The sequence below is a fragment of the Myotis daubentonii genome, chromosome 11 (assembly GCF_963259705.1).
Source record: "Myotis daubentonii chromosome 11, mMyoDau2.1, whole genome shotgun sequence".
NCBI classification, from domain to species: Eukaryota; Metazoa; Chordata; class Mammalia; order Chiroptera; family Vespertilionidae; genus Myotis; species Myotis daubentonii.
The window spans coordinates 19,243,881-19,388,059 of NC_081850.1; the positions used below are offsets into that span (position 1 = coordinate 19,243,881).

The following is a 144,179-nucleotide window of genomic DNA, read 5'->3' on the forward strand; positions in this document are numbered from 1 at the left end:
TTCTAGTTTTAGAGTTTTAAGTCTTCTGTTTAAGGCTTTAATCCATTTTGAGTAATTTTTGTATGCAGTATGAGGTAATGATCCAACTTCATTCTATTGTATTTATTAAAAAGACTATCCTTTTCCCATTATGTATTTTTGGTACCCTTGTTGAAAACCAGGTGACTGTATATGTGTGGGTTTGCTTTGGGGCCCCTTTTCCTGTTGTATTGGTTTTGATGTCTGTCTTTATGCCAGTACCACACTGTTTTGTTTATTGTAGCTTTGTAATATATTTGGAAATCAGGAAGTGTGATGTGTCTAGTTTTGTTCTTTTTTAAAATATATATATTTTATTGATTTTTTTACAGAGAGGAAGGGAGAGAGATCGAGAGTTAGAAACATCAATGAGAAAGAAACATCAATCAGCTGCCTCCTGCACACCTCCTACTGGGGATGTGCCCGCAACCCAGGTACATGCCCTTGACCGGAATCGAACCTGGGACCTTTCAGTCCACAGGCCAACACTCTATCCACTGAGCCAAACCGGCTCCGGCTAGTTTTGTCCTTCTTCTCAAGATTGGTTTGGCTATTCTGTATCCTCTGTGTTTCCATATAAATTTAGGATTTTTTCCCTATTTGAGAAAAAGAATGAGAATGTAATTTTGATAGGGATTGCTTTGAATCTGTAGATCACTTTGGGTAGTATGGAAATTTTAACAATATTATTCCAATCCATGAGCATAAGCTGTCTTTCCATTAATTTGTGTCTTCTTTAATGTCATTTATCTGTGTTTTGATGTTTTCATTACATAAGTTTATTCCTAAGCATTTTATTCTTTTAAAAAAACTAATTTGAGAGAGATTTGTTGTTCCGCTTATTTATGCATTCATTGGTTGATTCATTTTTTAAATTTAAATTTTATATTCTTGACACTATAGCAGATATCCCCAATTTTCCCCCCTTTGTCCACCTTCACTCAGCCCCTGACCCCACTTCCACTTGGTCCTCACCACACTATTGTCTGTGTCCATGGCTGTGTTCTTTAATAGTTTTTTTTTAGAAAAAATATTTTTAATTGATTTCAGAGAGGGAGAGATAGAAATATTGATGAGAGAGAAGTATTGATCTGTTGCCTCCTGCATGGCCCCCTACTGGGGATGGATCCCCAAACCCTGGGCATGTGCCTTGACCGGGATGGATGCTCAACCACTGAGTTACACTGGCTAGGCTGCTTTTATTTTTTTAAAGAATCATTTGCTGAAACAGAATTCTTAGTTCACACTTTCTTTGAGCACTTTGAATATATTATTCCTCTGGCTTCTGGCCTCTGCTGAAGTCAGGTTTGAATATTATTGGGGTTCCCTTGTAAATGATGAGTCATTTTTTTCTTACTCCTGTCAAGATTTTCTCCTTGTCTTTGGCTTTCAGTATTCCTCATATGATACTTCTGTTTGTAGACCTTTTTACCTTTATCCTTCTTTGAGTTTGTTGTGCTTCCTGGATGTGTAATTGCTGTTTTTCAGTACATTAGGGAAGTTGTCAGCCATGGTTTTTTCAAATATGCTGCACTTAATAGTGACCCACATTTCTCTGAAGCCCCACTCATTTTTTTTTAAATTCTTTTTTCTCTCTGTTCTTCAGGTTGCATAATCACTATTGATCTTTCTTCTAATTATTATCTTCTGCTAATTCAAATATACTGTTGAGCCCCTTTAGTGAGTTTTTCATTTCAGTTATTATACTTTTCAATCCTAGAATTTCCATTTGATTCTTTCCTTATCATTCCTATCTATTGACACTCTTTATTTGCTGTGACATTTTCACCATACCTTTTCTACTCTTTAATCATTGGTTTCCTTTCGTTCTTTGAACATATTTGTAACAGCTACTTTGAAGACTTTGTTAAATTTGACATCTGGTTGCTCTCACAGGCAGTTCCTGCTTTGGTTTTTTCCCCTAGTGGATGGGTCATACTTTCCTGTTTCCTTGCATGACTAATATTTTTTTGTTGTTGAAAACTGGACATTTTAGATAATATATTGTAGCAACTCTGGGGACTGGTGCCTCCCTTCTGGTGCTTGTTGTTATTTGCTAGTTATTTTGTTGTTGTTTTGGTTTCTTTAGCAACTGGCTGGAGTCTTTTTCTTTCCTGTACTGGTAAGCTTCTGATATTTATTGCTCCCCAGGGAGCATATTCTTGGGTTATGTCCATTGTCATCGTGGGTTAACAGTATATTTTGTGCATGTTTTAATTTCTAGAAATTCTATTTTCCTTCAACCTTATTTCTATTTTGCTGAAAAGCTTGTGGAATTTTTTAAACTACTCAGTTTATTCCTACCCATTCAGTGGCCCGCGCAGTGGGGGGCTGCAGACCAGTCTTCAGAGGCAGACTGAGCTCTCCAGGCGTCAGTAGGGAACTGCGGAATAGACACAGAGAGCACCGGCATGCCTTCACGCCAGTCTGCGACCTCAGGTTGAGCAGCAGTGAACTTGGGAGCTAGAACGTCCACTCACCCTGAAGTTCCTCCTTGGAGCACAGCCGTGGTCTGCTCTTTGTTTTCATTCTCTTCAGGAGCTCTATCGAAGTAGACATCAGGCATGACCTCCCATGGTGTTCACTGGAGCTGGTGCCACACTGGTGCAGAACTTCCTGGGCCAGAATCCACTGCGTCCGAGTGAGCCCCCTTGTTATTGCAAGGGATGGCAATTGTTGTGGGCCAACATTCGCGAGAATAAGACCACCGACTCCAATTACGTCGTAAACAGCAAGCGAAGATTTATTGAGCTGGCCAGCGACCACAGTTACAGCACCCTGCCAAAGCAGAGGCTGAGTTACATTTTATTACTAAATTTTGTGGAGGCCCAGAGAAAAACGTGTCTTTCAAATTCTGGGCCCCCTATATGGAGGAAACTCGCTTTATTTATACTTTTTCCAGTCCTTTGTCTCCCAAATTTGGAATGAGACTTCCGGGCCTTCTGAGAAAGAAGGCCTGCGTGCTGGGAAGGGACCATGAGACCATATCTCAAGGCCTGGCCTGATGTCAGTACCTTCCTATCTATGTGTTCTAGGATAGCGTGCCCCACCTGGCCGAAGCGCCAGATATGCAGCCCAGTGCAGCAATGTCCACGCAGGGCAGAGGGGAGTCTGTGTTACACAGAGCAGTGGTCGGCAGGTTAACATACATGCCCCCGTGAGAAGCTGGTGGGCAGCCCTGGAAGTAGTAACCACAGAAGTCTCAGCTCCCGGATGGTTGCCTGGATTTGGCTCGTGAAGGTTCCAGGAGGGAGGCATCCAGCCATAGCGGTGGCTCCGGTGGCAGCAACAAACTTCAGCACAGCTCGTGGCCAGCATTCCTGGACCATATGTGTGACATCAGCTGGGTTTTCAGTGGCCACAACGGCACGAGCTGCCAGAAGCTTCTCCCAGGTTCTCTTCAGATTTATGATGTAGATGCCATTACTTTTCCTTCTGTGGTTGAATTGTTCCATTTGGAAGTCAAGGTTGGTGCCACCAAGCAGGTTCCTGCTGAAAGGAATTTGAAGACATCCTCCTCTTTCATGTGCAGGACATTTAGGTCTCCGGACATTGTGAAAGTTCCCCTTTAAGTTACATGGGAGCCCAGAACAAGGCTATTTGGGCCCCTCCCTGGGTAGCTGGGTGGGGGTGGGGTGGAGGACAGTGGTTTTTACAGGGTTCTCTTTGGCTGTTTCATTTCCTGACCATAGCCAGCTGTTAAGGTTTACTAATTGCTGTGATTGCTTTATTTTATTTTATTTTATTTTTTTATTGCTTAAAGTATTACAAAGGGTATTATATATGTGTACTTTTTTCCCCCGCGCCCTTGACAGTCCCCTAGCCTCCCCTATCCCCCAGTGTCTTATGTCCATTGGTTATGCTTATATGCATGCATACAAGTCCTTCGGTTGATCTCTTACCCCCCTCCCTCCTGCCCCCCAACCCTCCCAGGCCTTCCCGCTGCAGTTTGACAATCTGTTTGAGGCAGCTCTGCCTCTGTATCTATTATTGTTCAAAAGTTTATAATGGTCTCTATTGTCCATGAATGAGTGAGATCATGTGGTATTTTTCCTTCATTGACTGGCTTATTTCACTTAGCATAATGCTCTCCAGTTCCATCCATGCCGTTGCAAATGGTAAGAGTTCCTTCCTTTTTACAGCAGCATAGTATTCCATCATGTAGATGTACCACAGTTTTCGAATCCGTTCATCTACTGATGGGCACTTAGGCTGTTTTCAGATCTTAGCTATGGTGAATTGTGCTGCTGTGAACATAGGGGTGCATATATTCTTTCTGATTGGTGTTTCTGGTTTCTTGGGATATATTCCTAGAAGTGGGATCACTGGGTCAAATGGGAGTTCCATTTGTAGTTTTTTGAGGAAACTCCATACTGTCTTCCATAGTGGCTGCACCAGTCTGCATTCCCACCAGCAGTGCACGAGTGTTCCATTTTCTCCACATCCTCTCCAGCACTTGTCGTTTGTTGATTTGTTGATGATAGCCAGTCTGACAGGTGTGAGATGGTACCTCATTGTTGTTTTGATTTGCATCTCTCGGATGATTAGTGACTTTGAGCATGTTCTCATATGTCTCTTGGCTTTCTGAATGTCCTCTTTTGAAAGGTGTCTATTTAGGTTCTTTGCCCATTTTTGATTGGATTGTTTATCTTCCTTTTGTTAAGTTGTATGAGTTCCCTATAAATTTTGGAGATCAGGCCCTTATCAGATATGACATTGGCAAATATGTTTTCCCACACAATGGGTTTTCTCGTTGTTTTGTTGATGGTTTCTTTTGCTGTGCAGAAGCTTTTTATTTTTTTATTTTTTTAATTACTCATCTGTTTATTAATAATTTGCATTGTCTTTTCCTAAATTATCTGGAAACTTTTTTTTATTGCTTAAAGTATTACAAAGAGTATTACATATGTCTCCTTTTTTTCCACCCACCCTTGACAATCCCCTGGCCTCCCCTACCCCCCAGTGTCTTATGTCCATTGGTTATGCTTATATGCATGCATACAAGTCCTTTGGTTGATCTCTTACCCGCCCCCCTCCTGCCCTCCCACCCTCCCCAGCCTTCCTGCTGTAGTTTGACAGTCTGTTCGAGGCAGCTCTGCCTCTGTATATATTGTTGTTCAAAGGCTATAATGGTCTTTATTATCCAGAAATGAGTGACATCATGTGGTATTTTTCCTTCATTGACTGGTTTATTTCACTTAGCATAATGCTCTCCAGTTCCATCCATGCTGTTGCAAATGGTAAGAGTTCCTTCTTTTTTATAGCAGCATAGTATTCCATCGTGTAGATGTACCACAGTTTTCGAATCCATTCATCTACAGATGGGCACTTAGGCTGTTTCCAGATCTTAGCTATGGTGAATTGTGCTGCTATGAACATAGGGGTACATATATCATTTCTGACTGGTGTTTCTGGTTTCCTGGGATATATTCCTAGAAGTGGGATCACTGGGTCAAATGGGAGTTCCATTTGTAGTTTTTTGAGGAAACTCCATACTGTCTTCCATAGTGGCTGCACCAGTCTGCATTCCCACCAGCAGTGCACAAGTGTTCCTTTTTCTCCACATCCTCTCCAGCACTTGTCGTTTGTTGATTTGTTGATGATAGCCAGTCTCACAGGTGTGAGATGGTACCTCATTGCTGTTTTGATTTGCATCTCTCGGATGATTAGTGACTTTGAGCATGTTCTCATATGTCTCTTGGCTTTCTGAATGTCCTCTTTTGAAAGGTGTCTATTTAGGTCCTTTGTCCATTTTTTGATTGGATTGTTTATCTTCCTTTTGTTAAGTTGTATGAGTTCCCTATAAATTTTGGAGATTAGGCCCTTATCAGATAAGACATTGGCAAATATGTTTTCTCACACAGTGGGTTTTCTTGTTGTTTTGTTGATGGTTTCTTTTGCTGTGCAGAAGCTTTTTATTGTGATGTAGTCCCATTTGTTCATTTTCTCTTTAGTTTCCAATGCCCTGGGAGCTGTATCGGTGAAGAAATTGCTTCGGCATACGTCTGAGATTTTGTTGCCTTTGGATTCTTCTAGAATTTTTATGGTTTCCTGTCGTATATTTAAGTCCTTTATCCATTTTGAGTTTATTTTTGTGTATGGTGTAAGTTGGTGGTCTAGTTTCATTTTCTTGCATGTATCTGTCCAATTTTCCCAACACCATTTATTGAAGAGACTATCTTTTTTATTATTATTATTATTATTATTATTATTATTATTATTAGTTAAGGTATTACAAATGTGTCCTCATCGCCCCCATTAACCCCCAACCTCCCCCCCCCACACACAAACTCATGCTCCCATCCCCCTGTTGTCCATGTCCATTGGTTTGGCTTGTATACATGTATACAAGTCCTTCGGTTGATCGAAGAGACTATCTTGACTCCATTGTATGTTCTTGCCTCCTTTGTCAAATATTAATTGAGCGTATTGGTTGGGGCTGATTTCTGGGCTCTCTATTCTATTCCATTGATCTATATGTCTGTTCTTGTGCCAGTACCAGGCAATTTTGAGAACAGTGGCTTTGTAATACATCTTGATATCTGGTATTGAGATCCCACCTACTTTGTTCTTTTTCAGGATTGCTGCAGCTATTCGGGGTCTTTTTTTATTCCAGATGAATTTTTGGAGAGTTCGTTCTAGATCTGTGAAGTATGCCGTTGGTATTTTAATGGGAAGTGCATTGAATTTATAGATTGCTTTGGGCAGTATGGACATTTTAATGATGTTGACTCTACCAATCCATGAACACGGTATGTTCTTCCATCTGTTTATGTCTTCCTCTATATCTTTTTTCAACGTCCTGTAGTTTTCTGAGTAGAGGTCTTTTACCTCTTTAGTTAAGTTTATTCCTAGGTAGCTTAATTTTTTTGGTGCGATGGTAAATGGGATTGTTTTTATAATCTCTCTTTCTGAAAGTTCACTATTGGTGTATAGAAATGCCTCAGATTTCTTGGGGTTAATTTTGTATCCTGCTACATTGCCAAATTCATGTATTAAGTATAGTAGCTTTTTGATGGAGTCTCTAGGGTTTTGTATGTATAATATCATGTCGTCTGCAAATAAGGACAGTTTTACTTCCTCTTTTCCAATTTGGATGCCTTTTATTTCTTCTTCTTGCCGAATTGCAATGGCTAACACTTCCAGGACTATGTTGAACAGGAGTGGTGAGAGGGGGCATCCCTGTCTTGTTCCTGTTCTTAGGGGAAATGGTGTTAGTTTTTTTCCATTGAGTATGATGTTGGCTGTGGGCCTGTCATATATGGCTTTTATTATGTTGAGGTATGATCCTTCTACTCCCGCCTTACTGAGAGTTTTTATCAAAAATGGGTGTTGAATTTTGTCAAATGCTTTTTCTGCATCAATTGCTATGACCATGTGTTTTTTTTCTTTCAATTTGTTTATGTGATGTATCACGTTTATTGATTTGCGGATATTGTACCATCCTTGCATCCCTGGGATAAATACTACTTGGTCATGGTGTATGACCTTTCTGATGTACTGCTGGATCTGATTTGCTAAGATTTTGTTGAGGATTTTGGCATCTATGTTCATGAGGGATATTGGCCTGTAATTCTCTTTCATTGTGTTGTCTTTACCTGGTTTTGGTATTAGGGTGATGCTGGCTTCATAGAATGAGCTTGGAAGTGTTCCTTCCTCTTGAATTTTTTGCAGTAGTCTGAGGAGGATAGGTTTTAGTTCTTCCTTGAATGTTTGGTAAAACTCCCCTGTGAAGCCGTCTGGTCCTGGGCTTTTGTTTGGTGGAAGCTTTTTGATGACTGCTTCAATTTCTTCCATAGTTATTGGCCTGTTGAGATTTTTAGATTCTTCCTGATTGAGTTTTGGAATGTTGTATTTTTCTAGGAATTTGTCCATTTCCTCCAGGTTGTCTAGTTTGTTGGAGTAGAGTTGTCCATAGTATTTTTTAACAATCATTTGTATTTCTGTGGGGTCTGTTGTTATTTCGCCTCTATCGTTTCTGATTTTGTTTATTTGGGTCCTCTCTCTTTGCTTCTTGGTGAGTCTGGCTAGAGGTTTGTCAATGTGATTGCTTTATTTTAAACTAGAGGCCCGGTGCACTAAATTCGTGCACTGGTGATGGGTGGGGGAGCCCTTAGCTCAGCCTGTGCCCTCTCGTAGTCCGGGACCCCTCCCTCCTTACCGCCCACCTGCTTGCTGCTTCCTACCACTCAGCTTGCTGCTCCTTAGTGCTAGCCTTCGCCCACCACCGCCACTGCACTCGCCAGCTGTGAACCCCGTTTCTGGCTGAGTGGCACTCCCCCTGTGGAAACACACTGACCACCAGGGGGCAGCTCCTGCGTTGAGCGTCTGCCACTTGGTGGTCAGTTCATCGCCACCAGTCATTCCACCTTTTGGTCAATTTGCATATGAGGGTTTTATTATATAGGATAGGATATTGAATGTGAACTGTAAATGAAAAATAAAATTTAAAAAAGAACCAAATAAAATTTTAGATCTGAAAAATTTTTAATATATATATATATATATATATATATATATATATATATATATATATATTTAATTCTCATCTGAGGATGTTTTTAAAATTGATTTTTAGAGAGAGAAACATCCATGTGACAGAGAAATACCAGAAATACCAGCTCCTGCTGACCCACTGGGATCTAACCTAAACCTAAGTATGTGCCCTAACCTAGAATCCAACAGGAAATCCTTTGGTGTACAGGTTGAGACTCTGACCAATTGAGCCACCTGGCCAGGGCAGATCTGAAATTTTTTTTTAAGTGTACCTCCAGGTCCTGGTTAGTGTGAATCAGTAGTTAGAGTGTCCTCCCACACACCAAAAGGTAATGGGTTCGATTCCAGGTGAGGGCACATACACAGGTTGTGGGTTCTGTCCCTGTCAGAATGCTTGGGAACTTTCTCTCTCCCTTCCTCTCTCTCTAGAATCAATGAAAAAAAACATATCCTTATGGGAGAACTTAAAAAGAAAAAATTACTGATTTGGTTGAGTAGATAGTGCTTCTGCAGGTGGACTGAAGGGTACCGGGTTGGATTCCAATCAAGGGCACGTACCTGGATTGCAGGCTCAATCCGGGCCCTGGTCGGGGATCCAGCAAGAGCTAACCGATTGATATCTCTCACATTAGTTTCTTTCTTTCTCCCTCCCTTCCACTCTCCGGAAAAAAAAAAAAAAAATCAATGCAAAAATGTCCTCAGGCGAGGATTAACCAAAACAAACCAACAAACACCCATCCCCAGTGTGATTATTGAAGGAGCATATGAAGTATTTGTTGAATGAGCGGGAAGGGATGAGACTTCACTTTCTATCTTTTTTAGCAACTCTGCAAGCCAGAGGGTTTATTTTTTATTTTAATTTTTACTGATCGATTATTTTAGAGAAAGGAAGGGAGCGAGAGAAACACCAGTGTGTTGTTCGCTTATTATGCTCTCTGTGGCTGCTTCTTGTCTGTGCCCTGACCAGGGATCCAACCCGCAACCTGGCTGTATCAGGAGGAGGTTCTAATCCACTGGGCTGCGCGCTGCCTGTCAGGGCCCCTCAACAAAAACCCTCTGGCTGTCCCGTGGCCTCCTCCAGCGTACACATCCGCATGGGTAGGTCACCCTCTCCGTGGCTCGCCAGGCATGGCTGCTGCGCAGTCGCCCCAGAGGCGGATTTCCAGGTTCCCAGGGAGAGCGCCCTCTGCGCCCAACTCCCAGGGAGAGCGGGGTGGGAAAGCACTTCGCCAGGAGCGGAGCACCCGTCCTGTGCAGGGCTCGCAGGGTTTGTGTCTCTGATCCTGCCCTCAGCAGCCCCAGCACTGTGGTGGCGGGGCTTGGTGCTGCTGGGTTCAGGGTCCCCCTGCGGGTTTGTGTCTCTGATCTGGCCCCCACAGCCCCAGCACCACGGTGGCTGGCCTTGGGTCTGCTGGGTGCCGGGCCTGCGGGTTTGTGTCTCTGATACTCCCAGCAGCCCCAGCACTGTGGTGGCGGGGCTTGGGGCTGCTGGGTGCTGGGGCTGCAGATCTGTGTCTTCGATCAGGCCCCAGCACCAAGGTGGTGGGCCTTGGTGCTGCTGGGTGCAGGGCCTGCTGGTTTGTGTTTGAGGCTGCTGGGTGCTGGGCTCCCCTGCGTGTTTGTGTCTCCAATCCGGCCCCCAGCAGCCCCAGCACCGCCTAAATAACTTAAGGGAAACTTTATTTAGTCTTCTTTTAAAAGCAATCTAGTTTAAAAATGAGTTGCAGTTAAGAGAGAATAAAGAACATGGTACCTAAGAGATAGACAGACAGAGGAGGGGCTGGGCACTGGTCAGGGGCTTACATGCCAACTGTTCTCCACCTGGGAAATGATGTAAAATTGGTTTCTTTAGTTTTCTGCTCAGTGGTCTTCTCCAGCGAGTGGAGTGGCATCTGCTCGCTTCTCCCTGGGGCCTGGCTTGGTGGTCACCTTGGGGTCTGGCTGCACTCCAGCGGGCTCCGCATGGGCCTGCCTGCTCCCCCTGGCCCTGTCACACGGTGTTTCCTCCGAGTCTTCCTTGGGCGCAGCCCTGATCCATCACCTCCTCCTGTGTCTCGCACCGCTTCCACAGGCCGAGAAAGATGCCCAGACGGAGTTCAGGTCTGCAGGGAGCTGGTCCTCTGCTTTCAGAACCTTCGGGATCTCCGCTTGCAATTGTTCCCTTCCATGACCTTCCTTCCCTGCCTCCAGCATCTTCCCGAAGCACTGCACGCCTGCCCTCCAGCAGCAGGTTGTCTTTGTGTGGCTTCCAGGGCAGTGTCCAAGGGCCTGGTGGCCCCACTGCGGCCCTTCCATATTGGGCGCCCGCCTCAGGCCTGGGGAGGCCCTGGAAGGCCAGCAGCTCCCCAGCATGTCCCGCTGCACCAGGCGCACATACGCCCGCCCCTGCCTGCGCCCTCCAGGCATGTGCGGCTCCACACTGTGCTCAGGGCCTGGGCAGCATTCCAGGAGTGGGGTGTGGAGGTGTTGGGACTCCTCCCCAGGGCGACCCTTCACCGGGGAGTCCCCACTGCTCCATTCACCCCCTCGGCAAGCAGGGAGTGCCCTCGGTGGGTCCACTGCTCTGGGCGCTGGGGAGGAGGAGGCCATGGAGGGCGAGGCCCTGAAGCAGGAGGAGGCCACGGAAGGCAGGAGAGGAGCCCAGGACTCATGGTGCCCCCCCCCCCCGCTGCCACCCCGTATCCCGCTGGGGCCTGCACCCAGGAGTGCCATGGCTGTGGCAGGGCCACTGGCTGGGCTTGGCGATGAGTCCTCCATGCACAGGCCCAGCATCCTGCCTGGTGTGGGTGGAGGTTTTAAGTCACCTTGAGAGAGGCTCTGGCCTTTCTCTGCTCCTCTCCTGGTGGAGCTGTGGCTCTGTGGTCAGAGGAGTCGCCTTCCAGCCCCCAGGTTGCTTCTCAGAGTCGGAAGTTGTGCCATCGGCCTCTGCCTAGGACAGAACCTCTGCACCTCCAGGGTGCATAAACACACAGGGCTTCCATCAGGCTTCACTGCTCCGCAAGCTCCGCCGCTTGGAGCTTATGTATGCAAATTAACCACCATCTTTGTTGAGTTAATTGGCATACTCTCATGATTGGCTGGTTAGCATAGTGAAGGTACAGTCAATTTACATGTTTGTCTATTAGGTAAGACTAGAGGCCCGGTACAAAAAAATTTGTGCACTCAGGGGGTCCCTCAGCCCGGCCTGTGCCCTCTCGCAGTCTGGGACCCCTTGGGGAATGACCACCTGCTGGCTTAGGCCCGCTCCCCAGGGGATTGGGCCTAAGCTGGCAGTCAGACATCCCTTTGGCAGCCCGGGAGCCCTCGGGGGATGTCCATTTGCCGGCGGGGAGCAGGCCTAGCTGCAGTTGGACATCCTTAGCGCTGCTGAGGAGGCAGGAGAGGCTCCCACCACCACTGCTGTACTGGCAGCCATCAGCCTGGCTTGTGGCTGAGCAGAGCTCCCCCTGTGGGAGCACACTGACCACCAGGAGGCAGCTCCTGCATTGAGCATCTGCCCCCTGGTGGTCAGTTTGTGTCATAGTGACCAGTGATTCCCAATCTTTCTGCTGTTAGGGTCAATTTGCATATTACCCTTTTATTATATAGGATAGAGGCCTGGTGCAAGGGTGGGGCCAGCTGGTTTGCCCTGAAGGGTGTCCTGGATCAGGGTGGGGGTCCCGCTGGGGTGCCTAGCCAGCCTGGGTGAGTGGCTGATGGCTGTTTGCAGGTTGGCCACACTCCTTCAGGGTGGGGGTCCCTGCTAGGGTGCCTGGCCAGCCTGGATGTGGAACTGAGGGATGTTTGCAGGCTGGCCACAGCCCCTTCAGTGTAGAGGTCCCGGCTGGGGTGCCTGGCCAGCGTGGGTGAGGGGCTGATTGCTGTTTGTAGGCTGGCCAAACCCCCCAGCAGGGACCTTCACCCCATGAGGGTGTGGCCATCCTGGGTGAGGGGCTGATGGCTGTTTGCAGGCTGGCCACAGCCCCCAGCCACCCAAGCTCCCAGTGAGGCTGGCTGGAAGCAGGGATCTGGGACTTATTTAGCTTCTATAATCGAAACTTTGTTGCCTTTTGCGGAGGCCACAGCCGGCCGGGAAGCTTGGCTTCCTCCATTGCCAGGGCAACCAAGCCTCCTGCTTGCTCCAGCTCTGTGGCTGCTGGCCGCCTTCTTGGTTGGGTTAATTTGCATATAGTCGCTGATTGGCTGGTGGGTGTGGTGAAGGTATGGTCAATTAGCACCTTTGTCTATTAGTGTAGATAATGCCAGAGGCATAAATTGCTCACCAATAAACCAATGAAATTCAGACTCCTTTTAAGGGATAGTTCTGAAAATCAGTTGAGATTTTTCCTGGCCCCAGTCTCCTCCCAACTATGTCCTTCCCAGGTTCTCTCATGCAAATGAGCCAGCCTACAATTTAGTTTATATGTCCAATGATTCTACCAATATAGTACCCAATTGCCCTTCCCTACAACTTCCACTCTTTTTGAGAGCACCCTTAGTGTTTCAAATGAAACCAGTTCCTTTAGGAAAAGGAGCTCTCTGGTGTATGGCCTGCTCTCTCTCCAGGCAACCTCTGGTTATGCCTATGGAGCTGGAGGTGGGGACAATGGCAACTTACTCCAGTTTAGTGGCTGAGTGCTCAGGGGTGGTGGTGGGGAACAGCACCTTTAGCTCTGATTTGCTTGACCCTCCCAGGATGGAGTCACTGTCTAACCAGCCAGCAGCAAGATGTCTGGGGCCCCCATATTGCTAGCAGCACCGCTCAGTGTAGAACCTCCTTGGTGGCTAGGCAGAAGAGAAACCCCACCTCTCACCTACACTTGACCATAACTTAGCTTCAGCAACAGGTGGCAGCAGGTTGAGAAACACTGACATCCTGGGAGCTGAAGGAGGTGGGGCCCTGTGTCCTTGGCTGCACCAGTCTGGTTCCCATCTTGTTGAGTTGGGAGAAGTGATTTCAGTTCAAATTCCAGACTCTCAATGTTCTTATAAAATGTTAATACATTTTCTTGAATATGTTTTTCTTTAATTGCCATATATTCTTCAACCATATTGAGATTTTACCTGGTTGTTTTAAAATAATTTTCAGGAGTTTTGCTGGTGAGTCGAGTTCCTCATGCTGAAGTCAGTCACATCCCTCATTTTCTTTATTTCCTCTTTCTGGAACATGTGTTCCCTTTAATAAGATTTGTTAGAACTTGTGCTATATTTTACATTTCCAGCTATCATATTTTCATCTCTATACATCTTGGTTTTTTTCTTGAGTTCCTAATCCACCTCATCAATTTTCCTCTCCAACTGTAATGTTCTGAATAATTCTAGATTTCTAGTTTTATTGATTATATTTTAAATTCAAATTTTCATCAGTAGTATTTATTTTTTCAATTTAACATTAAAAAATTCTGTATTGACTTTTTTTTTTTTTTTTGAGGAGAAACATCAATGTGAGAATGGCTGCCCCCTGCACACCCCTCACCAGGAATCAAGTTGGCAACCTTTTCAACTGGCAACCTTGCAGTGCTCAGGATGACACCCACCCAGCTGAGCCACACTGGCTAGGGCCCATTTAGTTGTTTCAAAAATCCACCTAGTCCTGGCCAGTATCTCAGTGGTTAGAGCATCAGCCCAAGCACCTAAGGGTTGCAGGTTCAATTACTGGTCAAGGGCATGTGGGTTGCAGGTTTAATTCTGGGCCCTCGTCGGGGTGCATTCAGGAGGCAACCAATCAATGTCTCTCTCTCACATTGATGTTTCTCTCTCTCTGCCCCTTCTCTAATAATCAATGGAAAAAATATCCTCACGTGAGGATTAACAACAACAAATATGCCTAGTATTTTAAGGTAGTCTCATTGTTTATTTTTTCTTCATGGGCTTTGTTCCTAATCATTTATCAAATATGTTTCACAGTACACTAGTATATCTGATCCATTTTAAAATTCTGCAGGATTTTGATTACTTGCTATTAATGACTTCAATTGTATGAAATGCTCTTTCTGTGTATATTGTTTTTAATCTTAATTCAAACAGGGAGGCTGTCACCTTACTTTTCAGGGGTTACATGAAGGTAACTTTAAACTGGAATAATTTTTTGCAACTCACTAAATTAATGATAAAGGCATCCAAAGCTGATGGCTGCTAATATCGAAGAGATGAGACATTATGTCCCTTCTATGGAAGAACATACCACCTCCTCTAAAGTAGTCTTGAAAAAAAAAAGTCTAGATTCAATTTATCAAGTTAGAGGAAATATAGAGGACAGAGGATTATGTTACACTATGGGGATTCAGTTACAAGAATCTGGATTATATTTAATTCTCAAGGACAAACTGGATTTCTTTCACCAAATAAACTGTAAGAAGAGGAGAGAGAATGTGAAAAATAAAAGGTAAGGAGGGGGGGAGAAAGGGAAAGTCAGTAAGAGGGTGAGGGAACAGAGATGAAAACAAATGCATGCCAACCACTTGCAATGTATGACCTGCAACTGAATCCTGTTTCAAATAAACGATGTGTAAAAAATGGCATTTATGAAACATCTGAACTGTTGCATATCCACTACATATTTGATGACATTAAGGAATTTTTATTCATTTTTTCGTCTTAATGGTTTTGTGATTATCTTAAAAATATTGTTTAGAAGGAACATTGAAATATTCATGGATTAAATTATGTGATATGAGAAATGCTTCAAAATAACATGGGAGGAGGCTAGAAGGTGGGAGTTTAGAAGACAATGGCTGAGATAATTCTCGAAGCTGGGTGATTTGTATATATTTGGAAATGGCTTTCTTATTACTGCTTTAGCCTTGTAATCTTGGTTCTTATTGGGGGGAGGGGGCATTTGTAAACTAAAGTGAGGTCAAAAGGGGCAGTTTATGAATGTGTCATCACATTCCAATGTGTGGACTTTTTAAGCCTGAATCATCTATCAAACTGAGGACATAGTTTGAAAACACTGACAATTTCCTTTTAATCTTCTCCAAATGAAATCATCAAATGCTTTTGTGTGTTTTCTTTTATTCTATAAAAATGTGCTCTCCAACAAATACCTATGAAATCAAGCACATTTTTCAGTTGCCTAGTATAAACAATTCCAGGAAGTACTGAGGCTAATTTGCAAAACATTCTTAGGTCTCAAATGTAACCGTGCAATACCAGCCTTCTCCACTCTTTTGGTTAATGCTATGCATAACCTATTCTGATTGTCCATCCTCAAAATCAGGAAAATAATAAGTAGCTCATAATATGTACCAATAAAGATTTGTAAGTTAATGCAGACGTACTAACCTGTAACTGGCCATTCTTCCAAGGGCCTAAATCACTAAGCTAGAACTTTTCTATTACGCCCATAATTCACTTCCAAATCCTCAAAACTGATCATGATGTTAATTTTGTTTTAAAGAGAGGAAAGAGAGAAAGAGAGAAGCATAGCAAGAATAAATGGTCAAAGTTCTGAAGAATGAGGTCTAAGGAAAACTCAATAGGCTTTGTATAAGCAATGAATGATGGGTAACAGAAAACAAGTATAGTCCACTTGTGAAGTCTGGAAATGAGGTTGCTAGAAAAGGCAACTGGATTAAGAAAAGTATCTAAAAGTGGGGGAGAACAGTACTTTCTGAAGGCAGCAAGAAAAAAGCCCATGTTTTCACCTTCACATCTTCAGACATCTAAGAATAAAGGAAAGTACGGGGTGGTATATATTACAGGGGAGTGAAAACAATTATTGGTTGGAGCCAGAGAATCCTGGGTTCAGATCCACTGGGTCCTTTGTGGGTCTCTAATGTGCAAGTAGAGTTGAAACCACTGCATTAGCGATTCCAAGACATAATCACATGTAACCCAAACAGCTCAATATTAATGCTGGAGGGTAACGGGTTTATTTCACTGTTTACAATTAGTAGCTTATAATCTTGAAGGCAGTCTCATAGACACAAACACACTGACTTTACAGACTCTTTGAACAGACGAAAGCTACATCATTCAAGGACCCTGTATAATAGGCCACGGTGAAAATTAATGATCCTGAGAAAAAAAAGATCTGCCTCTGATAGAAAAGAAAGCCCATTCCTTTAAAGTTAACAATAAAATGTTAATTTAAAAAATATCTGGCACACGATAATGTGTGTATGTAGTCTTTTTGATAGCTTAAGACTATCTCAGTGTTAACTGCCCAGCTCTTCTCACGAAGTTGTTTGCAAAGTATCTCGATGACTGTTCAAGTCGTTAATGATCTTTTTTTTATATATAAAATAAAGATGGAACTCAAAAAGAACTCCTTTTATTATTACCATCTTAATTTTTGCTTCATTACCAGAAATAATGTATTTAAATGCTGGATCTTGCTCAGTAATTTTTATTTTTAAAACAACTATGCTCTTTGATTATATTTATGTAGAAAAAATGTGTAGACAGGAAAGTATAAAGAAAATTAAAAATGATCCAATATACCCCTAAAATATAACAAAAGATTTTGTCTTCCTAGTCTTTTTTGCATTTATGTAGAATGCTAAAACAAAATCAGTACTGTAAAATGCTCACTTTTTTTCATTTTATATCATACAGCAACCAATCCTTTGGGACATTAAATATTACATAAAAACATGATCTTCAGTTGGCCCCTTCATAATCTAATTAGAGCTAAACCATAATTTATCTCTAATTTTTGGATATTCAGATTGTTTTGAATATTTGCTATTAAAACTGGCACTATATAAAACATCCTTCTTTACACATAATTCTTTGCAGTTATCATTCACTACCATATTTCTAATTTTTTAAAGATGAATTTTTAAAGATGAAAGGAGCAGAGTAGCCAGCAAAAAGGGTGTTAAGTATTTTTAAGCCTTTTGGTACATTTACCAAACCGCTCTCCAGAAAGACTGTACACATTTACAATGCCACCAATAAATAGTCCGAGTCCCATTTTGTCTTCATATCCTTGGCAACATAAGAAACTGCACCTCCCACCTGTTATTGTTATGAATTTAATGGGGGAAGGGTGAATGGTATCTTCTTGTCTTTTCTCTAAAGGTTAGGAATTTTCACATGTTTACTGGTCATTTGCTTCGCTGTTTTTTGGAGCATCCGTGTCTTTCGGAAGGCATCTGTCACACGGACATGGTCTCAGCACATGTTCTTCCTTAGCGGGCAAGGGCACGAAAGCTTTTCAGATTAAGCAAGACTTCCCCAAACGACTAGAATTAGAAAGTCTTATCTTCTGGGAAGTCATGCTATATTTTAATGTCTTGGTAATAAAACAGAGAACTGGGCCATATTCTGAAAGGAAAAAAGTAGGCACAGATTATAATTAACCAAGCACTTATTGGCTTTTATGTATGATTTTACTGGAATGCTGTTAAAAAACATATTTTGATTTTAGAGTGTAAACTCATGAGACATACACTTTTAATAAATTCTCCAGGAAATTTGCATGTTCATCAAAGTAGAAATCACTAACCAGATGTGGGATTTCTGCAGAGCTCCTAACCCAGTGGTTCCCAACCTTCCTAATGCCACGACCCTTTAATACAGTTCCTCATGTTGTGGTGACCCCCAATTTCATTGTTACAAATTGAACATAACTAAAGCATAGTGATTGATCACAAAAACAATATGTAATTATATATGTGTTTTCCGATGGTCTTAGGCGACCCCTGTGAAAGGGTCGTTCGACCCCCAAAGGGGTCGCGACCCACAGGTTGAGAACCGCTGGACCTAACCAATTCCTTACTTTCCCTTCCTGTGAGCAAGGTTCATGATGCTTATCTCTGAGGACTGCTTGGATTCTCACCATCTCCATCCCTTACATATCCACTAGGACACATTTACACATCAGCCCCAGCCTGGATTTTTGTTTATGCAACCTCCATTTTTCACCTTACCCACTGAAAAAAAATCCTTCAAATTTTAATGTCACTATCTCCAAAGAGAATAGGATCTTCTTCATGATAGCAAGTCTAATTGTATCGTTGCAAACCACGATTTGACATACAGTGGGCACTCAGTGTTTCTGAAACCAATTAGTGAATGATATACATTTCAGTGCCGAGAGAGCTGAGAAGGAATAATTGTAAGGTGATCCTTAGTGCTATAGAACGAAGGCCTTGATTCTTCACTTTCTCTCTTTAGGTTACATATTCCTTTGAGAATCTGATGAAAGCTACATACATCCTCTTTAGAAAGGTATAGATAGAACACTACACACCGCTGTAACCGGTTCGGCTCAGTGGATAGAGTGTCACCCTGTGGACTGAAAGGTCCCAGGTTCGATTCCGGTCAAGGACATGTACCTTGGTTGCGGGCACATCCCCAGTGGGAGGTGTGCAGGAGGCAGCTGACCGATGTTTCTAACTCTCTATCTCTCTCCCTTCCTCTCTGTAAAAAAATCAATAAATTAATAAAAAGGAATACTACACACCAATTTTACACACAATTTCAGAAGCTTCAGAGGGGAGGAAAACACTGATTTCTAACATCTGGCATTCTGACTTAGAAATGAAGTGGAAATATTAAATTTATTGTCTGACAAGTCATCTAAGTTCAAGAGATTACAGCCAAATTGGGACAGTTGAGAAAAACCAAAATAGCAGTATGAGTCACAGTTCCAAGAAGTCAAGGTGGGCTTGCTTAACCATGCTTGAGTTGTGACACTTTACTGCATTATTAGAGGCTAAGTGCGTGAAATTTGTGCACTGGTGGGGGAGGGGTGGGGGTAGGGCGGTCCCTCAGCCCAGCCTGTGCCCTCTTGCAGTCGGGGACCCCTCAGGGGATGTCAAACTGCCGGCTTGTGGCTGGATGGCCTTCTGCTGCTGCATAGTCTGCTGCTTGAGCTTCAGAAGCTGCTGCACATACACAGGCTGGGCCACCAGTCTGTCCTGTGAACACCATTGAGTGGGTGAGTCAAGCGCAGTGGAAGGCTCACCTGAGTTCCTTGAGTCACTGAGATGTTCAGACTAACTGCCTTCTACAGAGAACGTCACCAGGATTAGGTCTAAGATGGCAGTCAGACATTCCTCTCACAGTCCGGGACCCCCAAGGGATGTAGCAGTGTGCCAAGCAGCAGGCAGCCAGGGAGGAGCCCGAATCAAGGCTGAATGCTGCACCGCTCGCACTCATCCTGGCCCGCTGAGCCTGCTGCCACTGCCTGGTAGTGCTGCTATGGAGTCAGGAGAGGCTCCCACCATGGCAGCTGCACTTGCCAGCCATGAGACTGGCTTCTGGCTGCACTGGAGGCAGCTCCTGTGTTGAGCGGCTGCCCCTGGGTGGTCAGTGTGCATCATAGCGGCTGGTCGTTCCGCCGTAACAGTCACTTAGGCTTTTATATATATAGATGCACATTACACTCAGGCAAATGTAACTGTTTCTAAACTGACATTCTCCAATTCTTATTATTTTCTAGTCCTTTTGTCTTCAATAAGGGCTTTTATATTTCAACTAGAGGCCTGGTGCACAAAAATTTGTGCACTTGGGTGGGGGGGGGGGAGTCCCTCAGCCCAGCCTGTGCCCTCTCGCAGTCTGGGACCCCTCGGAGGATGTCCACCTGCTGGCTTAGGCCTGCTCCCTGGGGGATCGGGGCTAACCTGGCAGTCAGACATCCCTCTGGCAGCCCGGCAGCCCTCGGGGGATGTTCACTTACCAGCAGGGAGCAGAACTAAGCTGCAGTCGGACATCCTTAGCGCTGCTGAGGAGGTGGGAAAGGCTCCCACCACCACTGCTGTGCTGGCGGCCATCAGCCTGGCTTGTGGCTGAGCAGAGCTCCCCCTGTGGGAGCACACTGACGACCAGGGGACAGCTCCTGCATTGAGCATATGCCCCCTGGTGGTATGTCATAGTGACCAGTCATTCCCGGTCTTTCTGCTGTTAGGGTCCATTTGCATATTACCCTTTTATTATATAGGATAGAGGCCTGGTGCATGGGTGGGGGCCAGCTGGTTTGCCCTGAAGAGTGTCCCGGATCAGGGTGGGGTACCTGGCCAGCCTGGGTGAGGGGCTAGGGCTGTTTTCAGGCTGGCCAAGCCCCTGGAGACGGAAGCTCCCAGCCTCTCCTTTATTTTTTTTATTCTGGGAATTATTTACCTTCTATAATTGAAACTTTGTAGCCTTGAGTGGAGCTCAGAACCAGGCTAGGCGGGAAGCTTGGCTTCCTCCATAGCCAGGTGCAGCCCAAGCCTCCTGCTCGCTCCAGCTCCGTGGCCATGGCCAGGTGAAAGCAGGTATCTGGGGTTTAGTTATATTCTATAACTGAAACTTTGTTGCCTTGAGTGGAGCTCAGAGCTGGCCGCGGTAGGCAGGAAGCTTGGCTTCCTCCATCGCTGGGGCAAGCAAGCCTCCTGCTTTCTCCAGCTCTGTGGCTGCTGGCAGCCATCTTGGTTGGGTTAATTTGCATATAGTCGCTCTGATTGGCTGGTGGGCATGGCTTAAGGCATAGCAAAGGTACAGTCAATTTGCATGTTTGTCATTTATTAGTGTAGACTAGAGGCCTGGTGCACAAAATTTATGCATGGGGTGGGGGGTGTCTCCCTCAGCTGGGCCTGCATCCTCTTGCAATCCGGGACTGCTGGCTCTTAACCACTCGCCTGCCTGCCTGCCTGCCTGATCGCCCCTAACTGCTCGCCTGCCTGCCTGGTCACCCCTAACTGCTCACCTGCCTGCCTGATTGTCCCTAACCGCCTCTGCCTCTACCCCTGTGGCTATGTCCAGAAGGACATCCGGAAGGTCGTTGGCTGTCTGGTCTACTTAGCGTATGACACTTTTATTATTATAGATATGATAAAATACTTCATGGAGGAAAGGGATTATCATTTATTCATTAAAGAACTTTTATCTCCTAGGTATACAGGTTGAAACCAACTGATGTTTCTCGTTCCTTATGGACCTAAAAGTCTAGTAGGAAAGAGATTACAAATCCCATATTCTTGACTTTGCCAGTCCTAGAGGCACCTTAGTTATACTCGTGTGCAGGAGCCTGCTCACACCAGCTTACGAGACCCATCTACATGTATCCTGTCCAGCATATCAGTGGCTTCATGTTGGTAGCTTAAAGTCAGCTATACTGGAGCATTTACACCACATAAACTGGCAAACAGTACAAATCATGACTTCCCCACACCCAGGGGTTATCAATCATTCACTACCATATTGCATCCTCATCACACTAAAATTATGGGTCTCATTCCAAGGCTCCTCAATGGTAATTGGGGTAGGGAGGGCTTATATCAACTTTTCAAATCCTTTCTCAACTACAGGCATAAGACCTAAGAGTATAGCTGTGTCCTAGGAGACCTCAGAACATACTGGCTACCCTCGTTGGATATTAGGTGAATGTAAAATCTGATCAGTTTGAGGCAACTCCTTATCTAATATGGTTAATCAAGAGTCACAACATGTCCAAATGAAAATCATACATGTCTGAGTGTAGCAGTCAGTTTAAATTACAGGGTGGGACAAAGTAGGTTTACAGTTGTGAGTATGCAAAACACAGAGTTTATTCTTGTACTATTACTAATTATTTCTTTATTTTCCAACTGAGCAACTGTAAGACTATTTTTGCCCCACTCTGTATATTCGGGGAGTTAATACTAGAGTTGAAAAGTTACCGCCTGATTGGCATGCATCAGTGGTTGAGCACCAACCTATAAAACAGGAGGCCATGGTTTGATTGCCAGTCAGGGCACATGCCCAGGTTGTGGGCTCAATCCCCGGAAGGGGGCATGTAGGAGGCAGCTGATCAATGATTCTCTTTCATCATTGATATTTCTATCTCTTTCTCCCTCTCTCTTCCTCTCTGAAACCAATAAAAATAAAAAAAGAAGAAGTTACCAACCTGCAACCCACCCGATGTTTATCATTAATGACTCTTAGTTAGATGCAACATGAAGAGTAAGCAGATATTCCCCGGCACCATTTTGTTACTGCTCTGTCAGTTTTAGCCTAAAAGGCTGCAACCACTCTGCATGGATCTGCCAAAGAAAAAACAACTTCCTTGGCTACGTAGGCTACATGAAGAGCCAGTGCTATCCATCTTCTGAAGTAGGACTTAAGAGATACACTGCAGGGCAGAACCATGTCAAGAATCTGGTGGACTCTCCCCACCTCAACTTCCAATGGTCTTGCATTACCAGCCAGCTCTAACTACCCAATATCACAAATGGTTACTAAGGAAGGAAATGGAAAGAAAACTTGCAGAAAACATCTAGGCTAGTATAAAACACAGGAGGAGATGCACCAAGGGTGAGATGCACATAATAGGAAAGGCAGCTGAGGATGTGGAAGTGTCTGCTTGCAGATGGCTCAGGATACTTACCTTCAGGTTATGGAGGGTTTCTGACCATTCCATGGAACCTATCTGAGGTATGGTCGTGAGGAGCAAACTTTTGGCTTTGTTGGCATTTTCTTTCAGGGTCTTTAAAACCCGGTCCACCGAAACCTAGGGAAACAGCAGCACAGGATGTTTCCAGCAATTAAAAAATCACACTTTTTGTGGAACATTTCCCTAAGTTCCTTCCCGATCTGTGAAGTCAGTTGACTCTAGTTTCAACCCCAGCCCAAGTTTTGCATTTATCAAAATGGTCTTGGTCCCATGGGGGAGGTCTTAGAGAAAACAAACACCTCTGAAAAGTACCGTTTGCAACATGATTTCTAAGAAACTCTCTCCAGAGGTGTCATGTGTTAGCAGCTCTAGAAAGCTGTGGCTATTCTCCCCAGGTCCACAGAATGGATCCCAGCCATAAAACTGTTGCTACACTGGATCACCAACCAGTCCAAAAAGAAACATTTCTCGAGAGAAGTCTTCCAGCTAATAAAGAAAAATGATGAAATCAGGATATCATGATTTTCTTTTAACAGCTCCCAATGCATTAATGGATGGGCTGCTAACATCACACACACAACCCAAACCAAACAAACAACCCACTCTTCCGATGAAAAAACTAAACGCTACGTAGGATACCTGAATCTGCACAAGTCTAGATCCATCTACCAATTTACATAAAATACAGAGGACAGAGACTCTGGTTAAACTACCCTGATGAGATGATTTCAACAATTCAGACTGTGGGAAAGTATAGGTCAAATCACTTGGTTTCTTTTTAGGAAACTTGGAAGAAATCATCTGAGATAACTGGAAACTCGAACTTTGCCTGGGAATGATAAGGCATTATGGCTGGAATGTGACAAGGACAAGGTGGCTAGGTTAGATATCTCCTAACATGTTGATGGACAAAGCTAGGGATCAAAGTACAGATGAAATATGAGTGGCTATAAGTTGATGTGATAATGGTTGACGTTGGATTCACAGAAACCCATAGTATTGTCTGCTTTTGTACGTAACTAAAATTGCTTCATAAGGAAAGGCTGAAAAAAGCTGTGGACTATACACTGGCCGGTTAGAGGAAGAGTACTTGTCACACTTCACTCTACTTAGAAGTAATCCAAGACTCAGGGCACAGCGATTACAGCTTTCATTCAGTTTCCTGGAGTACAGAGTCCAGACCCCTCCCACAAACACCAGGATGTGGTTAGACAAAATGATCAGTACCGCAGCAGAGGGCGTCCCATTACTGTGGGAACACAGAGCAGTGACCAGCTGGGTGCCGGTCAGGCCAACATATGGGCACAGTTCAAGTGGAACCTTGAAGTGCAGGGTCATAAAGCGTGCAAGAGGTTTACCTTACATTCACTCTTGTCCTTACACTTCCTGTGACTGGTATTTCTATGTAGACTGACTTCTGTTCTCTTTGGTCCTGCTATTGGGCTCCACCCAAAATGCCTCCCTATTAACCTCCTCACGATCAAATCTTACCCTCTGTTGGAGGACCAGCTCAATTCTCAAGTTTCCTTCACAATTTTTTTGTAGTCTTTCTACCCCCACTGCCATGACTGCTACTACCTGGTGACCAACCTCCTAGGAGCCAGCATTCAACTAGTTGCTCTACACATTCCATTTGGCTCAATTCTCCCAGTAATCCAGCAAGATCAGAAGTGTAACTGAACAACTCACGCCCCTCACCCTGAAGCCTTGGCTCCATCCCACAGAAGAGTAACTTGTTAAATTACAGGCCTGGTATCACAGGTAATTGGAGGAACACGAATTTGAAGGTGGCGTGGCAACTCTGAAACCGTTTGATCATGGCAGGCTGCACATCTGGTGTGACGCACAACACACACGCTGGCTGGCTGAGATGACGCTATCTGTCATATATTCGTGTGGCACTTAACATTATTTGCCTTCATGACTTACCACTTACACAAACCTAGCTTCTCTGCTTTTAATTGAAGTAGTTCCAACTGACTGCTTTCCAAACCTCACGGGGTTGACTGAAGGAAAGCACCGTTAGCTCTGCAGAGAGATATGTTCCTAGATGAGGCAGAAAGCCACAGGCAGGCAACAATGCGTCCTCAGGGAGTAGCAGACACTGACGTCTTCTATTCATTGGGAGCAGCTTCCTAACACCGTGAGGCCAAGCAGTTCCCTTTGAGGAGAGGGACTGTGCTGCAGCAGGATTTACAAAACTCTTAAATTAAAAAGCATCCTCGTGGTTAATTACACTGAAGAGTCAGGATAAGGCATCATGCAAGACACAGAACCTGTGTTCATCTATGTCCCAAAATCCATGTAAATGAACAGATAGAGAGCAAGAATATTCCTGTTTTACATGAAACTGAGTGGTGAAACAAGCAGCCCTGAGATGGTGGGAAGGGTCCCCCTGCAGAAGATGTCACCTGTCCTACATGTGCTCAGAGCAGCCACCCCTACACTTTTTTACTTCAAAATTCCTTGACTGGCCTGGTCAGTGTGGCTCAATGGTTTAGCATCAACCCATGAACCAGGAGGTCATGGTTCAATTCCCGGTCAGGGCACATGCTTGATCCTCAGTGGGGGGGGGTGCAGGAGGCAGCTGATCAATGATTCTCTCTCATCATTGATGCTTCTATCTCTTCCTCTCCCTTCCTCTCTGAAATCAATAAACACATATGACTGTAGTTCTGTCCCTTTCTCTATTTTAAAATAAATGATCCAGTTTCTTTAAGTGAAATGCAAGGGATGAAGAGAGAAAAATATTAGGTTAAAAGAGACTCTGAATAGTTGAAAATGATGAGACAAGAGGGAAAAAGTGAACAATCTAAATACTTGAGTATATTAAGAAATTAAAATCAATATGTTTTGTACATTAACTGTCCTGTGGCTGTTTTTTACTATTTTGTTTTTTATAAAAGAGGCCCTCAGCCAGGCTAGTATGGCTCAGTGGTTGAGTGTCGACCCATGAACCAAGAGGTCACTGGTTTGATTCCTGGACAGGGTTGTGGGTTTGATCCCTGAGGTGGGGGGACATGCAAGAAGCAACCAATCAATGTTTCTCTCTCATCGATGTTTCTATCTCTCTATCCCTCTCCCTTCCTCTCTCTAAAATCAATAGACACACAAAGAAATATCACTCCACCATGCACTATATATATACACTAGTGGCCTTGCACACAAATCCGTGAGTGAGTAGCTTGCTGCTGCGTGCCTCAGCTGTCTGCCCCGCCCACCGCCATTCGTAGCTCTCCACCGCATGTAGCTCGCTGCCCTGCCCTCCTGCTGACAGGTCATTACGTGACAGTGTCCCGACCAATTGGCAGATTACCCTATTATAAGTATAGATATATTTTTAAAAGGCCTTTATAAAAACTATTTACTTATGAAGGCAGGGAAGAAAGAAGTGGGTAGGGGCATATGTATGACACAAAGTGGGCCAGGCCCATACCTGGAAGGCCGGGTGATGGGTCACTGGGGTTTATTATACTAGACTCTCTACTTTTGGAGATGTTCCAAATTTTTCACAATGAAAGTATTTGTTCTGGAAGCCTGACCTCAACCGTCTGGCTGGACCATGCCGTTTTTATTACCTAAAACCTCTTACTGACTTCCCATCTGAAACACAGTCTCCACAGCTCTGCTTCCTTCTTGCTCCCTCCCCTCCTCTCCACTTCAGCATGCCCACCTTCCCCATCACGTAAGGAAGCTTCCCTGACTGTAAATACTCGGCTGAGACAACTGGATTCATACGCCTGTATCTCACCTGAGCTTTCTCACATTCGTTTGCTTAACCTCTAACCACCCACCCCCCTCTCCGTGAAAACCACAGAATGCTGGCTCCTTACCAACTTGTTTTGTTTGCTCCCACACCAAGCATGGTATCCAGTCATGGTAGGGTAAACAAGATAGTTATGACTAGAGCCCACTTACCAGAAAGATATTAAGAAACAGTTAAGTTTTTTTCCATGGAAAAAAAGAGCACAGACAGTAGCACCGCATAAGGAAATTACAACCAGGACCTTGATCCTTAAAATAAGGCCCAAATCTCAATATGATTCCCAGCATGCCTACAATGTACAGTTCATTGCTAATCCGTGGATAAAAGTGTTTTTTTTCTTTGCTCTGAAGATCCTGGTCCTTACTCTCCAAAGTCAACTACAGGAAATATCTGGTAATACTTAACGACGATGTATTAAAAGTTGACTTTAAAACCTGGAAGAAAGGTACTTTCTGGAAAGAATGCAATAAAAACACATAGTGAAGATCCTTTCTTTCCGGGGCTCATGGCACCTGGCAAGTCACGCCATACGTGCTCTGGAGAGAATTCGACCTACCACTTCCTCGTGCTCCTTCCAGCAATCGTAATCTGTTGCCATGGCGATACTTGCATAGCAAAGTCCAGCCTCCTTAGCAAGAACCACCTCTGGAACTGTGGTCATGTTGATAACATCTGCCCCCCAGGTGCGAAACATGATGCTCTCTGCCCGTGAACTAAAACGCGGTCCTTCAATCGTGAGCATGGTCCCTTTGGAGTGGTACCGGAGTCCGAGCTTCTTAGCAGTCTCTGTCAGGACCTAGAAGAGAAGGAACCACAAACGCAAAACATGCAAACCCAAGTCCAGCTTACTATTTTATTTTCCCCTGAAATGTAAAAGGTTGCGTCGTTAAAGATCTTTATTATAAAAGCCTAGTAGCTGCTGACCCTCAGAGAGAACCGGGGAGCGTCACAGTTTTCCCAGACCCTCAACCACGCACACATCCTGTGTCCCCCGCCCCTGCACGTACAGCTCACAGCTACGAAAGAGAACAGTGAGCTTTTCCTACGCACCAGGAATGTGTTTACAAGTTTTAATCGCATGTACTTCTTCACAGCTTGAAGCGACAAAGCTGGGGCGTGAGCAAGGACTTGAGACGGAGCTTTTAATCTCCAGGCTCAGCACAGGTGGCGCTCCTCATCACATCTTCTCAGAGAGATGTGTGGACAACCGTTTCTAAGCTCCTGAGAAATTCATTCTCATTGCTCTTTTGTGAAAAGTCTGCAGACTTCTGTAAAAGCTCTTTTTTTTTTTTTTGGTTAGAAAGTAATTACTCTATAATCTCTTTTGCCTATTGCCTCTGCAAGGACATACAGTAAAAACAGAATGGGCCCATGCTGATTATTTTCTGTCCAGGGATAGACGTATCTTAGCCTGTGCTTCAACATTCCTTTCTAATTAAAAAAAAAATTAGTCTTTTAAACTTAACTGTTTATTGAGGACCGCTGAAAATTCACTTAACCTTTGTCGTAGTTTTCTCACCTGTAAAATGGGACAATAATACTGTATGTGACTCAAGAGACAGCGTGAGGATTAAATGAGCTAGGGATGTACAGCACAGAATTGTGTCAGAGACACTGTAAACATTTAAATGCTAAACTGGTCTTCTTTCTATTAGAAGCACAGCAGGTCCTTGAACAATGTTGTTTCATTATAACATTGAAGAGGAAAAAAGATCGATTCCCAATGGGCCACTGTCTGGGTGGAGTGTGTTTTCTCTAGGGACTCAGGTTTCCTCCTACATCCTGAAGATGTGAGTTTAGGTTGTATCCACATTGTCCCAGCGTGAGTGTGAGTGCCCGTGAGTGCACCCTGCGATGAAAGGGCATCCAGTCCAGAGTGGGCCCTGCCTGGTGCCCTGAGCTGCGCAGATAAGCTCTGGCCACCTATGATCCTGATCGAGAATAAATGGGCTGGGAAATAACTATCTTACTTGTTTTGATTCACATTCCTTAAATGTATGTATAGCTCACATTTATTTCAATGTTTAATATTAGAAGAGTTTGGGGGATCTTTATATTTAGAAGTTTGGTGATGTTTCTGTCACTGGAAATATGCCACAAGGACTTAACTCTTGTCTATCTCAGCCTAAGGTAAAATTGGTTTAGTTATATATCATTTTGCATAAAGACAGTTTCCAAGAACCTATGGACAATGTTAAGTGAGGATTTATTGTACTGGCAGCTTCTATAGGTTCACCAAATAATTGGCAAAGCTTCCTGAGATACCATCCTATATAATAAAAAGCTAATATGCAAATTGTCCCCTCGACCAGAGTTCAACCAGGGGGAAGGGCCGGCCTGCCAACTGCCCGCAGCCCCTCCCCCAGGCTGGCCCAGCCTGATCCCACCTGTGCACGAATTTGTGAACTGGGGGGGGGGGGGGGGAGAGGGAGAGAGAGAGAGAGAATATATATATATATATATATATATATATATATATATATATATATATTGCAGTGACTCACGCTCAATAGAAGGCTCTAATCTAGGGAAAATCTTGCCTGCTCATGTGTGAACCACATAAGTAAATTAATCCATTTCCTTAAAAAACAACTTATGTTATGCTATGACAATGGGGAGAAAAAATTTTAACAAGAGCTTTGGTAATTCCAAATTTAGCACCACGAGAAGCCACAGACAATGAATAGTTGATGCTACTTCATGTTTCTTTATTCTATATGTGGTAAAAATAAGACTATGCGTAACCAAAGCTTTCCCCCAAAGAGTAAAGGTTATAAATGCAGGGGCCTAAATCATGCCTCCCCTCCTTTTTTCAAAATTAATATATAACCAGCCCTGGTCGGGTGGCTCAGTTGGCTGGAGTGTCATCCCGTACATGAAAAAGGTTGTAGGTTCAACCCCTAGTCCAGGCACGTATGGGAGGGAACTAATCAATGTTTCTCTCTCACGCTGATGTTTCTCTCTGTCTCTCTCTCCTTCCCCCTCTGCCTCTCCCATCAATAAAAACATCTTTGGGTGAGGATTAAAAAGAAAGTTATATAACAAGCACTGCCCTGTTTTCATTAAATGTCTTTTAAAATCCCAAATAACCGAGCTGTCTGTCTCAGCCAACCTAGAGTGCTTCTAGAGATCAGTGGAGGAAGATCATAGCTACCAATGGCTGAGGCAAGAGGTCCTCGCCATCACCCTGGGAGGTGGGGGCCGTGACGGGAGGAGGAGGACGCAGAGGCTCCTGGATGCGCACTGGGGCCTCTCTGCTTGAACCACCACTTTGCACCAACACCTTAAGGTGTCAGAAATACAAAAGACAAGCTGAGAGATTTCTGGGTCTGAGGTTAAGCTGCTCTCATTTCCATGTCTCGAGTTATCATAATGGAACTCCTGAATCTATCATCCTTGACTCTAAAATATTAGCAATATCAGATTACCAGGCAAAATACATTTCATGAGCCAAGATTCTCAGAGTGTCTATCAAATCACCTCCTAAAAATGACTAGAAGTGACACTAATTTTGGAATAGGTAACATTTGCAGAGAACAAAATGGTATTATTCTTCCACCCATGCCCCCATGGCGCAGTTCACCTTCCCAAGGGAAACACTCTTTTCGCACATAAATATTCTCATATTCATCTCCTTACCTATTTATACACATTTTAACACAAATGTACAAGGGAGGCCACGTCCTACTACTGGCAACTTCCACCAGCCACCACATTTACATGTGCTCTGTAATCATCACTAGCACTTCCACCACCCACGTATACCCCTAATATTACTGTACGTTACTATTTTCTGCCTGGGAAAAGATCTTCGATCTCCTACACTCTCTCCCTAGTCTACCGTATTCCTTCCCAAACTGCCCCCATTTTGAAATGGACAAGAATTTTTTTTAAAAAAATATATTATTATTTATTTCAGAAAGGAAGAGAGAAAAAGAGAGAGATAGAAACATCAATGATCAGAGGGAATCATTCATTGGCTGCCTCCTGCACGTTGGACCGAGCCTGCAACCCAGGCATGTGCCCTTGACTGGAATCAAACCTGGCACCTTTGGGTCCACAGGCTGACACTCAATCCACTGAGCCAAACCAGCGAGGGCGAAGTGGACAAGAATTTTACACACATCTAGTTTCTGCTGGAGAGCGAATTTATTGTGTGGGTAGATCCATGTTTCAGAGGGAAGACAGGCAGCATTCTGATATATTCTGCTGATAACCACCCAGAAACATATACATTTAAATACATACATACACACTGAACCTGCCACTTATATTTTCACAGAACTCAGAGAGAATGTACAGTGGTACACCTCAAATGGCTCCCCGCAACCCCTTACCGCGAATTCTAGATTTTGTTGTCTGTGGGTTTTTTTTAAAATAGGGTGAGGTTAAGATGCCGTTGACTCCACGGAAACTGGTTTTACATGGTTATGCAGGGGTGAATATAAAAGCTGCTTTCCATATGCAGGTGTTAAAACTAGTTTACTTTCTCTGCTCTTCAGCATAATAGCTGTGTGTCATTGGAAAAGTTACTTAACACCTCTGAACTTCAGTTTCCTCATTTGTAAAATGAAGGCAGTAATTACATATACATTGTAGGACTGTGTGAGGGATAAAAGAGTTAATACCTAGAAATGTATATTAGTATAGAAACGTCCAATGACTGGTAGCTGCATTTATGAATCAAATTATTATCATTGCTGTTCTATACATTGTCAGGTTGTCATCATTTACGTTTGAGCTGAGTTTGGCCATTACTCTCCAGCCTTCTCTCTGGGATTAGAGTAAAATCTCAGAACAAAGGGGGCAGCCCCACAGAAGTCGGCATCAGGCCGTAGCCCTCAGAGAATAAAAACGGCTATCACAATTCGAAAGTCTGTCTCCTGCTCCATGCATGGTATTTTTCATATATTCCAGGTTTGGAATTCAGGTGCAACACAACAGATTAGAAGCATTGTCAGTGATGTACTAGCTAGTGAGATCAATTTTTAAATTAATATACAGAATATAAATACCTACACATGTTAGTCATTCAGTTGGTTCCAGACTATATACTCTTGACTAATATGCTAGTCTATACTAAATTATTTAAAAAGTATCCGGACAGCAAAATCAAAACTTATAAAGAAGGTAGGTTGCTACTTTGAGTGATTCGGCTTACAAATGACTGACAGTAGAGAAAGCATTATTAGCAAAGGGAAACAACTTTCACAAAACCTCGCTTAGGACGTAAATTGAGAGAAAGAGGGACCATGTGCTTATTAGCGAGGCCCAGTGAATTTTGTGCATGGGGGAGGGGGGGTGTCCCCTCAGCCTGGCCTGCACCCTCTCCAATCCGAGAACCCTCGGGGGATGTCCGGATTGCCTCTCGCAATCAGAGACGGCTGGCTCCTAACCACTCACCTGCCTGCCTGCCTGATCGCCCCTAACAACCTCTGCCTTGGCCCTGCACCCGGGACCCAGGATTCCTTCCTCCAGCCGGCTGCAGTCACCCGGACCCGGGCTTCCCTCCCTCTGGCTGTTTGCAGGGGCTGGCGGCTTCACTTGGGCCCAGCTTTGTCAGGATGTCCAGATGGTCATCCAGAAGACATCCGGTCTAATTAGCATATTACCCTTTTATTAGTATAGATTAATCTAACTCTAAATGCCAACCCAAGCCCTCACAATTTATTTTGGTGTACCTTCCAGACAGATTACAAACCTCTCTCGTTTTGGGGCAGAATGGCTCAGCCATTGGGATGTGGCACACTCCTCTGGCACAGGAGTGACTCCCATCATAGAAGGTCTGAGGCCTCGTGGTGGTCCTACAAAACAAAGTGAAAAGGTTTTGTTTCAAAGAAGGCCAACTTTCCTTGGCCAGGTGGCTCCGTTGGTTGAGTGTCCTCCCCTGCACCAAAAAGTTTTGGATTCCATTCCCAGTCAGGGTGCATATGGGAGGCAAACAATCAATGTTCCTCTATCACAGTGATGTGTTTTTTCTCTCTCTCTCCTTCCCGCTCTCAAATCAATAAAAACAGTGGAATCCAAAAAACGGTGGCGACATAAGTGGAAGCTACACTGACACACTCCCAGGACCAAACTGGAATTACAATGAAAATACAGAAAATCTGGAGAGAACCCTGATAACCAAGGACAGAAAGTGTAGACCGGTCCTCGCTGGTTTGGCTCAGTAGATGGAGCATTGGCCTGCGGACTGAAGGGTCCCAGGTTTGATTCCGGTCAAGGGCTCATGCCTGGGTTGAGGGCTTGATCCCTACTGTGGGGCATGCAGGAGGCAGCCAATCAACGATTCTATCTCATCATTGATGTTTCTGACTCTCTCTCCCTCTCCCTTCCTCTCTGAAATCAATAAAAATATATTTAGAAAAGAAAGAAAAGAAAGCAGAGACCAAACAGAGACTGATAGGAAGTGTGGAGGCACAAAAGGAGGGTTGGCGAGGCTCCCGTAGACAGCAGCTGTGGGGGGTTCCCACTGAGAACTCTGGGGCCTACAGCACAAGCTGGGCTCCCTTTCACAGAGCACTAGACCTGAGAAAGTTGCTCACATAACATCTGGCTATAAAAAGCAGCAGGACCGCTCTCTGGCAGCAATAGATGACTGGAAATGCTGGCACACTCATAAAGAGCCAATGCACAAAATTTTGGGGGCAGCCACTCACCTTGGCAGAGTGGACTGGAGTTGTGCGAGCAGAAGCCAGGGTTGGGGGCTCTAGAGTTAGACCTCAGAAGGCAGACACCCTGGTTTTCTGTGCTGTGCTGAGTCATTCCCTCACGCCGCAGAGGACATCTTTCTCCAGTGGACCTTTGGGATCTAGGTGGTTTTTCTTGGGGAAAGGCAGTTGCCCCACTCTATTGGGAAAACCCCTTACCCCTTCCTGTGGAGTTTCTAAGACCCATTAAGAGACTAAGAATAACAATCCACCTGCAGGCAGAAGTAATTGCCCCATCCTGTTGGAAAACCTCTTACCCCACAGTGTGGTCTATAGCCAGAGGCTAATCAAGATTGAATACAATCAGAATGCAGGCAGACATGGAACTCTGGAGGCTTTGAGTCTTTGCCTGATCTAATTTGGGGCCCAGGGCTAGGAAAAGCAGACCTTGGTGCACATCTTGGTCCTTTCCAAAGGCACCCAGCCCCAACATAGGGAACCACAAGCTGTGGATTGCTGATAGCTGCAAACAGGGTACTCAGGGGCAGTTAGAAACAGCGTCTGACACTGTCTTACATTACAGCTTGGGAAGCACAGTAGATCTATCTAATACATAGACACAAACCCAAATAGGCAGCCAAAATGGGGAGACAAAAAAATCAAACAAGTCCCAAATGAAAGAACAAGAGAATTCTCCAGAAGAAAAGCTAAATGAAATGGAAATAAGAAATTTATCAAACATACAGTTCAGAATAATGATGGCAAAGATGCTCAACAGCATGAGAAAAGATACAGTAACTATGAAGAATAACATAACACTAATAAAGAGCACAGTGGGGAGGAACACGCAGCAGATTAGGGGAACTGAGGATTGGATCAGTGAATTAGAAGACAGGGTAGAAAAATCACTCAATCAACTAACCAAAAAGGAAAGAAAAATTAAAAAACAGGACAGCTGGGAATAGAGGGATCATACCGCAACATAATAAATAAAGGCTATATATGACAAACCTACAGCCAATATCATACTCAATGGGAAAAAATTAAAACCATTTCCACTAAGAACAGGAACAAGACAGGGGTATCCCCTTTCACCACTCTTATTCAACATAACACCGGAAATGCTAGAAAAAGCGGTCAGACAAGAAGAAAACATAAATGGCATCCAAATTAGACAGGAGAAATTAAAACTCTCATTATTTGTAGATGGCATGATATTGACACCCTAAAGACTCCACCAAAATAATACTAAATTTAATAAAATGATTTTGGCAATGTAGCAGGATACAAAGTTAACACTCAGAAATCAATGGCATTTTTATATATCAATAATGAATTCTCAGAAAGAGAAAGAAAACAAACAACCCTATTTACTATAGCAACCAAAAAGACTTGTACTTTGAAAACTACAGGACATTGAAAAAAGAGATAGAGGAAGATATAAAGAAATGGAAGACTATACCATGTTCATGGATTGATAGAATTAACATCATTAAAATGTCCATACCACCCAAAGCAATCTATAGATTCAATGCAATCCCTATTAAATTACCAATGGCATATTTCACAGATCTAAAATAAATACTCCAAAAACTTATATGGAACCAAAAAATCCCGAAATAGCCATAGCAATCTTAAGAAAAAACCAAGTTGGAGGGATCATAATACCAGATATCAAGTTATATTACTAAGCCACTGTAATCAAAACAGCCTGCTACTGGAACAAGAACAGATATATAGATCAATGGAACAGAACAGAGACCCCAGAAATCAACCCAAGCCATTACATTCAATTAATATTTGATAAAGAAATGAAGAACATACAATGGAGTCAAGACAGTCTCTTCAGTAAATGGCGCTGGGAAAATTGGACTGATACATGCAAAAATATGAAACTAGACCACCAACTTATACACTAGAATAAACTTAAAATGGATAACTTAAATGTAAGACGTGAAACAATAAAAGCCCTAGGAGAAGCCATAGCAGCAAAGTCTCTGACATTTCTCATAGCAATGTGTTTATGGATACATCTCTTAGGGCAAAAGAAACTAAGGAGAAAATAAACAAATGGGATTACATCAAAATAAAAATTTTCTGCACAGCAAAAAGAAACTATCAACAAAATAAACAGGTAGCCCACTATATGGGAGAACATATTAGCCAATGATACATCTGATAAAGGTTAATATCCAAAACATAAAAGGAACTCATTCAACTTAACTAAAGGAAGACAAACAATCCAATTAAAACATGGGCAAAGGACCTAAATAGACACGTCTCAAAAGTGGACATACAGATGGCCAAGAGATATATAAAAAAATCCTCAAAGTCATTGATCATCAGAGAGATGCAAATTAAAATGACAAATTAAAACGCCTGTCAGAATGGTTACCATCAACAAATGACAAGTACTGGGAAAGTTGTAAAGAAAAGGGAACCCTAGTACATTGCTGGTGGGAATGCAGATTGGTGCAGCCATTAGCGAAGATCTGTAAACAGCCCAAGTGCCTATCAGTAGATGAGTGGATAAAAAAGCTGTAGTACATTTACACCATGAAGGGTATTATGCTAAGCAAAATAAGCCAGTCAGAGAAAGATAAGTATCACATGATCTCACTCATATGTGGAATCTAATGAACAAAATAAACTGATTAACAAAATGAATCCAGAGACACAGAAGCATGGAACAGACTGTTGAATCTCAGAGGGAAGGCGGGGATGTGTGGGAAGAGATCAACCGAAGAACTTATATGCATATATACATAACCCACGGACACAAACAATAGGATGAAGGGCTGGGGCGGGGAGCCTGGGTGGGCTATAAGGGGTCAATGGGAGAAAAAAGGGAACATATGTAATACTTTCAACAATAAAGATTTTTTAAAAATAATAAGAGAAAATCAATAAAAACACATTAAAAATAATTTTTTTAAAAAGGCCATCTCTCCATTCTCTGGGGCTGGTGAAATCAACTCTATATAGATCAACATTTTGGTCCTCACTCCAGAATCAATAGCTCTGGATAAGCTGAAGGCAAATGGTAAAAACGCAGCTTCAGGATGGTATTTGGCTTCCCTGGCCCTGGGTTGGTGGTAGCGTACTTTCCAACAGATGCCTGTGATCTGGTGGCTGTGACAGGATAAGCACACTGTTTTGCAGATACAGCTCAACTCTGGGCTCAGGAGGGCAGATCAAACACTTAAGAAGTCAACGTGAATATTCCCAATCACTGTAAATGTAGAGGACCGGATACTGAGCCCCATTGATATCCATCACCTCGATTCAACAATTTCCAAAATTTGGTCAAATATGCTTTATCTGTTAGCATTTCCCTGGTGGCAAATCCCAGACTTTTGTCATGCACCCCTACTTCAGATGGACCAAAATATGTGGACTATTTCCACTGCCATGTCATTACCACATAAATAAAAATAACATTAATTCCGCAGTATCAGCTAATACATAGACCATATGCAAATTTCCCTGCTGTCCTGAAAAATGTCCTTTTTGAAAAAAAAGTTGCTTTGTTATTTTCGTGTCCATTAAAAGCCTTCATCTTGCAGTTGATTGTCATTTACTGAACCCTGACACTAGTAGCCCAAAGCCACCTCGCTCAAAGATGAGGCCTCAGTGCGGGGGAGGAATGAAGAAGACCTGTCAGTGTTCTATTAAATATATTTTTTGATTGATTTCAGAGGGGAGGGGAAAGGGAGAGACAGAACCATCCATGATGAGAGAGAAGCACTGTCAGTGGTTTAAGGGAAAAGCTAACTTAACCCCGAAGAAATTCCAGATGGGTTGAACAAAAGGTCAAGTGATTGCTCCAGCCCGTGTGATCAGGGGTTTTTCTCTTTTTGTAAAACCGACCAATAAAATGGTGCCACACACTCCAGCTCTGGCTTGGCTCCAGCCTCCAATGAGTCAAGTGTTAGTAACATCTCTACTTAAACAACCGTGATTAAAACCTTCAGTTGCTATACGCCACTAGACACCACGTGATAACACCCTCATCTCATCTACCTCTGTCCTCTCCTCTATCTCCACCCCTTCTTCACCTAATCACTCCTCTCTTTGTTCTGAACTTTTACCTTAAGATATAACATGTGTTATTCATGCTTCATGTTATGCTGTAAATATGTGATACTTATTGACTCCTGTTTTAATTCTCTCAAGTGGAACATTTTACATTTTTCTCTTTAAACAAAGCTCCCCAACTGCTAGCTATACAGCTGATAGCAAATTGGAAAATGGAGAGTCAAGAAGACATGGAGACATGGCAATCATAAAATATAGTGTTTAGCCACCCACTTATAAGGACTCTATGAGGATTAAGTCAACCATGAAGGCCAGATATCCCACAGCAGCTCAGAAATGAGGTCTGGGCTAGAGACAGAATTGGAAGCCAGTACCAAGGACAAGCTGTGGCTGAGGAGGGGGATATCAGAACAACCCACCTTGAAAGGGGCAAGTGAAGCAGGCAACCCCAGGAAGAAACAGAGACTTTAAAATCAGTATTTATCATGGTTTTGGGACTGATCCAGGAAGGAAGGGAGAGATGAGAAAGACCTCTTTACATAGCCTGCCCACTTATTTGTGGGGCTTTGTATGACTGACTTAAGTGACAACACATACAGTGAAAGGCTTAATTAAATCACTATAAACGGCAATACTCCTGTACAGTATAAAACGACGAGACACGATCAATGATGAGTAACACTGAGCAATGGGGCTCCTAGCCACAGGTGCGGTGAGGGATGACACCACCCAAGGGAAAAATGCTGAGTGCAAAGGAGAGAAATTTTAAGAGTTCTGATGCTTTCTTAGGGTTTGTTTTTTTTAAAAATATATTTTTATTGATTTCAGAGAGGAAGGGAGAGGAAGAGATAGAAACACTAATGATGAGAGAGAATCACTGATTGGCTGCCTCCTGCACACCCCCTACTGGGGACCGAGCCAACAACCTGGGCATGTACCCTTGACCGGAATCAAACCCAGGACCCTTCAGTCCGCAGGCTGACACTCTGTCCACTGAACCAAAACGGCTACAGCTTTCTGAGGGTTTTTAATTTGCGAAATGAGAGTTTTAAAAATTGAGCAAAATGCCAGAAGTAAATTTATCAGGTAGGTCCCACACAGTGGGGACAGCCACCTGATGGAGCCTGTACTAACAGGGGATCTGCCTGTTGACTGCCAATTTGCAGCCCAAACAGCTCTTCCAGTAGAATGGTTCGCTCTCATTTTTTTAAAAAATATATTTTATTGATTTTTTACAGAGAGGAAGGGAGAGGGATAGAGAGTTTAGAAACATCGATGAGAGAGAAACACCGATCAGATGCCTCCTGCACACTCCCCACTGGGGATGTGCCTGCAACCAAGGTACATGCCCTTGACCGGAATCGAACCTGGGACCTTTGAGTCCGCAGGCCGTCGCTCTATCTGCTGAGCCAAACTGGTTAGGGCCGCTCTCATCTTGAGTGTTCTCACTGATATGGAGAATACATGAGAAACGTCATTTTACGCCTGATTTGATCTTGTTACTAAATGTGTCTGGTTTCTGTTCTTTCTTCATAAGGCACTTAATAGCAACACCTGCACTGAACCCTCCAGCAGTTACATCCCAAGAGACTCTGATGTAATAACATCTCCGTTTTAGATGGCAGGCATTTGCATTTAGGGGTCAGTAATCATTGGTGCAAAGAGCTATTGCCACTATTGCCTTGAGAATGACCAAGCACCTGGCACACAGTATTCACTCAAATCACATCAGAGATGGAGGCAGGTGTAGCAGAAGCAAGCATCTGGAGTGGCATTTGGAAGACAGTTTCCAGGAGGAAGAAACTATGTCTGCAACAGTGCCCGGGTGGCACCTTTTCCTGATAAGGGGGCCCTTGAGGGAATCTGTTCTTCCTTCCATCAAGAGACAGAACTGAAACCTATTCCTGAGCCCATGGTTCAGTGCGCCTCAGCCTCAGGCAGTGTCAAACTGGCTGCATGTGGCGGGAGGCTGTGTTCCAGCTGTGGCTGACAAGAATGAGAAGGACCACATTCCTTGGAAGCAACCCAGACCAAGGACAAGAGAGTTTAAAGTGGTGGCTGCCCTACTGACTTGTGAAAGGGGCAAAGTGGCATGTGGTGGCAGGTGGAGTGCATCCCCGTGCCCCCGAAGATATCTACATCTTAATGCTCAGAACCTGTGAATATGTTATTTTACAGAACAAAGGGGAACTAAGAATACAGATGGAATTGAGGTTGCTAGCCAGCTGACAATAAAATGGAAAAACTATCCTGGATTAACTGAATGGGCTCAATGTCATCATAAGAGTCCATACACATGGAAGAAGGAGGCAGAAGAGTCAATGTCAGAGTCATGAGATGCAAGAAGGACTCAACCCACCATGGCATTGAAGATGGAAGGGGCCACAAGCCAAGGAATGCAGGTGGCAAAGAGGAAGGAAACATTCTCCCCCAGAGCCTCCAGAAAGGAATGCAGCTCTGCTGACATCTAGTCAGTGACACCTACCTTAGACGCCTACAGGATAAGATAATCAGTTTGTATCCTTTAAGTCACTAGGTTTGAGGTAATTTGTTACAGCAGCAATAGGAAACTAATTCACATGCTTATCTGGCTTAAGATATAGTTAATTCGGTTGTGGGTAATAATAAAAAACTGATGATGAAGGTCTGCCCCCAATTCTTGCTTTAATTGGAACCCTCCCAGCTCAGCAAGGTGACTGCTGATTTCACCTCTCTGTTCGCTTGGGACATGCACTGGAAACCAGACTTGAGGGACTTGACTGGTCTGAGTGGTTTTACTGTCCATTCACCAGCTCTGTGCCTCTAGAAAGTCACTGATCTCTCGTTACACCTCAGTTTATATCAGTTTCCTCCTATTTAAAATGAGGAATTAATACCACCCACCTTCTACGGTCCGTGTGGAGACTGAATGAGCACACACGAAGCAAGTGCTCAGCACTTGTCACTACTGTTTAGGGCAAACCTGCCAATCGCAGAGCATGGCACATTCTGGGCCCAGTCAGGGGTGCCCCCCAAACTGCTCAGAGTTGTCACACAGGAATGTGTGCTCAGCAAAGTTAGTGTACAAACAAAACACTGCCCATGGAAGAGACAGAAGGATGCTGTGTCCTGGCCAGTGAAGCGAGTCCCAGACTCAGGAGGGAATGGGGCACTTTCACACAGAGCGGGGAGAAAGCCCAGAGAAAGACAGACTGGGGGGCTGTTTCTGGATCGAGGCTCTTGAACTGACTGTGTTGTCATGACAAGCCTCAGCGTGCAGGAGCGAGCAGGAGTCAGGGATTTCACCAGCAGAGCCGGGCCAACGGCCGGCTGCTCAGCAGGTGACTGGTTTTGGGGAACTGATTTTAGCGAAGTCACTTAAAGGCTACTCAAACAGGGATGCCCACTGACAGAGACAAGTTCAGTTTTTAGAAACTGAGTAAAATAAGAAAACTGTTCAACCCCCTCGACTTTAAAGCCTGAGCGCTGATGGGAAGAGGGGCTCTCAGCAGCGTTTGTCACCTCAACCCCCAGTGACAAACTGCTGGCCGTTTATCCAAGTTATGTTCACGCAGATAACAGGACACAAACGTTAGCTGAAATACTAACAGTCAATACTAACAGGAAGCAGAAAACAATCAAACTTCCCACTCAGGGGCCAGCTGAAATAAATCCTATATCCAACAACAAAACAGCCTGTAGCTGGTAAGGAACATCATGGCGGATGTCTGGCTATATATATATATATATATATATATATATATTTTAGTAGCCCGGTGCACGAAATTCATGCACTGGGGTGGGGGTAAGGGGCCCCTCAGTCTGGCCTGCACCCTCTCCAATCTGAGACCCCTCAGGGAATGTCCAACTGCCTGTTTGTGTCCACACTTTTAAAAGATAACAGCTCCACTGTTGTTTCTTTCTTCTCATGCTTAAAACCATTGGAATCAGTAGGTATTCAAAGTGTGTATACATATTGGGGGGATACCCTGTATATCTCTAGTCAGCGGGGAAAGAAACCAACAGCAGATTTGGAACCCCAGACAGGGAACCTCGCTCACTCCCCACTCCCCACATGTCTCCCCACTTCACTTTCCACCTTCGTGGGCAGCGGGAGAATCAACGTTTTCTCTCATTAATTCAGAAAAGCACGTCCTGTCACCCACTGCCTGGCAGGAGTGCGCTAGGCCCCAAGCAAGCGAGGCTCAGTCAGGGCAGCCTTCGCTCATGCGTGCTGACACCCAAAGTGCACATTCCTCCTCTACAGTCGCCACGACTATCCCACTGTTTCACTGAGAGGACGGAATTTCTCTCCGCCTCTGGGTTCTTGATCTTGAACGCTGACTGAAGGCACCTCAGCAAGGGCCGCCTGTGCCCACCAGGTGTGTCTGTCTGCACCTGCTCCTGCCTCAGCACCTGCATTAACCCCCCAGAGGTGATCTCGTAGCTGCACTGGCCTCCGTGGGAACAGGGCATCACCACTCTGCCCTCTCACTGTCATCTCACAGGCGCCCACCCTCAGCACCCAGAACACCCAGACACTCTCCAAAGGACGTGAGCGCATCAGAGGGGATGTGTGCACATCCTATGGGGGTGTTAGGCATGCTGGGTTGATGGAAGTGCGGAGAGGCGGAGGGAACTTGTGCACGCCTTGGTCTGCGACTGTTGCAGGCGTGCGAGGAGAGGATGTGCACACGGGAGGCCTCTGGCTTTGCAGATCCCAAAACCCCCGTGGTGCGGCCAGGAGGACATCAGTCTGGCTGTCCCTGCGATCCTGCACCTTCTGGGACAGGAGGCGGGACTTGCGCAGCCACTCCTCGGCGCTGATGGCCTGCAGGCGCTACTTCAGCTCAGCTCAGCCTGCAGGCTCCGCTTGGCACGCTCACAGCTGCCACCGCAGCCATGTGGGGAGTACAGGCCGCCCTCCGCCGGCCTGCCTCCCCTGTCCAGAGGCTCTCTGCGCGCTGCTCACCTGCCCGCGCTGCTCACCTGCCCGGAGTGACTGGGGCTGGGCGGAAGCCAGGTGTCCTGCCCTGTCCAACCCGGGCCGCTCTGCCCGTGCGCGGTGCCGCCCTGCCCCGCCGGGTCAGGGATCTGGGTCCGTCCCTTGGGCAGCCTCGCGCACTGCTTCCCCCCCCCCCCCCCCCCCCCCCGCAACAGGGTTAGAACAAAGACCTAGGCAATTTGCATAACTTCAAGATGGATAGGATGAAGCAGGAGCCTCCGACGTTTCTAGGTGTGTATGGGTGTGGGTGTGCACACACACATGTATGGACAGCACCGTCCAGAGCATGTACATAAGTGAAGGTCAAATCCTAGAAGATTCAGCTCAGGAGTCAGGGTACAAAGGCACTTAGAGAAGGGAAGGGAGCTGAAAACTACAGTGTTGACAGAAGGAGTTTTGGCATGAATGGCAATCAATTAAGAATTTGAATGAGTCTGTCCTATTAACCAGACGGAATTGAAAGATTATGAATTTGGACCAACATCTTTAAGATCCTCCCACTCCCTGCTAATGACTGCCCCTAACTGTCATGGTGCCACAGGAAAGAAGAAAAACAAATTGGTATTTATATCCCAACGAGGCAATAGTGCTTAATAAACAGATAACATAGGTTTCCCTTCATATTGCCTATTTTCCCACAGGTCTTGATAAACAGAGTGCAAGAATAAAATCCTGGCTCTGACACAGGTGGTGGGTAACCACCCAAAGATCATCGGCATCAACGACAAAAGGAACTAGGGCAAAATTACAAAAAAATTACAGGAAGAGCTGAGTGAGGTATTCTATATAAAGAATTAGGGCTTAATGGGGTGGGATGAGGACACATTTGTAATACCTTAACTAATAAAGAATTAAAAAAAAAAAAGAATTAGGGCACCCCTACCCCTCAAATACACAGTTAATGCCGAAGTGTGGTGTTAGCAGGTGGTTATCACTGCCATTATACTCGATAATCAGATTCGAGGGGAAACCCCCACAGAAGACTGCGGACAAATGCATGGTTTTCAGAACCCTCTGACTGCATCTTTTTTTATTTTAGTTTTAGGGCCTAGTATGGAAACTAACTTCAAAGAGAGTCAGTTAGGGTGAAGAAGGGATTTTCTTTCAAGAAACGACCCAAATGCCCTAACCGGTTTGGCTCAGTGAATAGAACGTCAGCCTGCGGACTGAATGGTCCCAGGATGGATTCTGGCCAAGGGCATGTACCTTGGTTGCGGGCACATCCCCAGTAGGGGGCGTGCAGGAGGCAGCTGATGGATGCTTCTCTCTCATCGATGTTTCTAACTCTCTATCCCTCTCCCTTCCACTCTGTAAAAAAATCAATAAAATATATTTTAAAAAAAATAAAGAAAGAAATGACCCAAACGAGGACAGTGGTGACAGAGGAGAGAGAGGGTGGGACTCCAGGCAGGCAGAGCAGTACTCAGAGACGGACTGGACGGAGGGTGACAGCTCCCAGCAGTGACTATGGGGTGCAGGTCAGGGCCAGGCTCACCAACTTAGCAACTCCCCAAGTAAAGAATGGGGGGCTTGGGAGAAGGAGTGTGGGGTAGAAGACAATGAGGGGGACTAATTTAGTCTTTCCTACAAAGCCTGAGGTATCTCTGGGACCTTGTCCTGCAGCCAGAATGGCTCCCGAGGGACAGGGTGGAGCTGGAAGTCCGTGTGTGAGCGATGGTTGAGGTCATCGGCTTTGGAGAAAAAACCGGAATTCAAACCCCACAGGTCCCAATTACTAGCAAATGGCCAGTATTTCTGAGCTGAAGTTTCTTCAGCTATAAACTGGGGAAATTACCCTCGTGTGCAGCAAACAGGATGGATCCGTGGCACCTCCTAGGAATTCCAAAACTGGGAGCTCACCAGCATTTCTATTCACAGTGAGGCTGCCCCGGGAAGTGGCAGCAGAGCACAAGGCCAGAGGAGCTGGCCTCCTCCAGGGAGGGGCTGCCCCCACTGCTGGGGGTGAAGGAAGCCTGTTTTCTTCCTGGCGAAGAGGTACTTTCTCAACCAAGAGTGAAAGAGACGGGCAGGGAGCTGCGAGAACAAGAAGGGTTTACGCAGCAGCTGAGGGGAATGCTCCGCAAAGGCCTCCTGCCTAACTTTGCCACGAGCTCCCATTTCCACTGCGAATGCCCACCCTGCCCAAGAGGCCGAGAGCGATGATGTCATTGGTATCAGGGTGCACCCGAACTTCCCAGCCGGGCTTTAGGGGGTGGAACAAATACCTCCAGATGGGACATGGAAGGGGAAGCCCAAGGCCGTGTCTTTGGGAGGGGGAATAACCTGACATAGTAATCCCTCGGCACTTTGTGAACAGCGGGACTTTCCTGATGAGTAAGCGTCCCCCAGGAGCAAGCTCACCTCAGCGCCTTGCTGCTTTCTGGGGCGAGCCAGTGTGTGAAACCTCTACATTAATCATGTGAGAAAAAGATGCAGGAGCAAGACAGTACACGGTCAACCACGTACGTAACAAATGAATACCCCCGCAGCCTTTTCTAATGTCATGCTATCTACTAATAGACAAACATGGTAATTGACTGTACCTTCGCTACACCTCCCATGGACTAACAGCAAGATATGCAAATTAACCACCAACAAAGATGGCAGCTAATTTGCATACTGCAGGCAGGGCAGGACAGCGCCAGCCACCAGCGCAAGCCGCCATCCAGGCTCCTGTGGGTGACCTCAGAAGCCGCCTGCCTGCTGCCCGGGATCGGATCCAGTCCCGGGCTGCAGGCCAGCCCCAAAAGCCCCAGAAGCCGCCTGATATGGCAGTAACTCTATCAGTAAGCACTCTGAAAGTCAGTGGCATAAATGCACCAATTAAAAGACAGATTATGAGGGTGAATCAAAAACAAAACCCACTTTAAATATAAAGACACATATAGATTAAAAGTAAATGAATTAAGCTGCAGCCTGTTTTGCTCAGTGGATAGAGCATTAGTCCTGTGGACTGAAGGGTCCCAGGTTCGATTCCAGTCAAGGGCATGTACGTCAGTTGCTGGCTTGATCCCCAGTCCCTATCAGAGCATGGGCAGGAGGCAACCAATCAATGTGTCTCCCCCTTTCCCTTCACTGTCTCTAAAATTCAATGGAAAAATACCCTTGGGTGAAGATTAACAAAAACAAAGTAAATGGATTAAGTAACATTAAAGAGATTATAAGAAAAATATATTCCAAATTTTGTTAGTTGTATAATGGTTATGTTTAAATTATTAACACCTAAGAAATTGGGTGAAGGGTACATATAATATGCTGTAGTATTTTATAGTTTTTTTTAACATGTATGAGATTATTTCAAATTAAAATATTAAAAAATTAAGAATTAATAAAACATTAATTGAAATGTATCTGTATTACATGCAAAATCTCCTAATTGCTTCTAGCATAATTTATTAAATTGTGCTAAAATTTACAAGGGTTCAATTAAAAAATATCTGAATTCTAAATGATATAATAGAAAATATATAATAGTGCAGTTATAAGCACTTATCTGAAAATACAAATTTAAAGAAGGGATTAGCCAAAGAAAATATATGCACAACCCATGGACACAGACAACAGTATGGTGATGGCCAGAGGGAAGTGGGGGGCAAGAGCTGGGTAGAGGGGGCAAAAGGGGGGGGAAACAGGGTCATCCTATATAATAAAAGGGTGATATGCAAATTGACCCTAACAGCAGAACGACTGGGAATGACTGGTCACTATGACACACACTGACCACGAGGGGGCAGATGCTCAATACAGGAGCTGCTTCCTGGTGGTCAGTGCGCCCACAGGAGGAACTCTGCTCAGCCACAAGCCAGGCTGATGGCTGCCAGCACAGCAGTGGTGGCGGGAGCCTCTCCTGCCACCTCAGCAGCACTAAGGATGTCCGACTGTAGCTTAGGCCTGTTCCCCGCTGGCAAGTGGACATCCCCTGAGGGCTCCCAGGCTGCCAGAGAGATGTCTGACTGCCAGCTTAGGCCCAATCCCCCTTGCCATGGGAGCGGGCCTAATCCAGCAGGGAGACATCCCCCGAGGGGTCCCAGACTGCGAGAGGGCACAGGCCAGGCTGAGGGACCACCTGAGTGCACAAATTTTTGTGCCCCAGGCCCCTAGTCTAATCTAATAAAGACAAATAGGGTAATTAACCGTACCTCCGACACACTTCCCATTGGCTAATCAGGGTGAGATGCAAATTAACTGCCAACCAAGATGGCAGCTGGCAGCCAGGCAGCTGAAGCAAACAGGAGGCTTGCTTGCTCCAGTGATGGAGGAAGCCAAGGTTCCACGCCTGCCTTGCCGGGCTCTGAGCTGCACTCTAAGAAACAATGTTGCAATTATAGAAGCCAAACAAACCCCAAATACCTGCTTTCAGCTGTCAGAGCTGGAGCGAGCAGGACCACAACAATGTTGCAATTATAGAAGCCAAACAAACCCTAGATACTTGCTTTCAGCAGCCGAGGCCTCAAGCTGGAGCCGGCCTCAGAGCTAAAGCTGGCTCTCAGCTCCAGTGACAGCCATAGAAGGTAAATAAATCCCAGAATAAAAGAAAAAAAGGAGAGGTTGGGAGCTTCAGTCACCCGCCAGCCTGAAAACGGCCCTCAGCCCCTCACCAGGACTGGCCAGGCACCCCAGTGAGGACCCCCACCCTGAAGGGGGTGCGACCAGCTGCAAACAGCCATCAGCCCCTCACCGAGGCTGGCCAGGCACCCAAGCGGGACCCCCACCCTGATCCGGGACACCCTTCAAGGCAAACCAGCCGGCCTCCACCCGTGCACCAGGCCTCTATCCTATATAGTAAAAGGGTAATATGCAAACTGACCCTAACAGCAGAAAGACTGGGAATGACTGGTCACTATGATACACACTGACCACCAGGGGCAGACGCTCAATGCAGGAGCTGCCCCCTGGTGGTCAGGGCGCTCTCACATGGGAGGAGCTCTACTCAGCCACAGCCAGGCTTATGGCTGCCAGTATAGCGGTGGTGGTGGGAGCCTCTCCTACCTCCTCAGCAGCGCTAAGTATGTCCGACTGCAGCTCAGGCCTGCTCTCCACTGGCAAATGGACATCCCCCGAGGGCGGCCGGGCTGCCAGAGGGATGTCTGATTGCCAGCTTGGGCCCAATCCCCCAGGGAGCAGGCCTAAGGCAGCAAGTGGTCATCCCCTGAGGGGTCCCAGACTGTGAGAGGGCACAGGCCGGGCTGAGGGACCCCTCCCCTCGAGTGCACAAATTTTTGTGCACTGGGCCTCTAGTAATAATAATAAAAGGCTAATATGCAAATTGACTGAACAGCAGAATGGCCGGTTGCTATGATGCGCACTGGCCAGCAGGGGGCAGACCCTAATGCAGGAGCTGCCCCCTGGTGGTCAGTGCACTTCCATATGGGGAGTGCCACTCAGTCAGAAGCTGGCTCATGGCTGGCCAGCACAGAAGTGGTGGCAGGAGCCTCTCCCACTCCGTGGCAGCACTAAGAATGTCCAACTAACGGTTTAGGCCCGATCCCTTGGGGGCGTAAGCCTTTAGTCGGACATCCCCCGAGGGCTCCCTGGCTGCCAGAAGGATGTCTGACTGCAAGCTTAGGCCTGATCCCCCGGGGAGTGGGCCTAAGTCAACAGGTGGACATCCCCCAAGGGGTCCTGGACTGCATATGGGCGCAGGCCGGGCTGAGAACCGCCCCCCCCCCCACTGAGTGCACAAGTTTTTGTGCACCGGGCCTCTAGTCTATAATACTTGAGCAATGCGGATCATTCTGAATAAGGAGTTTTAAACTCTGCTATATTAAACAGCCACATTATAGCCCTGGCCAGGTTGCTGTTGGTTGGAGCATCATCCTGCACACCAAAAGGTTGTAGGTAAGATTCCTGGCCGGGGTGTGTATGGGAGGCAACCAATGGATGTTTCTCTCTCTCCCTTCCTCTCCCTAAATTAATAAACATATCCTTGGGTGAAGATTAAAAAAAAAAATCACACCACCACCATACTACAACCATTTTCTTAAACTATTATCTCCAAACCCTTGAACTCTGACAGCCACAGAGACTTTGATGATATCCCCTCAACACGAACTCCAGCTCCTTCTCCCTTGGTGTGACCACATTCATTCAATCACTCAAAAAACACTGACCGAACAACCACAGGCCAGGCCATGTGGGTGTTAGGGACAAAGCAGCAAACAGGAGGGTCTTTACCACAGACGGTTTATATTCTATCACAGGGGCACACAGACAATACATGTATAGTGTCAGGTGCTCAACCATGACAGGAGAAATGACAGGGGCTGGGAGGAGCATGCAATGATTTTAATCTACCCGTTACATATTAGGTTGAACCACATGAAACTGCCGATCTCCGACCATTTCTAATTTACAACCATTTCTAATTTACAGAATGCTCCATTTCCTACGGGTCTATCTGAGAGCTTCCTTTCATAGGGGGACAATCAAGAATCCTTCTGATGGACGACAAATTATAACAAATCCCCGAAAGGCAGCAGACACCCAGAACTGGCTGACTCAACCTCCCTTCCATAACAGAAGACGAAGGAGAGGCTCTGGGTATAGTAAGTTCAGAGGTAACAAGGGGAGGAGCAGGATGACTGCAAGGTGGTCTAGGTGACTGAATGGGGGACTCTGGTAGGAACCCACATTCCCTTGTGATTTCTTCCACCACTTCTAAAGGCAGAAGCAGCCCAGGATCTTGGCAGCCTATTACTGTTTAATTTTGGGGGTAAAGAAACATTATATCTTACGTGTGTAAATAACAAAAAAATCCCTAGCTCCTGAACCAACTGTGGCCCTGCACCAACCAGACATTATGTGCCTCCTGACAGGATGCGGAGGATTCTGCCAAGAATTTGAACCTGGTTCTGATAAGGCCTCCAGAGCTAACCACTGATTTCCGGCAAAGACAGGAGACGGGAAGATGCCAAATGACACTCAGGGATGCAAACAGCAAAATCCAGCACGTGGGGAGACTCCCCAGGACGAGAAAGGAGGCAAGGGGATGGGGACCTCTAGACCAGCGGTTCTCAACCTGTGGGTCGCGACCCCTTTGGGGGTCGAACGACCCTTTCGGGGGTCGAATGACCTTTTCACAGGGGTCGCCTAAGACCATCAGAAAACACACATATAATTACATATTGATTTTGTGATTAATCACTGTGCTTTAATTATGTTCAAGTTGTAACAATGCAATTGGGGGTCACCACAACATGAGGAACTGTATTAAAGGGTCGCGGCATTAGGAAGGTTAAGAACCACTGCTCTAGACAAAGAAGCAGATTCATTAATACACTTGTGTGTAACCAGTGGCCTCCTCTGGCCCCTTATTTGAACAAATCAACTAGAAAAAGAAAGTTTGTGAGATAAGAGGAAAAAGGAGAACACTGCCTGGACACTTAATACTAAGGAAATATTAAGCAACTTTTTCTTTTTTAAAGAGTCCTTATCTCTTAAAGTTACAAATTGCAGTGAACTGATAAATGCTGAAATGATTATTTATTCTTTTTGGTATATGTGTAAGAACTCCCACAATAAAAAGCTTAAAACAAGCCTGTGGGCCCGGCTGGCATGGCTCAGTGGTTGAGTGTCAACTTATGAACCAGGAGGTCACGGTTCGATTCCTAGTAAGGGCACTTGCCCAGGTTGTGGGCTTGATCCCCAGTGTCAGACATACAGGAGGCAGCCAATCAATGATTCTCTCTCATTATTGATGTCTCTCTCTCTCTCTCTCTCTCTCTCTCTCTCTCTCTCTTTCTTCCTCTCAGAAATCAATAAAATATATTTAAAAAACAACAACAAAAGCCTGTGGGTCTTCCTCCCCCTCCCCCCAAGTTCCCGCACCCTGTCCATTTGAGCCGGGAATGGTCTCCCAGGGGCCGACCGCGGTGTAGAGGGTGGCATACCTGTCGATGAACTGGTCAATAATGACGATGTCGCCGGGCTGTATCTCCTCCCTCAAGGAGCCGCAAGCTGTGGTCACTATGACATGAGTACAGCCCTCCTCCTTCAGGGCCCAGATGTTCGCCTGATAGTTGACGTGGGAAGGCATGATGGTATGCTGCCTCCCATGCCTGCGGGGAGAAGAGCGAATGTGGTCGGCGAGTGAGGAGCACGTTTTAATGGTGTCAGAAGAGAAAACCAATTTACAGCCCTTTCCACCAAAGCGCTTCCATTGGCAGAGGGGGGAAAAAGAGGCTGGGCCGTAACCAGCCAACTCTAAGTATAAACCACTCGGTTTTAAAGGGCAGTTCAGAGCCTGTGTCCTTATTCTCCTATCGAGAGCAGGTACTCACTTACTTAGAATTCCCTGTCCAGGAAGCTGAGTTGTGTCTACCCAGTAGGACGCCAAGCCCCCCAATCAGAGGCATCTGGTCTGTGATCCCCGACACAGAAAACAAGAGGTGCCCGTGAAGAAAGCCTCTGAATAGAAATAAAAGCTCAAGCATCCAGGTGAAGCTCTCCATTCCTCCTGCCCGGCCACCCAACTAAGTTAACAAAGCGTTTAAAACATTAGAAGGTTTCATCTGAGAACTGATCACGTCACGCATGACCCATGTTACGGGCTGAACTCTGGCCCCCTCCATTCCTATGCTGAGTTCCTAACCCCTAGGACCAGCAGAATGCGACCATATTTGGAGGTAGGGTCTTCAACAGGGTAATTAAGTTAAAATGAGGTCATTAGGGTGGGCCCTAATTTAACACAAATGGCACCCTTACAAGAAGAGAACATCTGGAGAGATACGTAGAGAGCATGTGTGAAGATACAGGGACAAGATGGTCATCTGCAAGTGAAGAGGGTCACCTACAGGCCAGAGAGGCCTCCAAGAGACCCTTCCCTCCGGGCCCCCAGAGGAAACCAATCCTGCTGACACCCTTGCAGGTGGACCCGAGACTTGATGCCGACCAATGGGATCCAGCAGAGCTGCTGGGAGTCCCTCCCACGGGTAGGCTCCATCCTGACAGCAGAGACCCGCCCGCGGGCCTTGCAGGGGAGGGCTGCTATCACATGACCTGCCCCTGCCGAGGGTCATGTGGCAGAGAATGCGCACAGCCTCGAGGAGCTGAATTCTGCCAACAGCCACGTGAACTGGAATGAGGATCTGGAACTCCAGGTGAGAACAAGGCCTGACTCTACCTTGTGTGACCTTGAATAGCGGACTGAGCTAAGCTGTGCCCACATGGCTGACATCCCGAAACTATGAGATCACATGTGCTGTTTTAAGCTGCTAAATGTGTGCTTAATTGCTTTGCAGCAACAGAAAACCAATACGTATTTTCTAACAATGTGATGCAAATGATTTTTCTCCCTCTATACTGGGAACCCTGCAAAACTTTTTGAGATAACAAGGGTGTAGAAACCACTTCAGGGACCCAAAACCGACTCCCCAAAAACAGAACTATAGTAATATTCACTGAATAAAACAGTTTTCTTTTATCTTGTTAACTAGAAAAAGAGTTTCAACTTTAGTCAAATGCATCCTATCACTCATTGGATTGTTCTAACTACTCTCCCAACCTAAAAAGGGGATCCCATTTAGGTTGATGAGATATGAATCAGTTTAACTTGCCCCAAACACCGTAAGCGGTGAATAAAGGTGACTGAAATACGTTGGCTCCACCAGCACGTAAAACTCATACATGCATCATTACTCTTTCCGGGTTTTAGGTTAAATTTAAATTCTCCTTCAGTAGTAACATTTGAAAAGCTTAAGACACCTTACCTTGCAAGGAGGACACAATCAACATTCTTTATCTTCCCCAAAATTAAGGCATCAGAAGGCTGCACACAATGAATAATGATTACAACTCAGTGATTTGAAAACATAGATGAACAATTAAAAAGCTGCCACTTCGACGGTTCCACCATGAAAGGTTCCATGGAAACTTGGGCGTTGGACCACACACTTTAAGAAGAGTCTAGATTTGATGAATAATCAGTAAATATTTACGGAGGCCTTTACAAGCACAGAGGTTCACAGGAATTTGAAGGTTGCCTCAGGCTAGGTCCCGTTTAGTGAGACCTATTGGTAGCAGGCACCCCAGCGGACTCTGACGGCTCGATGATCAAATACAGCTGTGTTGGTATCTGTCAGGTGTGAGAGCGCCGTGGGTGGGGGAAGAGAATTAAGAACTGAGCACTGGAACTGTTTGCTCTGTTGATCAACCAGAAGATGGCCAAGGGTGGCCTGAGGTAATGGAGAGAAAGGTTTTGAGAACCTAGGGGCTCAAAAAAAATAAGGCTAAGAAGTGAGCCAAGCTTATAGCACAGCGGTTCTCAACTTGTGAGTCACGACCCCTTTGGGGGTCGAATGACCCTTTCACAGGAGTCGCCTAAGACCATCAGAAAACACATATATGCCGAAACTGGTTTGGCTCAGTGGATAGAGTGTCAGCCTGTGGACTGAAAAGTCCCAGGTTCGATTCCAGTCAAGGGCATGTACCTGGGTTGCAGGCACATCCCCAGTAGGAGATGTGCAGGAGGCAGCTGATCGATGTTTCTCTCTCATCGATGTTTCTAACTCTCTATCTCTCTCCCTTCCTCTCTGTAAAAAATCAATAAAATATATTTTAAAAAAAAGAAAACACATATATAATTACATATTGTTTTTGTGATTAATCACTGTGCCTTAATTATGTTTAATTTGTAACAATGAAATTGGGGTCACCACAACATGAGGAACTGTATTAAAGGGTTGCGGCATTAGGAAGGTTGAGAATATAATATAATATAGCAGGACTCGGAAGACCTGAGGTCGACCTAAGGACTCGCTGAAAAAGAGTGTTTGGTTGGGACCCTCAGATGCAGGGACCTCCAGAGGCGGATGGAAAACTGCAATGTTTGGAAGCAGCACGAGGAGCAGCCCCCTTTAAATAGAAAAGGAGGGTCTTACTGTATTCCCAGTTACGCAATCCTGTTACGGATCCCCACGAAATCCCCTTTTGGGCCAGGGCTTACTTTGAATGCTGCTTCCTCCCATGGCCTTTCTCCTAAATTAGTGTGACATGACCTACATTACAGCTTCTAATGTAACCAGATTAGAAGCTGATTTACATGTTTTAAACGCAGAGAACTGAAGGGTACAGTTGCTATGTCTAAGATGAGTATGTGGCTTCTAGGAATGTAAATTGAGAAGTAATTTGCACATGTTCAACAGCAGTGCTTTTCATATAAGAAGTCGGGCGCCCTTCGAGACACTGTCTCTGCTGGTAGAACCCACTGACCGGACTCCTGGCCCCTCTCAGCCTGAGGCAGGCAGCCCCGGGGCTGACAAGACAACAGCCATTTAAAAAAATTATTTTAAACTTAAAAATCAAGCCAGCTGGTACGTCTCCATTAACTGGGTACTAACCTTGCCAAATGGAGTATCCACATATTTCTCGGTTCTTCCTTCTAAGATTTCTGGATCATCCAGGCCTGTTCCACCAATGATTCCAATCTAAAGGGAGACCACAAAAAGGTGCCATATTTCACCAGTTTCCATTAGAAACAAGATCAGAAGCAAATTCGTTTACTCACATGCTCTTCTCCATTCCTGCTAGTTATTTTTTAAAAATCTACAACTACTGACGAACAGTCATTCAACACACATTTGAAATAACCCAAACGTAGGTCACCCTTTTGGACTTTATCACATTTACTGCTGATAATACAAGTAACAAATTAGTACAGAAAGGTACTCCATTTAGCTTCAGCAGGAAATCAGTCCTCAAAATAGGCAACTGCGGTTGCAGAAAGCACTCTCTAACCGATTTTTTATTCTCTACTAAATGGACTGTGGAATAAAGAATGTTCAAAAGGCTGCTGGGATGGAAACTATTCCTAATGATTTCTCCTCATCCCTCCATTAGATAAAGAAACACAAGACATGTTCTTTCCTGAGCCACTAACATCGGAGCTGCAAGGGACCACAGACAGACCAGTCTAGAATAGCATGAAAGATGAGCCTCATGTATATGTGTGAAACCCAAATGTCATTCCTAGGTATGTGTAAACAAATGAGTAATTCAAAGGTAGTTCCAATCTTTTAAAAATTCCAGTGTCGTATTGCCGTTTCCAGAACCTAACAGTCCTTGAAACCAATCTGATTGGACGATGAAGAAACACAAACAAGAACAATTTCAAGGATAAATACAATATTAGCTGGCCAGTCAACGAAAAATCAGAGAAATGAAGTCGTTAGGAAGGTTGCTCTCTGGGCCGCTACTTCCTAAAGGAGAAACAGTACTAAATTGTCAGCAACAGGCGAGAGAGATGACACTTCACTAAGAAACCCAATGGAGAATGACCTGAGCGCCTTTTTTCAATGCTTTAAATCTGTTGTCAGTTGAGTAAAGTCTCCACTAAGTGGGAGACAGTAACTCCTTGAGGGGGAAGAAAAATGGCGAGTTAAAGATTAACTGAACTTCTGAATAATTTTCAGATGGCGTTAACAAGCGGATTTAAATTAATGTGTGGGAAAAGGGTTACCTCTCCGGCCCTCAGTTCCCTGGAGAAAAAAAAAAAGTCTCCCTAACAGGTTTGGCTCAGTGGATAGAGCGTCGTCCTGTGGACTGAAGGGTCCCGGGTTCGATTCTGGTCAAGGGCATGTACCTTGGTTGCGGGCACATCCCCAGTAGGGGGTGTGCAGGAGGCAGCTGGTCGATGTTTCTCTCTCATCGATGTTTCTAATTCTCTATCCCTCTACCTTCTTCTCTGTAAAAAAATCAATAAAATATATATTTTTTAAAAAGTAAACAAAATAGCCCTAACAGGTTTGGCTCAGTGGATAGAGCGTCAGCCTGCGGACCCAAGGGTCCCGGGTTCGATTCAGGTCAAGGGCATGTACCTTGGTTGCGGGCACATCCCCAATAGGGAGTGTGCAGGAGGCAGCTGATCAATGTTTCTCTCTCATTGATCTTTCTAACTCTCTGTCCTTCTCCCTTCCTCTCTGTAAAAAAAATCAATAAAATATATTTAAAAAAAAAAAAAGTCAACAAAACAGAAAATAAGGGCAATTTGGTGAGATTTTGCCGAAGAGCTGCCCGTTACAGAATTTGGAACTCTGCCTCCCCACAGCTTCCTCAAGTGGCTAAACCTGTTTTTTTAAAAGATGTTTTTATTGACTTTTAGAGAGAGAGGAAGGGAAAGGGATATACTGAAACATGGGTGAAAGAGAAACACCACTGACTGGCTGCCTCCTGCACGCCCCCTTCTGGGGATCCGCCCGCCACCGGACGTGGGGTGTGCCCCGACCCGTGACCAGGAATCAAACCGGGACCTCCGGGTTCATAGGTCAAAGCTCAACCACTGAGCCACCAGCCGGGCTAGCCCAGTGTTTGAAGTTGGTGCCACCTTGTGGTCCATTACTGAAACCACAGCACGTTACGTGTAGTCAAGTCTAACCACATTTGCCGGTTACAAATCACAGGTTCAAATCACAGTTTCACATTCACGTTTCAAAGCAACAGACATGTTCCCTTAAATTATACATTTAAATCACGCCAGTTCAATAGAATTTTTTCTCTTTTAAATCACACTGTTTTATGCAATCCTAACCCGTCATCTGCCTGGCTTCTCCATTTTACCCTTCATTTCAAGTACCTCTAAAGGTACTTGTGGTCACACACACAACACAGGGGACTAACACGTCACCACTCCAGACCAGAGAATTGAACTGCTGACTCAAATTACTCTCAGTCTGCTCTTCAGGGATTTTATCAACGATGAAAACTTCCATTTTGCAAAAATAACACCCCCCCCCCCAAACACACACACACACACACACACACACACACACACACACACACACACACCACCACCAACAACAACAACAACAAACAAACCCCAAAACAACAAAAAGCTTATGACCACTTTGACTTGGCTGTTTCTGGATGATCTCTGGGCCATAGCATCTCACATTAGACTCTCAGAGTCATATGCACAAAACGAACATGTTTTGAAACCTTGCTCTCAGTTTAGGCAAGCTAGCCCAGCACTGCGGAAGCTGGTAAGAAATGCTAATGCGGATCCTGCTGAAGTTCAGTGCCCTTGAGCTCACCCTCAGCACTCCCAAGCTCCAGTCCCCACCACCCTGACGCCATGACAACCCTGCATTAGGTAGCTGGTAATTCGGCCCTCAGCAAGGAACAGGTAGTAAGTACTGGGCATGGAAGCAAGAGCTGCTACTGCTAGCCAGAAAGCCCAGCATGTGGTCTCTGGCCCTGGACTATCTGCAGGAGTGTCCATCCATTCACCCAACTGGCTCTGATTGTTCATGGAAACACTTACCTTGCAAGGGACACAGAACAAGTACAGCAATTGAATACCGCCACTCCAGGGAACTGGGATTTCTAACCATTTCCTGCAGCGGCAGATTGAGGCCAGCAGTGCCAAGATGTGGCAATGTCGCCACCTGCTGGCTCCACGGCAAAGTACTGTGTCTGAGCACTTACATGTCATAGGCACTATGGTAGGCGCTTCAGCCCTACGGGACAGACGCCATAGTATTACACCCATTTTACAAAATTGAAAAGAGAAAGCATAAAAAGGAAGAGACTTATCCAAGAGCTCATCACAAGGAGCCACGCTGGAATAGCAACCCAGGCCTTTCACGTTGACCACTAAGACGTGCTACCTCCCAATACCCCCCCGGGAATCTTTATAACATCATACCCTAGTACAGTGATGGCGAACCTTTTGAGCTCGGCGTGTCAGCGTTTTGAAAAACCCTAACTTAACTCTGGTGCCGTGTTGCATATAGAAATTTTTTGATATTTGCAACCATAGTAAAACAAAGACTTATATTTTTGATATTTATTTTATATATTTAAATGCCATTTAACAAAGAAAAATCAACCAAAAAATGAGTTTGCGTGTCACCTCTGATATGCATGTCATAGGTTCGCCATCACTGCCCTAGTAGAAAAGTTTTCTCTCCATCTTATGAGAAAACTGATGCTCTGAGAGGTCAAGTTCTGGCCGAAGGTCACAGAACACGCTTAGAAACAGTGACTCTGGGCGTCTAAGTGAACCCCCTGGGAGGGCTGGGGGTGGGGCAGCTCTCCATCAATGACCTCATCCACACTCAGGAAGCACCGGCAAGATGTTACTGGGCCTCCTGGGCCAGAAGCATCAGCCCCCATGCAGGCAGTCCCAGGCTGCCTAGGAAATGTGTTCCAGGGCTAAGATGGGATTTTGGGGCCAATTCTCCCCAGCCAGGACTTCATGACACAAGATAAAGTTCTGAATAGGGACCCCCGGATCAATCAAGATCATCGCCAGATTTTCATAGCTTAGTGTCATCCCACACTCTCCCACTGACACACCACCAAGCCAATCTTCAAAGGAGAGGATTTGACTTTCTGAGACGAAAGCATTTTGTTGACATGCTGGCTTACTTGGGCAGAATGGCTACTTCCAGCAATGTTGACAGGGCTCATATGAACCCCTCCCCTCTATTTCCCCTGGTGCCTGGACCCAGATTTCACATACCCACCTTGGTTTCACACTGAGGCACCATCACACTGAAGCCAGGACATACTACCTAAGGAACCCAGTCCTCCAGGATGGCATCTTAAAACACCATAACCCCAAGCAGCTGAGACTAGCTCCTGCCAGGCGAAGGGCTGCCTCTCAAGCTCTCGAAGCAAGAGAGCCGGGCAGCACTCCCTGATCTGAGTGCTTCAGTCCTTCAGCTCTGGTCGCCACTGACAAGTTTGGCAAGTGCAGCAGACAGTGCCCTTCTTATTGAGCCAAACTGGCTTGGAGGCCTCCCAGGGCCTTGCAAAATCCCAGAAGTCCAGTTGTGTGAGGAGAAAGTGGCTAAACGTCTGCTTGGGAGGCCTGTTCAAAACCCGCGATACTGTCCACGGATGGAGCTGGTGGCTCCATCTCTGGCAAGATAACCCATCTGCAAGCCACCCCTGCGGGTGATGGTTGTGGGCTCAACTGTGTCCCTCAAACCAATACCGTGAAGTCCTAACCCCTGATACCTCAGAATGTGACTATTTTTAGAAATAAGCTCTTTGAAGAGATAAGGTTGAATGAGGTCTCTGGTGGGCAGGGGGGTGTCCATTACGACTGGTGACCTCGTAAAAGACTAGGACACAGACACGCGGAAGGAAGACCACATAGTCACAGCAAGGAAATGGCATCTGCCAGCCCAGGAGAGAGGCCTCAGATGAATCAACCTGCTGACGCCTTGATCTTGAACGTCCAGCCTCCAGCACTGCCTAAACCATCCAGTCCAGGGGTGGGCAAACTTTTTGACTCGAGGGCCACAGTGGGTTCTTAAACTGGACCGGAGGGCCGGAACAAAAGCATGGATGGAGTGTTTGTGTGAACTAATATAAATTCAAAGTAAACATCATTACATAAAAGGGTACGGTCTTTTTTTTCAATAGTTTTATTCATTTCAAACGGGCCGGATCCGGCCCACGGGCCGTAGTTTGCCCATGGCTGATCTAGTCTGTGGTACTTTGCTATGGCAGCCCCAGCCAACAAGTAACACTATGTTCAGAACATTCTTGGTTTTTACTTAACCAACCTCCCTGTGCAAAGTCAAGATATTATTCTAATGGGTAGACATCCCTCCTGAAACGGCCCATTATTTTTTGAGGATTTTCCGGGAAGCTTACTGTACTCTCTGAAGCTCACCTTCCTTTGAGGACAGCAGGGTCCCTTCCCAGTGTGCCCCCTGGGTCAGCTGCTAGATACTAGACCAGCCGTGGGCAAACTACAGCCCGCGGGCTGGATCTGGCCTGTTTGAAATGAATAAAACTAAAAAAAAAAAAAAAAAAAAAAAAAAAAAGACCGTACCCTTTTATGTAATGATGTTTACTTTGAATTTATATAAGTTCACACAAACACTCCATCCATGCTTTTGTTCCGGCCCTCCGGTCCAGTTTACGAACCCATTGTGGCCCTCGAGTCAAAAAGTTTGCCCACCCCTGGGCTAGATACTAGACTCACGGGGAGCTTTCAGTACCAAAGCCCAGGCCACAGACTCCAGACATGCTGATGAACTGGCCAAGGCACAGTCTGTTTTCCTAAAGCTCCGCAGGTGGAGCTCACACGCAGCCAGAACCGAGCACCTGCTCTAGGACCCGGGTCGTGAAAGTCTAAAATCAGGGCTCCCCGAGGGTCACAGGCTGAAGAATGGCCCCTGAGAAAGATCCTATCTGCCCCGTCCTAATTCCCAGAAGCTGCCATCGTTACTTGATGTGATTAAAGATTTGGGGACGGACAGATTATCCTGGATTATCTGGGCGGGCCCTCAATACAATCACAAGGGTCCTTGTAAGATGATCACGCGAGGAAGGGGGTGATGTGATGACGGAAGTGAGGCAGGTCAAGGGGCAAGGAACGCCAGTGACCTCTGGAGGCTGGAAAGACAGATTGCTCCTTCGATGCTCCAAGAGGACTTGCCTTGCCCTACAGACACCTTGATTTGAACTGTCAGAGAGCACATTTGCATGGTTTTAAGCCCTCGAGTTTGTGGTCATCCTTAAGGCAGCCACAGGAAACCAATACACTAAGAATCACCGGCAGATGCTCAGCCTTTTCAAAGCTCCCTGGGGCAGTGGTTGTCACACCTTAGTGGGCACCTGACTAGACTTGGGCCCTTCTAAACCCAGATGGCTGGGCCCCGCCCCCTAGAGCTCCGGATTCAGCAGGACTGGGGTGGGGCCCAAGAACCTGCATTTCTAACATATTCCCAGGTGGGTGCAGAGGCGCCGAGTCCTTTGAGAACCACGGTTTTGGAAGCTTCCGTAGCACAGACTAGAATACCATGATTATAACCACAGTTATCGATCTAGGGTCCACTGCACACGGTTCCTCACCTGTACCTACAGGCACACCTTTTTAAAAAAATATTTTTATTTGTTTCAGAGAAGAAGAGAGAGGGAGAGAGAGAGAGAGAGAGATAAAAGCATCAATATGAAAATCATTGATTGGCTGCCTCCTGCACGCCCTCTACTGGGGATTGAGTCCACAAGCCAGGCCTGTGCCCTTGACCAGAATCGAACCCTTCAGTTTACAGGCCAAGGCTATATCCACCGACCAAACCAGCTAGGGCCACACCTCCTTTTTTACTGTGCTTCCCTTTACTGTACTTCACAGATATTGTAGGTTTGTTGCATATTTTTTCTTTTTTTTTTTTTTAAACAAATGGAAGGTAAGACCCTCCACCAGCCAACAGATTACAACTTGCTTTATTGTGGCGGTCTGGAACCAAACCCGCACTATCTCTGAGGTATGCCAATATAAGGGAAGGGAAGAAATCCATAGAATTATACGGATCAAATGAAAATAGTGCATTAATATCTGTCACTGTCCTTGTACACCTTCCCACCTTTAGCGAAAACAAACAAAATCCAAATGAACTTCCTCAAAGCAACAAAAACAAAAAAAGCCCCTAACCTGGCTTTTCGGTGTGGGCCGGGACAGAGCCTGGTGCTGCTCCATCTCCTCTCCAGGCAGACTCTGCCTCAGGGACTCAGCCCAGGTCCCTCGGCCAGGTGTGCACTGCTCTCCCGGGGGTGCATGTCCTGCAATGCTCAGGACAGTCCTACAAAGACGGGAGTTGTCCTGACCAAAATGCCCCTGTGTCCCTGGGCAAAAAATACAGGCTCATGGGTCATTTCCAGTTGGGGCATGTAGGTTGTCCCCCAGTTTCTGAGAGTCACTTCAAGATCTGAAGACCTTGGCCAGGTACAGACAGCCAAGAGGTGAGCGTAAGGAGCCCATTCTCCAGTCTACATTCCGTCCCCCTAACGCCGTTTTGTGAACAGCTCACTAACCCACCTACAGTGGGACCATATCCCCTCCCTGTCATAGCAACCATAATAAACAAGACTTATTTTTAATTCCCCAGAACAAAAGCTGGGAAGCTGCCTGGGGGACCCCCACACTCCCATTGAAGGAGGCCCTCAAAATGCCCTGTCTGGGTGCCAAAGACCTGTTCAGGCTCCTGCATGGTGAAGTATACATACCACCTGCCCACGGCTGATGCTGGGGTTCTCCCAGACACGGCTGTTATCAGTCCCAGTGGCGAGCGCCCAGTGGGCAGAGGGAGGCAGCTGGCTTCTTGCACTCCCTCTACAATTGCTCTTCCTTAAAGCTGCATGATCTCTTTAGTCCCACAATAAAACAGGGCACAGAGCCCACAGGTGGGACTCAGGAATGTCTCACAACATCTAGTTGATGGAATGCCAGCTACTATCTAGGTCCGACTGTATGGCGCTGGGCACCTTAGCTGACCTTTCTGGGTCTCGGCGTCCTACCCACAAAAAGGGGTTCGTGTGGCTCTCGCATCTTCAGGAACCTTCCAGCTCTGCATTCCATGATCTGGGGGCAGGATATGGTTTTTATCAGCCTATTTTGCTCTGGACACCAGCACCTCATGTTGTCTACACAGGATGTTGCCTCAGGAGCCTGGGGACGTTGGTGTTGGCAGCATGGATTCTCCACGGCAAAGGCTTACCCTCCTAACCTCAGAGACGGACAGTAGCAGGCAGCCCTAGCACGACGCGTACTTCTTCAGTTTATACTCAGCAGCTCGCCGAGGCCAAAAATATGCATCATCCCATATTACATCAGGCTCTCGCCACAGTGCCCTGCAGTGCCCACTCCGCACTCAAATGCACTGCACCAATTTTACAGGGAGGCTGTGTGGCGAGGAGAATGCTGAACCAGGTTCACGTGAGATTGTTTTAAAAACACCACCCCTCCCTGTTTTTACTATTTCTCTAAGTGTATTCCTGTCCGGGACAGGTTTCCTGCTGGCCCACTGACAGCGGTGGCCATGACACCTACCATTATTTAACTGTTGGAGAAAAGATATTCAAAACGAATCTCAGCTCCCCCACTTAAAAGCACTCCCACTGAACAAGTTTCAACACCCCAGCAAACCCTGCAGTAAATCCCCACTTTACAGATGGGCACCTAAGGACCTCGCTTAGCACATGCGCTTCATTAAAACTCTTTCTGCCTTTCCCCCCTCCCCCTACTGGTAAGGGAACAGTGTTCTGCAGATATATTTGAATGCAATATTCTTTTCAAAATGACCAACGGAGTTTCAAATCTAAGTGTGCCTACAACACGCCCCACCCCCCTCCCGGTCCTAACTGTCGCATGAAAAGCTGCAAGGGCCTAATAAAGGAATAAAACGAATAATCACTGTGACCGATAACTCGGAGCCCGCAGAGATCTGCCTTCTCCCGGGAGAAGTGAACACAAAGCGAGGAACCAAGAGATACCTGGGTAACGGAGGCGGGCCTCCTCCCGACCCCTGAGGCCAAGCATGTCTGAAGTTATCTGACTTCCTAGCCAATCATAAACAGAGAGGAGATCTTAAGTTTTATCGATTTCCCCTTAAGCACTGTAACTCTACACTCTCCCAGGACGCCAGCCAGGCCAGAAGTGTGTAAGCCCCAGGGAAGCGCAGGGCACCCCTCAGAACTCGTACCCTCCTCTGGCTCAGGATCCCACCGCACAAAGGTGTCTTTACAAGTGCCAGCGGTTCTCAACCTGTGGGTCGCGACCCCTTTGGCGGTGGAACGACCCTTTCACAGGGGTCGCCTAAGACCATCCTGCATATCAGATATTTACATGACGATTCATCACAGTAGCAACATTCCAGTTATGAAGTAGCAACGAAAATAATTTTATGGTTGGGTCACAACATGAGGAACTGTATTTAAAGGGCCAGAAGGTTGAGAACCGCTGATTGAAACCGATCTCTGACTTTCAAGATCGCAAACAAAGCAGTTTAAAGCCAGAGGCCTCCACCGAGGGAGCCGCCTCTACTCCAGGTCCGCGCTGCACAAGTCAGAATGCCTGAAGCAACGTGCTGCAGGGGGCACTTCAGGGGAAGGCCTACGTTTGGAAGAAAAAAAAAAAAGCCGGAAGCTTGTAAAAGAGCAAGCACGTTAGTTCTCCCACGTGGGCCGCGGGCAGAAAGCGGAATCAGAGCGGAAGCACGAGGAGACGGGCTCCGAGCTGCAGGCACGCTGCTAGCCCCAGCCGAGCGCATCTCCGGGAAAAGCAGTCCCACTCGGGAAAGGCTGGCGCGCGGCGGAGCTCTGCCCACAGCCCCTCTCCCAAGGGCTTGCCCACACCCTGCACGGTGAGGGCGCAGCTGAGACCAAAGGTGGAGGGAGCGAGCTTGCAAGCTTTCCCTCCCGCCCGCTCCCCCCCCTCCCCCTGGGCGAACCGGTCCTGGTGCAGTGCCCCAGCCCTTTCCCGCCTCGGCAGGGGCGCACGGGCAGGGCACCCAGGCTGGGCGCACGCCCCCGATGCGCGGTCCCCCCGGGCGGGAGCGAGAGCTCAGCGGGCAGGGGAGGACCGCAGCCGCCAGGTCGGCTAATCTCACCTTCACGGCTGGGGGGGTGGCTCCTGAGGCCATGTCGGCGCCGGGAGGAGGCTGCGGGATGGGCACACGGCGGGGAGACGCGGAGCCGGATCGAGCGCGCGGCGCGGGACCGAGCAGTGCGGGTCCGGAGTGGCTCTGACTCCTCCTCTTCCTCCCCGGGACAGCTGGATTGGCTGCTGGCGCGGGATCTCCCCCGCCGCCCCCCTCCTCAAATCGGGGTTCCCGCGTCCCGCCCAAGTGCAGACTTTTCCGGTTCCCCGTGGGTTTGTGTTTTTCCCCATCCCCGAGGTAACTAACGGGTTTGTAACAACGATAGCAGTGGAGACCGTTTACCGAGCGCTTGTAGGGTGCCAGACTGCTGTGCACTTTAACCAGCCGCGTTAACTTTAACAGGAGCCCCACAAGGAAGAGCAGCATCCCCGTTCTGCCAAGGATGGCTGGCTCCTCTGTAAAATCAGGCTGGCCTGCGCTCAGCTCTCGCGGGGGAAGGAGGGGGTGCACCAGCGGCAGAGGGAGCGGACTACGGCTTCCTCATCTCTAGTTGGAGGGCAGGCTCTTAATACGCTGAGACCGCGCCTAGCTCCCAGCCTGACATGACAGGGCCAGCACCGTCTTTAACCCCTGCCACTGGGCAGCATCCAGTCCACCGAGATTCAGGCTGCAGGCTCCTGTCTTCATCATTTCACACTGGCCGGTCCCCTCCAACACACACACACACACACACACACACACACACACACACACACACACACACACACACACACACACTGTCCTCCTGGATCACAGGTACAATGGAACATTTGGCCACTACTTTGTCAGTGGATTAGAGCGTGGCATTGGAAGCTGAGGGGAAAAGCTAAAAGTTCTATTCACAAGCAGCCACTTTGGATAGAACAGAACATTGTCAAAAAGATATCTTAAGAGGTCAATAAGAAAATTAATAGTAGTAATAATAAAATGTAAAAATTGCTGCCCCTTTAAATTCCCAGGTAGGCATAACATCCTCGGAGATGTGTGAATTGGTGAAAATTCAGACTTAAAAACCTCAGTGTCATCATGGACTAGTAAATTTACGGTGCAGAGACAAGGGAGTTGGACAAGTAGGACTTGAGGAGGAGAGTCAGGATCAGAGGAACGGCTGCCGAATGCATTCCTGAGTCTGTCTGAGTGTCATTGGCTTCAAGGGGGAGAAGGGTTTTGTAGGTTCAGGATGCCCAGTTATAAGTGATGAACAAGTCACTTTACTTCAGGTGTGGTAATTTACAGCTCACATGGCAAGACTCCACAGTTTTTATAAGACATTCACAGAGCGATTTACACGAATACTTGGTTTTCTATCATGATACTCCATTGCCCTTTGTGTTGGCACACCTGGGGCTGTCCCTTTAACTTGGTTGAGTGCCTTGACTCATTAGTGGTGACCACACTATTTTTGACAATAATTACCAGATAAACAGGTTTCCTAAGAAACAATCTTAGGGAGGATTTTCAATGATTTGTATTCTGCTTTGGACAAACTTAAAGAATGCCATAGAGGATCTTTGTGATTAGCTGGTTATAAATTCAGAGAGAGCTCAATGGTTCTTGCAACTATTCATGGTGCAAAAGTAATAATTGTCCTCATGGGAAAGATAGATGGAGTTAGGAAGTATCTGGGTATAATAGCAGCTGCCATTATGGAAGTCCTTGCATTCCCTTGCTGGCCTGACAGTAGTAAACTATGGGGAAAAGTATTCTCTATATTTCTGAAAAACACATAATTTTGTAAGTATATAAATAATTCTCTTTCAAAAAATATTTGAGTTCTTGGGAATGTTTTGCTTATAAGTGTTGTAAATCTGTCCTGTCAGGAATTTGAAATGATTAAAAATGAAAGAAATTTTTGAAAAACGCTTGAAATATTCAATTGAATATGATTACAAAAGAGAACTGAGGGAAATAATTCTGTTCAATATAGAAATATTAATCCAATCATCAATGAAAAACTTATGATATTTCACATCATACTCAATTTAAAATAGAATAGAAAAATGTGTAAGTTGACATTAAATATTGAAGGAAAACTTGTTTTTAATTTTGTGACCTTAATAAATTGAACACTAATTTTAAACTAAATAGCTTTTAAACACTTCTTAATACACACAGAAACCTCAACTCCGGAATATTAAACATAAAAGCAAAATATTCACATTGATTATTCCACCGAGAGAGGAAACTCTGGCCAGACTGAAGAGCATGAGGAACAGTCTGCAGGTGAGTAAAAGAGATAGTAGATACCTCCTTCAAGAAGTTTGGATGAAGAAGGAGGAAAGTTGGAACATGATAAGAAAAAATAGGAAGTCAATGTTTTTAATAGATTTGTAAACACAGAGTGAAGTTCACACAGAAGGAAAACTGGGAGATACTAATAGAGTGAGGCAGGACCCCAGAGGATCCCAGAGGAATGGTATCAGAAGCACTGATAGGGACGTGGTCATATATCAGGGGACAGAGACATGGGTCTGGAAGGAAGGAGGTAAGAAGGGGGCTCTAGATAAATTTGAGGTAGGTATTGTGGCTCTAGCTGGTTTGGCTCAGTGGATAGAGCATCGGCCTGTGAACTGAAGGGTCCCGGGTTTGATTCTGGTCAAGGGCACATGCCCAGGTTGCAGGCTCAATTCCCAGTGGGGGGTGTGCAGGAGGCAGTTGGTCAATGATTCGCTCTCATCATTGATGTTTCTATCTCTCTCTCCCTCTCCCTTTCTCTCTCTGAAATCAATACAAATGTATATAAAGAGTAGAGGTTGTGAACCTATAGGCCATCACTCCTGATGGCCCAATTTTCTCCAGAAAGTGGGGGTTGCATAATGGGTTTGAGGATAGATGGTAAATTTTGGGATGGCTGTGGAACCATGTCAGCTTACGGATGTGGATTTGAAATAGTACCCATCTGCAAGGGTATACAATAGTGGGGAAGGAAGAAATTCTATCCTTCTAGGTTCTTTCGGCTGGTCTAATAAATAAATCCACATGAGACATATTAACAAGGTAAAATAACCAAATTTAATTACTTGCATATATATATGGGAACTCCATGTATATGAGCGGTTCAGAGACAGAAAGGTAAAATAAGGTATATATAACATTCTGAGCTAAGGAGTGTGATATAGAGAAGAGGGGGACAATTGGTAGTTTGATAAGAAGAGCAGATGTTCAGTGGTTCGATGTTTGCCCCGCCATAGAGGTAGGTCATAAAAAGTTAGCTCTGGTAATAACTCATTACGGGCCAGGCCCCTGATTTAACATTTCTAGGTAGTTATGGTGGGGACAGACGTTTCTCTTGAGCCCACAGGGTCTCTATTGCCATCAGCTCAAAAGAATCCATGTGCCCTCAACTCTGGAATATTAAACGTAAAAACAAAATACATTGATTATTCCACCCAGAGGGGGAACTCTTCTTGGGGAGGTTTGCTCTGAACCCCTTAATATTTTCCCTGATTAGTCAGTAGAGATTGACTAATTAGTTAGGGGTTCGAGGAACAAAGGTGTTGGGGAGGTTAGTTTATATTATCAACCATGGGAGTCTAGCCTTCTAGTGAACAAACACGCCAGGAAGGAAATGGGTGATGGGTGAAAGTGAAGGACTGGGGAGGTAGAAGTCTCCAGGAAATCTAAGAGCAGTGATGGCAAGGTGAAGGGGTGTGAAAGATGGAAGGAGGGAAGGTCCTGGAGGGTGATAATAAAGCTCAAGGTTTTAGAAGAACTGCAACCCCAAGTTATGGCAAGATCCAGGAGATGAGCAACTGGATTAGATAATCAGATAGGGTGGAAGCTGTTTTATTTCTTTTTTTTTTCTTCTGTGTGTTTTCTGCATTCAGGGCTTGCGAGGAAGAGGACAGTGGTCACTCAGGATCCAATTGCTGGAGGGCCTGGCAATCAAAGCCACAAGGATGGTCAGAGATGACACAGAGAGGTAGAGCCTCACAGTAGTCACAGTTTTATAGAGGTCATGGAAGCAACCATTTGGAACTGGCAGCAAGGAACCAGGAGGGTGCCACCCTCCACCACGGGCCCATGTGAGGCCTGTCAGCCTCCCCATGAGAAACCTGTGCAGGGAAATGGTGACTAGGTTTCAGTAAAGTCAAGGAGATGGAACAGGTGATTTGGAAGGAGGTTGAGGTTGGAGAGGAGCTTATTGGCGATGAAACAACCATTTCACAGAGTGCAGTGGAAAATCCTATATAATAAAAGCCTAATATGCTAAGTGTCTGACTTTTCGACCAGTAAATATGTTGCACACTGACCACCAGGCAGCAGATGCTCTGACTGGTAAGTTAGCTTGCTGCTGGGGTCCATCAGATCAGGAATGGGTGAGACGGGCCAGACATGCCCTGGAGCCCTCCCATGTCCCTCCCTGGCCCCGATCGTGCACCAGTGGGGTCCCTCAGCCTGGCCTGAGCCCTCTCACAATCCGGGACCCCTCAGGGGATGTTGGAGAGCCAATTTCGGCCAACCCCCGCAGGCCAGGCCTTGACCCCACAAATCTGTGCACCAGCCCTCTAGTGTATTTACAAAATGCTGAGGGAAAATGGAAGAGGGGAGTTCTTAATCAAATTGGGAAAATCCAGAAAGAACTTCCAAAGGAGGTAATCAGGGTTCTGAAAGACAGATCCCAGTCAGCTCTGTAAATGAGGGAGGGAGGAGGAGAGGGGAGGTAAGTGTCAAGTTTTAAGCTGAGGCATAATATTTCATGGAGATAAGGCTCCTCTATGGTATCGCCCTATGTTCCAAGTGGCTGGATTGAAGAGGAGGTCTGAAGTATTGGTGATCGCTGAGGCAGCTTCTGATCAAACTGTGAGAATATCTCTAAACTGTGAAAATCTGTCTAAACTGTGAAAATATCTCTTGCTGGCCAATAGGAGCGGAGGTCAGAGCTATATAGGCCTCCCCAGAGATCTTGCACCAGATGCAACATTTTATTCTGGACCATCTGACAATAATTGCCAGAATTAAAGCATTAAATACAAATCTTGCTCCAAAAGAAAGATACTCCTATTAAACTCATTTAGCCCTTTATTTAAAAGCACAGCAAGTTGTCCCCTTCAGACTGGTAGGACGGGATTACATCCTGTTCACTGTGCCTGCCCTCTCTCTCCTTCTCTACCTCCCTCTCCTTGCCTGTTCTCCCCTTCCATTCCCGCACCCTGTCTTCAAGCTCAGGCTATTATGAAGCCCTGGCATCAAAGATTTGGAACAACCAAATCGGTGGATTCTGGGGACACTAGAATAGATTTTCATGTGATTTTGCCTTGAAATCCTTCGTTCTTCTTTCCTTGTCACAGCGGTCCGTTTTGTGTCCCAGTCATCTTGCATAGAGCATGGTTATAGGTACATAGTATGGCTTATAGTCACTCATTGAATGAAAAAAACACGTTCATTGTTTTTAGGTTCAAGCAAAAGAAAGACCAGGAACGCTAAGAAACTTGAACAGCAGGGGGCAGCAAATGTTTGCCTTTTTTGTTTTTTAACCAAGTCAACTTTGTCCAATGCTTGAGTCATATTGGCTTCATATAAAAAGAAAAAAGAGAGAGAAAGATAGAGAAGAGAAGGGTGTTATAAAGTAAAGGTCGACTCTAAAAGGCAAGTGTACTGTAATTTACTGCAGTGGCTTCTAGGACAATGCGTGTGGTTTTTCTTCGTTCTTTCCTCAAGGATCCCAAACTGTTTATGTAGTACATACCAGTGGCCAGCAGATGGCAGCACTTTTCAAGGGTCAGGACTAGAGAACACTGTTTGGGGGGGAAATAAAGCTTATTTGGGCATGAAATCTTTATTTAAAAAATCGATGGGTAGTTTTTAAGTAGGGGATCAAGCCTTTTAGGTCTCAAATATCTTGATGAAAGTAAGGTGGAAATTTAACCATAGGTACAAAGGCACCTTGTTCATTTTGAAGCAAGGTGATAACTAAAATGTTTTAAAATATCAAGCTTGAGACTTACAAAAAGGAGCTGCTGTAATTGATGGAAATCATTTGGATTTTGCTGTGTACTTTAAGAATGTATCTTTATCAGATTCCTCAACGATCAATTCACAGACGTCAGCCAAGAGAAAGACATTTGCACGCAGACACAATGCTTTCAGATTACTGATTAATAGCACTAAATGACTTCCTGCGTTGTCCTTGGCTACCTTAGTTAAGTGTCAACAGAGTAACTCAGCGTCTCCTACGTATACCAGGTCTTCACCTTTTCTAAACACTTAACTGCTTTAGTTGGATATTTATAATCAGATTAAAAGCAGGAACAATGTCTCTTGTTTGAGTACTTTAACTGCAAAGGAAAATGCAGACCCACTGGTTTCTGAGTGACACTTGCCCTGAAACTTCAAACAGGCCTGTGAAACTTCCCTCTGGGTGAAGGGGCAGAGGCCCGCCCGCCTAACACTGATGTCTTTTTCAGACTTTCTCTATCCTTAGCCAGGAGATAAATAATAACGGCTTGAATGGGAATAAAAAGCATTCAGTGGCATTTCTGCGTATAATGAAAAGTCTCCTGCCTTTGGCTGTTTGATTTCCCATGTGAAACGCAACATGGATTTTGCCACAATAACAAAGAGCGCTAGAAAAAACAGAAGGGCCTGTTTGCTTAAATTGCTGCTTGCACCCAAAGAAACTCCCTAATGGGGTTATCACTGGGTCAGGCTGCACTCTGTTTTCACCAGGCCTGAATCAGGGGCAGAGGAATTCAGATAGCTAGGTGGGTTTAGGCTCTTAGAATACCACTTTTTAAGTAAAGTTTTGCCTTTCTGGCAAAAGTCTCCGAGCCCTTCTATTTGGCTAGCAACTGAAAGAGACATAAGAAAGGAATTAGAAATACCGAAGAGTCGTCAACTATAGGAAATGACCCTGAGATTTAATTTTATCTCCAAAGAATAATGTCTTCAATCCTTATGGGTCAGGGACCCCAAAATAAGGTCCTTTTGCTCAGTGTCACTCGCACCAATAGAAGGAGATTGTATTTGGTAAAGCAGAGCAGAAACTTTATTCTTAGATCAAAGAATGCAGAAGGATGAGCTTATGCTCTACAGCAGTGGTTCTCAACCTTCCTAATGCCGCGACCCTTTAATACAGTTCCTCATGTTGTGGTGACCCCCAATTTCATTGTTACAAATTGAACATAATTAAAACATAGTGATTAATCACAAAAACGATATGTAATTATGTATGTGTTTTCCAATGGTCTTAGGTGACCCCTGTGAAAGGGTCGTTTGACCCCCAAAGGGGTCGCGATCCCACAGGTTGAGAACCGCTGTTCTACAGGTACCTTCGCCCCGGTCTGAGGAAATCAGAAGTCCTCAAGGATTGGTGGGAGGTCTGTGGGTTCAGGAGTATGGATTTCCAAGAAAAAAGTGGAGACTTTGCATTGTGGGGGACATGCACAGTTCCTAAACATGCTGGGAACATGCCTGGCCATACATCGCATGTCTCATTTTAATGTTAAGTCTCCACTGGGCATGATCTTTAGCAAGCTCGTGAGTGGAAGTTCCTCAGAGGTCACTCGGGAAAGGGTTTGGGGTGCCATCTGGATCTTTTTAGTGCAAGCCCCTTTCTTAGCTGAAGTCCTTGGGTTTCTTATCTGGTCCTTGCTGGCAAGCTTAGCTCGCTCTGGAATGTCCATCCTTTCCCGTCCAGCCTGTTTTGTCAGAGGATATGTTGGGAGAATGAGAGAAGACAAGAAAGTTTGTGGCGGCCTAACCGGTTTGGCTCAGTGGATCGAGCGTCAGCATGCGGACTGAGGGTCCCAGGTTCGATTCCGGTCAAGGGCATGTACCTTGGTTGTGGGCACATCTCCAGTAGGGGGTGTGCAGGAGGCAGCTGATTGATGTTTCTCTCTCATCGATGTTTCTAACTCTCTATCCCTCTCCCTTCCTCTCTGTAAAAAATCAATAAAATATATTTTTTTTAAAAAAAGAAAGTTGGTGGCGTACCACTGGGATAACACAGCTCCATATGGGAGGAACTGTGGTGTAGAAGCATGGGCTCTGACTCTTCGGTTTGGTGTTGAATCGTGTTACATGCGGCTAAGTTTCCGCATCTGTGAAATGAAGACGAGAGTGTAGGGTTGGTGTGAAAGTTCAAGTTCATACTCGTGCAACACTAGGAACATAGTATTACATGTGCTAATGCTGAGGATGCACCAGGCACTGCCTTAGGGCCTGAGAACACAGAGATTGGTGAGATACTGTCCCCGCTTTGGGGGAGCTGAGAATATCTTAGGGGGTCAGGTAAATAAAAAAGAACAACATATTACAGGTGTAATTGGGAAGTTGCATAGAGCTCGGGGAATGGAGGACACGGGACAGTGTGGTGAGTATGGCCTGGGCGGGGGTGAGGGATGCCTTGAGGCAAGGCCCTGGAGTTGAATCATGAAATATGACTATGCGTTGGTGCTACCGCACTCAAGGGGTTCGCCTCTTGGGGTTCACTATTCCAGAAGGAGACACTGTTGTGGCCGGGAGTTTTATTTACTTACAATGAGCAAAGGGGACAGGGGATTCATAGCCAAAGCGCTGCCTCTGCAAGGGAGGCTGGGCCATTGCTTATATCACTGTTTGGCAATTCCGTGTTGATTTCCTCTTTGCAGTTGGAGACTTTCGTCCTTTGAGCTCCTGTTCGCTCAACCTGGTTACAGCTGAATCTGGCAAGAAGTTAAAAAGCGGGGAGGGGCCAGGAGGGGCTTGTCAACAGGTGACTGAAGGCCAGGCTGGGGAGCCAGTTCCTGAAGGCTGGGAGGTGAGGGCCAGCGCTACTGTTACCGACTCTGCACAGAGCACAGGGAGGTGTTTCGGTGCAGTTTGTGGCGAAGTCCTACAGGTGAGTGCACCGCAGAGTTGAGCATTGCAAAGTGGGGCCCGTGGACTGAGTTTGGAAATTTGATGGGTGTTGTTCAGCTCACTCAGCATTTCTAAAAAACAAGGCATCCACATTTAAAATTTAGGAGGTTTTACATGGGAAAACCTGGATTCCCAGGCTTTCTAGAAAATTTGGATGGTCTTGCAATAATACTGCTTTCATTCCCCGCACAGCACCGAGGCCCGACGTGGGCCGCCAGGTTGTCCCAGAGCCCCCTCCCCCGGCCCCCCCTCCCCCCGTCCATCAGCATGTGTGTCTCAGATCTTTATATAACGCACCGTGGAGTTCTGGCTTTATTCTCTGGGGCATACGGAGCGTTGAAGGGTTTCAAGGAGAGTCTACTGTGATCTAGTTTATGTTTTTGTGTGGAGAATGGCTTGAAGGAAAAGATGCAAAATTGTTTTCAGCTTTTAGCAGATGTCTTATCATAAGAAGTGTCTGGACACACCCCTGGGCAATTAAACATCATTGGCTTTTACTGTAAGATTTTATTAGGAAATCGAATCCATTCTTTGAAAATTGTGACCTCTGATTTGGTTATGGAAGAGCGATCAATCTTCTAGGCACCTCTGTGTTACTTGTAAAGGTTCGCAAGTGGCGTAGGATTTTAAGAGGAGAACTCGGTCTAGTTTGGCAGCGCCTTTAAGGACTGATAATGAAGTAAAATCAGATCTTAACACACCGGGAAAGGGCTAAAGGGGATGCATATTATTTCCACAGAAGAAGGGGCTGTTACAAAACAAAAGTTGCTGAGAGGCAACCAAGTATTTCTGGCGGAGTGGGCTTTGCTATCAAAAACCTGCTCTTACTGGTGGAGTCAGCCCCCCATCTTCAGACTCCCCAGGGAAAGGGCACCTGACTTAAATTGGGGTGGTAGGTACAAATGAATGGTGGGTTTTTCTGGCGTGTGGTTCAGGCCCCTGACGGATGAGCAGATGCGAAGCAGAGACAGCTGTGCTGGGTTCAGAACCACACCTGGCACAGGCTGGTTCGGGTGTCATGGGCTGGGGAGAAAACAGAGACTGCTGCTGAGCTATGCCCACCTCTGAGGAACCCAGTTTCAACTTCTGTGTTACACCTAAAGTTTGTTGAACAAATGTGGAGAGCCGCTATGTGCATAGCTGTTGCCAGTGCTCTGCTTTTAGGGGGCCTGTTGCTATTGTAAATATTGGTAGAAAGGGTACATTTAAAGAAGACACAGATTTTGGCCTCAAGGAGCTTATAGTCCAGTGGAGGAAGTCAACCTGCACACACATAACTAATTCAGAGAAGCGTGATACGGGATGGGGGTGGGGGGGGGGGAAGAGGGGGAAGGCTCCTGGCCCAGAAGAAGCCATGAATCCTGATTTGTGGGTTCAAACAATCCGTCTTTGGAAAGAAGCAAATGAGAGTATATTTTCCCCCCAAACTTTTCTGTGGGAATGCCCTAGGAATAATTTTGGGGACAAAAGCGTAATAGAACCTTGCAGCTAGTCGCGGCCAATGAGAGGTGAATATATTCTAACCGTGCACTTTATGTAGACATTAAATCCCAGCAAAGCCCCATAGCTTTGAGAAGTAAACTCCCTTTCCCATAAGGCAGCACACACTTCCATGTATTTCACTTCATGATCACTTTAATGAAAATCAAAACCACTGCCTGGGAAAAATGCAGGTAAGCTGTGAAAATTGAAGTCTATGAGATCTTTCCCGTACCTTTGTTCAGATTAAGTGTTACAAACTTCACACGAAATCAAACTTCATTTACAAAACATCCTCTACTTCAATGAATCTTTAAACCCTTTCTACGTTGATTCACTTTCTTAAAAATATATTTAAAATACTATAGGGCTTCTTTGTTTTGTTTTTTATTTTAATTGTAGTTTAATTTCAATATTATTTTGTATTAGTTTCAGGTGTACAGCATAGTGGTTAGACGATCATTTAATTTACACAGTGTTCCCTTGATATTTTCAGTTCCCACCTAGAACCATACAGTTATCTCTATCTTATTGACTTTTTTGTTGTTATTATTGTTTGTTAATCCTCATCCAAGGGTATTTTTCCATTGATTTTTTATTTTTTTAAATTTATTTTAGAGAGAGTGGCAGGGAGGGTGAGAGACAGAAAGAAACATGGATGTGAGGGAGACACATCAACTGGTTGCCTCCCGCACGTGCCCTGACCAGGGCTGGGGATTGAGCCTGCAACCGAGGTACGTGCCCTTGATGGGAATCAAACCAGGGACCCTTCAGTCCGCAGGCCGATGCTCTATCCACTGAGCCAAACCAGCTAGGGCTGACTGTTTTGTTTGTTTTAAGGGAAGTCTCAACTGGCATCAAATAATATGCCATGTATGTGATAAATAAAATTTCTCCCTCAACATAGCAGTGCATCTTTAAATGTATTAAGTTTATTATACTATATATTATATATAAATATTATATATATATATCCCTCAACATAGCTTAGATCATCTAATTTTGTGTTTTGCACTTTGTAGGAAAACAAATCCCATTAGTAGCGGTTCTCAACCTGTGGGTTGTGACCCCTTTGGAGGTCGAACGACCCTTTCACAGGGGTCGCCTAAGACCATCCTGCATATCAGATATTTACATTACGATTCATAACAGTAGCAACATTACAGTTATGAAGTAGCAACGAAAATAATTTGATGGTTGGGTCACAACATGAGGAACTGTATTTAAAGGGCCAGAAGGTTGAGAACCACTGCATTAGAAGAATCTTAACATGTTTTGCAAATGTGCATTGGAGTAGATTTTAACCATTGTCCTTTCCTCTTCTGGCCACTAAAAAAAAAGCAGGACTGAGAGTTGAAATGACTTATGCCAAGTTGACAAGATTAGCAAGGCTTAGCCCTGACTCTGGCTGCCAGAGGCCACATGGTCTAACTGCTGGTCACTGTAGATTAGGCATTTCTGGCGCCTCGCCTCTGAGTGAATTAGCTCGGTAGTCAGTAAAGCAGGGAGGATAAATTAGTGACTTCCTCCTACCTACTGAACAATTTGCTCAACATCTTGTACACTATCCAGGTCACCCAGATAAAAATCTAAGGGAAAAACCCAGCAAAGTCCAAATAGCCATTTGTAGTCCCAGAGAATGAAAGCAATTTCTAACCCAAAGGTAGTTCAACAAGCTTGTTTGAGCTGAAAATTAATCTTTATGCATTTGCTGTTTCCTTCTATCTCAGGTCGCTTTCATTATTGCTGAAATATTTAAATCTTAATCTATTATATATAAAAAAAAGACCCCTGGCTGGTTTGGCTCAGTGGATAGAGTGACAGCCTTCAGACTGAAGGGTCCTGGGTTTGATTACAGTCAAGGGCACATGCCCGGGTTGCAGGCTCAATTACCAGTAGGAGGTGTGCAGGAGGCAGCCCATCAATGATTCTCATCATTGATGTTTCTCTCTCTCTCTCTCCCTTCCTCTCTGAAATCAATCAATATATATATATATATATATATATATATATATATATATATATATATATATATATATATATATATATAATACCGATTCTTAGGAATGAGCTAGAGAAGAGGACTAGTTTGGGGAGATGAATCAGTATTCTAGGCCTACTGAAAATGTCAGCTCAATCCTGTGCAAGAAAATCAGTGGCCTGTTCCTCTAAAAGAAATGTATCTATACTGGGTATGTGCACAGATGACACTCAGATACCTTTGTTGTTGAGTAAAAGCAAAAAGAATGCTATGTCATCTGCTACAAATGCCCAAGGTATAATTCCCTGTGGGCTTTTCTTTATGACAGGGAAATAAATACCCAATTGTTACAACATTTTTTCCTAGCCTGTGCCTCTGCATTTATACCACAGGAAACAGGGATTTCCTATAATTTAATTGTACAGGAGGCCCCTCTTATCCACAGTTTTGCTTTCTGTGGTTTCAGTTACCCGCAGTCAACCGTGATCCAAAAACATTAAATGGAAAATTCCAGTAAATGAGGCATGTTTTAAATCACTCACCTTTCTCCGTAGTGGGATGAAATCTCCTGCAGCCCCTCGCAAGAGGTGATTCATCCATTCGTCCAGGGTGTGTGCACGCTATTGATGCTCTACGCCCATTAGCCGCTTAGTCACCATCTTGGTTATCAGATCCACCGCTGTGGTACTGAAGTGCTTGTGTTCAAGTGGCCCTATTTACTTAATAATGGCCCTAACGCGCAAGAGTAGTGATGATGGCAGTTGGGTAAAGAGAAGCCATAAACGTGCTTCCTTTAAGTGAAAGTTGATTACACTACAATGAAACACTTTGAGAGGGAGACCACATATACATAACTATTAGTACAGTGTATTGTTATAATTGTTCTGTTTTGTTATTAGTGTTGTTAAATACTTACTGTGCCTAATTTATAAATTAAACTCTATCAGAGGGATGTGTGTGTAGGAAACAACATAGTATATATGGGGTTCAGTATATGCAGGATGTCAGGCATCCACTGGGGATCTTGGAACTAATCTTCTGCCACTAAGGGGGGAGCACTGCAGTTCTTTCTCCATGTGGAAGCTCTCACCTGCAATGCAGTGTAGTGTTCACAGAGAGCCGTGTAAATGAGAACGCACGGTCATAATCTTTATCCCAGCACGCAGCACAGAGCTGACTGCTCTGCAGAGCCCACTGTATTAACTCTCCCTAGATAAGTTCTAGAATAAGTTATAGCAGAGGCTGGCTTATTAGGAATGATAGTAAGGATGGAGTGCTATTCCTGGTTTTTCTGAATTCTTAAAACTACGTAATTCTGAAAGAGTTAGAGAAATCCTCATGGAATTTGGCAAAGAACTAAAGAGACTTATTTTCTACACCTTTTCTCTGAATGGACAAGTTTACAGAAAAATCTCTCCTTTTTTAATCATTCCAGCAGTGGCAAAACCATAGTCTAGGTCTAGGACAACTTGAAAAGAGAATAATTTATCTTTCTCTCATCTTGAGACGTGGTTGCCAGAGATTGAATTCTGTCTGTCTCCCCTTTGTAGCTGAGTGACCTTGAAAAAAGTTATTAAACTTCCTTGGGTTTCAATCTCCTCATCTATAAAATGGTGATATTGATAGCACCCACTTAATTGGGTTGTTTGAGAATGACATTAGATAAAATATATAAGGTACTTAGAATAGGTCTCAGCCCCAGTAAGCACTTAGTACATATTAGCTACTCCTGTTATTAATTTTGAAATGATTATATTAAAAATTTGTAGTCCCTTTTTATCTTAGTCCAAATTCCACATTTTTGGGGGGTATAATCTCAGTGCACATACAATTGAAAACTTACTTATTTTTTCCATAGATCTCCATAAATCTTTTGTCATGTGACTGCATAGACTTCATAAGTGTTACTTTTAATAGCTCCATGGAGTTGTTGCACTGCCATGTATCACGGTAGTCCAAGAATGCCACATACACATAATACTATAACATCTCTTGGTTGTAAATTATACAGATTGTCCCTGTTATTATTTTAAAATTATAAACAAAACCACAATGAACACCTTGGAACATTTTGAATTCACCCTATTGATATTTTTATGTAAGAACTAAAATTTTTAAATATAAAGATATGAACTTTAATACAATGGCATTTCAGTATAGCTTTCCAAAATGGTTGCCCTAAATTACACTATGGCAAGTATTGTGTGGGTAGTTGGCACCACATCCTCACTCTTATTTGGATTATTAATAATCCAGTTTGGCTCAGTTGATAAGTGCAAACTAATATTTTGGTTATTTTGTTTATTTTCTTTACAATTTATATCTATTTTTGTGTGGAGTTGTTCATGTTCTTTGATCTCTTAGCTATTTGAGTTAGTTTTCTTATATACTTAAATATGGATATTAACCCTTTTTCACATTTGTTGAAAATATTTTTTCTCTCAAGTGTTTTGAAATTTACATATTTGTGATTGTCAAATGTTTTTTATTTGAACACTTCCCTTTGAGTTATTTTTATTGCACCTGGGTTGCATCCAGATAGGACTACCTTGTTCTTCAAATTTTTTATTTTATTTTTCCTTAAATAAATTCTTAACTTTGGAGTTTACTTTGATATACAACATGAGAAAATGAAAAAAAAAATAATATTCTAGAGAACCATAATATTAGGTTAAACACCTGGCATTTACTTTTTTTGAGATATATTATGTATAATAATAAAAGCATAATATGCTAATTAGGCCACATAGCTGAACGTCCTTCCGGATATCCTTCCGTACAAAGCCGTGGTGGCTGCAAGGGCCGAGGGCAGGCAGCCACGGCAGGCAGCCAGCAGCAGCAGCAGCAGCAGCAGTGGGGTTATGGGGGTGGCACCTTCCTCTGATTGGTCTGGTCACCTCCTGCAGAGGGAGGCAAGACTGCAGCTTAGGCGGGAAGCGGGCCTAAGCTGTCAGTAGGACATCCCCTGAGGGCTCCCAGGCTGTGAGAGGGGGCAGGCCAGGCTGAAGGACCCCCCACCCCCAGTGCACACATTTTTGTGCACTGGGCCTCTAGTTATAAATAAAAGAGAACTACAACAGGCTCTTACAAGAGGCTGCAGAGATTCTTGGAGCAGGGAGTCTCTTTGATATTCCTTTCGTTAGATTGCCCTGATTCCAAACAACAAACTCCAAAGAAAGGGAAAAAATTGCCTGGCTGGTGTTTCTCAGTGGTTGAGCGTCAACCTATGAACCAGGAAGTCATGTTTTGATTCCTAGTCAGGGCACATGTCTGGGTTGCAGGCTCAATCCCCAGTGTAGGGCATGCAGGAGGCAGCTGGTCAATGACTTTCTCTCATCATTGATGTTTCTATCTCTCCCTCTCCCTTCCTGAGCAAAAGTATACATCTAAAGGTGATGTTAAGCTCTCATTGTCTACTCAGATTAGCCAATCAAATATATCTTTGCTTTTCAGGAAATTAATCTTAAGTACACCACACTGTTCACCCTTTCGAATTAAAGGATGCTTAATGTACTTAGTGCAAGCTAGAAATATTGATTTCTTAATGTAATACTTAAACACTTATATTATAGCACCAATTCCTGGCAGAAACTATTTTAATTTAATTCTTTTAATGAGTAAAAAATAAAAGTGCTGTTTGTGGTTACAAATCTAAGGGTACTTAGCAATAGGTCCAGCCTGGTAAGGTTACAATCCAGAATTTCTTAAAAAATATTGTGTTTCACTTTGTTATTTCACTCTGGACACAACAAAATTTTGCCTTTGGCTTTTTAACCATTTCATTTAGTACATCAAATAGATATTAAGCACCTCCTTTATACCAGGCACTGTGCTAGGTAGTAGGGGTGCAAAGATAAATAATAAAAGGAGTCTGCTGGGGTAACTTTAAGCCAAGTTGTAGACAGACACATAGATGATTGAAATATAATTCAATAATTCCTGAGATCCAGACCATTTAACTAAATGTGTCAAAGATTGTAAGGGCCCTGGCCAGCGTGGTTCAATGGTTAGAGTGTCGACCTGCGCATCAAAAGGTCTCGGGTTCAATTCCCAGTCAAGGACATGTTCCTGAGTTGTGGGTTCACTCCCTGCCCCCAGTAGGGGCTCATTAGGGAGGCAACCAACCGATGTGTCTCCCTCGCATCAATGTTTCTCTCTCTCTCCCTCTCTCTTCTTCTCTCTCTCCCTCCCTCCCTTCTACACTCTCTGAAAAAGCAATGGAAAAAAATATCCTCAGGTGAGGATTAATAACAGAAAAAAAAAGATTTTAAGGGAGGCCCATATTTTACTCCTAGCGGGACTGTTCTCCTCCCCCTACTGACAGTCCTTGGTCCAACCTAAGGAGCTTCAGACACACTCCCCCCCCCCCCCCACCACCACACACACACACACACCAGTTCCTCACCTGCTTCATCAACACATACTACCTAAGTACTCTATCCCAAGTAGGAGCTATACTTAGAATTAATTCTCCCCCTTCCCTAAGAGGCCAGGAGACTAATCATGCCCCACACTTTCATTGGCCTCAGTCGCCACCAGAAGTCCCAGCCTCTCAGATCAACGCAGAAACTCTCATCCATATATTTCTGTACACCCCTTATCTTGGCCCACTCCCCCATCCCTGGCAAAGCTGCAGCCCTGCCAGTGTGGTTACTGGAACTCAGAACTTGAATAGCATCATCTCTTTTACCTTCAACTCTTCTCTGAAAATACCTTCACCTTCTTGCTCTAAGACCTGGCGCTCCCCACTACAAACTGCTTACCTGGTGCCTTTCAAAGGTGGTTGTTTTTGCTTCCACAGCCCACATTTCCAGGCCCTGGAAGTGGGAATAGGAAAATGGACACTCTTCTTCTTTCTCATCAAGGCTTCTCTTTCAGAAATCCCAGTGCCTTTGAGATTATACTAGATTGCTTTCATTTACTATCCACCCAGTCATTCTGCTTTCTGTGTAGAAGATTTTAGCAACTGAGTCACTGAATTTATTTTCTCTCCACTACTCTTGACATCATCTATATCATGGGTGGATATATCCTGGGTTGTCAAGGTTAGCTGCACATTTGAAGCACTTGGGGTTGTTTATATTTTTATTTTTAAATATATTTTTATTGATTTCAGAGAGGAAGGGAGAGGGGAAGAGAGATAGAAACATCAATGATGAGAGAGAATCATTGATCGGCTGCCTCCTGCATGCCCCCTACTGGGGATTGAGCCCACAACCTAGGCATGTGCCCTTGATGGAATCGAACCCGGGACCCTTCAGTCCACAGGCCGACGCTCTATACACTGAGCCAAACCAGCTAGAGCATTTGGGGTAGTTTTTAAAGATTACCTGTTCACAGGCCCTCCCCAAGTCCCATAGATACTGATTTAATTGATCAAGATAGGAGTCAGGTATTAGGTTAGTTGTATGCGTGTGTGTGTGTGTGTGTGTGTTTAAACTCCCAGGTTGATCTGAACGTGCAGGCAGAATTCAGAACCACTTACTTAGGAAATCCATTCTAGGACCTCCTCACTCCAACAACTCTTCCTCTTGTCTACCCCTCCTCCCCCGGCAATCAGGTTCACCCACTCCCCCATCATAGCCTAGATCTTGTTGTTATCAGTAACCTTTGACATACTGTTTTCCATCATCCCACTTTCTGATATTCACAGCATCTCCTCCTGCCTCCTCACTCAAGAGCACCACCACTCCAGTAATTCAGGGACCTACCCCATGACATTTTCTCTGTCTGATTCTCGCCTCTTGACGTTACTTCTTTCCTTACCCAGCTTAGATTCCAGAGATTGTCACCATAACTCCCTTGCATGCACATTTCACTCTTTTGTCCTCTATCTCCATGTTACTTCCCTGGCAAAACCCAAACTCTGGTTATATTCAACTCTGCCTACTCCAATGTGCTCAAGCCGCTCAGTGGGATAGAAGAAAAACACAGTTGCTTTACATGTATGGCCACAAACCTCAAGTAGGTTCTCAGCACTGCAGGATAATTCTGCTAGAATTCTCGCACCAGCTTCCTGTCCACTTTTTTAGATGACTGTTTTATATCCTGGTCTCTCTTCTCAAACCTCCAACACTGCCAGTCCTCCCACTCAGCTCATAACCGCAATGGTTAAAGTTTGACTAAGAAAATAGAAGCAAGCAGAAAAGAACTGCTTCTTTTCCCCTTTACCAAATCGACCACGCTTGCTTCAGACCCTCACTCTGTTTTCTCTTTAGTCATAAGGATGAGCAGCGTCTCTTCTTAAGGACAATCCTTCACTCCAGACCTCACTTCCTGCACGTACGCTTTCCCCTCTTATTAGATCATTCTCATCAGCATACGAACATACAGAAAGCATGTCCTTCAAATGTCTATATTTACATCATTTTCATGACTGTACAATGTTCTTTTTTTTTTTTTTTCATCTTAACTTTCCTAAATATTTTATTGGAAACTCAGCATGGATCTGAACTGGAACAGAGGCTTTGCAGCCTAGCAAGGGCAGGAAATGCTGGCACTAGCTGCAAACCCCAATACTGCCTTGCAGCGAGACCATGAGCTCCTCTCTGGGCAGGTTTCCTTGAAGACTGGCCCCACCCATGTCAACCAGTCTCCATACTGTAACTGATGCAGAGCAGGGCAATTTCATGAGGCAGCTAAATTTTTTTTTTAAATTAAATCTTTATTGTTCAGATTATTACATTTGTTCCTCTTTTTTCCCCCCCATAACTCCTCTCCTCCCAGTTCCCGCCCCACCCTCCGCCCTCACTCCCCACCCACTGTCCTCATCCATAGGTGCACGATTTTTGTCCAGTCTCTTCCCACATCTCCCACACCCCTTTCCCCCCCAAGAATAGTCAGTCCATTCCCTTTCTATGTCCCTGATTCTATTATAATCACCAGTTCATTCTGTTCATCAGATTATTTATTCACTTGATTCTTAGATTCACTTGTTGATAGATGCATATTTGTTGTTCATAATTTGTATCTTTACCTTTTTCTTCCTCTTCCTCTTCTTAAAGGATACTTTTCAGCATTTCATATAATCCTGTTTTGGTGGTGATGAACTCCTTTAGCTTTTCCTTATCTGTGAAGCTCTTTATCTGACCTTCAATTCTGAATGATAGCTTTGCTGGATAAAGTAATCTTGGTTGTAGGTTCTTGGTATTCATCACTTTGAATATTTCTTGCCACTCCCTTCTGGCCTGCAAAGTTTCTGTTGAGAAATCAGCTGACAGTCGTATGGGTATTCCCTTGTAGGTAACTGAGTTACTTTCTCTTGCTGTTTTTAAGATTCTCTCTTTATCTTTTGCTCTTGGCATTTTAATTATGATGTGTCTTGGTGTGGTCCTCTTTGGATTCCTTTTGTTTGGGGTTCTCCGCGCTTCTTGGACCTGTAAGTCCATTTCTTTCACCAGGTGGGGGAAGTTTTCTGTCATTATTTCTTCAAATAGGTTTTCAATATCTTGCTCTCTCTCATCTTCTGGCACCCCTATAATTCTGATGTTGGTACGCTTGAAGCTGTCCCAGAGGCTCCTTACACTATCCTCACATTTTTGGATTCTTTTTTCATTTTGCTTTTCCGGTTGGGTGTTTTTTGCTTCCTCGCATTTCAAATCATTGACTTGATTCTTGCACTCCTCTGGTCTGCTGTCGGGCGTCTGTATAATATTCGTTATTTCAGTCCGTGTATGCTTAATTTCTAGTTGGTTCCCCAATATAACATCGAGGGTCTCATTAGTTTTCTTGTAGATCTCATTAAGTTTATCGGCGGCTTCTAAACAGTTCTTGAGAGACCTTAAAAGTGTGGTTCTGAACTCTATATCTTCCATTAAGAATTTTGTCCTGTTTCTTTGTCTCCGCATTTTGTTATGCTTCCTTGGTGCACCCCCTAGTGGTCTTTGTTCGCAGTCTTATAGTTAAACCTTGATTGTTGTAGCTAATCCCAGGGAGGGTTTGACCTCCAGGCCAAGTGGCTATGAGAAGCAGCTGTGTCAGCAGTGAGAGAACTTCTGTCCTCTAGGGAGGTGCTAATCTAGCCTTTGCCTGAGGCTATCCGGCAAATGCCTCTGTGCAGGGCTTGGGCAGGGCAGGTCGCACAGGATCAACAGGGTGGGCCGGAGAGAGCAGTTGTGGCGGCTCTCAGTCCTGTCCCCAGGGGCTCTGCCTCTCTGAGTCCCAGCACCCGCTGCAAACCTCGGAGAGAAAGCTGCACTCGCTCTGACCGAAGCCAGACAGTCCCGCTTCTCCCGTTTGAGTCTGGGTCCCTAAAGACTCGCCTGTATCTGGAGCTCAGAGTCTGCGACTCCCTCCCGATTGAAAACAACAACCGCTCCCTCCGCCGCCAGCCCGCTCCGCACACTCCGCACCTCAGAATTTGACTTCAGCACTGCGCCTCCTCTGAGTGTCCGTATGCATTTCTCTTTCCTCCTAGTTGTAGGACTCCCACTCAGCCAGCGTTCCTGTGGTTCTGGATGATGTCCGTTCAGTCTTTTAGTTTCACTTTTGAAGTAGTTGTTCAAAGCAGCAAACTCCGGCTTTAACCTATGCCGCCATCTTGGTTCCTCCAGCTCCTGAGGTAGCGGCTGCCGCGGTGACGCCCGGATCCCGAGTGCGGCCCGGGCCTGGGGCGACGGGTTTTGCCACTGTTGCACCGCGGAGGGCGGGAGTCGCGCAACTAGTGTCGACAGCAAAGTCACAATGTTCTATATTATGCATTTGCCCCTCATGTTGGACATTCAAGGTATTTAAAATTTTCTAATATTGTCAATAAGACAGTAATGATGGTCTGCTGCCAGCTACTCCGTACTTCCCAGAAGCAGGCTTCCACCGAACTAGATCATCCTCATCACCACCTCAATAAAACCAAAAACAACCTTTCCCAGACTTCCTGCCACATTCTAGTTCCGGCTGCATTCCTGGGCTGCTCTTTTCAGCAAGACTTATTGAGAGTTTTTTGTACTTACTGTCACACTTTCTCACCTCCGTCTCTTTAACTCACTTCAATTGGAATTTTGTTCCCACTGCTCCCTTGAAATTGCGCTGTGAGAATTACCAGCGATCTCCTTAGGGCTAAAAGCAGTGATCAATTTTCAATCTTCATTTTATGCACCCAGCCCAGAAGATTTGGCACCATCGTCATCCGCTCCCAAGCACTTTGTTCTGGGCCCTCTTGCATGCCCCATTCTCCTGGTTGTCCTCTCATCTCAGTGTTGCTTTCTGGTTTCCTCTGCACCCTCCTCTCCCTTCTCTCCAGAACTCTGAATGTTGGAGTACTCCAGCTTCAAGCTCCTGGTCCTGCTCTCCTTGCTGTCTGTATTCACCCCCAAGGTGACCTCATCCGGGCATATGGCTTTAAATAGCATCTTCATACTGATGATAATCCAGCTCCATCCTCTCCCCTAAGCTCCAGGTTTCAATATCTATCTACAGGATACTTCCACTTGTATGTCTAAAAAGCATAACTAAAATCATTCATTAATAATTTATTATTTGTTAAAATCATTTATAAACAAGGAAAATTATTAATTTTTCCTCCTCAAATCTGCTCTTTACACAACTTCTCTTTTTTAGCAATGGCATCACCACTGTCTGAGTTGCACAGTCTAATGTCTAGGCATCATGCTTGACTCTCTCAAATGCATACTTCCATCAACAAGTCGTATTGGCTGTACCTTCAAAACATACCTTGAATCTGACACTTCTCACCACATTCACCTCAGTGGTCCAAGTTATTATTATATCTGGCTGTGACATTAAATTCCTAACTTGTCTTCTTATTTTCATTCTAGTGTTCCAATCAGTTTCTCCCCACAGCAGCAGATTATGTTTTAAAAATATAAATTTGTTCATAAGCCTACTTAAAACCTTCCTGTGGCTTGCTCTTACACTTTGAACAAGGTAAATCCTCACCAAGCCTTACAAGCCATCTGACCCCAGAGTCACCTTCCTGATTCACCAGTTCCCCTTGGCTCAGTCCGCTTCAGTAAACCCCTGGTGTTACTTCCTAAAATTCACCAAGCTTGCTCTTTCAGGTCTTTGTACCTGTTAATTCTGTTGAGAATGCTGCTCCTCTCATGTTCACAGGCCTCATTCTCTTATTATGTAGAAGGGATGCCTTCTATAAGAAGAAATACCCAGCCCTGGCCAGTGTCACTAAGTGGTTAGAGTGTTGGCCTGTGGACCAAAAGTTTGTGGGTTTGATTTCCAGTCAAGGGCACATGCCTGGATTTCAGGTTCACTCCCTGCCCCGCATCAGGCTGCGTATGGGAGGCAGTTGATGTGACCCCCTTACATTGATGTTTCTCTCCTCTCCCCTCTCCCCCTCTCCCCCTCTCCCCCTCCCCCTTCCCTCCCCCCCCTTCCTTCCATTTTCTTTGAAGAAGCAATGGAAAAAAGAAATACCCAGACTTTGCTGTCTGAAATCAAGCCAAGGATGCCTAATCATATTCTATTCCCTTAGTTTCCTCCATATTACTCATCACTACCTGAACTTAAATGAAATATTTGTTTACTTTTTAATTATTTGTTTCTCTTACTAGAATGATAGCCTCCTGAGGGTAGAACTTTTATCTGTCTTGGGCATAATCTTCCATTTACAATTTTTTTCTTAATATCGACTTTTTTATTTTTCAGATAAATCCAGTGTAGGTGCATCTTAGATAAATAAATAATTTTACATAATAAGTTATCTTAAAGACCATAGACATGGATTGATGAGAGAGGGGAAGAGCAATTTCAATAGTGTCGAAAACGAACTATTGAGGACTTGGAATGCCATTCCAGAAAATTCTTTCTGTTTAAAAAACTTTGCGACAGCGTTACTCTCCATGTTTTCATCCACATACACTTGTGAATCTTTGTTCTCAGTGATGAATTTTGTTAAGCCTCATAATAGGAGTAGCCTGATGGATGAAAGTAGTAGCTCGTGCATATCTCTGAAGGTCACGAAATATAAACCTGATGTAAAATCTCTGCCATCAGTGATGCAGCAGCAAAAGTCCCACTGATAATATCAAACGGAGTCATAAAGTTTCCTGTCGGACTATCAGTGTACATGTATACATTAAAAAAAAATGTATTTTTCATCATCATATACTGTATTTTTGTCGCTCCAATGCATTTTATTATTTCTTCAAGGTTCTTCACATACATACACCTTAAGTGATATAAAGTAGGCGTAACATGTTCTCAAAAAATGAGGGTTGGCACGCAGAAGAATTTTGAGTCAGAGATTTTGCTGGTTTTGGCACACACTCACAAAAAGGTTGCCCACCCCTGGCCTAGGATCTAGAAGATTCTCAATAAATATTTGTTCAGTGAATGAATGAAAGTGTAAATCATCACTACAACTGACTCATTGTTGATACTGCTTTATTATTCATTAAGAACCAACATATAACTATGTGTTCACGCACCACCTGGAAGCATCTTTCTTACCTTATAATATCATTGCAGTTACCACACTTCAGTGAACACTATTCTCAACCCTGTGAAAATATGATATCTGCTGCCCTGACTGGTGCAACCAGGGATGATTCCCTGGCCAAAAACCACCAATCTATTGTCTGATTACTGACCAAACAGTTGGCCTGGTTTAAAAATCTGGCCAAAAGGGTTATGACTGCTTAGTTAGGTGGAAGCCTGCTTTTGGGTAGGATGAGGTAGCTGGCAGATCGTCATTACTGTCTTGTTGACAATATTAGAAAATTTTAAATACCTCGACAGTCCAACATTAGGGGATTGGGTAAATGCATAATGTAGAATAACATTCAATTATTAAAATGATGAAAATATAGACCTTTGAAAGATGCGCTTTCTATATAATGTACATTATCAAGTGAAAGAAGTAGAGAGTGAAGTTGTTTATGCAGTTTGACTTCAATTTTGTTAATTATCTGTCTCTATATATGTATTGCTTCACACACACAAAAATATATCAAAAATTTAATAGGGCTTCTTTTCTCTTAGATGGCGCTCATTAGGATTATAGGAATATCTCCCTTATAGATGATTTATTTTTTCCTATAGTTTTATAAATTTTGTCAAATTAAATTAAGTAGAATAAAACTGTATTATTTAGAAACCTTTCCATAAAAAATGCAAAAGAATTTATGCATTTAAAAAATATATTTGTACTTTTGCATTAGATCTGAATTATATAAAAAACCTATATACATAAAAAATTACATATCCTATATAATGAAAGAGAAACATGCAAATTAGCCATCCCTCCGCTACACTCAAGCCATGCCTACCAGCCAATGAGGAGTGAGTATGCAAACTAACCTGACAAAGATGGCAGGTAATTTGCATACACAGAGCAGAGTGGGAGAGCAGGCAGCTTGGGGGGACATGGCTCCCTCAGTCACCAGACGTGACTCCCTCAGTCACTGGTCAGGGAAAACTCAGAGCGTGGAAGCACCAGGAATTCTGGGAATAGTAGTTTTGGTGGCATCCCAGGACCAGAAGCAGAAGCCCAGGGTGCGGGGAGCACCAGGAATGCTGGGGATCGTAGTTCTGATGGCAGCCCCAGGACTAGAAGCGGAAACCGGAGCGCAGGGAGCACCAGGAATGCTGGGAATTGTAGTTCTGGTGGCAGATGGATCCCCTAGACACTAGAGCAGCAGTTTTCAACCTAAGGGTTGCCAACCTGTGGGTCGTGACCCCTTTGGGGGTTGAACGACCCTTTCACAGGGATTGCCTAAGACCATCGGAAAACACATATATAATTACATATTGTTTTTGTGATTAATCACTATGCTTTAATTATGTTCAATTTGTAACAATGAAAATACATCCTGCATATCAGATATTTACATGACGATTCATAACAGTAGCAAAATTACAGTTATGAAGTAGCAACGAAAATAATTTTATGGTTGGGGGTCACCACAACATGAGGAACTGTATTAAAGGGTCGCGGCATTAGGAAGGGTGAGAACCACTGCACTAGAGCAAAGTGAGCCTGGAGCAAGTTACTATTGTGGTTGGGGATGGAGGGAAAGCAAAGGTGAGAGACATAAGTAAAATCAGAGTGTCTAGGAAAAATTAAAGGGAAGATATCCTAAAACTTCCAGGAAATCTCCACCAATGGAGCAAAGAAAAAAAATGCCTCTATTATTCTGTGAGCAACAAACCAAACTGGGTTGGGGGTCTCAGACAATTCACTCATATGATTGCAAAGACAGACAGAAACTCCTGGATTGGAGAGGGCTCCCCTGAGGGCTCCCAGATTGGAGAGGGTTCAGGTCAGGCTGAAGCCTAAGCGATCATTACAACTCAACGACTGGAATGACTGGTCGACCCATCGCTATGACATGCACTGACCACAGGGGAGTGCCACTCAGCCAGAAGCCTGGCTCAGGGCTGGTGAGCGCAGCTGTGGTGGTGGGAGCCTCTCCCAACTTTACGGCAGTGCTACTGAGTGGTGGTGGCAGGTGCAGTGGGCCAGGATGAGTGCGAGCGGCATGGCGCCAAGCCCCAGCTTGGGCTCTTCCCTGGCCGACTACTGCTTGGCGCACTGCCACATCCCTCGGGTTGTCTGACTGCCAGTTTAGGCTGGATCCCCGCAGTCGGACATCCCCTGAGGGGTCCCGGATTGCGAGAGGGTGCAGGTCAGGCTGAGGGATCCCCCACCCCCGTGCACAAGTCTATGCACCAGGCCTCTAGTAGTTATATATTAGATACATATTTATACCAAGTAATGGATTAGAATGTGTTGTATATATTATGTCTACAGACACATGTGTAGACATGCACATACAGAAAACTTCATAGATTAGTGAATTCCTTGGCAGCCCTTGAACTGATACTTCAGTTCAAATTCTGGTGTGATTTTATGCTAATCCCTTTAAATGACAGCCAAATATTTGCTTTTTATTCTAAAGAAAGTATAATAAAGATTAAAACTAAGAGAAATTATATCATTTTATGAGACTTTAAAAGTTAAAGTCCAATTATTTAAAGATCAAACTGTGAAATAATTAGAGCTTTATTTTAACATTATTATTCATTGTATAACTTCAAATATATTTCTGGTTGGATTATAATAACCTTCTTTTTAACCTCTAAATGTTGCATATGTACAAAGTAGAAAATTGAGCTATTACAGAGCCTAGGATGAAAATTATTTGAAATAACAGCTTAAAGATTATATGGGAGAGAGTAATAAATATGTATTTTGAGTTGAGAAATAAAAATTAATGGGCTTAGGAGTTCCTTTAATTTGTTTGAATTTTAAGTCTAGTCCAGTGATGAAAAAGAGATACGAACCTATCTTCTTGAAATAGTGTGTTAGTCTATTGATTACATAATTTATCAGTAAGTTATATTTATGATACATATTAGGACAGTGATTTTCAACTGGTATGCTGCAAGAATTTTTAAAACATGTAATACCTGATTATTTAGTCAGGGCACTGACCTCTTTTCCCTTAGATTGTCAAATAAAAAAATGACAACAGCCAACACTACAATAGCAGTCCGGTGTGAATGAATCAAAATTATACCTGTATTTTTGTCAGATTGGCAACAAAATTAGTATGTTCTCTGGTGTGATGCAAAATTGTAGGAATTAATTTATGTGGCAGGAGATGAAAAAGTTGCAAATTTCTGTATTAAAAGGTTGAAGTGGGGTCACACATTAAGTTTGAGGTGAAATATAGGATTGCAAGGGATTCTTTCTTCCAATGGAATATTTAAAGTTTCCAAACCCTACTGACCTATAAAGCGCCCAGGCAGGAGGTGGGATCTGTTTTTCTCTGTAGCCTAGTTGAAATCTGATTGTACAGTTAGCCACTGACAGGCTGCAGGAAGGAGAGCAGAGCAAGGACTTGCCCATCTGTGAGAAAGCTCTCCACATACTGTGCTTCTGGAGCCCCGTGCCATGCATGGCCTCAAGTTGTTGTGTGGGTTTACTCCATTCATTCTTTTATTTATTTATTTGACAAATTTATAGGGCTTCTGCTGTGCAAGTGGCATGACCACTGACAAATGGTCAAAATGGACAGATGGTCAGGTGTCCATTGACCATTTCAAAAACCAAACAAATGTCTGTGGTGGATTCTGGATGTAGGGACCAGACAGAGGGGAGAAACTAAGGACAAATCAGTTCCCATCTTTTGAAGTCCTACTATGTGCCAGAACTGTCGTGCGTAATGTCTAATCCTTGCAGACCTTTGCAGCACAGATATCACTGTAATTTAAAGATGAAGAAACTTAGGCCAAGAAGCTCAGGAGGTCTTACTCGGGGTTACTTAGTAAATACATGGTAGGAATGTGATCAAAATTCAGGTCTTTTTAGCTCCAGTGCTAGCATATTTTTAAGTACCTCAGTGCTAGTAGCATAATATCTATAGGGGAAATGGGAGTGTAACTGAAAGAAGGTTTCAATGTATTGCAATTATACTTAAAATACAAGAATTAAGGATGCTAGCTAGTAAAACTACCTAAGGTTATGTAAATGTATACCTGCTTGATTTAAATTATCGCTGGGAACTTATTGCTATTCTACTGCAGTTTGCTTTTTTTTTTTTTTTTTTAACCTTCTACTCTGATCATGCCAGGAATAGGTTCACAGAAAGCATAACATATCCTATAGGTATTGACATTGTGACAGATTGAACTTTTAATTTCAAGTCTTCATTTTCTCATAAAAGCTTATAACATTCCTTCCCTTGACTTGCTCCCTCTCATGTGAGTGAAGGGTATTTTTCCTACTCTTCGACTTTGGGCCTGGACATGCAACTTGCTTTGGTAATGGGGTGTTGGTAACACAGGCAGAGACCAGAAACATGCCAGGTCTGCTTGCTGGTGCTCCACCATGAGAAGAACAGGCCCTGATAGCTGTGCCCGAAGCCTAGCCCCAGAACAAACACACTTGGAACAGAACCTACACCCAGGAGCCAAGGCCAAGCCAACCCTGAAAGAGAGCTAGATTAGCTACCCCATTTCCCACACAGATCCACAAAGGTAAGGAGAGATGTTTATTGCTATAAGCCCCTGAGTTTCAGGAATCATTTGTTACGCAGCAATGTTGTGCCTCTGGGTGACTGAGATAGCCATGAGGTGCACAAAAAATTATGGAAGATGCATAAGGAGGGAAATATTCTTCCTGCTCTTTAGTCTTTCTGAGTCACCCAAGACAGAAAGGCAGAAATGAAGGACCATGAGTAAAGGACTTGAATGCATGGTCTTAGCACACATGAGAGAACTGTTCCTGAGTGTTTATTTGTGTGACCAGGGACAGAGTTTGAGGGCAAAGGGTGGGAGAGAGCCCTACCAGTGTGCAAACTCTTCTCTAGTGAGACCCCTAAGCTTAGCTCTAGGGGCCAACCAAATGGTGCCTGTCAGTGGGTGGAAATGGTAGAAAGAACGAAGGATTAAGGCAATTGTCTTGGTTCTCTGCTCTGCAGCCTTACAAACGAAATTAATAAATTGCTGAACATAGTTTTTATGTTGCTAGCTGACTTCATAATAGTAACCACATTTCATTTCCCTGGAGAATGGTATTTTAAGCCAAATAGGGTTTAGGCCTCATTAGATATATTGGTGTATACTTTGCTCATGAAGTAAGCTGTAGATTAAAGTCACTGGAACAAAGTACTAAAAATGAAAGGTGCTTGAGGCACTTTTAGTCTCCGTATAGATCATAGCCTGGTGAGGGATTTAGCACAGAACTATATTACTCAGACTTATGCAGGTGAGGATTTACTGTAATATTTAATAAAAACGCGTATGGGGCTTATCATGAAATATGCTCATGTGATGTGTCTGACACCCCCTCAGGAATTTGGCACGAACACTAAAGCTTTGCCACACGGTGCCAGAGATACTAATATGAGGTGGTTTACTGCAAGAGACACAACTGTTTGATTTCTACAGGAGACCACAGAAAATAGCACTTAGCTCAGTTAAAAACATCCATGTGATAGTCCCACATTTAAGCCATTGTCTGATAGGTTTAAACCATTTTCTGATAGATTTCTTTGCTTGCTAACTCCCTTTTATTGGATTTTTTAAAGTTCTTGGACTTCTTACATGGAAAATTGTGCTAGAACAGGGAGGATGCTTTTGTCAGTTGAGTTATGTGAAATATTCATCTCATGTTTCTGAGCAAAAGAACATTTTCTCAGAAAAATTCCTTTATTAGGACAATTTTTTAGTTTTTAAAGCCACATGCTGTCTGACGATAAGTGCAGTCAACCTGTGCTTCACATCTATTCTGGAGGAGGGTTAAAGAAATAATAATAATGTCACTAAAGGAAACAAACAGAAACTTCACCTTATTGTCTTCTTCATACTCTAAATTATGAGACTGTCTTATAACAAAGTATTTCTGTATAGACATAATTAATTCGCCTTAGTTGGGACTCAAAATTTCGCATCTAAAATTCAGGGGAATAATAGTACTTTCTCATCTAAAATTCCCCCACTCTCCGTATTAGTTTTTCCATGGCTTTTGTAATAAATTGTCACAAACTAAGTGGCTTGAAAAAACACACTTTAATTTTTCATTTTGTAGGGCAGAGGTCTGATGTGGGTCTCACAGGACTATAATAAAAGATGTTCGCAGGGTTGTATTCTAGAGGCTGCCCACACTCCTTGGCTTGTGATCCCCTTCCATCTTCAAAGCCACCAAGAGCCAGCTGAGTCTTTTTCACATTAAATCACTTAGACACTGACTCTTCTGCCTCTCTCTTTCATATTTAAGAACTCTTGTGATTGCTTTGGGCTCACTCAGATAATACAACATCATCTCTCTATTTTATTTATTTAAAATACTTTTTTATTTATTTCAAAGAGGAGGAGAGAGGGAGAAAGAGATAGAAACATCAATGATGAGATCATTGATTGGCTACCACCTGCAGGCCCCCTACTGGGGGGATCGTGCCCACAACCTAGGCATGTGCCCTTGACTGGAATCAAACCCGGGACCCTTCAGTCTGCAGGCCGACGCTCTATCCACTGAGCTAAACCAGCTAGGGCATCATCTCTCTTTTTTAAAGGCAGCTGATTATCAATCTTAATTTCATCTGTTACCTTAGTTGTTTTTTTGCATTATTACATATCATATTCATAGGTTTCGGGGATTAGCATGTGGACAACTTTTGGAGACCATTAGTCTGCCTACCATACTTCTCTTTGATTGTTGTGAGGGTGCAATGAGATAATACATATGTAAAATACATATGTAAATTTGGCCCATAACAAATACTCAATGAATCCTAATTAATAGTATTTTGTTACGTTGTAAAGGCATGGGTTTAGGTGTGTTACCACCAATGGAATGCTCACCAATCACAAATACTACCACCCTTCACATTCAGGTAGATATTCACAGGGATTGGATTTTGAAAACTCCACAAGTTTTAGTAGGCTCTGTTGCTAGGCATTTGGGAACTCAGTGTCTGCCTGGTTCATAAAGGGTGGATCAGGTAATTGGGAAATGCTATGATTTTCAGGATATGACCTTCATTGCTAGGATGGTCATCATAGATATACATAAGGACCATTGAAAAATGGACTGTTAGGTACTCAATCTAGGTTGGTGTTTGACAGCCATGGAGGACAGAGTAGTTTTCCAAGTCACTAGTGTGGCTCCAGTTGGCTTATATGGTTTGGATCAAGGCCCCCCCCTGCTAGTGTATAAAGAGGGTAGTGTCCACTAATATTGAAAGATATCTTGATGACTGGATCTCAGTCATGGGCAGCCATAGGACTACCTTGGTAAATGGAATCTATAATAATAAAAGCATAATATGCTACTTAGACCGGATTGTATACAAGGTTGTGTGGGTTAAATGACATAACATGTTAAAGCACCCAGAATTGGGGCAGGATAGTTAGAAGCTAGGAAGATCCCTGGGTGAGTAGAATGGGGAAACTGAGAAAAGAAAATTAAACAAGGCCAAGCAGTTTGGGCTGCTTGCAGCCAGCTTGTGAATTGAGAGACCTTATCTTCCTCAACCAAGGACACTCGAGAACAAATGGTTCAAACCCTCCTCCCTCACCAGAAAATACATAGTTTACACCACCCTGGCCTGGGAAACAGAGAACAAAGACCCAGTTAATGCCATTTGTGCCAGCTGAACCCAAGGACAGATGGAGCTGGGGCACACATAACAAAAACCGCATCGAAGCCAGACAGACCTAAGATAAAAGTAAAACAGTAACATACACCAAAGAATAATCCCAAACTCCCCTATACACTCAGTTTGATGTATCAGCATATTAAAAACGCCCCTGGAAAGCTGATGAATATTCTACTAAAACCCTCCCCTAAAATTTCTCACCTGCAGGGCCAAAAACAACAACGGATAAAACACCCTCAGGACAAAGACTCTGGGTGGGCTCCCTCCTTCCCAGACATGAACTTTTTATTTGTTTCTACATTCTAAGGGTCACCATGAGACTTGCAGCCCGGGGGATAGGGGGCAGCCCGACTGGGGCTCACCCCCAGCTCCTATCTCCAAGGTCCCCTTTTCTCGGACTTCCCAGTGAACTAAGGCAGCCCCATCTTGGCTCACTTCCATCACCATGACCTTCACTTCCCAGTGAGCTAACAGCAGTCCGGCCCAGCCTCCCTTCTTTCCTGTAACATTTCTAGAGGCCAAAGTAGAGCACCGCTTAGTCTCTCTCCTGTTGTTTCTTCTGCCCCAATTTCTTCTTTGATTTCACTGTCCCCAGCATGAATAAGCATATTCTCCAACCCATCTGGACGTGTGTTGCAAAATCTTTCCTACACAAAGTCAAGAACCGGCTCAGTGCAGGCAGGCCTGCTCCGGCTGCCCCTGTCCGGTAACAGTATGACCTAGCACATAGTGGAAACTCAGTAAGTGATAAATGTATACAGTTTCACAGCTGAGGATGCACTCTTTTTTTCTTTTCCCCAACGACTTCAACCAGGAACCTAGACCTTTGTCCTTATGAAGAAGAGAGCAACTCTGCAGAGCTATTGACAGGCTCTTAGAAGTGAGCCTCCAACGCCAGCTGTTCCTGTGCCTCTTGAGAGCAAACTCAAAATGCAACATTCAATTTATTGTGTTTGAAATTCACCGAGCTTCTTGGATCTTTGGAGTACAGTTTTTAATCAAATCTGGATTTTTTTTGGCTGGCATGTCTGTATTGACATAGATAGACACTTTTTAAAAAACTCATTGTTTTCTGGTGGAATTCTAATTACACACAAGATAGATTGATATTTCCTAGATCATTGAAGCTTTGTTCATTTTTGAGGCTTCCTTTGGTCTGACTTTTCTGGGAGGAAAATCCTTTACTCCTCAGGCTAATAAGACTGCTCTATATTCAAACACCAGAGAGGCCCTCAGGGGAAAAATTATATAAACCTGATGTGAGCCCCTAATTTCAGGGTCACATCATCTCACTTTCTGCCTGCTTTTGGTCACTCTCCAGTGCCTTCAAATTGTTGCTTTTTAAATATTTTGTGCAGAGTTTATCCTTGTTTTCTGAGGAAAGCTTTGTTCCATGCAAGATGTTCTGTCATTATCAAGCTGGAAGCCTCTCAGATCATGACGCTGAAATTCCATTAAAACCTTTCAAAGAAGGAATGAAAGCTCTCTACTGAAAGAAGTGCTGGCAGCGTGGTGAAGGCGTTTAGACAGAGTGTGACCTGGTTTGGTCCAGGCTTGTGGTAGATCTCTCTGGTGGGATGGGGAGGGTGATGGATCTGAAAGGACAGGAAGAAGCCGATTCAGGGAATCCAGTTAGAATGTTGCAGCAATTCAGGTGAGAGACATCAAGGGCTAGAGAGGTGCTGCTAGGGCAGTGATAGTGAACCTTTTGAGCTCGGCGTGTCAGCATTGAAAAACCCTAACTTAACTCTGGTGCCGTGTCACATATAGAAATTTTTTGATATTTGCAACCATAGTAAAACAAAGACATATTTTTGATATTTATTTTATATATTTAAATGCCACTTAACAAAGACAAATCAACCAAAAAAAATGAGTTCGCGTGTCACCTCTGACAGGCGTGTCATAGGTTCGCCATCACTGCTCTAGGGGGTGAAAGATGGGTTTGAGCGATAGGTAGGCAATATAATCGGCTGAAATCAGAGACTGAATTGATGTCAAGGGGGAGGTCTGGCATGCTTCCCAGGTTTTTATTTTGGTGCTGAGTAGCAAGAACAAGCCGTCACTGGGACAGGGAACATAAGAGCATGAACAGATTTAGGGGCAGAGCCATGGAGGAATTTGTTGTTTTTGTCACATGTACACATCCAGCGTAGCCTTCCAATCACTTAGTTTGTATGCTCTAAATATATTTAGGAAAAACAAACAAACTGGATATCTCAGTATTTCACAATAATATCTTGGCTAATAGAGCTTCAAATTTATTATGTTCCTCTCCAGCAATGTTGGGTTTCTAAAATATATTCCCAGCATATTGATTCTGAGCAGGACAGAATTCCAATATTTATTTTCAGTATTCTTATTTTCCCCAATCTCCAAAACATTCATTATACCTCCAAGAGGAACTGTTGGTATGTGGTTGTCTTCCAGTATCTTTTTCTCAATAGTTTCTGTAGATATAGGACATGTAACATACATTTAAAAAACACATATAATTATTAAAGATTCCCCATGCTATGAATAGAATAATATTCTGTATTCTTTTCTTAATCCTTTACAATGAAATCTAATTATGGAACTCCATTAAGATTTTGATTGTTTCAATGATTGATATAAAGAATATATTAATTCTTCAAATGTTTTAGAGAATACAAAATGCCATATGGAAAATATTCTTTTAAAAAAATATATATTTTATTAATTTTTTACAGACAGGAAGAGAGAGGGATAGAGAGTTAGAAACATCTATGAGAGAGAAACATCGACCACTGCCTCCTGCACACCCCCTACTGGGGATGTGCCCGCAACCAAGGTAGATATTCTTGACAGGAATCAAACCGGGGACCCTTCAGTCTGTAGGTCGACGCTCTATCCACTGAGACAAACTGGCTAGGGCTGGAAAATATTCTTTATTGCTGTATAATTCAAACTATTTTGCACTAGAAATTTTCCAAACCATGTTTTCTCAAATTATGCTAAGCAGATCAATATTTACACACAGATATTTTATAGTGTTGAAAGTGTGAACATTGGATTTTTTCCCTACATGTGGGGTTGGTTAAATGAAGTCTGAATGAAGATGGTTGTTCCACAGGATTGTACTGTGGATTTAAGTTAGAGCTAAAGATGACTTGAAAAATTAAATTGCCTCTTACCACCAAATGACTAGGAGATACTTGTGAAACCATTGAAAAGGAAAGACTCTAAGTCACTGAAGCTATTTTCTAGTTTTAACTCTTTGATGAAAATAGAGCTCTATCCTTATGTTCTTGGAATCATATTTTTGAATATAGTAACAGCCTCACTTTCAAGCTGTTATCTTGATTATTTATAATCCATTTCCCATCTTCCTTCTTCCTCCTCCTTCCCCTTCACTTCCCAACAATTTATTTAACTTTCTAAAAATATCCTGACTCCATCCATTTCTCTCTCTTCCCTCTGCTACTAGTCCAATCACCATTTTCTTGCACAGCCTCTGAACTCATCCCCTGCATCCTAACTTGTCCCGATCTGTTGGCCACCTTGTTGCCAATGACATTTTTTCTAAAGCAAAAAATCCTTCAATTGCTACTTATTCTCCTTGTGAAACAGGGGGATGGGAATATTCTTCTCAGTCTCATCCTTAGGTTTCAGCTTCATCTTGTGACATTTGTACCTCTCCCACAGAATCCCAGCTTTTCTGAATTTCCTTCAGCTCCATGTTTTCATTATGCACACAAGTCAATGAATGCTTTGGAGAATGTTTCAAACATACGGTTGCCTCTCCTTTTCCTAATCCCAAGTTACCCATGACTCAGGTACCTTTTTAGGTGACACTTCTTTCAGAATAACTTTTTTTGACTCTTCCTTGCCACTTAGGGTACCTTGAATTTCATCTGTCGTAACACAGATCAATTTTGCCAAAGCTTCTTATTCAGTTAGTTGCCTTTATTCTACACTGCAAGCTCCACGGGAAGTAGAACCATGTCTTACTGATTCAAGTTGCCTGGCATTTAGTAGAGTCTCAATAAATATTTATACAAAAATTTGTCTATTCTAAAACCTTTTATTATTATTTTCTTTTTAAAAATATGTTTTTATTGACTTCGAGAGAGGAAGGGAGAGGGAGAAAGAGATAGAAACATCAATAATGGGAGAGAATCATCAATGGGCTGCCTCCTACATGCCCCACACTGGGGATTGAGCCCCTAACCTGGGCATGTGCCCTGACCAGGAATGGAACCAAGACTTTCTGATTCATACGTTGATGTTTAACCATTGAGCCACACTGGCTGGGCTATTCTAAAACCTTTTAAAGAAGCAGACAAACTATTATTCTACTAGTGTAAAGCCTTTAAAAAGCAGGAATTAGATCCTTAGGTTTGACTTGATTCCTATTTATACCCATTTCAGGCTCTCCTTGAAGACATCGAGGACTATGAGCTAAAAAGTCAAGCCATGCCCTGGCCTGTTTTTCTCAGTGGTTAGAGTGTTGGCCCATGGGTTCGATTCCTTGTCAAGGGCAATCTGTACCTCGGTTGCAGGTTTGATCCCTAGTCCCAGTGGGGGTGCATGCGGGAGACAACCAATGGAAGTGTCTCTCTCACATCAATGCTTCTCTGTCTCCCCTTCCCCTCTCTCTAAAAATCAATGGGGGAAAAATATCCTTGGGTGAGGATTAGAAAAAAAGCTAGTCTGACATTTGCATCAAGAGTGTGTCTTATAATGTTATATGTTGACTAGAGGCTCGGTGCACGGGATTCATGCACTGGTGGGGGGCATGGCCAGCAGGGATCAGCCCACTGTGGGAGCAGTCGCTCATCCCGGTCAGCCGAGTAGTGCTCCCACTGTGGAAGCACACTGACCATCAGGGGACAGCTCCTGTGTTGAGCGTCTGCCCCATGGTGGTCAGTGCGTGTCATAGCGACTAGTTGACCAGTTGTTCTGGTTGTTCCGCTGTTCGGTCACTGGGCTTTTATTATATAGGATTATATTTCAATAAAGTAGGGGTAAAGAGTGTATTCATAATAATCAGAAAATAATCCCTCTTGGAATTCAGCAATAAAGGGCACTTGAGTGAGAGGGTTTATTCATTTTGAAAGCCACATATGGCATCCCAACACTTCCCATTGAGACTCAGGCAAGAAGGCTAGCACATCTGACATTATTCACAGAGTGTCATGTCTACTTCTTGCAATAGAAACTAATAGAAGAGCAGTTCAGGACAGAAGTAGAAGTAGCAAGAGCTGTGGAAATGTGGTTAGTGAAGTTTGCAAGGCTAAGATGGAAAACCTGAATTTGAGCTTCGAGTTTAAAACAATTGCAAAGTAGCCCAAAATGTTCCACCTGTAGTGGCCCATCCTGTTAGCAGGCAGTGACTAGTCTGGCATACAGAGTGTGGGGTGTAGAAAAAATAAACAAGGGTTAGAAATACAAATTTAGGACAAGGGAGAGGCAAATCCATACTAATACTGACACACATGTCTACTCTGGTCACAGCTGCTTAAGAGAATCACCCATACCCTGCTGAAGAAGACTTGGTAAGTGACAACAGAGTATATAGCAGTTCTATTCTTATGTTATTTATAATTAGTTATACATTTGTATGCAAGAGAATCTTAACCAACTTAAAGACTCTATCCAAATATCTCCAGCTGCCTGGGAGAGAATGTGAAACTCCACTCCTTCACTTATTGCATTCAGTGCATCAAGATATTTCTGAAATGGAAGATTGATGGACTGGGTCAGCCCACCCCCCCCCCCCGTTTGCATTTAAATTGATAGTATTTCAGACATTTCACGTAAATGGATAGGTTTAGCATCTTCACTCTGAACAAATTTTAATAACATATGAAAATGGGAACAGGTCTTGAAAACTGAATGTGGCAATAAAATTTTAAAAGCGATAGTCATGGTTTCTGCTCTCTCCTTCTTTATCTCTACCACCATTCCCTTATTCCTGCACCATTTCTCTGATTGGTGGTGGTAAAATGGAATCACAGGTAAAGTTTTAGAAAATTTAAGGATATTTATGTTTTATTCACAGCCCTTCCACCATCCAAGGAAGTTAATTCTCTAAATAAGTTAAGGAATGCATTGCAATTTTTCTAACTGATGGACAGAATCCGATCCTTAGGGAGGAATAAAAGGTCTAAAGGATTTTGGGAAATTGCTTCATAAGCTACGAAAAATAAATTTTCACTCAGAAGGGCTCTACTTCTAAACGTTTGTTTCCTCCCCTAGACAAGCGTAATATAGCCCCGTATAAGAAAATGCTACCAGACATTTAGGACTTCAGTTGAAAATCCCTTCAGGTGATGAAAAAGGTAGCCACCTGTGTGGGGAAATGCACTTAGGAAATGGGTTCCTTTTGTTAAACAGACTCTTGTCCTAGTGAGCCTTGTCCTGGTCCTAGTAATGGTGAAGGCTGACAGACAGCTTGATGGAGGCAATTATCCCTCCGAACCTCCCTGGAGGTGACAGCCCAGCCTCATCTCCCTGGCAGGCAAACACGGTTCTTTCAGAGTTGAGACTAGTGCGGAAGTGAGTCCTGGGGCGAGAACTGACTGCACTCAGTCAGCGTGTTATACCTACGAGAGCTCCTTCTATTCCTCTGTTTTCAGCAGATTTCCTTTGACCTCAACATCTATTTATCTTGGCTGAAGGCATATGAGTTAATGGGAGAGAAACTGCTCACCTTGTGTTCAAGCGAGCTTTTCTTTTTCTTATTTTATTTGCTGATTGTTTCTTTAAAAAAAATTTCATTGCCATATATTTGACAAAAATTGAATATAGTTAAGGTGTACAATATGTTTTGATTTGTGCATACATTGTGCAATCAAACTAATATATCCATCAGCTTGCATAGTTACTTCTATATATGTTTGGGGGGGGGGGGTAAGGACACTTGAGATCTATTTTCTTACCAAATTTCAAGTATACAATGCATTGTTATTAACTATAGACACCATTGAAATGCAAAAACTGAGCTGGAATGCGTGGTGTTCCCTTGGGCAGGATGGCTTCCTGGGCTCTTGTCCAGGTGGGTTCGAAGAATGAAACCACGGACGGAAGGTGGAATAGGAAAAGATGGAAATGCATTAATAAGCAAGCACAGACTCCCACGTGGGGAGAGGGAGAGAGTCCCATTTAGTCCCCTTTTTCTATGGTTTATAAAGGCTGCAGTTCTTTGTATCTTGCCATCCCCTCTGATTTGTCACTGTAGAAGCTTCAGAGCTCAAACCTCACATGAGGTTCTCCTCTTCTTCTCCCTTACTGTTTTTCTATTCCCTTTGGCCTTCCTCTTCCCTCTCTGAATGAGGGGCTTCCTTCCCTTTGTTCTGTAGATGCATACCTTCTGCAGCTCTCAGCTCCCTTATTCTATGGAAATGTACCTTCTGCAGCTCTCAGCTCCCTTATTCTATGGAAATGTACCTTCTGGCAGCTCCCCTATTCTGCCAACGTACCTTCTGCAGCTACCAGCTTTGCAGCCCTGTGGTTTTCCCATGAACCCCTTAAATCCTAAAATTTCCTAAATCTGCCTATTTTACCCCTAAAAACTCCTTTCACTAAGCTGTACATTAAGTCTCTAGAAATTATTCATCTAATAACAAAGTTTGTACCCTTTATCTCCTCTTCCCACCACCCCCTCCCCAGGCTCTGGTAACCACCATTTGATTCTATTACTATGAATTTAACCTTTTTTGGTTTTTAAAATTCTACCTGTATATTAGATCATGCAGTATTATTTGGCTTTCTGTGTTCCACTTATTTCACTTAGCATAACATCCTACAGGTTCATCCATCTTTTTTCAAATCACAGAATTTCCTTCTTTTTAAAGGTTGAATAATATTCCATTGTATATGTGTATGGAACATTTTCATTATCTATTCATCTGTTGACAAACACATATCTTGGATGCTAATTGCCTATCATGTCCCAAAAAGCATTCCTTTACTCAGTTATTTACTTGTTTATTTACTTGTTCATTGATCAAACATATATTGAGCACCTACCATGTATGAGGAATTATACTGAGGGTAAGGGTCAAAATGACTATGAAAACAAATAATACTGCCTTGGCGGGCAGCTTAGTTAGTTGGAGCATCATCTCATACACCAAAAGGTTGTGGGTTTGATTCCTAGTCAGGGCACATACCTAGGTTGTGGCTTCAACCCCCATTCAGGGCACATATGGGAGACAACCACTCAATGTTTCTTTCTCACATCAATGTTTTTCTCTCTCTCTCTTTCAAATCAATAAACATATCCATGGGAGAAGATTAAAAAAATGAATAATTCCGCCTGGCCGGTGTGGCTTAGTAGCCTGGAAATCCAGATTTTTCCATATAAAACATCCTAAAATTTACTAGTAAATGTTGACACCTTATTTTAAAAAATACTGAATGAGCTGAACAATAAATCATCAAATTTCCGAATTCAGCCCACAGGCCCCAGTATGAACTAGGAGGTTGCCAGTTAGTTTGATCCCTCAGGGCACATGCCTGAATTTGGGGCTTGATCCCCAGTAGGGGGCGTGCAGGAGTCAGCCAATCAATGATTCCCTCCCCGTTCCTCTCTGAAATCAATACAAATCTATATTTTAAAAATGAGTGATACCATCTAGTATCAGAGATAAAGGTGTAAACACATTTTCACAAATTGTGATAAGAGGAAAAACTGGAGCAGTAGTGATTAGCTATGGAATTAGAAGTGGATAAGCTGGCGTTTCTGTTAGAGTGTAAGGGAGGCAGGAAAACTGTGGGTGTTTCAAATTATACTCCTACTCCGGAAATGTCAACTCCACAGGAGACAGACATTGCTCCCACCCCCCATCATACCACTCCTTTCTCATATACCAGTAGAATTCCATTGAGCCACCATTACTAATAGGATCATGCCATATCCCAGGGGTGCTGGAGCACAAAGAAGGTTGAGGTACATTGAATTAAGAGGATATACAAATTGTTTCCCTGGCCGGTGTGGCTCAGTTGGTTGAGCATCATCCCATGCACTGAAAGGCCACAGATTCAATTCCCAGTCAGCCACATGCCCAGGCTGTGGGTTCGGTCCCCCTGATTGATGTTTCTCTCTCACGTGATGTTTCTCTCCCTCTCTCTCCAAAAATCAATAAATCTTTTTTTTTTTTTAAAGTGGATATACAAATTACTATGAACACGAGGGGGATCCTGGAGGACTTCATTGAGAAGGTGGCATTTTTGCTGCATTTTTAAGGATAAGAAATTTGTCAGTACAAAGAAGGATATTCTGGGCAAACGATACAATTTACAAAGGCATAGAAACAGGAAAGTGGAATTTGTTCTATTTAGGAAGCATCAAAGATTTGTATAGCTAACTGCAGCATAGGTGTGTGTGTGTGTGTGTGTGTGTGTGTGTGTGTGTGTGTGTGTAAAACAGCTGGACATAGTAGATAATAGAGTTCGTTCCATCTTTCCATGAGTGGGGGATATTCCACTGAAAAGTTTTCATGCTGTTTTTTAGAGAATAAGCATCCACTGTCTCCACAATATCTTCTCCAGAGTCAAATTCAAATTTAGGAATAGCCTGAATTAGAATTATATATCTCTAGCTTCTATCTTGTCCCTATCTGTTCTTTTTAGACAACTGAGTTTACAGGTTTGATATGAACCAGTGGCTGAAAATTATTCCCCCTGTCAACTGGTTTATCTTGTTACTGACATGAATAATCAAATTCAATTGGGTTAAACAAGCTGGAACACTGTCAAAGCCATTAGCAATATAAGAGCCTCCAGCCATACAGAACTCTTTTTGTAGATCTTAGAGTTTTCCTCATGAAAAGAAAAACTCAAACTAAAGGAAAAAATGTGTTTCATTTACAAGCTCAGTCCTCTGGGATCTTCTCATCAGCTCTGTGGTTTGATATTTTTTTCCTCTCATTTTTCCTGGATATTAGGAGCAGAGATAGCTTCTTGATAGTCTCAATGTACAGTGTTGTTTTTTTTTGGTAGGATTAAGAACCTGAAAATATCAAAGTTTGCATATTGTCCAGATTTTCAAAAGAAAAAAATAAAGAGGGGTTTTAATCAAAACCAAGGCGGAGGAAACTGATACCCTTTCTGCCCTTTGAGAGATCCTTTTGCCCATTTCCTGGAGCCACTGTGGTATTTTCCCTGACACAATCTCACCAGACATCTCCTAAATTCAGGTGCCTGCCAGTTCCCTGTAGATACATAGGTAGAGAGGTTGGCTACTGTAATTGACAAAATGATAAACTCACAGGACTGTCAGAAATAGAAAACTTTGATAGACCTACATAAAAACTTAAATGAGCTGCAAATGGACCCGTATTAAACAATCTCAGCTCCACTTTCACCTGATCATTTTCCTTTAAAGAATGTTAGAGGCCCGGTGCATGACATTCATGCACTGGGGGGTGGGGGTGGTCCCTCAACCTAGCCTGCACCCTCTCACAGTCTGGGACCCCTTGGGGGATGTCCGACTGCCACTTAGGGGAGTGGGCCTAAGCCAGCAGTCGGACATCCCCCAAGGGGTCCTTGGTGCTGCCATGGAGGCGGGAGAGGCTCCCGCCACCACTGCTGCGCTTTCCAACTGTGAGCCTGGCTTCTGGCTGAGCAGCACTCCTCCTGTGGGAGTGCACTAACCACCAGGGGCAGCTCCTGTGTTGAGTGTCTGCCCCCTGGTGGTTAGTGTGCATCATAGTGACCAGTTGTTCCACCATTCAGTCGATTTGCATATTAGGGTTTTATTATATAGGCTACCATTGCAGGCAAAAGTGATTATCTGATGTCTTCTATTTAATAACTTCATTAAAATGTCAAGAGAATAGAGATTACCTATGCAGGCCTGATGCATTTTTGCATATCATACTGTCCCTGCTGAAATGATCCATCAAGCCAGATGTACAAGATGAAATGGAAACCCACACCATTTTCCCTTCTCTTTTGGACCTAATCATCTCAGTCATGTGATGATCCTGGGTCGAAGTAAATGAAATGAAAGCAGAAAGAAAAAAAAAGAGAGGGAGTTTTAATGCCTCCTATAGAGTCATTTTCACAAAGTGCTAGCGGGCAATAGTATACATAACATTTATGCAGGCACCCTTGCTCCCTAGTGCCTCAGACAGATTTTATCTCTTTTGAAGTTTAGGCAGGAGGAGATGAGCTCCAATTTTAACCAAATCCTCTTGTATTAGACATTTAGTTAAGTCCTTCAAGCTTAATATCAACCTTCATTTAGAAAATAAATGGTTGATTTCCAATGGCAAGCTCCAAGAGTTCAGTTTGCAAGGAGCACTACCAAGTTTCCTTAAATGCTCCTCATGCATTGCTTGTGACAAAATTACTCCAAGTGCAGGGCAAATAGATTGCTGGTAGTCCTCCTTCTCCCAAGCTCTGTCTTGGGAGCAGACCTAGACAGGAAGCAGACCTGTGAAGAGCACTCTATTTATCATCTGGGCACCAGAACTTTAACTGCAATGGCCAGTTGGGATTGCCCTGACCCGGTGTCCCATCTTCAATACCTGGAGAGGTCTTTTATCTCTAGACTTTGTGAAAAAAGTGAAATATTAGTTGAAATCATTGAAGCTACACTTGGGAATAGAAACTATATAGAGTTTATAGTACATTCACTTCAGCATAATTATTCCTTATAAATTATTATTTACATTATAATATATAACTAGAGGCCTGGTGCACAAAAATTTGTGCACTGGGGGGGGGGGGGTCCCTCATTCCTGCCTGTGCCCTCTCACGGTCTGGGACTCCTTGGGGGATGTCCACCTGCTGGCTTAGGCCCGCTCCCCGGGGAATTGGGCCTAAGCTGGTAGTCAGACATCCCTCTGGCAGCCCAGGAGCCCTTGGGGGATGTCCACTTGCCAGCAGGGAGCAGACCTAAGCTGCAGTCGGACATTCTTAGTGCTGCTGAGGAGGCAGGAGAGGCTCCTGCCATCACCGCTGTGTTGGCAGCCGTCAGCCTGGCTTGTGTCTGAGCAGAGCTCCCGCTGTGGGAGTGGACTGACCACCAGGGGACAGCTCCTGCATTGAGCGTCTGCCCCCTGGTGGTCAGTGTGTGTCTTAGTGACAAGTCATTCCCAGTTGTTCTGCTGTTAGGGTCAATTTGCATATTATCCTTTTATTATATAGGATAGAGGCCTGGTGCATGGGTTGGAGCAGGCTGGTTTGCTCTGAAGGGTGTCCCAGATCAGGGTGAAGGTCCCGCTGGGGTGCCTGACCAGCCTGGGTGAGGGGCTGATGGCCGTTTTCAGGCTGGCCATCGCCGCGGGCTGGAAGCAGGTATCTGGGATTTATTTATCTTCTATAATTGAAACTTTGTAGCCTTGAGCAGATCTCAGGGCCGGCAGGGAAGGCGGGAAGCTTGGCTTCCTCCATTGCTGGGGGAAACCCAAGCCTCCTGCTCATTCCAGCTCTGTGGCTGCCATCTTAGTTGGGTTAATTTGCATATTTGCTCCTGATTGGTGGGTGGACGTGGCTGTGGGCATGGCTTGTGGGTGTAGCAGAGATATGGTCAATTTGCATGTTTCTCTCTTATCAGATTAGATTACTTATCATAAGTGAAATTTGTAGGTTTCTGCCAAAATTTCAAATCCTTTCTTTCCAAGAACAAGCCAATGTATGTTGGCTAACTGTCTGATTTGGTCTCATTTGGATTTCTTTCCCTTTGTTAGCTAGATTACGTTTATTCTCATCTCTATGATCTTTTTTGTTTTAATCCTCACCTGAGGATATTTTCCCATTGATTTTCAGAATGTGGATGGAAGAGAGAAGGCAAGACAGAGAGAAATGTCGATGTGAGAGAAACACATCGAATGGTTGCCTCCTGCATGCACTCTGACCAGGGTCTGCCCTGGGGAGGAGCCTGCAACCGAGGTTTGTGCCCTTGACGGGAACCAAACCGGGGACCCTTTGGTGTGCAGACTGATGCTCTATCCACTGAGCCAAAACAGCTAGAGCTCATCTCTATGATCTTTGCTGACCTTACTAAGATGGTAATTTCTTTGTATGTCAGTGATTATCAGTAATACCAAAACATTTTTGTCATTGAATTATTTCATTGGTGGTCTTTATCAAGTGTACTAATAGAAGGTGACACTGCCCCACACTGCTGGCCTCTGGGTAACCCTCTGGGACAACTTCTCTTTCCATTTGCTGGACCTCTGCTTCTTGCTGCTCCTGGGCACTGTGTGATTGCTCTCTCTCAGGCAGCCTGCTCCCTCCATGCTCTTCTTAAGAGTGGGACTGAAGGGAATTGTTAAATCATGCTGCCCTCAGAAAGAACGTTTGGGCTGAGTTGAAAATGGACCCTCCACTTGGTGGAAAGATGAATGTGGTGCCATTTCCTATGTAAACATGACTGAATTTGCTCCCTGGCTGCTCTTGGCATTCAGGGGTATTAACCTTTCAAAATCATTCTCAGCCTTATATGTGACATTCCACAGTGACACAAATCATTTTAAGAAATATCCTGAAATGCTTCCCAAATGCTCTTAAGAGACACAAAAGCATTTAAAAACATCTTCTGAAACTTTAGGAAGAAATGGGTCACAAAATCAAACAAATTTCAAGAATCAATCAGCAATCAAGCATTTGTCGAACACCTATATCACACCTCTGTTGGTTTGTCTCTATTTTGTTAGCAATGATGGATTACGTACAAAACACATTATTTTGGCTGTTTGTTATGTTATTTGTTATATGCGGCAACTTTCATGTAATTATAAAACACATTTTAAAAATGCCTGACATGTAAATATAATAGAGAAAGCATTGTGAACACTGGTAGCACAGTATGCAATCTGAAGGTAAATTATGTGCACATGTGTGTGGATGTATGCATACTGACTGAAATCGCTTTCTGTTTCCTCAACTTGACTAAACTTTACACAGGCTTTTTCCTGACTCCAGCCCTGACCTCCCTTTTTTTGAGCATTTAGATAAGAAAACTTGTCATTGTGAATTATTTCCCTGCCCCTTTATAAATCTTTGAAAAACCCTCTTGCCTGTTGTACACCCAGAACTGCCTTCCCAACAGCCTAAGAGATAACACTTTGAAATGTCAACATCAAGGAATCCTAGGCCCCTGTCTGCTGGTCTCTGAGGTAGGGTGGGAGCCCATGGGCAATAAATAGCACAGATAGCCTGACCACAGAGAAGAACACGGTGTCCTGTTAGCGCAACCCTTATTATTTCCTGAAGTGCTCTTGTAGCAGACACAGACTTGCACTTTGCAGATGTTCCTCCAAGAGAAACCTGCTGCCTGACTGTGAGGAGTCCCACCAGCTGAAGGCCTCTGGCTATTCCTGCACATCACAGGCACAGACGGCGTGCCTCCCCGGAAGTGCTCTGGAAACGACTAAGCCATTGTGGTAGCTGGTATGTGCTTCTCAGGACAGCTCTGACCAATAATAGATTGAAGCAGGGTAGGCACAAGCTGCCACCAACCTCATGACGACACTGGTGAGCGAATCTTGATCAGGACCTCTCCCAGGGCCTGGCAGAGTCTTTGCTAGTCTGCGACCAGTCTGAAAGCTATCCCTGCCCAGTCCTGCCTTCTTTCTTTCCATGTCATTCCCAAGAATCTTTCACATTCCTCACTACATCCCAGGGTCAGCTTCCCAGGAACATCAACCCCAACACTTCACCCAAACAAACATATACATCAGTAATTTTCAACTGGTGAGCAGCAAGAATTTTTAAAACATGCAATAACTGACTATTTAGCCAGGGGCATTGACCTTTTCCCCCTAGATTGTCAAATAAAAAAATGACAATGGCCAACATAATAGCCGTCAGGTGTGAGTGAATCAAAAGAATACCTATTTTTTTTTTGTCGGATCTGCAACAAATATATTTTTTGATGTGCTGCAGAATTTTAGTAATTAGTTTATGTGTGCCACGAGATGAAAAAGGTTGAAAATTTATATATATATATATATATATATATATATATATATATATATATATATATATTAAAACTATGAAAACTAACCATTAAAACGGAAAGGAGTAAATGCTGCCGGCAAGTGGAAACTCCCCATGAAATTTCTAATATAAATGAAGAGACAGTCTTCAAATGATTTTTTGTGGCAGGATAGTAAGAAGCTTTGAAAATCCCTGGGCAAGTGCAATGGGGAAACGGAGACAAGAAAATGAAACAAGGCCAAACAGTTTGGGCAGCTTGCAGTGAGCTTATGAATCAGAAACCTTATCTTCCTCAACCAAGGACACTTGTGAACAGAGGATACCTAGCTTACATCACCCTGGCCTGGGAAAAGAGAGAACAAAGACCCAATTAATGCTGTTTGTGCCAGCCAAACCCAAAGTTGGGGAACAAATAACAATAATCCCACTAAAGCCAGGCAGAGCTACGATAAAAGTGAAACAGACCAAAGAATAATCCAAAACTCCCCTATCCTCTCATTTTGATGCATCAGCATATTAAAAACGCACCTGGAAAGCTGAGGAATATTCTGCTGAAACCCTCCCCTAAGATTCTCGCCTGCGTGAGAAAAAATAAGGATAAAAAGCCCTCAGGACAATGACAATTCAGCTCACTCTGGGGTGCACCCATGCCCCTTCCCGGACATGAACTTTGTATTTTTAAGTTTCCCCACGAAACTTGCAGTCAGGAGAGCAGTAGGCATTGGCAGCTCAACCTGGGCTCACCCCCTGATCCTGTCTCCAAGGCCCCCCGTTTTCCCTGACTTCCCAGTGAGCTAATAGCAGCCCCGCCCAGGGCCCTTCGTTCCTATAACATTTCTAGAGACCAAAGCAGAGCACCGTCTAGTCTCTCCTGTTGTTTCTTCTGCCCTAATTTCTTCCTTTGTTTCACTGCCCCAGGCGTGAATAAACACACTCTCAAACCCATCTGGACTCTTGCCGTGAAATCTTTCCTACATGAAGTCAAGAACCCACACACGACAGGCCGGCCTGAGGCAGACCTGCTCAGGGCTGGTCCCTGTCCGGTAACAGTTTCCACTGTATGAAAGGGCCCACCACAGGCTCTCATTAAATATCAAGGATGTATTCAAATGACTTTGCCTTAAAAATGAATTTTGAAAGGTTTAGAAAATATGATTACTGAGAACTAAAGTATGGTTTATATAATACTAATATTAACAAGAGTTGTCTCATTTTTGAGTACCTACTATGTGCCAAGTATTATCACTTTATATACATATACTTTCTTTTGTTTTCTCAGTATGTCCTTTTTTTACCAATTTTATTAAGATGCACTTTTCTTACTCAATCTTCACAGTGTTCTATGTTATTGCCTTGTGTACGGATGAGGAAGCCAAGGTTTGAAAACTAAGCGAGTTGCCAAAGATCCCGCGAGGCAGGCCTCCGATCCAGATTAGAACAGGACGTTCCAGTCCTTCCCCGCTACTGTACAGCCGCGGTTCCCACATGCCAAGGCCATACAGGTGCCAGAATGACTACTTCACATGCACTATTGTATTTCATCCTCACAACAGCCCCTGCAGACAGGTACAATTGTTATCTACATTTTACAGATAAGGTAATTGAGGCCAAGTGAGTTTGTGTGATTCAGAAATAATAAACCTCATCGGTAGAAGAGTTCAGATTTAGACCAAGACGATCAGATTTCAGAGCTTAGCACAGCTCTAAGCTGTGATGCTTCCATGAGGGTGACCTGTGCTGATCCTACTCACATAGGTCCACAGAAAGAGAATTGTCAGTTATATCCACGTTGCAGTCATCACAGGAAATGGAAGGACTACCCGGCGGCAGCTTTGCTAAAGGACATGCTGTACTGAAACCTTCGTCTCTACTTAGTGTTGACATGGCAGGATCCTATCAATCAACGTTATTTGCCTATTAAATCTGTCTTCTGCTTTTATAGAAATTGAAGTTGAATGTGTGGTAAGCCCCAGAAAGTTGTGCGCACTTTGATGTGCTTAGAGACCTTCCAGGTGTTCAAATGAGAAGTGACAGACTGGTCTTAACTTTGCACTGAAATGTTTCACGGGAACAGTTTCTGAGTCTGAGCCTTTTTCTTTGAGGTGCGACCGAGAAAAGAGTAGACAGAATGTCTGCCTACATGTCATTTCTTCAAACCCCACTTTCATGTCCCTGGGCCATTCCTCAAGATGTTACCTCCAACCAGAATTTCCCCAATTTCCTTCACTCTCTACTCAAATCCTTTTTATCTTTAAGATCTGGCTCAAACCTCACTTTCTTCATGAAAAGTCCCCAACCCTTTCCCTCTGGCACAAACACCAACCATATTTATTCTTTGAGAGAATAAGTGACTTCTGTGCTTTCACTTTATTATACCTTTATTCTAGCATCTTCCAATATGTATATGGTGTATGCACATGCTATGGTATATGATATTGCACATGCCTATACACATCCTAGATGCTTAGTTTTTTTTAAAAGCAAAGGCCAGTTATTTTAATTATCCTTGAACTTACTGTGCCTAGCATAGTGTTTGGCACATCTGAATGGTCAGGTTGTTAGATTGATATTTAAGAATCTAAGAATATTTAAAGGCTTAGACAGATATTATTTAATCAGATTCTGTAGGACTGAAACTTCCAGTAGATGTGTCAGGAACATTCACTAATCCACAGACTTGTTAATAACCTTGTCTGAGACAGTGTGAAGTCAGGGACCATATTTATCTCATTTTGCAGTGGTATATCTGGCATGTAGCATGATGTCTGCTTATCACATAGTTGCTGAACCAACATTGCGAGACCATTATTCTTACAAGCCTGCCAAAAAGACACAATGTACACTCCTACCTGTATATTATTCACATGGAAAAGCTCTTATTTTAAAAATTGGATTCCTGTGCCAAAAAGGGGGAAGTAACCCTTTGTTTAAAAATAGAGACTTGGTGACCTGCTCCATCAGTGTACTCACAAATTTCTTCTTTCAGGCACTGTGTGCTGTAACTGAGCTACAATCCAGATTCCTGTGACTTTCCCCCTGTTTATTGGCTCATATTACAGCTAATGGTAAAATAGGGTTCTGATAAATCATGTCTTTATATGAGCACTGAAGAGTAGCCCATGAGCCAATAGGCCAGGTGTACTGCAACTAGCAGCTAGTTACCAGCTCAGACGCCTCTCCTTTTCTGGCAGAGCTTCAACCACTGCACTCCAATCTGACATGGTTTGGCCGGCCCTCCCACACCTGCGAGACCTTGAATGCTTCTGAACACACATACAGTCCTTCATCCCCACACCCACCCTCTCACTCACCTGCATGCCTTTTCCCAGCCTGAGCTTCATAATGGACCTCATGCTTCGTTTACAATGACACTTCCATTCTCCCCTGAGGGTCCTGTATATTCTCTGGTAAACCCAACATCCCTAGATGGTGACTCACCCTGTGATGGATTGTTAAAGTCAGAACGATGGCAGGGCCTGAGAGAAAATGAGAAAGGTGGAAATTTGTCAGAAATCAAACTCAAGGAAATAGTGAGGAGTTTTTGTCACTATGTTCACTTAGGACAGATTTAGCACCAACAAAACACAAGGTTTTTCCTTTTGTAAAATTTCTTTACAAAGAACTCTTCTTTATGAATGCTTATAGTTGCATTATTCATAATAGCCCAAAGGTATAAATGACCCAAATGTCATCAACTAACTAATGGATAAACAAAATATAGTATCCTATAAAATAAAAGCCTAATATGCAAATTGTTCGACCAGGAGTTTGACTGCTCGCTATGACGTGTGCTGACCACCAGGGGGCGGTGAGGAACATTGTGGGAGTTGGCGACGCAGTGCTGGCAGCAGACGGCTGATGGCAGTGGAGGCACTGTTGGCCCTGATGGGCCCCCATGAGAGCGGGACCATGGCAGGATGGTGGAGCAGGTGAGCAGGTGGCATCGGGCCAAGGCGGGTGCAAGTAGGGGCCCGATCGCCCTGTCAATTGCCCTGCAGACGGCAACCAGTGGAGGAGGTGGGGGGGGGGGGAGGAGGTGGACCCGGCCCTGACCAGTCACCCTGCAGGCGGGATGGTGGAGCAGGTGAGGGGGCGGCTCCAGGCCACAGTGGGGTGCCAGGCAAGGCTGCAGAGCTGTGAGGCTAGGGGCACGAGCTGGGGCTGTGAGCCTGGGGTTGCGAGCTGGGGCCTGATCCCCACAGGCCACCCCGAATTCATGCACCGGGTCTCTAGTATCCATATAATGAAGCTATAAAAAGGAGTGCATCACTGTTACATGCTACAATGATGAATCTTGAACATGTTAAGTAATAGAAGCCACACATTCATTTCATGATTCCATTTATATAAAATACCTAGAATTGACAAATCTACAAGGACAGTAAATAGATGAGTACTAGAAGGACGGGGTGTTAAGGTGTTGATAGCTAAAGGATATGGGCTTTCTGAGGTTAGGAAAATGCTCTGAAATTTGCTGTGGTGATGATTGCACATGTTGGTGATTATACCAAAATTCATTGAACTGGATACTTATAAATGGGTAAATTGTAGGGTATATTAGTTTGCTCGGACTAACAGAATAAAGTGCCACAGACTTGGTGGATTAAACCAGAGGAATTTATTTTCTCACAGTTTTGAAGTCTGGAGCATTGAGATTAAGGTGTGGGTAGAGTTAGTTTTTCTGAAGCTTGTGAGGGAAGGAGCTGTTCTAAGCCTCACCTTTTGACTTGTAGATAACTGTCTTCTTACTCTGTTTCCACATGTTCTTATCTCTGTACATGTCTGTGTCCACATTGTCTCTTTTTATAAGGACTCCAGTCATATTAGATTAGGGTCCCCTGTAATGACCTCATTTAAATGTAATTACTTGATAAAGACCCTGTCTCTAAATAGGATCACATTCTGGATCATAGGTTAGACTAAGGTTAGGACTTCAACATATATTATGTATTTTGAGGGGACAACAATTCAGCCTGAAACATATGGTATGTGAGTTATATCTCAATAAAAGTGTTTAAAAATAGATTTCCACTTAGACATTGAGCCTGATTCTCAGATAGTGTTGACCGAGGCATGAGGAAGTTAAATAAGAAACACACCCATTTTCCACAGAGCAGTCCTTTGCTGCTTCTGTGATTGGTCCAGGCTCACTCTTTTCCTAAGTCCTTAAGTGCAAGAATGCAGTAGGAATACACCAAGGTTCATAAAATAGGGTCCATAATTTGAATCTAATAACTGACATGTTTTCTTTAGCCTGTACAGTATTTTCACAACGTTCAAATTTGAATCTTTGAATTCAAGGCATGCAGGCATTCTATAGTTTGTTATAGTCCTCACCGTTCCCTGGTGTATTACACATGGCATGCTGCACTTAATTGTTAACTGCTTCAACATTTGAGCTTGAGACATTAGGAACAAACACATTGACAGGCCACAACATCTCTTGGAACATCTAACACAACATTATTATTTTAAAAAAATAGCTGTTTCATGCTTTACTGATTAAAAGTCCCACTGCAAGGTGATGCCTCATTGCTGTTTTAATTTGCATCTCTCTGATGATTAGTGACTTTGAGCAGCTTTTCATATGTCTCTTGGCCATCTGAACGTCCTCTTTGGAGAAGTGTCTGTTTAGGCCCTTTGCCCCATTTTTTTATTTTATTGGATTGTTTGTCTTCCTTTTGTTAAGTTGGTTCTTTATATATTTTGGAAATTAACCCCTTATCAGATTGTATCATTAGCAATTATGTTCTCCCTTACAGTAGGATCCCTTTTCATTTTGTTGATGGTTTCTTTTGCTGTCATCAACAAATTAACAAACTACAAGTGCTTTTGAGGATGTGGAAAAAAAGAAAATCATAGTACATTATGGGCAGGAATGCAGACTGGTGCAGCCACTATGGAAAACAGTGTGGAGTTCCCTCAAAAAATTAAAATGGACCTGCCATTTGACCCAGGGATCCCGCTTTTAGGAATATATCCTAAGAATCTCAAAACACTCATCAGAAACAATATATACACCCCTGTGTTCGTAGCAGTGTTATTGTAAATTTACAATAGCTAAGGTTTGGAAACAGCCCAAGTGCCCATTAGTAGATGAGTGGATAAAGAAGCTGTGGTACATTCACAAATGAAATACTATGCAGCTGTAAAAAAGAAGGCTCTCTTACCCTTTGAGATGACATGGAGGGACCTGGATAGTATTATGCTAAGCAAAATAAGCCAGCCAGAGAAAGATATGTATCACATGATTTCAGTTATATATGGAATCTAGTGAACAAAATAAATTGATGAAAAAAATAGATCTGGAGACATGGATGCACATAACAGACTGATGAATCTCAGGGAAGAGTGGGGGTGGGAGGAGATTAACCAAAGAACTTATATGCATGTACACACAGCCCAGGGACTCAGACAATAGTGCAGTAAAGGCCTGGGGGGAGGGGTCCAAGTCAGGTGGAGGGAGTCAATGGTGGGGAGGGGGAAGGAAGGAGGGACATCTATAAAACTTTCAACACTAAAGATAAATTAAGAACATGAAAGTTCCAGTGTAGAGGAACACTTATATGAGAATTTGGATTTAAGCTTGCTGTGTAGGCTATGTTTTGCTCAACTGTGTACAGCAGTTATAAATATAGGCGAGAGCTAAATCTATAATGAATTCTATATTCAAAGGAGGACTGGGTATGAGGAGATTTTAGATAAAAGCAAATAATTTTTATTTAAAATTTAAATCAAATAAGGATAAATTAAAATAAGAAATATATATTTGAGACATTTTCCTTCTTAGTTTAATAAGTAATATGTGGGCAATTAGTCTAGAACTCTGATATGGTATAGGCATATACATTTGGATACACCACAGGTTCTATTGTTTTCCTTCAGTAGACTACTTTTATAGGATGAAGACCCATGTATCAGGGTCGGCTTACACCAGTATTTTTCCCCAAGCACTTTGAGAGATAGTACTGTGAGAGTTTATTTTTAATTTTTTTAGTTCTTAGCACCATTATAGTCACATTGGTGAAATGACCAACAAGGTGCGGTTTACCCTTTTTATGGGGCATTATTGATCTCAGATGAAACAGCACACTTCCTACAGGAAGCACTTAGCTGTACAGCGTATTCAAACTATTGTTCTGAACCCTGGGCTCCTGATCATGTCTTCATTTCAGAGGAAGTCCTTGGAATAGTCTAGAATGATAATGACTCACAAAATGTTCTCCACCCTGAGCAGAACAGACCCTTCCTCTGGAACTACGTGTTGCTGGTATCACCTGTAACTTCTCTGCTTTGCTTAAAGAGTGTTCTTTAAGGCTAAGGGTGCATCAGCATCATCTGGAAGGTTTATGAAAAGACACCTGGACTCCATCTCTAGGGCTCCTGATTCAATAAGTTTGTAGTGAGGTCCCAGGTTTTGCATTTTTAGTAAGTTTGCAGATGCTGCTGCTGGTTCTGGGATCACACCCTGAGAATGACAAGCCTACACAATGAATGCGAGCCCTGCCTCTCCATTTCACCTTACACCGGGCCTCATCCTAATTCTTTAAGTTTTTAAAAAAAATCTGGGGAAGGAGTCTAACTAGTTTATAAGTGTGCAACCCTTCAGTCAATGAGGCGGTGGCATCTGTTTGTGCAAAGACACAGGGAAGGCATGCTGAGCAAACTAAAACAATGTCATTCTACACTTACTCTTTGAGAAAGTGTAGAATGAAGGTTTTTAAAAAAACTTTCTCTTGCCCTGGCTGGTTGGCTCAATGGTTAGAGCATTGACCCGCACACCAAAGGGTCTCAGTCAAGGGCACGTACCTAGGTTGTAAGCTCGACCCCTGGCCCCAGATACTGTTGTCTGTATCTATAAGTTTATTTGTTTGTTGCTTTTTACTTTATATCCCACATATATGTGAAGTCATATGGTTCTTGTCCTTTTCTCTTTGACTTACTTTCACTTAGCATGACACTCTCACGATCCATTTATGTTGTCACAAATGGCAATACTTAATCTTTTTTATGACTGAGTAGTATTCCATTGTACCATATCTTTATTCAATCATTGGTCACAGGTTGTTTCCTTATCATGGCTATTGTAAACAATGCTGTAATGAACATAGGGGTACACATCTTTATGAATAAGTGTTTTGAAAAATTTCGGGTAGATACCCAGAAGGGGGATTGCTCATATGGTAGCTCTGTTCTTAATTTTCTGAGCAATCTCCATACTGTTTTCCATAGCAGCTGCGCAAATTTACTTTCCCACACACAGGAAAGGGTTTCCTTTCCTCCACAACCTTTCCAACTAATGTTATTTCTTGTTGTATTGATAATAGCCATCCTAACAGGTTGAGGGGGTATCTCATTGCGGTTTTGATTTGCATTTCTCTTATAGCTAGTGAAATTGGGCCTTACATAGGTGTTTTATACTTGTTAATTAATTTGAATCTTACAATAATCCTATGAGATATTATTACCCAGTAATATTATTAATTATTATCCTTTACAGGAATTGAAGCTTTGAGTGTTTTAATCACTTTCCCCTGGTCACACTCTCCCAGTCTGATTTGCTATAGGGCCTGGGTGCCTGGGTGGTTTTTTTTTCTACTTTCAAAACTTCTTCCATATAATTTCAAAGGTACTGCACCATATATTCATAGCAATAGTAAGGCCATGAGAATAGTAAGGCAGAACGGTGATCCCTGAGGTTTCCAGAGATTTGTATTACCTTGAAAATCAAATGAAATATTGGGATTGTTTTCGGAAAGTGTGATCTAATGGTTAAAAAAAAAAAAGGGATAACAATTTATGTATTTTGTTTCTTTTGCTCAAATTTTTAAACCAATTTTTTGTTACCTTGCTGAAATTTGAGGTCCAGAAAAGTGCTAAGAAGTATGGGGGGGGGGGGGCGGGAATTAAATACACTCTGAAAAAAAGATGCATGACTAAAAATTTTATAACAGAATAAACTTTGGTATGAAGTCTTCAATGCTAGAGTATTTTGTTATACTCTTTCTTTTATGCGCATGCATCTGAATATGCATTTTCTGTTTCATAGCTCCTCTTTTTATATTAGGTAAAAGCACACATTATTTCCTTACGGCTCAGTAGCTTTCTCCCTTTGAGACTCAACCACAGGCTGACAGAGGGTGATGTCAACTCCCAGTTAACAAGGAATAGTGTTTACTGTGATGAAGCTCAAATGTGTGCACACCATATCCTGTCCCTTAAATGACACACCCGATAGTTAATTCATGCTGATTAATGAATGACATAGGAAAATAGCTACACATTGGCTTCCTTTTTTAAAAAAAAGTACTGATTTATTTATTTATTTATTTATTATTGATTTTTTTACAGAGAGGAAGGGAGAGGGATAGAGAGTTAGAAACATCAATGAGAGAGAAACATCGATCAGCTGCCTCCTGCACACCCCCCACTGGGGATATGCCCGCAACCAAGGTACATGCCCTTGACCGGAATCAAACCTGGGACCCTTCAGTCTGCAAGCCGACGCTCTATCCACTGAGCCAAACTGGTTAGGGCAGTACTGATTTATTTTAAAGAGAGAGACATGGGTTTGTTGTTCCACTTACTTATGCATTCATTGGTTGATTCTTGTATGCGCCCTGACTGGAAATCGAACCTACAGCCTTGGTGTAACAGGATGACACTCTGACCAACTGAGCTACCCGGACAGGGCACACAGCTTCCTTTTGCGTGTGGACATAAACATGCAAATCCATCTTGCGTCTGGCTTGCTTGCTTTGCCTGGTGATTCTATTTACACATTAGAGTCTGGCCTTCTAGTTGCCCATTTAAAAACACTTGATGCTTCTCATTCTCTCCCACTCCATATCCTATCCATCAGCAAATTCTGTCAACTTGAACTACAAAATCCATTCGGAGTCTATTTCTCACCGCTCCCACTGCTCTCACCCTGGCCCAAGCCACCGTCGTCTCTCATTTGGATCATTGCAATGGCCCCCAGACTGGATTCTCTGCTTTCACCTTTGCTCCTCTGTAGTCAGTTCCAGCAAAGCAGCCAGAGTGATTCTAACAGAGTAGCCTCATACAGCATATACTATTTTAAAAGGAGTTATGTGTCTCAAAATCCTCCAACTGCACAGGTAAAGGCCATAATGGCTTGCAATGCCCTGCGCTATGACTCCTCGCTCCCTTTCTGCGCTTATCTCTCTGTTCCTGCCCACTGGCCTCTCCTGACCTCCATGTGACCTCACCCTCACCCACTCATGTCCTTGTTCAAATGTTGACTTCTCTTCCGTAAAGTCCTGCTTAACTACCTTATTTAAAACTGATCCCCGCCTGCTTCCCTGACACCGTCTTTCTACTCTATTTCTCTCTATTATTATTTCCATTTTACATACTTTATATATTTTACACATTTCTTTTAAAATATCTCTCTTCTTCGAATGGAATGTGTAGGCTTCGTTTGTTTGCTTATGTTCATTGTTGTAGCTACACTGCTTACAGTAATGCTGGGCATGTGGAGGTTCTCAACATATACTTGTGAAATCGAATGCTTTCCAGAAAAAAGTTACTTCTGATTATGGTTCAGACACTTCAAGTGAATATTTATTTTGGAGTAAAGCCAGAGGTTAAAATTACCTACGTCCGCTCTCTCTTTGACTAGCCAGGAAATTTGACAGGTTGTGATATGGTGTGGTAGGGTCCCGTATGGCACGCTGGGTTTCACAGCAGAAGAACACACACTTGGGAACACTTCCTAGACGAACTGTATTAGTCCAACTGCACCCTTTTGCCCCATCTCTGCAATTCACTTGTGAGTGAGATAGTTGGATTTATGGCTTTTATTAGGATCACGAAAGCCAGTAAGTTTAAACTTTTAAAGGATTGAACCATATCCCTGCTTTTGGAAACTGTTTTTTTGTTTTGTTTAGTTTTTCCTCAGGCAAATCAACTGGTGACTGATAGATATAGTACTGATTTCTAGATGATGTTAAACACTGGGTATCTAATCCAGATCTAGAGGATCCAAGAAGCAACCATCCCCGACAAGACAAGAGCATGTAGTAAAGTAGAACTTCAATTTCCTTTAGAGGTCTTAGGGAATGTCAGCTTCATGGGACAACAGGACTATGCAATCTCTACCTCCACCCACTGAGGTCCTGAGCTATCAGCTGAAGCCAGTTAGTGCTGAGTGCCCGCCTTCTTAACCTTGTAAGTTGCCCAATCACTAGATAGGCTGTCTTCTAAAAGAGACATGAGCTTTTGTGCGTCATAACCCTAACAAGCATGCCAAGCAGCTTAAGATATTATGTTGAATCAGAAGCAATACCTGCTGCTAATTCACACATGTCAAAGGCTTCTTAGCACCACTCAAAGTTTGCTTTGACTACCAAAGCCTATGATGGTAGGTCTGAGGTTCCAGCACCTCAAGGGTGAAGAATATGGCAGAAAATTGTGTTATTTTTCTTGACAAATTCCCCCCTACATTCTCCTGACTCTCCTGACACCCATTATGTCATGCCCCATCATGTTAGACCAAGCAATATCCCACAACTTGGTGAAAGACAATTTTAAGAAAACTAGGGGATTAGATGTCTGTGTAGAGCTTGTCCTCAAATAAGTAGCTTCTGGGTACACAGTTTGTATCATCACAAATGCGAACACCTGTGACTTCTGCAGTGGTCACTCTTTAGGGCTACAAGTCTAGCAGCAAAGTCAGGCATTGAATCAAATTGTTGTGTTTTTGATGAAACACATAAAAGCCAAGAGCTAGAACTATGGGAAAGAGAAGCAGAAGTTAGGAAGATTCATGCCTATATACCTACATGGAAGAGTGGCAGAACCAATGAGCAGTCCTTAAAATAAATGAGTTTTCAAAGGGCTAGGTTTCCATGGGTTTTTATACTTTGTCTTCTTTAACTTTGCCTAATTTTAAATACAGTTCCATAAAACAGTGCACTTGAAATGGAGGAAGTAATCGCCCCAGCTTTGGTGATTGACCCTTTTTAAAATATATCTTTATTGACTTCAGAGAGGAAGAGAGAGGGACAGAAAGATAGAAACATTAATGATGAGATGTTGGGGGCCAGATGTAAGCTGGCAAGGTCCTTGCACCTGCAGGGGCTAGCAAGGCTGGGACCCTTACCCACACAGTTTTCCCAGACTTGTTTGGATGGCGATTATCAGTAGAATGAGAGCAACATTTGTAGAATGAGAACAGCCTTTCATAGCTTACCAAGAAGTCTGTAACTATTTACTGAGATATGCTGTACTGAGAACTTGTCCTTCTGCTGTATCTCTCCCTTAGAGATTAAGAGGAACAAAGAATACATTCCTCTTGACAGACCTCCTATTCAGTGTGTTGTGTATAAATAGAATTGTATAGCTAATAAACTCGCTTCAGTTCATCAAGAGAACTGGGGTCCTCCCGACCCCGCTTTCCTGTCTTTCTTTCTTTTCTCAATTCCCACCTCCCTGCCTCAGCCCAGCTCAACCCTGTCAGGCTGGCCCTGACAATGAGAGAGAATCATTGAATCAGCTGCCTCCTCTGCACCCCCAACCTGGGACTGAGTTCATAACCTGGCAACCTGGGCATGTGCCCTGACTGGGAGTCTAACTATAACCTCCTGGTTCAGCAACTGAGCTACATGGGCCGGGCAGATTGACCTCTTTTAAGTGTTTTATCTCATTGTTCCTTTCTATCCTCCAACTCCCATTGTCTACCTCCTCTTCCCTGGTCTGTGCCAGATCTCGTGCTAGGAGAATACTCTGGCTGATATAGTAGTTCATACTAGGAGTCGCCTCAGGAAACAGTCCCTCTGGAGGGAATTCTGAAACTAGGGTTGCTCCTATATTTTACGATCATATGAATGACCTCCTTGCTAGGTGGATACTGAACCCTAGTAATGAGTGGCATGTAATGATGCCATGATTTCTCACATTCTCACTGGTGATGGTGTGAGATGGTGAGCAGCTAAAGAGCCAGGTTCTGAGTGACCAAGTAGAGGTTACATCCAATTGCTATGCAACAAAGTGATTACAAAGATTATAGATGTGTTAACTGCAATAAATGGTGTTAGCTTATACAAGGGAAACAGCCAATTTAGGGCCTTGAATCTCCAACTCAACGCAGAAGTGAAGAGCCAGAAAACTTTTCCAGTGACAAGAATATGGTCATGGATGAACAACATGGTGCTCACATCACCAAGGCTGATCTGGCTATGCCCATTGTGGTAGCACAGAGGCCAGCAGTTACCCCGGGTATGTCATTGTTTGTAGGGAAAATAGCCATTTGGAGAAGGCGGATATATGTCCTCATGGAATAGTTATGTGTTCCAGATTCAATTATTTTTTTCCAGGCTTGCAATGCTTTTGCCAGCCACCATTCCTGGGCAACCTATTCACTGCCATGGTATTCTCAATAGAGCCTCTGTCCAAGGAATTCATTTTACAGCTAAAGGCGTGGCAAGGTGAAACTCATAAAACTTACTGGTATTAGTGTCAACTGCATCACCCATAAGCAAACCAAGATGGAGGGGGATGGAGATGGTAAGAGAAATCCATCTGAGGTGCAAGGAATATGGGGATGTATTGCCTGCTAAAAAATTTTTAAAAAGAGAGACAGGTCTCAGTGGGGAGGGTGGTGAAGGGGACGGAAGAGATTAACCAAAGAACATATATGCATGTATGCATAATCCATGGACACGGGCAATATTGTGGGGAAGGCCTGGGGTTGGGTGGAGGCTGGGTGGAGAAGGGCAAAGGGAATACTGTCAACAATAAATAAATTAAAAGAAAAAAGATATTCAATTCCTATGGAGAAAATGATAAAACTATATAAACAAGATCTAAATAAATATAAATATATACAAAAAATAATAAAACTGACCAAAAGTCAGTCTGCTTTTTTATATAATCCCTATGTGCTGGCGAATCTGAACAGTGGTGATCAAATTCTCCACAAGGGTGGCTGTTCCCTGTATCCCTTTTGGTTCTTTACTGAGTACTAAAAATAGCATTTACATTTTCAGATTATTCTTTTTAAAAAAAATATATTTTATTGATTTTTTACAGAAAGGAAGGGAGAGGGATAGAGAGCTAGAAACATCGATGAGAGAGAAACACCTATCAGCTGCCTCCTGCACACCCCCCACTGGGCATGTGCCCGCAACCAAGACACATGCCCTTGACCGGAATCGAACCTGGGACCCTTGAGTCTGTAGGCTGACGCCCTATCCACTGAGCCAAACAGGTTAGGGCTAAGATTATTCTTTATAAAAATTATCAGGCCACTATCTGGGGCAGGGGTTTTCAAGAAGATATTTCTGTAGAGTTTCTCTTCCTTCATGGAGTAATCTTACATTCTTTTACGTTCCGAAGTAGAAAACTTCATGTCTGTACCTGTGCATTGCACTCTTAAAAGAACTAATTAGAGTGCAAGCATCACATTATAAAAAGGATCTCAGCATCTCTTGAATTAGATTCAGGTCATTAAATAAGAGAGAGCAATTCGAGGTTAAAATATTGGAAACCATTGTTGAATAAGAATCAGTCAGAAAATAAGACAAGCAAATATGACATTATAACAATAAAAATAGATGAATCAACAGGAGGCACAGTCAGAAGCTCAATTAAATATTAATAGTGACAATAGTAACCTAGTTAATGCCAGAACTGCTCGCAGCTGTGTGAGCTTTCTCTCGGGAACCCACTCAATCTGTGGTTGTTCCAATGTGGTCTTCAAATTCTTCTCATTGGCCTTTGGATTGGAAAAGACTGAGACGAATGTTTAATATTTGTTGCAGGTGTTGCAAAGTACACATGAATGCTGATGGTTTGCTAGAGATTTTCTTCACTTGCAAAGAACAGGAACACCTGGGACACATTATATAGGGGGCCCCCCCAAATGTATGCTCACTAACAGCTGAGAGCTCAATTGATGTTTCTTTCTATTTTGACTTAACCCATTGGAACTAACAATTATTCGAAGTGTGCATACATGTTTTTGAGACACCCTCTATTGATTGCTGATGTGGGCTTTTATTAAGATCATGAAAAAAATTATTTTCAGGTTTTCTTAAAATAGAGCCATTCTTTAACAAATCAGGAACTCTAGGACAGTATTTCCTTTGATACATCTTCTCCTTCTGTGAGTCCCACGGCTGGAGGGCTGGCTTCTCACTCCTCCAAGCAGTCGGTGTTGTTGCTTCCCGGGAAAGGTGTCAGAACACAGTCCCCAGCAGAACACAGGGCGTCTGCTCAGCTTCGACTGTTGAATTAGATTTTAGATTGTGTCTACAACTTGCAAATAAGCTCAAATAATAGGCTTTGCTGAGAATAAAAGATATCATAACTTTCTTAAGCATGACCAGGCTTCAGGCTGGTGAACTCATCTGTTTCTTCCATAGCACAGAGAGGAGGCCCCTTCCAGGTATGATTCTAGGCATGAAGCTTACTGCATAGGAGGTAGATATGATGAGGAGCACAGTTTCTCAAACTCTCTGTGAGGAGGAGCACGTTGCTAAAATTCCAATACATCGTGCACCTATGAATTAGTAAACTGTAATGAAAACAAAGTATGAAGAAATAAAATAGGAAAACAAAAACATAGTTTAAAAGCCCTACCGTTTTATTAGATATAATATAAAAAAAATTTACTTTACCTAGTTGCTATGTGTATCATAAACACTTGCTCTCAATTTCTGTGTGTATCTTGTTGTGGGCTAGTGATGCTCCCCAGGTTGGCATCTCTTTTAGTAGCACTGGTGCACAGGAATTGGAAAGCCAGAAATCAGTACTTTCCCACCCTAGAGATTTTAGAGAAGAGGGAGAATCAGATCAAGAAGACAGAATACAGGGCTCTTTTGTTCTTCCTACACCTCCAACCCCCACATTGTCTTTGTAGAATTCTGCCCCACTGGCATCTACTTCTACCACAGCAAGGGCAAGGGCATGTCTTATTGGCAGAAGTAATAAGAGAGGCAGATGACGAACTCAGGGTGGCCTGCCTGTCCCTTGGCAGATGCTGAACAAAGCTGAATTGTGAGCAATTGGTCTACTATAGGTCCCTTGAGGCAAGGCATCAAGTACCTGCAAGATAGAGGTTGTGGGTTAGGTAGCTGAGGCCAAGATATAGATGGAGAGCATGCCAGAGTCTCAGAGGGGTCTGCAGTAGCAGTGTGACCCGTGGTAAGACCAAATCACTCAGAGATAGTAGGACGTGACTGCACTTAGAGAGGAGCTACAAGCTTTACCTGTTGCAAACTTTAGCAGCAGCTGCCTGCAAGGGTAGGGATGGAACAAGTCACACTTGGTCTTTCCTGAAAGCCACCAGAAAGCAGCCCAGAGCAGCCACTCTTCAGCAAAGAAAGGGGAGGACGGTGCAAAGTATGAATCCACACAGCTTCTTAAAGCAAGGCTGGTGGGGACAGAACCTGCAGTACTGAACCTTTTACCTAAATCAGATAAAGCATTTATTCCAAGAGCCTATTTGTTGTATAACACTAAATCTATGAGGCTGAACTAAAGCTTCCCCTCTTCTGGGTATTAAGGAACATCCAATAGGCTACAGAGAAAAAAAAAGTTGTATTTTCTCTGTATATCTGGGCTGTAATATTTAAAATTGCAACCATTCCTCCCAAGAATGTGCGTATCTGTGGGCAAGAGGACTGAGCCATTGGTAAATTAACCACCCTGTGCTTGCCCTGACATCTTTCTTTAAATAAATGTAGGAAACAATAATTTTATTTATAGTTGTATAGTTTCTGGGGTAGGCAAGGTCAGCAGAAAGATTTCCAAGTTTCTAATCTCACGATTACTCATGTTCTGTAAGAACGTCTGAAAATGACTAAATACTGATCATCTGTCTTCCAGTCAAGTCATTTGGCCTTTCCTTATGCCATTCATTCAGAGCTTTCCTATAGTGAAAGTATATTAGCAAAAGGGAAAAGGGGGAATTCCCAAGGTCTTTGTTGGCTTTCAAATGACACAGTTAAAACCTCACTTTGAAATTGATAACAAAAGTACTACTAAAGGGACCGATTCCAGATTTGATAAACGCACTTCCTCAAGCATGATACATCTCTTTCAACCTCCAGGAAAAGAAGGGGGGGAGGGGACTCATTTGTTTTCATTTATGAAATTATCTCAAGATTATTTTTCTAACATAATCATTTTACAAAATAGTGTGGAAAAGTTGTATGAGTGACATTCTAAAAAATTATTTGATACTTAAAATTTATAGAAGTTACAGTCCCTGAGAAAATTAATAGTGAAAAGATTTACAACCCAAAGGGGAAAGGAATTTTTTATTATCTGGACAGACTTAAATGTAGTTAAGTAACTACTCAAACATCAAGACACACAACCTGTAGTAAGGCCTTCTAGCACAGTTTACATCAAACTTCAATATGCAAAAGAAGCACTTGATTCAATAGTCCAAGGTGGGGCCCAAGATTCAGCTCCCACTTGATGCTAATGGTGCTGGTCCAGCAACTACACTTTAAGTAGCAGGAGGTAGAGAGGACTCTCGGAGCTTTCTGTGATGCAGAGCTACGTTTTCATGTTTCTGAAGTCAAAAATTGACCAGCGGAGTCAAAGGACCTTGACCTAAAAAGTTATTGAATAGAGTAGGGAAGAAACTTCATTTCCTGATCTGTCTGTCTTGGCATATTGCTTGGAGACCTTCCTGAAGGAGGAAAGGTTGAACTTTCACTCCCTCAGTGTATTTCCTCTGCGCCTGCATTTCCCATTGGCCTCAGATGACCTCTACTCATTTTCTCCAAGGCAGAGTTAACTCCCTCTCCGTTACTGATCTAGGTGGTCACAGAAAAGCAGCCATTTTAACAGGTCTGATGCCACATTTTTAATGTCTCTTCATGCAGGGAGCTGGCTGTCACAGGGTTCTATGGCCTCAGTGACAGATCTTGGAGAAACCAATGACTACTTTTGATTTGTTCAAATGTGTATTCTATGACTCATGATACCCAGTAGTCTATTTTGAATTGTGTTAATATTGCCTGCCATAGTGTTTGATACTGGCTTTTCACACTCCTTTTCTTTTAAGCATTTTACATACATGTTGCTATGAACAGTAAGTAGAATGATTAGTTCACTCACTCACTCACTCACTCACTCACTGATTTATTCATTCCTATTTTGTTGAGAAAACAGTATATGCCAGGTAGTTGAAGTAGAAATTGATAAAAAATGGTTCATGCTCTTGAGGGGTGGTTCATCCTGGGATTAAATTTTAGCCAAATGTAACAGAAAAACCTTAAAATTTTTGGTATAGAAAACACATTCATTTTTCTCACTTAAACCTGCGGTGTGCAGTTAACATTGCTTCCACACCTTGAGAAATCAGAGATGTCTTTGCAAGTCTCTGACTTTTTCTATAAGGTTACCCGATGGTTGTTGCAGCTCCAGCTCCAGTCATTGTGCTCATATCTCAAACAGTAGGAAAGAAGAGAGTAGTGCTCATTCCAAGAAATAAAATTGTCAGATATCTGCACTTGACTTCTGCTTATCATTGACCAGACCTATGTCACATAGCCTGTCCTTAACTTCTAGAAAGATTATGAGAAGCCAATAGTTTTTGTGTGTTTTGTTTTAAACTGAGCACATTTAGGTCTCCAACAAAATCATGAATGTTAGGAAGAAGTGGAGAATGAATGTTAGGTAGGCATTTAGTTGCATCTACTCAAGGAACATAAAGTCGTTAGGACATATTGTTGATTCTGCCTTGTTTTGCTTCTAAAGGCTATGGAAAACTCAGCCAATGCACATATGCCAAAACACAGGCTCTTTTTAAATGCCTCCAGTGAGCAAATCAAGAGTCGCTGCTGGTTAATTCTGACCTTCCTAGATCATCTGCTTGGATATTTACTGGAAAAATATAAAAACATTACATGTGTTTAGTGGAGGAGGTTTGTTTCATTGTGTAAGTGAAGGTTCAGGCAGTGTTTCTCTTCTGAATTGCTGGTGTTAGTGGTGATTTTTAGCTCTGCAAGATTATTTTTATAAACTTCCTCTATCTGTAAGCAGGCCAGCGCATTGCACAAAAGAACAATTCAGTATGTTGTTTTCATTTTACTGTGAATATTATTTACTTTCCCTGTCTTGATCCAGACAGAAAGCAGCATGGAGAAACACTGATCTCAAGGGCATACACTTGCTGGTGTTTTACTCTGAAAATGATAAACCAGTTAGATATATTAAAAAATAGTCCATATTTTATGTTTCTCCTTCACCACATTACAGTATCAACTTCTCATGCTCCCCTTGTATAGTACCATCCCAACTGACTTCAAGGTGAAAAATAGTTATTGGGAGTTTTTATTAGCTTGCACATGTTCTTGCTGTAGCATTTGATGATCCAGCAAATGTCTGAGTAAAAACAGAAGAAAGCAGACAAGAAGGGAGAGAAACTGACTTGATGGGCCTTGACTAATAGTTCAGCAAGTGCCAAATCACAGACATTTCATATTTAACTATAGAATGGTCATAAAGTCTTCCTCATCCATCCATTTGCCATCTATTCAACAGACATTTATTGGAGGGCAAACAATATTTATGTAACATTCTTGAAAAACCTAAATCATAATAGAGGAGATGATATAAAAACACATTCTTGTTGTAAAAGAAAGACAGAGATTACTACAGTTTGAGTTGGGTTGAGTATCAGTGAAGGTTGGTGGAGTGTGACCAGGGAAGGCTTAAAAGTGATAGAAGCAATAAAATTCAAACCTGAAAGATCTGAACATATTGAGATTGGGAGGTGAGGTGAGGAGGATGTTTGCATTTTAGTCAGAATAGCGTGAGCAAACATCCTAAGCAAAGAAACAGTGGAATATGTATAAGAAACTGTGGGCTATTAATTTGTCAGAAGCAAAGAATTTAATAAGTGGAGTAATCAGAGATCATTTATATTCTACTAGAGGCCCGGTGCACGAATTCGTGCACGGGTGGGGTCCAGCAGGGCTGGCCGTGGGGTCTAATGCTGGAAGCTGTATTCCCCCAGCTGGATCTAATTATACTTTAAGGATGGCCAAAAGAAATCTACAACAGAACTGTTTTGCATTTCACGTGCCATGAGATGAAGTTGTTCATGTGTTGTTTGCAAACATATATCAAAATGGATGATGGCCCTTTAATGATTTTTGTGTTCTTCCCAGGGCTCTGCCCTCAGCTTCCCAATATGATCTTCATGTCTGTTTGTTGGAAAGTTTTTCTGTTTTTGAATGTGCCTACCCTTCGCTGTTGCCCCTGGCAGCCTGCAGGTCCTCTTCGCCACCCCTTTTAAAGAGAGATTGAAAGCTCACCTAATCTCCAAGGTACTGCAATTTCACAAAATCCCTACCCAGCCTCTCCACATTCCTCAGCAAAGGGCCACCATCTCGTTAATGTTTAGGTCGCCTTTTGGGCTAACTTGGAAGATCTCCTGGGGCTGCACACCTTGGCTGCAGTATTAGCAGAGCCCTCTGGAGACTCTGGTTGGGGACAGAAGGGACTGAAAATTATTTTCTTGTGCTTTCACTAAATGTACATGCACCAGGGAGCGAGGCAGGGGGTTGGGGCACCGCACCCTGTCACACACAGAGCTGCAGGGCGATCAGGGGGTTGGGGAGCTCCCCCCTATCAGGCACAGAGCAGGGCCGATCAGGGGGTTGGGGCGCCTTCCCCTGTCACGAACAGAGCAGGGCAGATAGGGAGGTTATGGCCCCACCTCCTGTCACACACAGAGCCGCAGGGCGATCAGGGGGTTTGGGTGCTGCCCCCTGTCACGCTGATCCCGGTGCCGGGAGGCCTCTCAGCTCCGCTGATCCTGGTGCTGGGAGGCATATTACCCTTTTACTATATAGGATAGAGGCCTGGTGCACGTGTGGGGGCCGGCTGGTTTTCCCTGAAGGGTGTCCTGGATCAGGGTGGGGGTCCCCACTGGGGTGCCTGGCCAGCCTGGGTGAGGGGATGATGGCTGTTTGCAGCTGGTCACACACCCTTCAGGGTGGGGGTCCCCACTGGGGTGCCTGGCCAATCTGGGTAAGGGGCTGAGGGCTGTTTTCAGGCTGGTGGGTGACAGAAGCTCCCAACCGCTCCTTTTTTTCTTTTTTTCTTTTTTATTCTGGGCCAGCTTTAGCTCTGAGGCTCCAGCTCTGAGGCCTCCGCTGCTGAAAGCAGGTATCTGGTTTGTTTTGGTTCTATAATCGAAACAATGTATAACTCCAGCTCTGAGATCCTGGCTCGCTGAAAGCAGGTTTCTGGGGTTTTGTTCAGCTTCTATATTTGTTACAATGTTTCAAACTGCAGGCTCAGAGGCCGGCAAGGCAGGCGGGGAACGTTGGTTTCCTCCATCACTGAAGCAAGCAAGCCTCATGTTAGTTTCAAGCTGCCTGGCTGCCGGCCGCCATCTTGGCTGACAGTTAATTTGCATATCGTCCTGATTAGCCAATGGGAAGGGTAGCGGTTGCACGCTAATTACCATGTTTCTCTTTTATTAGATAGGAAGGTTACTTTCTACTTTCTCGGGAGAATCTTTCCCAGGTCTCCAAGGTGTCTGGATGCCCTTGCTCTGCCATGCCACGTATCCTGTGCTTATTCTGTCAGACCCAAACAACTAGAACATGTGGCTCCAAAGTCTGGTAGGGGCTGTGTTTTTCAAACTGCAAGTTGTAGTTTGAAAGCATTTACCTATTTTTCACAGTTACTATTTCTTTGGGACTACCCACCTATTTATTCTTTCTTGTGTTCTTCATTTCTTCTTGTTTGATGAACCTTCCATCTGGAGTCTTCTTTCTGCTTGAAGAATCCCATTAAGTTTTTTATAGTGACAACAGAATTCTTTCAGGCTTTGTTTGTCTGCAGACATTTTCATTTTGCCTTCATTATACAAGACTGTTTTCCCTAGATAAGAATTCTAAGTTGGCAGTTACTTTCTTTCATCGCTTTACAGATGCCATTTCATTTTCTTCTGGTTCCCAACACTTCTGTTGAAAATTTTGAAGTTAGTTGGTCTTTTGTTAACCCTTTTGAAGGTAATATTGTCTTTTTCCTCTGAGTGCTTTTAAGAATTTCTCTTTGTTTCTGGCTTTCAGTAATTGTATTATAATGTGTTTTCTTTGTAGTTATTCTGCTTGGTTTACAAAGAGTTTCTTAAATTTCTGGCGTCTTTCATTAATTTTGCGAAATTTTTGGCCAGTTAGTTCTTCTCTTTAGGATGTTCAGTTACACGTATGTTTTTCTCTAAGTCCCAGGTGCTTCTTATGTTCTTTTCTGTATTTTTTTTCTTTTTGTCTTGGTGGGTACCAATTTGGATATTTTCTATTGATCTCTCTAGGTCATTAGTCTTGTATTCTGCTGCCTGTGGTATTAAACCCATTTATTGAATTTGAATTTTTAAATATGGTTACTGTCTTTTTAAGTTCTATGATTTTAATTGAATCCTTTTTTTCAGATTATAGTTCTCTGATAAAGTTCTCTTAAATTTAAATCTTTTTTTCTGGAAAATATTAATTATGATTATTTTGAAGTCTTTGTTTGATAACTTTAGTGCCTGGATAATTTATTGATCTATCCTCATTGTTTATTTTTGCTCTTGGTCTTCAGTCATTTAGCTCTTTGTACAGGTATGCCTGTTAAGTTTGGATTGAATGTTGGACATTGTCTATGAAAAATTGTAAGAGATTTCACTTTCCTCTAATGAGATTTAAATTTTCTTTTGGAAGAAAGACATAATATACTTGTAAGCAAGTTACCTAGATTCAATGAGAGACTGAATTAATTTGAAGTTATATTTCAGGATTTGTGAGTACTGGTATATTTATAGTTTGTGTTTATACTTAGGGCCTAATCTTTTAAGGATATTCAATGAAATCTTGGAATATTTGCCTTAACAGGATATAAATTCTGTTTTTGGTCTCCCTATCACCAGTGTACAGTTTTAGCGGTCAAATACATGCCTAATGTCGGACTCAGTCTTCTTCAGAATACTGGGCCTTTCAGTAAAGGCTTTCTTTGCCAACCAGAACTCTTCGTTGTTGATCTCTCATCCCAGTGAGACTGCCATAGACATTAGAACACTACTTTTTTTTTTTTTTGACATACAACTGTTAGTTTTTATTTCATAATCATAAACTTAACTCTGCAATCCAGCTAGACTGGGAAGGAGTAAGGAAATTATGGAACTCAATAAACTGGCAAGAGCACAAAGATTATAGAACATTCCAAGCAAATCAGGGTGAAGGAACAGTCCTATGGTTAAGATAAAAAGATAAAACACAAGTCAAATTTATTAGAGTTGCCCACAGTCAGCAATGGTGATCTTCTTGCTGGTCTTGCCATTCCTGCACCCAAAGGGCTCCATGGCTGTCATAATATCCATGCCTTCCTTCACCTGCCCAAGACCACATGCTTGCCATCCAACCACTCAGGCTTGGGAGTGCAGACGAAAAACTGGGAGCCGTTTGTGTTAGGTCCAGCATTTGCCATGGAAGATGCCAGGACCTGTATGCTTCAGGATGAAGTCCTCATCCTCAGATTTCTCCCTGTATGGATTTGCTGCCTGTGGCATGTGGCATGTGAAGTCACCAGCCTGGCACCTAAATCCCCAAATAATTCTGCGAAAGCAGGAACCTTTATCACCAAATCCCTTCTCCCCAGTGCTCAGAGCATGGAAGTTTTCTGCTGTCTTTGGAACTTTGTCTGCAAACAGCTTGAAGGAGACGCGGCCCAAGGGCGATGTCAAAGAACACGGTGGGTTCCCCGCGGCTGGTCATGGGTAGCTTCAGGGCAGCGGCGTCTGCAAAGCAGCCTGGAACACTACTTTCACTGGCTTTCGTGTCAAGAGCTGTGCGAATTAGCAAGTACGCAAGAGGAAAATGTAGCGGCAAATATAGGATCACTGCAATGCATTCTTCTTTTCTCTGCATCTTATACTCCTGACTGCTTTGGCTGTTCTTTAATATCTTCACACCCATAGATAAGTTTTGATTGCCTAATTGTAAGTGGAAGAGCTATACACACTTCATATAACACCTCATAAGGCTAGAGAAGCAGGAAACCTGCTATGTCTGTGATATAACACCCCGTGGTATCTGGCATCTTGTTATATACTTCCGAGATGTGGGGAAATATTTTCCCCACCATTCAACAACATTTCTAATGTACTTGGAGTTACCTCTTATACTACCAGAAAAACATGAAAAAGAACTCTTTTCTTTAATTTTTTTCTACCATTTTTATTTAAAGCACTAGAGGCCCGGTGCACAAAAATTTGTGCACTCGGGGGTGGGGGGTCCCTCAGCCCGGCCTGTGCCCTCTCACAGTCTGGGACCCCTTGGGGATGACCACCTGCTGGTTTAGGCCCTCTCCCTGGGGAATTGGGCCTAAGCTGGCAGTCAGACATCACTCTGGCAGCCCAGGAGCCCTCGGGGGATGTCCACTTGCCAGCGGGGAGCAGACCTAAGCTGCAGTTGGAATCCTTAGAGTTGCTGAGGAGGAGGAAGAGGCTCCTACTGCCACCGCTGTACTGGCAGCCGTCAGCCTGGCTTGTGGCTGAGCAGAGCTCCCCTGTAGGAGTGCACTGACCACCAAGGGGCAGCTCCTGCATTGAGCGAGCGTCTGCCCCCTGGTGGTCAGTGTGTGTCATAGTGACCAGTCATTTTCAGTCTTTCTGTTATTAGGGTCAGTTTGCATATTACCCTTTTATTATATAGGATAGAGGCCTGGTGCACGGTGGGGGCCAGCTGGTTTTCCCTGAAGGGTGTCCTGGATCAGGGTGGGGGTCCCACTGGGGTGCCTGACCAGCCTGGGTGAGGGGCTGATGGGTGTTTGCAGGCTGGTCACACTCCCTTCAGGGTGGGGGTCCCCACTGGGGTGCCTGGCCAGTATGGGTGAGGGGCTGATGGGTGTTTGCAGGCTGGTCACACCCCCTTCAGGGTGGGGATCCCCACTGAGTGAGGGGCTGATGGCTGTTTTCAGGCTGGTCAAGCCCCCCCAAGTGGGGACCCTCACCCCATGGAGGTTTGGCCAGTCTGGGTAAGGGGCTGATGGCTGTTTTCAGGCTGGCCACACCCCCTTTAGGGTGGGGGGTGCCCACTGGGGTGACTGGCCAGTCTGGGTGAGGGGCTGAGGGCCGTTTTCAGGCTGGCCAAGCCCCCTTTAGGGTGGGGGGTGCCCACTGGGGTGGCTGGCCAGTCTGGGTGAGGGGCTGAGGGCCGTTTTCAGGCTGGCCAAGCCCCCTGGCAATGGAAGCTCCCAGCCTCTCTCTCTCTTTTTTTTACTCTGGGATTTATTTACCTTCTATAATTGAAACTTTGTTGCCTTCAGTGGAGCTCAGAGCCGGCTCCTGCTCATTCCAGCTCCGTGGCCACGGCCAGCTGAAAGAAGGTATCTGGGGTTTATCTATCTTCTATAATTGAAACTTTGTTGCCTTCAGTGTAGCTCAGAGCTAGCTGGGAAGCTTGGTTTCCTCCATCACTGGAGAAACCAAGCCTCCTGCTTGCTTCAGCTCTGTGGCTGCCGGCCGCCATCTTGGTTGGGTTAATCTGCATGTAGTTGCTCGGATTGGTTGGTGGGCTTGGCTTAAGGCGTAGCAAAGGGATGGTCAATTTGCATGTTTGTCTTTTATTAGATTAGATGTAATAAATATTGTGAGATGCTACTTAAAACTAAAATAGGAACAAATAAACAAAACACAATTATGATAAATAACAAAGCACTTTTTCTATTTGGAATATGCTTTTTTTCTTTTTCTTTCAAAATGAATTACTATTGTTTTTAGTGTCCTTCCTTGATTATAAAGGGTAAGAATTCTTATTGGTTTTCAAAGCTAAAATTTTAGCAGAGTTCCTATATGAAAATTTCTGAGACTTTTGCCAATTTAGCTAGCACATTAGGTTTGTAATTTATTTTCAGGGTATGTTTTCTTATGAGTTGTTTAAACTTTTGCACAACTTTTGGATCACTTTTTCATGTTAATAGCATTCTATTTTGATCCCAAGGTTAGTGCTATAGCTCCAAAAAGGAACACAGATTACATTGGGCCTCATTTAAAAGTCAGTGCTTTTTCAAAAAGGGTTTTATTGTTTTTATAAACCATCCTGAAATGAAGATAATAATTCTTTAATTCAGCCTTGTCATTTGCTATAAACACCAGCTGCCATAATAGTAGGTATTCCCACATGGGGGATTTTTACCAACTGTTAAGAAAAAAATATTTTAAAAGGAGCACAAACAATCTGGAAGTATGAAGCAAAAGCATACAATGCTTGTGCAAATACAAAAATTTGAGTTCATCTATAGCTCACAATTTATATTTATTTCTGTCTGATTACTTTGGACTTTTAGTTTCTCTTTTATTATATCAAAATATATTTACATAGAAATGTACACTTGAAACCTGTATAATCTTATTATACAGCTAGAGGCCCAGTGCACTAATTCGTGCACCAGTGGGCTCCCTCAGCCTGGCCTGCGGGATTGGGCCAAAACCAGCTCTCTGACATCCCCCAAGGGGTCCCAGATTGCGAGAGGGTGCAGCCCAGTCCAAAGGGACCCACTGGTGCATGATTGGGGCTAGGGAGGGATACAGGAGGTTGGCCAGCCAGGGAGGGACCGTGGGAGGGCTCCAGGGCATGTCTGGACCGTCTCACTCAGTCCTGATCAGCTGGACCCCAGCAGCAGACTAATCTGGTTGGAGCATCTGCCCCCTGGTGGTCAGTGCACGTCATAGCAAGCGGTTGAGCAACCTTAGCATATTATTAGCATATTACGCTTTGATTGGTTGAATGGAACATCAGACGACAGGACACTTAACATATTGGGCTTTCATTATATAGGATGTCACCCCAATAAATTTCATAAAAATATATTTAAAATCAGGAACACTAGGATAATACAGTAGTAGTTGGTAATTAGAGAAAAAAATCTATAAATTTCCAGAAGAGGAGCAGAGATTATTTTCAAATTTCACTAACTCATGTGAAAGGAATTTTCTCTTATAATGTTCTTCACTGATGTGTAAAATAATGACAGCATCACAATATCCATTGTTAATATACATTTTGTATTAGGTTTATACAGAGTAGTAACTTAAGAAATATATCATATCTCCTCTCAACATATCTGTTAACATACTCATTTCCCCTCCTACAATGTTCTCTCCCCACTGGGATCCTTATTCTATGAATAGTCCGTCATCTACCCAGTTTATCCCTGACTTGCTTTGTGTCACCTGTCCCAACATCTAAACCACCAAATCCTGTTAGTCCACAACATCAGCTAGCTCTGCTTCTCCCTATCCACACTGCTACTCCTTAGTTGATAGTCATCATTATCTCTTCCTGGGATAATTGCATCAGCCTGGTCTTTTGCCTCCAGTCTCAACTCCCTCCTCACGGTTCTCCCCTCTGCACCCCCAGCCAGCCTTTTAAATGCAAATGTAAAATTCCTTTTCTTCAAACATTTCAGTGATTCCCAATCCCATCTGCAGAACACCCTGAATCCTTAATGTGGCTCATATGTCCTGTTGTGCTCTAACAGCATTATCACTTCAGCCTCATCTCTCACCCTTTCCACTTTAGATGCTATTAGTTTTTAAAATATGTCAAGTTCTCTTTAGTCTCAGAGCCTTTGAAAATGTTCTTTTACTTTAGAAACCCTTTTTTGCTGAGCCCCTTTCACCTTCCCCTAAGTCTCACTCATCTTTTAGGGGTCACGTTGAACATCACCGCCTCTGTGAAGTCTTTCTCAACCACCTCCCTTTTAAGTCTGGATTGGTTTTCCTCATCTGTGCTTTGGCATCACACTACACTTATATTTCACTGTTGTTTGTTCTCTAGTGGGTAACCCTCCCTAGACGGTAAGTTCCATAATGCCAGGGATTGTACCTGATTTGTTCATGGTTTTAGCCTCAGAACCCAATGTAGTGCCGAGCATATTATAGGTACTCAACTTTATTGAATGTCTCGTTAATATTAAATTTCTTGTAGCTATGTCTATAGTGACTTAATTTTCCCAAACAAAAACTTAAAAATATGATCGTAAAGATATGAGCATCCTCGTGGAGGAAATGGGATAAACTTTTGGAAACTAGGACTGCCTGAGTCACTCTGAGACATACTGAGACCCTACTTTTATTCCCTAAATTAACAAAATTGTGAGGCGCATGGTGTTGAGACTCATACAAAGTTCCATTCTACTCTGACTGGTCACTAGCTATTATGGACTGAATGCTTGGATCTTCCCAAAATTCATATGTCAACACCCTACCCACAATAGGATGGTATTAGGAGGTGGTGCCTTCAGGAGGTAATTAGGACTAGATGAAATCATGAAGATGATGCCTCAAGAATGAGATTAGTGTTCTTATAAGAGTATTGAAAGAATTTGCTCGCTCTCTCTCTCTCTCTCTCTCTCTCTCTCTCTCTGCCATCCACCATATGAGGAGACAAGAAGTCAGCAGTCTGCAACATGGAAGAGGGCTCTCATCAGAACCTAGCCATGCAGACACCATGATCTTGCACTTCCAGCCTCCAGATCTGTTAGAAATAAATTTCTGTTGTTGGGAATCCACCAGTTTATGGTATTTTGTTATAGTAACCTAAATTAAGACAGAAATTGTACCATTATCAGGAATTGGCTCATGTTTATGGAGGTTGAGATGTCCCACAATCTGCAAACTGGAGACTCAGAAAAGCCATTGGTGTCATTCATTCTGAGTCTGAAGGCTTGAGAACAGACGGAGCCAACAGTATAAATCTCAGTCCAAAGGGATGAAAAAGTGATGCCCAGCTCAGCAGACAGGCTAGAAGAGGACGAATCCTTCCTTTGTCTGAGTTTTGGTCTATGTAGGTCCTAATGCTTTGGAAGGTGCCCATTCATATTGGGGAGGGCAACCTACTTTACTGAGCCCATTGATTTAAATGCTAAATAATTCCAGAAACACCCTATCAGACACACCCAGGAATAATATTTAACCTGCTACCTGGGCATCCCTTGGGCCAATTAAGTTGACACATTAACCCTCACAGGGGTTATGCTAAGGGGAAAATAGCATGTCTTATGAGCCCCCAAAATAAATCTTTTAAAGATCAGCCCTAACTTTTTTCAGATTATTTTTGCTGCTGGTCTTTCAAAGAGTGGTAAAACAAAGTTATTGAATATTTGCCAGATAAAACAACTTTTGGGGAAAACTACACTATTGTTCCATGTTACTAGTACTGATGATATTCCCTTCTTCCTACAACATTTTCATCCTTCACCTAACTGGCTCGCTCTAAACCAGTGGTTCTCAACCTTGGCTGCACATTAGAATCACCTGGGAATCTTTTTAAAATCCTGATTTCTGGGCCTCATCCTCCGGAAATTCTGTTTCTTTGTTATGGGGTGGGGCCACAACATTAGTAACAAAGAAACAGAATTTCCGGAGGATGAGGCCCAGAAATCAGGATTTTAAAGAGATTCCCAGGTGATTTTAATGTGCAGCCAAGGTTGAGAACCACTGCAAACTGTCAGTCCTACAACCGGTTCTGACATGAACATTGGTTGATATTTTCATTTACATTAATGAGCAAGATAAAAATGAAGCAATGAAGGTGAATGTCAGGACCTCACTCATTGGTCAATAAATGATGTGAGTGACTTCTTTGCTGAATGCGGTGTCAGTTTTTAAATACTGAAGAAATAGTTCCTTAATTTTTTGTGTTATTGACAATGTAAACCACTACAGACCTAACATACTTCTAAGCGTAGTCAATATTATAGACATCTTTTCCCAATGCATTCTTAAATCTAGACACCTATAAAACAGTAAATCAAGCCCTGGTTCAAAGAATTTTCCCATTTCCACAGTAGAAATAGTCCCATCGTGGCCAATTTCAAGCTATCAACATGAGATCACTGAACAGAGTTGGGAGAGAGATGTGCAGTATCGTAGCATTGGATAGTATTTCTGCTACACGGGTGCAGTAAATGTAAATAGCCTCAAGAACAGGTAATTTTTTAAAAATATGTTTTTATTGATTTTTTTAGAGAGGAAGGGAGAGGAAGAGAGAGATAGAAACATCAATGAGAGAGAAACATCAAGCCCAAAACCTGGGCATGTGCCCTGACCAGGAATCGAACCAGGACCTCTTGGTTCCTAAATTGATGCTCAACCACTGAGCCACACATGCCAGGCATAGATAATTTTTAAAAACACAATAAAATATTTTGAAAGTGATTACCTTTGAATGTAAGTTTATATAATTTATTTATTTATTTAAACATTTTAAATAATGGCTCTATTTAGAGTAGAAAAGTGGTTGGGACTGGAAGTTGAAATAGGGAGAAGCTGGTAAAAGGGCACAAACTTTCAGTTATAAGATGAATAAAGTCTGAAGATCCTAATGCCTAATGCGGTGACTATAGTTAGCAACACTATGTTGTATAATTGAAATTTTCTAAGAGACTAGAACTTAAATGTTCTCATAAAGACAGTAAAAGTGAGGTGCTGGATATGTCAATTAATGATAATGGGAATCCTTTCACAATGTATACATACATCAAATCAGCACATCAGACACTTTAAATAACTTACATTTCAGTTTGTAACATGTCTCAAATTTATGGATTATAGAACACTTTTTTTTCACATAGAACATATGAGCATCCTATGGAATACAATTTGGAAAATGTAGCAGAAGGTAACCAAGCATAGATACCATCCTCTATACTAGTGGTTCTCAACCTTCCTAATGCCGCGACCCTTTAATATAGTTCCTCATGTTGTGGTGACCCCCAACCATAAAATTATTTTCGTTGCTACCTCATAACTGTAATTTTGCTACTGTTTTGAATCGTAATGTAAATATCTGATATGCAGGATATATTTTCATTGTTACAAATTGAACATAATTAAAGCATAGTGATTAATCACAAAAACAATATGTAATTATATATGTGTTTTCTGATGGTCTTAGGCGACGCCTATAAAAAGGTCGTTGGACCCCCAACAGGGTCACGACCCACAGGTTGAGAACTGCTGATATATGTGTTTTCTGATGGTCTTAGGGGACCCCTGTGAAAGGGTTGTTCCACCCCCAAAGGGGTCGCGACCCACAGGTTGGCCACCCACAGGTTGAGAACCGCTGCTCTATACCATCAAGGGGAGTTCATTCTATTTATCTCATACACATTTCTCTCCATAGGCCAATGGTAAGTGCTTTGTAGCATTTTTAATAACAATAACAACAACAACAATGACATCATTTAACACTTGTTTAGTGTGCCAGGCGCTGTTGCAAAGTGGCTCATTGAATTTTACACATTTTTATTAACTAATGGTATTTGCTGAGTTATTCCCATGGCAGGTGAAACTTTTGAGGCTCTACCTTACTCATGCATTTTTAGATGAGCTTCAGTGGGTAAATTAAGTGGCTACTATTAAGTTTCTCAAATATGGCTCTTTATCTACACCCATTCATTTCACCTGCACCCACTTAACTAGCACGTGGTGTTTTAACTATGACAGGTTAACCGTCTTAAATATAAGCATATGTTAAACTTAGGGTGAAAGTAAATATTCCTGATAATAATGTTCTAAATTTATTTTTTACTAGAAATAGTTATAAGGGAGAGGTGTGCATGAGTGATTTCAAGGAGATGATAGATTAAAGAGGAAAAGAGATGAAAGAAGACAGGAGTGTAGGAACACAAAGTGGTGATTACGATGCTATGTGTTGATTTGGCGGAATAATGAAATTATGGACTCAGAGTTGGAAGGGATCTCAAGGGACCGTCTGGAGGAGTGCCCAGCCCTCAGGCAGCTATGATGATCTCATTTCACAGATGAGGCAAGGAGGTGCAGAAAGCTTACACAAGCCGCCTAAGGCCCACAGAAGTCTGTGTGGTAGCTTCTCTTGCTTTCCCCTTTCCCTTCAACTAGGTTGAAAGCCTTTAGTTCCACACCATACATTTAAAATATAGTTGGGAAGTAAAAAAATATCTTCCCTGGAAAAGAGCCCCAGGAGTCAGCTACGGAGAATCTTCCATGTGATTCTTTCAGGGAATAACTTTTTACCCTCAAGATGTAGAAAACCCCTTCTCCCCAATAGTTGAATAGAAATATGGGAAAGTAGGATAAGCCAATAAGACAAACCCAGAAAGAGTTTTCTGAGTGTGAAGGGCGCATGCCTTGGATGGCTCAGGAAGAATGGGGTACTAATGGGCACCAAGAAAGTTCAACACATCTATGAAATACATCATTAAAGCTAGCCTCAGACGAGGATTGAAAAAATAAAAAATAGAAATGCAACCAATTTCTGAATATTAATTTTGTATCCTGCTACTTTACTGAATTCATTAATCAGTTCTCTTAGGTTTTGGTGGAGCCTTTAGGGTTTTCTATGGACAATATCGTGTCATCCGCAACTAATGACAGTTTTACTTCCTCTTTTCCAATTTGGATGCCTTTAATTTCTTCTTGCCTGATTGCTGCGGCTAGGACTTTCCCTACTCTGTTGAATAAGAGTGGTGAAAGTGGTCGTCTCTGTCTTGTTCCTGTCTTTAGGGAAATGTTGTTTTTAGTTTTTCCCCCCACGGAGCATAATGTTAGCTGTGGGTTTGTCGTATATGGTCTTTATTATGTTGAGGTATGTTCCTCTATTCTCACTTTGCTGAGAGTTTTTATCTAAGTCGGTGCTGGATTTTGTCCTGCTTTTTCTGCATCTATTGATATAATCATGTGATTTTTATTCTTCATTTTGTTTACATGGAGTATCATGTTAATTGATTTGTGGAGATTGCACCAACCTTGCATCCCCAGAATAAATCCCACTTGATCACTTGCTAGATTTGGTTTGCTAATGTTTTCGTTTGTTTGTTTGTTTTTGGTGGGTTTGTTTGTTTGTTTGTTTGTTTTTGCTGCAAAAAATTTTATTGTTTCATTTGGTCCCATGCATGGGAGAGGGCTTCAGGGTGGTTAAAAGAATGGCTAGTAGTTCTGGGGAGAGGCTGAGGGAAAAGCCAGAGACACCAGGGGGATGCAGAGGGGCCCCTCAAAGGCCTCTGAGCTCCTCAGGCTCCTACTTGTGCTTGGGGGTGAGCCTTTCCAAGAGATACTCGTCCAGCCCAGCCTGGGGGCCACAGCCTGCGGAGGTGAGTCAGGTGCAGCCCATCATCTTCCTGATGAGTTTCACCTCCTCCCCCCGGAAGTGGTTCTGCAGGGAGTCACAGAGATGAGGTCTGCGCGGGGAGAACCAGGGCCTGCAGCTCCCAAAGGGCCTGGGTCAGGCTCCTCTCCGAGGCCAGGGCGGCTTCCATGGTCCTGAGTTTTGCCCCCTCACCTGGGGAGGCCTCAGCGCGTCCTGGAGAGAATGCGGCCACCGCGCTGGTTTTGCATCTTTAAGACCCTCAGCGCGCCCTCGGCTTCTTCTCGCCAACTCGCAGGTGAAGCGGCCCACGCCCTCCAGAGCCACATCGTCAAGGTCGAAACAGAAGCCCAGAGAGAGGTAGGTGTGTGTGCGGTGGGGGGGGGGGGGGGGGGGGCGGGGGGGGGGCACAGATGCGGGTTGGCCAGGTGGTTGGCCGCAGCCTCCGCGTTGGTGGAATAATTCTGACGGATTTGGGAGCTCAGGGCTGTTGGGCAATAAGGAGTGAAGGTAGGAAAAAACCCGGTGTGTTGGCTGGTCTGGAAGGTGGTTCTGAAGGTGGTGACTCGGCAGAGTGGCCTGAGGCTGGAAGAAGGGGTGTCCCATGGGTCCGTCCAAACACTGCTGAAGCAAGAGACAGATCCGGGGCCCACGCAGGGCACTGCCTGGTTTGCTAATGTTTTGTTGAGGGTTTTTGCATCCATGTTCATCGGTAATGTTGGCCTACCATTTTCTTTCTTTGCAGTGTCTTTATCTGGTTTTGGAATTAGGATGATGCTGGCCTAGTAAAATGAGCTTGAGCGTTTTCCTTCCTCATGAATTTTCTGGAATAGTTTGAGAAGGACAGGTGTTGTTCTTTGAATATTTGGTAAAATTCACCTGTGAAGCCAAGACCTTTGTTTGCTGGGGGTTTTTTGTTTGTTTTTACTACTGCTTTGATTTCATTGGTTGTAATCAGTCTGTTCAGGTTTTCTGATTCAGTCTGATTCCGTTTTGGATGGCTGTATGTTTATAGGAATTTATCCATTTCTTGCAGGTTGTCCAATTTGTTGGCATCTGGTTGTTGATAATATTTTCTCACAATCCTTTGCATTTCTGTGATGTCTGTTGTGATTTCTCTCCATTCATTTCTGATTTTATTTATTTGGGTCTTCTTATTTTGTTGATGA

The 144,179-nt window shown here is 43.7% G+C and overlaps 1 protein-coding gene and 1 pseudogene across 1 annotated transcript; both read right to left on the minus strand.

The window, feature by feature from the left end:
- Positions 1 to 2,307: 2,307 nt before the first annotated feature.
- LOC132212694 (small ribosomal subunit protein uS2-like) lies at positions 2,308 to 3,689 on the minus strand (annotated as a pseudogene).
- A 13,138-nt stretch (positions 3,690 to 16,827) lies between these two features.
- Positions 16,828 to 63,735, minus strand: MTAP (methylthioadenosine phosphorylase). Its single transcript, XM_059656534.1, has 8 exons — positions 63,578 to 63,735; positions 53,573 to 53,659; positions 51,944 to 52,002; positions 50,126 to 50,293; positions 32,266 to 32,368; positions 27,121 to 27,360; positions 22,793 to 22,915; positions 16,828 to 17,766 (listed from the first exon to the last, which is right to left on the minus strand). The coding sequence occupies exons 1-8, from the start codon at positions 63,608 to 63,610 to the stop codon at positions 17,728 to 17,730; spliced, it is 852 nt and encodes a 283-aa protein (XP_059512517.1). The 5' UTR covers positions 63,611 to 63,735; the 3' UTR covers positions 16,828 to 17,727.
- Positions 63,736 to 144,179: the final 80,444 nt, after the last annotated feature.

Coding starts and splice junctions, on each gene's coding strand:
- MTAP (XM_059656534.1), bottom strand. CDS start 63,610: ATGGCCTCAGGAGCCACCCCCCCAGCCGTGAAG. Junction 52,003..53,572: donor TGGATACTCCATTTGGCAAG/GTTAGTACCCAG, acceptor CATTGTGTGCAG/CCTTCTGATGCCTTAATTTT. Junction 22,916..27,120: donor GGAAGGAGCACGAGGAAGTG/GTAGGTCGAATT, acceptor CTGTTTCCCTAG/GTTTCGGTGGACCGGGTTTT.